The 144179-nt window shown below is 39.6% G+C and overlaps 1 protein-coding gene and 1 long non-coding RNA gene across 3 annotated transcripts; one reads left to right on the top strand and one right to left on the bottom strand.

The window, feature by feature from the left end:
• Positions 1–51329: 51329 nt before the first annotated feature.
• Positions 51330–127006, bottom strand: SMAD1 (SMAD family member 1). 2 transcript variants are annotated; one of them, XM_030816197.1, is made up of 7 exons: positions 126736–127003; positions 93818–94392; positions 70326–70583; positions 67718–67834; positions 63546–63767; positions 56438–56694; positions 51330–52698 (listed from the first exon to the last, which is right to left on the bottom strand). In XM_030816197.1, the coding sequence occupies exons 2-7, from the start codon at positions 94215–94217 to the stop codon at positions 52555–52557; spliced, it is 1398 nt and encodes a 465-aa protein (XP_030672057.1). In that variant the 5' UTR covers positions 94218–94392; positions 126736–127003; the 3' UTR covers positions 51330–52554. The 2 variants fall into 2 exon arrangements, with proteins under 2 accessions (XP_030672057.1, XP_030672058.1); XM_030816198.1 differs by lacking the exon at positions 67718–67834 and having other exon boundaries at positions 126736–127006.
• LOC105740103 lies at positions 105790–111744 on the top strand. The gene is made up of 2 exons (XR_001116134.2): positions 105790–105950; positions 110757–111744. It is a non-coding gene; the product is annotated as an uncharacterized LOC105740103 (long non-coding RNA).
• Positions 127007–144179: the final 17173 nt, after the last annotated feature.

Raw genomic sequence — 144179 nt, 5'->3', positions numbered from 1 at the left:
GCCTTGAGTATTTTTTTAAGACAGAGTTTTGCTATGTCACCCAGTCTGGAGGGCAGTGGCTATTCATAGGCACAATCACAGCTCGCTGCAGCCTTGAACTCCTGGGCTCAAGTGATCATCCTGCTTCAATCTCCGGAGTAGCTGGGACAAGTTATGCAATTGGTTCACACAGTACTTACATGCCTTGAGTTTTATGAGCCAGATCTATCTTGCAGTCACAGGAAGAAAAAAATAACTTGGTGGCTTTAAATAATGAGCTAGTTTGGAGGACAGGCAGCCATCCCAATACCCCAAAATCATACCGTATGGGGAAATGCTAATCCCAGGTAGACTATGGGTCATGGGTGTTTCCCAGGCTAGCTATAGGAGGAAAGAGCAAGGAAACAATTTAGTTCATGTTTATTCTGTAAACTTGAGAGTTAAGATTAACTTATTATATTTTATAGAAAGCTAGTCACATGCTTAATAATCACTGTGCTTCTTCCTGAAAGTTGTTCATTTCAGCTAATAGTTAATGGTGCACTTTGCCTTGACTATTGTATTTTGCACATTTAAATGTCATTTACATCTGTCAGCTTTAGACTTTTTATTGTGTCATGGTAGCCAATTCACAGAAATAAATCAGTTATTTAAAAGTAAAGTATTAAAGTAGTGATGAAAATTGTAATATAAATAGAACAACACTGTAAATGTAAACAGGGAACAGGAATTCAATGCAAATATCAAATATGAAGCTGTATTTGCTAAAACAAGTGAATCTTGATGAATATGTGAAAATTGGATTTTATCAGACCAGCAATCAATTTGTCTCTAGTTTCTATTGCATTGTCTGTTACAAAACTTTGTTAAAGAATGGCAAGAAGCCACAGGAGCTTTTGCATTGCTTTCAGAGTTCCGTGACCTTTCTGATAAACCAATTGAATTTTTCCTGAACAAGCACAAAATAATGCTTTCTAATATGAAATTGATAAATTTTGTCATTTAAAGATGGAGAAGATACTAAAACTAAATAAACATTATTCAAAGTTACACATCAAAAAAAGAAATATAGAAGTCACATTATCACTACGAAATTTCTAAAACCAGCTCTAAGGTTAATGATCATTACCATGCTCAGGAAGAAACTTTAATTAGCTACTGGCAATTTCATAATCCAAGTGAACTGCTGTACATCATATAATATTAATGGCATACAGCACAGAAGAACAATGTCTTATCAGGAGTACATGCTAGCAGATACTTGACTTACATTTGGAAAGAATCAGGTGTGCAGAGTATCAATCAGCGCTTGACAGAAATATGCAGAAATATATGAAAGAAAAGTGCTCAATGACTTATTGGCTAGTTTTATGGCTCCAACCCCATGCTAGGGGAGGTTTTCCATGTGGTTAACAATTATTCTGTGAACTATGATTTAGGCTAGAAAGACATGAACAGCAGTATGTGCTCAACAAGAAAATATTTACATGGATAAAAATGAATGTCCTTTATGCATTGCTTTGTCCCCAGAAAATAGTTGGTGAAGTAGTTAATACATTCAAACTGCGGCCCCAAGTGTTTATCTTTTCAGCATGCTTTGTGAAGAAATTGGCAGCAAGCATAAGTTTGCTTTTCTACACAGAAGTAAACTATTGAGGTGAAACATTTTTACACAAATTTTTGAAACCAGGGTTGAGATAAAAGCATTTCTTTTCTTCATGACACCAGTAATGCCATTTTTTTAAAAGTAGTTTTTTCAAGTGGCATATCTCAGTGATATATTCTACCTTTTAGTAGCCTCATGTCAAAGTGTAAATTTAATCATTTTAAATATCATGTCTGTCAGGGTTTCTTAAGAAAACCAAACTATGGTATAAATATCCTAATCAACAAGTTCCATTTTAACACTTGATTGTCTCACTCATGATAGAGATCAATGACATTACAGGACATATTTATACATCATAGTAAAAAAAAATATAAATAAAAACAAACAAATCCAAATGCCATTCACAAATCTTCAGAAACACCTTCCAGAGCCAGATGGAATCAAAGTGGAGCAGGACTGCATTCGTCATCAACTCTGGGGCTATAACAGAGGACACTCCAGGTATTAAGTGTGATGTTTTCCCCTGTAGTACCTGACTTACTGCTGAGAAAGAAATACTATGCTTTCTGGGTACATGTTTAAATGATATATTTAGAATGATCAGACAGAGGTCCTGAACAATTCTACCAATCCTGATGACCAATAATTATGATTAGGGCTATTTCAGCAGCAATAGAGTCAGGAAAGAAATGGACTGCATGTGGGCTTTTTATCTTGGAAAAAAATTACAAAAAACATCATCCCTTTCACTGATATGAAATAGTCATTATTAAGTGAAAAATATTATGTTTTGGATGAACCTTGAAGATAATTATGCTAAGTGAAAAGAGCCAGACATAAAGTGACAAATATTGTATGATTCAACTTATATGAGATACCTAGAATAGCCAAATTCACACAGACAGAAACTAATATAAAGGCTACTAAGGGCTAGGGGGAGATCAGAATGGAGAGTTAATGTTTAAAGGGTGCATAATTTCTACATGGAGTAATGAAAAAGTTATGGAAATGGATGGTGGTGATGGCTGCATAATATGAATGTACATAGTGCCACTGAATTGTACACTTTAAAATGGTCAAAATGGCAAATTTCGTTACAGTTTGCCACATTAAAGTAATTGTTTTATTATGATTTTTAAATTGTGATTAAAATGTACTTAAAGCCAGGCATGGTTGTGTGCACCTGTAGTCCCAGCTACTTGGGAGACTGAGATGAGAAGGTCACTTGAGCCCAGGAGTTAAAGTCCAGCCTGGGAAACATAGTGAGACCCTATCTCTTTAAAAAAGTACCCCAAATTGTTAGCCTTGTGGGTACCAAACACCCAGTTACTGGTCTGTGAATGCTGGAATCCAGCTCTGGAAATTCTGGTTAGGACTTTTGAAGCATCATTTCTACCAACTGGAGGAAGTGAGAGTGGATTGGAAAAGACCAGGAAGAGGGCTAACCCTGAGAAATTAGGGCTAGGAGGTGAAAATTGAAACTCCTTGTAGTTTGTTGTGGGGTGTCCACTTTCCTCTTATCTGCAGAGACAGAAGCCAAAGAGAAATGTAATGTAGAGTTTTCTTCTCACCAAGGAAAATTCTGTGGTAGGCAGCAGAAGCACATTTGTTGCTGTTTGATAGTTCTGTACTTATTTTACACTTTTACTCATTAGGTATATTAAAAAGAAAGCATTTGGCTGTAGAATCCCTTCTTTAGGGAAAGTCATCAAAATAAGAAGCCTTTGGAACTTCAATGAAAGACAGAAATCCGTCTCAGACTGAAGACGGCACTATGGTTTAAGTGTGTCCCCCAAAGTTCATGTGCTGTAAACTAAATCCCCAATGAGACAGTGTTGGAAGGTGGGGCTTAATAAGAGGTGGTTAGGTCACAGGGACTCTGCCTTCATGAATGGATTGATGTTGCTATTGTGGGAGTGGGTCAGTTACAATGAGAGTGGGCTTGTTATAAAAGTGAGTTCAGGCCCCTCTTGATCTTGCTTTCTCTGGAGCATCCTTTCTTGACCTTCCACCTTCCACTATGAAATGATGCAGCAGGAAGACTCTCCCCAGATGCTAGCATTTTGATGTTGGACTTTTAAACCTCCAAGACTGTAAGAAAGAATTATTTTTCTTTATAAATTACCTAGTGTGTGGTGATCTGTTATAACAACACAAAATGAACTAGGATGGCATTTCCTAAAGTGGGGACCACGAAATATTAATAGGTGTTCCATGAAAAAAACGGATCTGTGGTCAAATAAGTACAGTTGACCCTTGAACAACCTAAGAGTCTGGGGCACCAACTCCATACAGGCAAAAATCTTCATGCAACTTTTGACTCCCCCAAAACTTAACAACTAATACCCATATTGTTGGAGGGTCAACAACTGAAATAGCTGTAGAGGTTTCTCTACTGCAGATCATTCCAGAGTGCCTTTTGAATTTACGAAAGATTTAGAGTCCTTTTTAAAATGTTGCTGACATGGCTATAGTCTTAAAAATCAACCCTGTTTATGCTTTTCACAGAGAATTTTGTGAACGTGTATTCTCAGGAACACACTTTGGGAAAGGTTGGCCCCAAGGAATTTATTGTTTTTTATTTGCTTCTCACGCATGCTTCTGTGATCACTGCAAATATCAGTGGCTCAGTTGCTGACAAGTGATCATAACACTTTTTATTATACAGTATGTTTAATATTTATTTTTCTTATTAAAAAGACAATGCAATCTTATTGAAGAAAAACTGGGAAAAAGGTCAGCAAGAAGAGTAACATAAGATGCCTATGACCCCACTGTCTAGGGGTAATCACCGTTAACAGCTTTGTGTATCAACTCAGCTCTGTTCTTTTTAATAAATATGTATACACTTATCCACTACAGTGGCACCATTCACTACAAATTGGTTTTTCACCTGATTTTTAAATTATCAGTCTACCACAAAGTTCTTCCCAGGTCAGTAAATATTCACCCTCAATATAGTTTTCAATGATAAAAATATTTTATATGTGTAACTATATATGTAGAATATTAAAATGCAGGTCTGAATTATCAGCACAAATGTTGTAGGTTTAGGAAATTCATACATGCTTTCATTCATTTTTTTTTCTTCTGTGTTACATTTTAATGCAATTTTTAAGAAAGGATTTAGTCAGCCCTTCCTTAATCCCTTCACAGCTGCATTTTGACTGACATAGCCACAGCTGATCAAGGCTATGTGTATTGTTAACACATTTGCCTATAAGGTAATGTTGACACGAATACTTGAAAATGACTGTCCTTTTCTGAGACACTTATTAGCAGTTCACAAGTATTTATTTATGCATTGACTGCCATCTCATTGCACATTCTGGCCTATAAATGGTGGTTAGCAAATAGAACACAAAGTTCAATACAGAAAATGGGAAAGACACAAAACTCCTTTTGAAAGGAATTTGGCCTTTGAATTGAAATTTGTAGGAGAGGTTCCAAGATGGCCAAATAGGAACAGCACCAGTCTGCAGCTCCCAGCATGAGCAATGCAGAAGATGGGTGATTTCTGCATTTCCAACTGAGGTACTGGGTTCATCTCACAGGGGCTTGTCAGAGAGTGGATGCAGCCCACTGAGCAGGGTGGGGCATCGCCTCACCCAGGAAGTGCAAGGGGTTGGGGAATTCCCTTTCCTAGCAAAGGGAAGCCATGACAGATGGTACCTGGAAAATCGGGACCCTCCCACCCTAATACTGCGCTTTTCCAATGGCCTTAGCAAAGAGCACACCAGGAGATTATATCCCGCGCCTGGCTTGGTGGGCCCCACGCCCATGGAGCCTTGCTCAGTCTGAGATCAAACTGCAAGGCAGCAGCAAGGCTACGGGAGGGGCGTCCACAATTGCTGAGGCTTGAGTAGGTAAACAAAGTGGCCGGGAAACTCCAACTGGTTGGAGCCCACTGCAGCTCAACCAGGCCTGCCTGCCTCTGTAGACTCCACCTCTGGGGGCAGGGCACAGCTGAACAAAAGGCAGCAGAAACTTCTGCAGACTTAAACGTCCCTGTCTGACAGCTTTGAAGAGAGTAGTGGTTCTCCCACAATGGAGTTTGAGATCTGAGAATGGACAGACTCCCTCCTCAAGTGGGTCCCTGACCCCCAAGTAGCCTAACTGGGAGACACCTCCAGTAGGGGCCGACTGACACCTCATACAGCTGGGTGCCCCTCTGAGATAAAGCTTCCAGAGGAAGGATCAAGCAGCAACATCTGCCGTTCTGCAATATTTGCTGTTCTGCAGCCTCCACTGGTGATACCCAGGGAAACGGGATCTGGAGTGGACCTCCAGCAAACTCCAATAGACCTGCAGCTGAGGGTCCTGACTGTTAGAAGGAAAACTAACAAACAGAAAGGACATCCACACCAAAACCTCATCTGTATGTCACCATCATCAAAGACCAAAGGTAGATAAAACCATGAAGATAGGGAGAAGCCAGAGCAGAAAAGCTGAAAATTCTAAAAATCAGAGCATCTCTTCTTCTCCAAAGGAATGCAGCTCATTGCCAGCAATGGAACAAAGCTGGACGGAGAATGACTTTGACGAGTTGAGAGAAGAAGGCTTCAGACAATCGGTAATAACAAACTTCTTCGAGCTAAAGGAGAATGTTTGAACCCATTGAAAAGAAGCTAAAAACCTTGAAAAAACAATAGACAAATGGCTACCTAGAATAAACAGTGTAGAGAAGTCCTTACATGACCTGATGGAGCTGAAAACCATGGCAAGAGAACTGCGTGATGCATGCACAAGCTTCAGTAGCTGATTTGATCAAGTGGAAGAAAGGGTATCAGTGATTGAAGATCAAATGAATGAAATGAAGTGAGAAGAGAAGTTTAGAGTAAAAAGAAATGAACAAAGCCTCCAAGAAATATGTGACTATGTGAAAAGATCAAATCTATGTCTGATAGGTGTACCTGAAAGTGACCGGTAGAATGGAACCAAGTTGGAAAACACTCTGCAGGATATTATCCAGGAGAACTTCCCCAACCTAGCAAGGCAAGCCAACATTCAAATTCAGGAAATACAGAGAACACCACAAAGATACTCCTCGAGAAGAGCAACTCCAAGATACATAATTGTCAGATTCACCAAAGCTGAAATGAAGGAAAAAATGTTAAGGGCAGCCAGAGAGAAAGATCAGGTTACCCACAAAGGGAAGCCCATCAGACTAACAATGGATCTCTTGGCAGAAACTCTACAAGCCAGAAGAGAGTGGGGGCCAATATGCAACATTCTTAAAGAAAAGAATTTTCAAACCAGAATTTCATATCCAGCCAAACTAAGCTTCATAAGTGAAGGAGAAATAAAATCCTTTACAGAAAAACAAATGCTGAGAGATTTTGTCACCACCAGGCCTGCCTTACAAGAGCTCCTGAAGGAAGCACTAAACATGGAAAGGAACAACTAGTACCAGCCACTACAAAAACATGCCAAATTGTAAAGACCATCAATGCTAGGAAGAAACCGCATCAATTAAAAAGCAAAGTAACCAGCTAACATCAAAATGACAGGATCAAATTCACACATAACAATATTAACCTTAAATGTAAATGGGCTAAATATTCCAATTAAAAGACACAGACTGGCAAATTGAATAAAGAGTCAGGACCCATCAGTGTGCTGTATTCAGGAGACTCATCTCATGTGCAGAGACACACATAGGCTCAAAATAAAGAGATTGAAAATCTACCAAGCAAATGGAAAACAAAAAAAAGCAGGGGTTGTAATCCTAGTCTCTGATAAGACAGACTTTAAATCAACAAAGATCAAAAGAGACAAAGAAGGCCATTACATAATGGTAAAGGGATCAATTCAACAAGAAAAGCTAACTATCCTAAATATATATGCACCCAATACAGGAGCACCCAGATTCATAAAGCAAGTCCTTAGAAACCTACAAAGAAACTTAGAATAACACGCAATAATAATGGGAGACTTTAACACCCGACTGTCAACATTAGATAGACCAACAAGACAGAAAGTTAATACGGATATCCAGGAATTGAACTCAGCTCTCCACCAAGCAGACCTAATAGACATCTACAGAACTCTCCACCCCAAATCAACAGAATATACATTCTTCTCAGCACCACATCGCATTTATTCCAAAATTGACCACATAGTTGGAAGTAAAGCACTCTTCAGCAAATGTAAAAGAACAGAAATTATAACAAACTGTCTCTCACACCACAGTGCAATCAAACTAGAACTCAGGATAAAGAAACTCACTCAAAACCGCTCAACTGCATGGAAACTGAACAACCTGCTCCTGAATGACTACTGGGTACATAATGAAATGAAGGCAGAAATAAAGATGTTATTTGTAACCAATGAGAACAAAGGCACAACATACCAGAATCTCTTGGACACATTTAAAGCAGTATGTAGAGAGAAACTCATAGCACTAAATGCCCACAAGAGAAAGCAGGCAAGATCCAAAATTGACACCGTAACATCACAATTAAAAGAACTAGAGAAGCAAGAGCAAACACATCCAAAAGCTAGCAGAAGGCAAAAAATAACTAAGATCAGAGCAGAACTGAAGGAGACAGAGACACACAAAACCCTTCAAAAATCAGTGAATCCAGGAGTTGGTGTTTTGAAAACATCAACAAAATTGATAGGCTGCTAGCAAGACTAATAAAGAAGAAAAGAGAGAAGAATCAAATAGATGCAATAAAAAATGATAAAGGGGATATCACCACTGATCCCACAGAAATACAAACTACCATCAGAGAATACTATAAACACCTCTATGTAAATAAACTAGAAAATCTAGAAGAAATAGATAAATTCCTGGACACATACACCTTCCCAAGACTAAACCAGGAAGATGTTGAATCCCTGAATAGACCAATAACAGGCTCTGAAATTGAGGCTATAATTAATAGCCTACCAACCAAAAAAAGTCTGGGACCAGACGGATTCACAGCTGAATTCTACCAGAGTTACAAACAGGAGCTGGTCCCATTCCTTCTGAAACTATTCCAATAAACAGAAAAAGAGGGAATCCTCTGTAACTCATTTTATGAGGTCAGCATCATCCTGATACCAAAGCCTGGCAGAGACACAACAAAAAAAGAGAATTTTAGACCAATATTCCTGATGAACATCAATGCAAAAATCCTCAATAAAATACTGGCAAACTGAATCCAGCAGCACATCAAAAAGCTTATCCACCATGATCAAGTCGGCTTCATCCCTGGGATGCAAGGCTGGTTCAACATACACAAATCAATAAACATAATCCATCATATAAACAGAACCAATGACAAAAACCACATGATTATCTCAATAGATGCAGAAAAGGCCTTTGACAAAATTCAGCAGCGCTTCATGCTAAAAACTCCCAATAAACTAGGTATTGATGGGACACATCTCAAAATAATAAGAGCTATTTATGACAAACCCACAGCCAATATCATACTGAAAGGGCAAAAAACTGGAAGCATTCCCTTTGAAAACTGGCACAAGACAAGGATGCCCTCTCTCACCACTCCTATTCAACATAGTGTTGGAAGTTCTGGCCAGGACAATCAGGCAAGAGAAAGAAATAAAGGGTATTCAATTAGGAAAAGAGGAAGTCATATTGTCCCTGTTTACAGAGGACATGATTGTATATTTAGAAAACCCCCTAGTCTCAGCCCAAAATCTCTTTAAGCTGATAAGCAACTTCAACAAAGTCTCAGGATACAAAATCAATGTGCAAAAATCACAGGCATTCCTATACACCAATAACAGACAAACAGAGAGCCAAATCATGAGTGAACTCCCATTCACAATTGCTTCAAAGAGAATAAAATACTTAGGAATCCAACTTACAAGCGATGTGAAGGACCTCTTCAAGGAGAACTACAAACCACTGTTCAACAAAATAAAAGAGAACACAAACAAATGGAAGAACATTCCATGCTCATGGATAGGAAGAATCAATATTTTGAAAATGGCCATACTGCCCAAGGTAATTTATAGATTCAATGCCATCCCCATCAAGCTACCAATGACTTTCTTCCCAGAATTGGAAAAAACTAAAGTTCATATGGAACCAAAAAAGAGCCTGTATTGCCAAGACAATCCTAAGCAAAAAAAACAAAGCTGGAGGCATTAGGCTACCTGACTTCAAACTATACTGTGAGGTGACAGTAACAAAAACAGAATGGTACTGGCACCAAAACAGAGATATATACCAATGGAACAGAATAGAGCCCTCATAAATAACACCACACACCTACAACCATCTGATCTATGACAAACCTGACAAAAACAAGAAATGGGGAAAGGATTCCCTATTTAATAAATGGTGCTGGGAAAACTGGCTAGCCATATGTAGAAAGCTGAAACTGGATCCCTTCCTTACACATTATAAAAAATTAATTCAAGATGGATTAAAGACTTAAATGGTAGACCTAAAACCATAAAAACACTAGAAGAAAACCTAGGCAATACCATTCAGGCCATAGGCATGGGCAAGGACTTCTTGACTAAAACACCAAAAGCAATGACAACAAAAGCCAAAATAGACAAATGGGATCTAATTAAACTAAAGAGTTTCTGCACAGCAAAAGAAACTACCATCAGAGTGAACAGGCAAGAATGGGAGAAAATTTTTACAATATACCCATCTGACAAAGGGCTAATATCCACAATCTACAAAGAACTTAAACAAATTTACAAGAAAAAATCAAATAACCCCATCAAAAAGTGGGCAAAGGATATGAACTGACACTTCTCAAAAGAAGACATTTATGCAGCCAACAGATACATGAAAAAATGTTCATCATCACTGGCCATCAGAGAAATGCAAATCAAAACCACAATGAGATACCATCTCACACCAGTTAGAATGGCGATCATTAAAAAGTCAGGAAACGCCGGGTGTGGTGGCTCACGCTTGTAATCCCAGCACTTTGGGAGGCTGAGGTGGGCGGATCATGAGGTCAGGAGATCGAGACCACGGTGAAACCCCATCTCTACTAAAAATACAAAAAATTAGCCGGGCATGGTGGCAGGCGCCTGTAGTCCCAGCTACTCGGAGAGGCTGAGGCAGGAGAATGGCGTGAACCCGGGAGGCGGAGCTTGCAGTGAGCCAAGATCGCACCACTGCACTCCAGCCTGGGTGACAGAGCGAGACTCTGTCTCAAAAAAAAAAAAAGTCAGGAAACAACAGATGCTGGAGAGGATGTGGAGAAATAGGAATGTTTTACACACTGTTGGTGAGACTGTAAACTAGTTCAACCATTGTGGAAGACAGTGTGGTGATTCCTCAAGGATCTGGAACTAGAAATACCATTTGGCCCAGCCATCCCATTACTGGGCATATAACCAAAGGATTATAAATCATGCTGCTATAAAGACACATGCACACGTATGTTTATTGCAGCACTATTCACAATAGCAAAGACTTGGAACCAACCCAAATGTCCATCAATGATAGACTGGATTAAGAAAATGTGGCACATATACACCATGGAATACTATGCAGCCATAAAACAGGATGAGTTCATGTCCTTTGCAGGGACATGGATGAAGCTAGAAACCATCATTCTGAGCAAACTGTCGAAAGGACAGAAAACCAAACACAGCATGTTCTCACTCATAGATGGGAATTGAACAATGAGAACACTTGGACACAGGGTGGGGAACATCACACACTGGAGCCTGTCATGGCATGGGGCAAGGAGGGAGGGATAGCATTAGGGGATATACCTAATGTAAATGACGACTTAACGGGTGCAGCACACCAATGTGGCACGTGTATACATATGTAGCAAACCTGGATGTTGTGCACATGTACCCTAGAACTTAAAGTACATAAAAAAAAAGAAATAAAGCTGCAATGAACATTAAAATAAAAAAAGAAATTTGTAGAGAGCACCACCACTTTCCCAAAGATGATGCTAAGTATTTCCTTGTGCCACCCAAAACCCTATTTGTAATTATGTTTATATTTCAAAAGCTCTTAGAGATCAACAGAGATGGACAATTACACTCTGCTGGTGGAACCACTGTTTCTCAGGGAGGAAAGAATATTGGTGAAAGACAGACATTTCTTCTTTAGCTTTTTTCAGTGACCCACACGAGATTTCTCTCTCAACTGTTAATCATAACTTACCTTTATTTTCTGCCTCAATACCACCCAAAGAATTCATAGTGGAGTCATGTTTTCTGTGAATTTAGCTAAACCACACCTGAGTACCAACTCTTTGTCCAGGGGAGAGGGACAGCCCCTTTGATGAAATAATGAACTCACCTAGATTTGAGGACCAAGTGGATCAATGACTTGAAGCTGCTGAAGGTAGAGAGTTTACTCCAAATTAGGAATTAAAACTATGAGCATAATCAAGGATAATTCAAAAACAAATTAAAAGATGGAAGTGTAATTTTATTTTTAAAATACACGAGCATTTAATTCACTTAGAGATATTGTTTCCAAACTATAAACATTTTCAATCAAGCACAAGAATAAGCACAAACTGATAAACAAGGGATTAAAGATAACATGCTTCAAGAAGCAGAGCTAGCCTAATTCTGAAAACCGTTTTGGGATACTGACCACATATAAGTTCCTCTTTCAATCTGCCAAATCACTCAGGCAACCTAAGATATGTTATCATTTCTAGGGACATTTTTATAGACAAGAAAATAATCTTGTGTTTCTTCAAGGGGGCTTTTATTGCCAATAAATACAAAACACACACACACACACACACACATACACACAAACTTCCACCCAATTTCATGAAGGATATTTTAAAAGCAACAGTTAACACTATTGCAAATTAACATTTTAGAAACTTTCACAATTTAAAATGAGTCCAGGAGCAAAAATCCCAAAAGAATACTTAATTAATGCTCAAAAATAATTTTCGCTTGAAACTCTGTTCTTTAGCCAACACATCTCCCAGAAACAAGACCAATGTATATTTGTCAATATGATGTCATTTTAAGTGCAAACAGAAATATACAAATATATGAGGTCATTTTATGTGAAAACACAAATATATTTCTGTGTCTTACTCATCACTTAACAGATTATTTCATCTGATGTCTTCATTTTACAGATGAAAAAATCCTTCCCAAGGAAGCTGAGTTGAGTTGCCCAGGGTCATATAGTCATCTGTTGGCAAATCTGAAACTAAAATGTCTCCCAGGTCTCCTGATGCCTAGGCTGGATTTAACTATCTTCCATGATTGAATCTATCTGTGCAATAACAGTATACATACATATTTATAAAATGTACAATGGCCCTTATTGAAAATTATGCTCCTCATAAGTCTGATCCTCCCAAAAACCTTCACCTACCCTTCAGACTTAGTCAGCAACCCCTTATTCAGTCTTACAGATGTATGTATTGTTTCAGCAAAGCAGTAACCCCAGATGTAATTTTACATTTAATTATTGTATTAGTCTGTTTTCATGCTGCTGATAAAGACATACCAGAAACTGGGCAATTTACAAAAGAAAGAGGTTTATTGGACTTACAGTTCCACATGGCTGGGGAGGCCTCATGATTATGGCAGAAGGCAAGGAGGAGCAAGTCACATCTTACATGGATGGCAGCAGGCAAAGAGGGAGCTTGTGCTGATCAAACCATCAGATTTTGTGAGATTTATTCACCGTCACAAGAACAGCACGAGGAAGACCCTCCCCCATGATTCAATTACCTCCCACCATGTCCCTCCCACAACACGTGGGAATTCAAGATGAGATCTGAGTGGGGACACAGTGAAACTGTATTAATTATATAATCATAAGATTGTAAACTCTATGAAGCCAAGAAATATGTGTGATTTTGCTCACTATTGTATCTCAAGCACTTGGCACAGTATCTGGCATGAAATAGATGCTTACTGAACTATTTATCGAATGGATGTTGATCATTGGTGTTGGTGACTGAAAAAACCACTCATACTAGGTTAACATTTTTTTTCCATGTTGAGGACGTGGACAAACTGTCCTGTGGCTTGTGGCTGTGATGATGCATGGCAGCACTGGGGTGCTTCTGACTGGTCCGCTAAAGACTATTAATAATTTTTCTATATCTGCCAATAGGAATCTTATATTATTTTGTCTGTGGCTGTGTTTCCTGTCCTTCAGGGCACAGTCAAGCCCTGTTTGCCTCAAATTGTTTTTCTAATGATTTTCCTTTGCCCATATCCTGAACCAGTTTCTGGTGTATGAAATTTCCACAGAAGACTGTACTCAGGATGGCAGACCAAAGCACACACGCTGATCTACAGCTCCACTTGAGAGTCTGTTAATATTATAGTAATTTAAAATGTAAAAAAGATAATTTTCCAGCAATGATAATAATAATAATAATAAAATGGCAAGGGACCCATACACTGATAAGAGAGCTCAACACGTTTCTGAAATGTGTGAAGAGAATGTCAAGTGTTGGCCATGAAGCAGACAGGAGGCAGGAGCCACCTAGAACATAGGCAGTAAGGGCTGCAGCCGTGGGAAGGAGACTGGAAATGACAGATATCACAGTACAGAAATGAGAAGTGAAGCAGAGAACAGAAGGATTAATATAGAGTACAGTTCTCCCACCTCCCTCCCAAATCCAGCAGAATTGCTTGCAGAACTGTGACAACCCAGCAATTACTCCAAGACAAAGATTCTTCCCCAACAAACTCTCTGGGAAGAACTAGGGCAGCCACCACGGCACTTAGAACCCTAGAGCAAAACCCTGCTCATTTTGGCCTTAGGGATTCCCTAACATCATGGCTGTGCAGGGAAACCTGATGGTCAAAAAGTCCCTTTGCCCATATTCAGAGCTTCTAATCAGCCTTTCTATCCCTCATTCTTCAGGATGAATGAACAATTAGAGCTCAACACATATTTGAGAAAAGTGAACACAATGATGTAGGAAGTTCAAATTAAAAATAAACAACAGGTTGGGCACAGTGGCTCACACCTGTAGTCCAGCACTTTGGGAGGCCACAGCAGACAGATTGCTTGAGCCCAGGAGTTCGAGACCAGCCTGGGTCACAAAGCAAGATCCTGTCTCAAAAACAACAACAAAAAAAACTCAGAGAAATTTATAATGGAGGAAGAAAAATTTTTAAGTAAAACATTACTGAAAAACTTCTCAGAGTGATGATTCAAGAAGCTAGTCTATCCATAAAATAGTAATAGGATGCTATAAAAAAGAATCAAGGAAAATAGTTCTTGGAAATTGAAAACATAATACCTGTAATATTGAAAGTTTGATGATAAAGATGGCTAAATTAGCCTGGCTCAGTGGCACAAGCCTCTAATCCTAGCATTTGGGAGATCAAGGCGGGAATACTGCTTGAGGCCAGGAGCTCTAGACTAGCTGGACAACATAACAAGACCCTGTCTCCATAAAGAGTTAAAAAATTAGCTGGGTGTGGCATGCACCTGTAGCCTCAGCTACTTGAGAATTTGACTCTGGAAACGTTTTTCCACTGAGGGGCTCAGTTGTTGTGTCATTGGAACCCTAGAGAATGAAGGGTAATCAGACCTCACCACCTGGTTCTAGATAGACACATTTAGGATAATGTAAATGGTTATTGGTTTGGAACGTTTAGAATCAACCTGTGAACAAATCACAGGAGACTTGGCTATGTTTAAGGAATGCAGTGAAAATGTCATCAGCCTTGACGTCATACGAATAGAGGTTCAGGTGATGAGGTTGGGAGGTGAAGTTGCAGCCAAGGTATGAAGACTTATGTCTTCATCTCAGTGAATGGGCAGCCATGGGAAGCTGTCTACAATTGATGGAACAAGAAATGGAGATTTAAGATGTGAAGACATGAAAAAGGCCAGTGAAGGAAATGAGAATCATGAAATTGCTACACTGAGAGGAGGCGGGAAAGGGACATGGGAGTCATATAAGTTAGCTAAATTCTCTATCACTCAAAGAAATCAATAAATAAGGCTTAAAATCGGTAAATCAAGATATAAAAGTAGAAGTTTATTATTTAGTGCTGTGGAGATGCCAACCAAAAGTAAAACGTAACATATTAAGAATCATTGCCTTGGCTGGGCATGGTGGTTCATACCTCTAATCCCAGCACTTTGGGAGGCCGAGGTGGGTGGATCACCTGAGGTCAGGAGGTCAAGATCAGCCTGGCCAACATGGTGAAACCCCATCTCTACTAAAAATACAAAAATTAGCTGGGTGTGGTGGTGGGCGCCTGTAATCCCAGCTACTCGGGAGTCTGAGGCAGGAGAATCGCTTGAACCCAGGAGGTGGAGGTTTCAATGAGCCCAGATTGCACCATTGCACTCCAGCCCGAGTGACAAGAGCAAAACTCCGTCTAGAAACAAAAACAAACACAAAAACAAAAAACATTGCCTCAAGACAGCAAAATTAAGATAGGAAAGGGTAGAGTCCAAGATTGTTGCTTTGCAGTTCTAAGTTTTTCTGTACTAATTTAACCACAGGCGTGTTACACTTATAAAAATTTGAACAATTGTATTTGTAAAAAAAAAAAAATCTCAAAAACGAAGAGCTATGTGAGACATGTAAAGGATGAAAGTGAGACAAAAGAAGACTATAGTAATCATATTAATTACAAGGGAATCTGGGATCACCACCCACTGTTCGACTGCCTAATTATGGCCACAGTAAAGCCCCCCAAGATTCTTGATTGAGGGCCAACGTGGCAGTTCAGCATGGAAACACATAGAGCACACAAACTCTCTGGGAAGAACTAGGGCAGCCACCACGGAGCTTGGAACCCTAGAGCAAAACCCTGCTTATTTTGGCTTTAGGGATCCCCTAACGATGGCCATGAATGGAAACTTGATGGTCAGTTTCATGCGCGTCCGTGTGAAGAGACCACCAAACAGGTTTGTGTGAGCAACATGGTTGTTTATTTCACCTGGGTGCAGGTGGGCTGAGTCCAAAAAGAGAGTCAGCAAAGGGTGGTGGATTATCGTTAGTTCTTATAGGTTTTGGGATAGGCGGTGAAGTTAAGAGCAATATTTTGGGGTCAGGGGGTGGATCTCACGAAGTACATTCTCAAGGGTAGGGAGAATTGCAAAGAACCTTCTTAAGGGTGGGGGAGATTACAAAGTACATTCTTAAGGGTGGGGGAGATTACAAAGTACATTGGTCAGTTAGGGTGGGGCAGAAACAAATCACAATGGTGGAATGTCATCAGTTAAGGCTATTTTTACTTTTTTGTAGATCTTCAGTTACTTCAGGCCATTTGGATGTATACATGCAAGTCACAGGGAATGTGATGGCTTGGCTTGGGCTCAGAGGCCTGACATTCCTGCTTTCTTGTATTAATAAGAAAAATAAAACAAAATAGTGTTGAAGTGTTGGGGCGGTGAAAATTTTTTAGGGGGTGGTATGGAGCGAGAATAGGAGATGTTTCTCAGGGCTGCTTCAAGTGGGATTGGGGCGACGTGGGCACCTAGAGTGGGAGAGATTAAGCTGAAGGAAGATTTTGTGGTAAGGGGTGATATTGTGGGGTTGTTAGAAGAAACATTTGTCGTGTTGAATTATTGGTGATGGCCTGGATACGGTTTTGTATGAATTGAAAAACTAAATGGAATAAGAGAAGGAGAAAAACAGGTATAAAAGGTCTAAGAATTGGGAGGACCCAGGACCTCTGATTAGAGAGTGCCTAAGGAGATTCAGCATAGTCCTGCCAGCAAAGATTATTTATTTACTTCAAGAGCTAAGAGTGGCAGTTTGGGGATAGCACGAGGAGGTATCAGCTGTGATGGCTTGGAGAAACAGTGTAAACTGGCAGAGTAAACAAGAGCAGGGCATGTATGAGTAGTTGAGAATGGAGAATAGGAGTATGACTAGACAGAAAATAGTAGGGATGACAAGTTTTTTGGGGCACAGTCTAAGTTGGTCCGGTGTCTGGAATGAGACTGGGGCCTAATAAAAAGGAGCTCAAATTGGCTGTACCTTGTAGCATTCGGAGGACAGGCCTGAAATCTGAGAAGCGAAAGTGATAAAAGTATTGTCCAGTCCTTTTTAAGTTGGTGGCTGAGCTTGGTGAGGTGTGTTTTTAAAAGACCTTTAGTCCGTTCTACTTTTCCTGAAGACGGAGGACTGTAAGGGATATAAAGGTTTCACTGAATACTAAGAGCCTGAAAAACTGCTTGGCCGATTTGACTAATAAAGGCTGGTCTGTTATCAGACTGTATAGAGGTGGGAAGGCTAAACTGAAGAATTATGTCTGACAGAAGGGAAGAAATGACTGCGGTGGCCTTCTCAGACCCTGTAGGAAAGGCCTCTACCTATCCAGTGAAAGTGTCTACCTAGACTAAGAGGTATTTTAGTTTTCTGACTCAGGGCATGTTGAATAAAGCTAATTTGCCAGTCGTGGGCGGGGGCAAATCCTCGAGCTTGATGTGCAGGGAAGGGAGGGGGCCTGAATAATCCATGAGGAGTAGCAGAATAGCAGATGGAACACGGAGAAGTTATTTCCTTGAGGATAGATTTCCACAATTGAAAGGAAATGAGACATTCTAAGAGGCGGGCTAGTGGCTTGCACTATAGCATAGCCTGCCTTTGCTGGTGTGTGGTGATTAGGCCTGGTGGAACTGCCATCAATAAATCAAGCGTGATCAGGGTAAGGAACAGGAAAGAAGGAAATATGGGGAAATGGGGTGAATGTCAGGTGGATCAGAGAGATACAGTCATGGGGGTCAGGTGTGGTATCAGGAATAATGTGGGAGGCCAGATTGAGGTCTGGGCCAGGAACAATGGTAATTGTGGGACTTAACAAAGAGTGAGTACAGCTGAAGGAGCTGGGGAGCAGGAAGTATATGCGTCAGGTATGAGGAAGAAAATAGATTTTGGAAGTTATGAGAAAGGTAGAGAGTGAGTTGAGCATAGTTTGTGATTTTTAGGGCCTCTAAAAGTATTAAAGCAGCGGCAGCCACTGCACACAGACATGAGGGCTAGGCTAAAACAGTAAGGTCAAGTTGTTTGGACAGAAAGGCTACAGGGTGCAGTCCTGGCTCTTGTGTAAGAATTCTGACCGCACTAACCATGCCTAGGAAGGAAAGGAGTTGTTGTTTTGTAAGGGATTGAGGTTTGGGAGATTAATCAGACACGATCAGCAGGGAGAGCACGTGTGTTTTTATGAGAATTATGCCGAGATAGGTAACAGATGAGGATGAAATTTGGGCTTGACTGAAGTAATGGGGGCTGTCTGTGAAGCCTTGCGGCAGTACAGCCCAGGTAATTTGCTGAGCCTAATGGGCATCAGGGTCAGTCTAAGTGAAAGCAAAGAGAGGCTGGGATGAAGGGTGAAAAGGAATAGTAAAAAAAGCATGTTTGAGATCCAGAACAGAATAATGGGTAGTAGAGGGAGATAATGAGGATAGGAGAGTATATGGGTTTGGCTCCATGGGGTGGATAGGCAAAACAATTTGGTTGATAAGGTGCAGATTCTGAACTAACTTGTAAGCTTTGTCTGGTTTTTGGACAGGTAAAATGGGGAAATTGTAAGGAGAATTTATAGGTTTTAGAAGCCCAAGCTGTAGCAGGTGAGTGATAACAGGCTTTAATCTTTTTAAAGCGTGCTGTGGGATGGGATATTGGCAATGAGCAGGGTAAGGGTGATTAGGTTTTAATGGGATGGTAATGGGCACATGATCGGTTGCCAGGGAAGGAGTAGAGATGTCCCATACTTGTGGGTTAAGGTGGGGGGGATACGAGAGGAAGACGTGAAGGAGGCTTTGGGTTGGGGAGAAGGGTGGCAATGAGATGTGGCTGTAGTCCAGGAATAGTCAGGGAAGCAGATAATTTAATTAAAGTGTCTCGGCCTAATAAAGGAACTGGGCAGGTGGGGATAACTAAAATGGAGTGCTTGAAAGAGTATTGTCTAAGTTGGCACCAGAGTTGGGGAGTTTTAAGAGGTTTAGAAACCTGTCCGTCAATACCCACAACAGCTACGGAGGCAAGGGAAACAGGCCCCAGAAAAGAAGGTAATGTGGAGTGGGTAGCCTCCATATTGATTAAGAAGGGGACGGGCTTACCCTCCACTGTGAGAGTTACCTGAAGCTCAGAAGCCGAGGCAATCAGGCAGTGTCAGACTTCAGCTGCTAAGCTGAGAAGATCTGGGAAGGAGTCAGTCAGAGAGCCTTGGGCCAGAGTTCCAGGGGCTCTGGGAGTGTCTGCCAGGTGAGTTGAACAGTCCGATTTTCAGTGGGGTCCCACACAGATGGGACGTGGCTTAGGAGGAATCCCAGGCTGTGGGCATTCCTTGGCTTGTTGGTCAGATTTCTGGCACTTGTAGCAAGCTCCAGGGGGAGGCAGGCCTGGAGGAACGCCTGGCCGCTGCAGTTCAGGCGTTTGGAAGTTTTCGTGTGCTGGAGATATGGCTGGGGTTTGTCTCACATTGGAGGCAAGGAATTGCAACTGTTTTCTATTATTGTACACCTTGAAGGTGAGGTTAATTAAGTCCTGTTGTGGGGTTTGAGGGCCAGATTCTAATTTTTGGAGTTTTATTTAATGTCGGGAGCAGATTGGGTAATAAAATGTATATTGAGAATAAGACGGCCTTTTGACCTTTTAGGGTCTATGGCTGTAAAGCGTCTCAGGGTTGCTGCCAAACAAGCCATGAACTGGGCTGGATTTTTATATTTGATGAAAAAGAGCCTAAACGCTATCTGATTTGGGATAAAGAAAAAGGAGCATTAACCTTGACTATGCCTTTAGCTCCAGCCACCTTTTTAAGAATAAATTGCTGGGCAGGTGGGGGAGGGCTAGTCACGGAACAAAACTGTAAGCCGGACCAGGTGTGAGGAGGGGAGGTGATCAAAGGATTATAGGGTGGAGGAGTGGAGGCTGAGGAAGAATTCAGACCTAGCTCGGCCTGGTGAGGAGGGGAGAGGTCAGATAGGTCTGTAGAAAAGGAAGATTAGAAAGACTCAGTGACACTTGGGGTTGGAACTGAGGGGACAGGCAGGAGGGAAAGAAGGAAGATTTGGGATGAGCTGCATTGGGCACAGAGACTAGGAAGGGACTAATGTGTAAAAGAATGCCTGGATGTCAGGCACCTCAGACCATTTGCCTATTTTATGACAAGAATTATTTACATCTTGCAGGATGGAAAAATTCAAAGTACTATTTTCTGGCTATTTGGAACTACTGTTGAGTTTGTATTGGGGTCAAGCAGCATTCCAGAAGAAAATAAGGCATTTAGGTTTTAGGTCAGGTGTGAGTTGAAGAGGTTTTAAGTTCTTGAGAACACAGGCTAAGGGAGAAGAAGGAGGAATGGAGGGTGGAAGGTTGCCCATAGTGAAGGAGGCAAGCCCAGAGAAAAGAAAGCGTAGAGACATGGAGGGAAGGGGTTCAGGGGTTCTTACCCTCCAGAAAAGCGGGAAAGGGGTTGGGGCACTGAAATATAGGATTGGGGCACAGAGATATAAGAGGTTGGGGCACTGAAATAAGGGGTTGGGGCACAGAGATAAAAAGTTGGGGTGTGGAAATAAGCAATTGGGGGTTCTTGCCCCCTAGAAAAGCGGGAGTTGCTGCTAAGGGTGAAGGAGAAGGGGTTGAGGGGTTTTTGCCCCTACCCCAGAAAAGCAGAGAAGGGATAGAGACATGGAGAGAAGGGGTTGGGGTACTCGCCCTGCCCCTGGAAAAGTGGGACTTGCTGCTAAGGGTGAAGGACGAAGGCAGGCGTCCCTGTGTGGTCTGACACCTCTGAAACGTGGGTAGAATAATCAGAGAGCTGTCCCTGCAATGATTAAACACCAAAGGAAGGCTGCCTTCCCAGTCCGTGACCAGCGCCGGGGTTTTGGGTCCACGGATAAAATGTGTCTCCTTTGTCTCTATCAGAAAATGAAAGGAATTGAAATTAAGAGAAGGGAGAGATTGAAGCATGGTGCCAAGATTGAAAGGAGAGAGTTTGAGGGATAGTGAGGGAAGTTGGAGAAGAGAGTAAAAAGAGGCCGCTTACTGGATTTGAATTTGGTGAGATGTTTCTTGGGCTGGTCGGTCTGAGGACCTGAGGTTGTAGGTGGATCTTTCTCATGGAGCAAAGAGCAGGAGGACAGGGGATTGATCTCCCAAGGGAGGTCCCCCAATCCGAGTCATGGCACCAAATTTCATGCTCATCCGTGTGAAGAGACCACCAAACAGGTTTTGTGTGAGCAACATGGTTGTTTATTTCACCTGGGTGCAGGTGGGCTGAGTCCGAAAACAGAGTCAGCAAAGGGTGGTGGGTTATCATTAGTTCTTATAGGTTTTGGGATAGGCGGTGAAGTTAAGAGCAATATTTTGGGGTCAGGGGGTGGATCTCGCGAAGTACATTCTCAAGAGTAGGGAGAATTACAAAGCACCTTCTTAAGGGTGGGGGAGATTACAAAGTACATTCTTAAGGGTGGGGGAGATTACAAAGTACATTGATCAGTTAGAGTGGGGCAGAAACAAATCACAATGGTGGAATGTCATCAGTTAAGGTTATTTTTACTTCTTTTGTGGATCTTCAGTTACTTCAGGCCATCTGGATGTATATGTGCAAGTCACAGGGGATGCGATGGTTTGGCTTAGGCTCAGAGGCCTGACAGTCAGAAAGTCCCTTTGCCCATATTCAGAGCTTCTAATCAGCCTTTCTATCTCTCGTTCTTTAGGCTGGCCAGGAGACTGGGGCAGAATACTAGAGAACAAGTCCAGTATAATGAGATAGTAACATAACAACCAATCCCTAATTAATGTCAGAGGGCATATCTCCCACTGCCTGACATCTCAGGCTCCTACCTCTTGCCCACTTCACCCAAAGTCAGTGCAAATGGAGCATCAACTTGACTGCTGTGTAAGGGAACCCAGGAAAAAGGACCATTTTGCTAGTGACCCCAATTCTATTTGAGTGTATCCACCCACTGCTGGGGATTGAGGCTCTTGTTGGAACTGTCCCAGGTTTTACTTCCTCATTGCAATTTCCTGGCAGCCCTGCTCCAAGGCTAGATGAAATCTTCACTCTTGCCAGAGCCATTCTCAATAAACTTTTGCTGAAGAAATACTTGCTACCTGAATGAATGATCAGAAGCCAGAAAAGTCACCTTTCAAGAGGAGCTTAGGAACAAGCAGGTCAGCAATTGGAGGCTGGGGGAAGGCTGGGAACTTGAGGTGGGTACCTTGGGGAAATAGGGAGGTACAGATAACAACTGCATTCTCCCGGTCTTTTCCTTCCTTCTCCTCCTCCTCCACTCCCTACTCCTGCTTCCCTACTTCCCCTTCTCCCTATCCCCTTCTCCTTCTTCTCCTTTTTCTTTTTTTTGTTCTTGTCATTCCTTAACCCTCTTCATTTTTCCTTCCTTTCTTGTCTTCCTTTGCCCCTGGCCTGGGCTGTGAAGCCTCCTTGAAGATCACCCCTCCTGCTCACTAGTTTTCCTCTGTGTTTGCAATTTACATGCATTTGCCCCTCCTATGTACATAATGCTAATGCTTTACTATATTTGCATAATGCTCCTAGACTTTCCTTCTGGTCGTTTCCCCTCCAGATTTTTTTTTTTTTCTCCTTTACTTTTAGGAATTCCCATAGAGGCAGGATTTGTTCCATCCTCCCTTCTCCCCACTAGCTCCTTCCCACCACTCCCCAAGGTTAGATGTTTCATAGTGATAGTAGCATATGTCACCAAGCTCTTCTGCAACTGGAAGCTTTTTCACCCTCGCTTACCCCATTTGAGCACTCTGAGTGAGATTAGTTCAGCAATAATGCCATGCTTTAAGCAGAATCACTGTAGACAGTAGGCAACCTGGGAAGAACTTCCTGTTCTCCTTTAGTATTGTAGTTGAACCTCTGAACTATATATAGTTGAACCTCTTCTTTAAAATCTTACAAATAAGAAAACAATGTAGTGTATTTATTTTATAAATTAAAAAATACAGCATAACAACTATTTACATAGCATTTACATTGTAGTAGGTATATAATTAATCTAGAGATGATTTAAAGTACACAGGAGGATGTGCATAGGTTATACACAAATACTATCCATTTTATATAAGGGACTTGAGCATCTGGGGATTTTTATATCTGAGGATGTCCTGAAACCAGTCCTTCTGCTATATGCCTCAGATATGGAGAAACACTGTATTTAAAAGCCAAGAAAATGGTTACAGGAAAGAAAATGGTTACAGGACGATAGGCTGTTTTCATTGATACATCAGCAATTGCATCAAGGGAGTAACTCTAAAAGGGGGGCATATTCCATGATAAACAGAAACACATAACCTCTTTTTGCTATTCCAAATCGAAAAGCAATGATGTGTTTCTTTCCAAAAGCATAAAAATGGAGTTGAAACAAGAATTTCCCTGGGGAATTTCTGATTGTCATTTCCTACAGAGAAAACCAAATATTGAAATGCATAGTTCCTTTTAAAGAGTTAAATAGCTTAGCTCGTGTATAAATAAAGCAAATCATCACTATTTTAGAAACTAAGAGCCTATGAAACTACAATTTTAAAAGCTCAAACACAACTCAGTAATTTTATTATAAAATTTGCATTCTGACCTGATACAAATGTAAAAGGAATTTAAATGCATCTTCAAATTGTAGAAAGCCAGGGAGAAGGGACAGGGAGATGTAAGTATCATAGTATAGTTATATAATCTGGTGTCAAATGGAGATCAAATATAATAAGCCTAGTATTTACCCCTAATTTTAAAGTGCTACCCTTTGATATTATATTTAACTTAAGACTAATGGAAACACTGCCATCAATTTTGGAAGCCTTTCCAACAGAACTGCCAGAGCCTTCAGGCTTCTTTAATAGGACAACGACGTGGCCAAGAAGTGGAAAGATCCCTGGACATTGGGGTCAAGACACGGATATGACATTAAAGTGCCGTGAGGCCTGGGAGAAATCACCTAATTGCTCAGTCCTCAGTTTCCTCCATAGAGGTGGGAGGAGTGGACATTGGGCCGGATCTTAACGTTTTATCAGTCACAGATGGCTTTGGGAATTTAACAAAAGCTATGGGCCTATCCACCCCCACCCTTTTAGGGAAAAGACATCTTGATATATACACAGAATATTTTACGTGCAATTTCAGGGTCTCATTTTCTGGCCATTAATGCCTCACAGGGACCATCCAAGGGCTTGTAGAGCTACATCATCTGTCTGGTCCCTCATTCTCTCTCCTATGCCTGTATACTGGCCCTCCTCACTGTAACTGTGACCCAGGCTGGGCCACATCTTTCACTCTTTTGAGAACTCCATGATAGTGTTAAGGTTGAAAATATCCTTGGTAAAATCTTATCAAGTTTAAGGACCGAGAGTGGTGGCTTACACTTTTGGGAGGCCAAGGCAGGAGGATCAATTGAGGCAGAAGTTTGAGACCAGCCTGGGCAACATAGCAAGACCCTGTGTCTAAAAAAACAAACAAAAATCTTGTTGAATTTAATGCACATAAATATTCACGTGCCTTCATGTATCTCCTGGTTTTGCTGAACTGTATTCTAAAGAGATAGAATCTGAGAATCCCAAGGAAGGAAAGTTCAGATCTCACATTCAGACCGAGTGAGCCTTCCTTGCAGACAAATTGAGTCATGTTCAACCCTAAAAATATAAAAATCATATATTTATTTGTTGAGGTGGAGTCTCACTCTGTCTCCCAGGCTGGAGTGCAGTGGTGCCATTTCGGCTCACTGCATCCACTGCCTCCTGGGTTCAAGCAATTCTCATGCCTCAGCCTCCCAAGTAGCTGGGATTACAGGTGTGTGCCAACATTCCTGGCTAACTTTTGTAATTTTAGTAGAGATGGGATTTCACCATGTTGGCCAGGCTGGTATCAAACTCCTGACCTCAGGTGATCCACCTGCATCAGCCTCCCAAAGTGCTGGGATTACAGGAATGAGCCACTGTGTCCAGCCAAAAATCATATTTATAATAGCCGTTTCTGAGAGGTCTGCCTACTCCTGCACAAAGAGTTTATATAGCTTTAGGTGAGTCCACTTTTTCATTCAGACTAGCATTTATTGAGTGCTTATTATATTCTGAGCCCTGAAGTAGCACTGGGAATCCTAGGATAAATGAGATATGGTCCTGGATTCAAACAGCAGCTAGCGGAGTGGGAGAATATGGTTAGAAAATTACACAAGGACTGTTTATTGCTTGGAATGGTGCATGTGCAATGGACAGTACCCACCACTGCCTGAGACAGGCATCAGGGAGGCCTCAAGTATTTTTTAAAGGATGAGTTAGAATTTTCCAGGCAGCAGGAGAAGAGCCTCTCAGACAGATGTCTGTGTGAGAGCAAGCGGTTGTTAATACAGCCTGGGTGAGGTGTGGCTAGAGCTTAGCCATGTGTGGGGTCGTGCTAGGAGGATGGGAGGACTATAAATTGTCCCTACACATTTTGCAAGTAAATGGCATTTTTAAAATCTCATTACACATGACATATAGGGGGACAAGAACTTACTGAAGGATTTTCACCAGAGTAGAGTGATATAATTGGTATTTTGGAAAGATGGTGTGAAGGATGGACTGGAGATGGGGAGGCTGGAGCAGGTTAACACACTTTACTCACATCTCTTTGTAGATCCCCTTGAGGAAAATATCCGCTTGCCTGAGCACTACACTTATACTTCAATTTTTGATGCTGTCAAGTCTTTTTGTGCTAATTGGTAACCAGGGTTTGCTGGGAGGCATCTGACCTCATATCCATCCACTATGATTGGTTGGTTTTTATCCCTGGTCTTGATAAGATATCACATAAGCTTTTATACCTCACGTTTGTGCCCACAAATATGTTTTAACTAATTGGTATAAAAGAGCGTGCAAATATATTGTGAATGTCAGCTTCAGTTAGCCTTAATTTGCCACCTCTGAAATGGTGGCCTGGGTACCACAGATGCTATAGGTCGGCTCAAATGTTTTAACACTTTAAACACTTTATTTCACTGGCAAAACTTGACAGTTTTCTGTCTTATAGAATTAGGAATGCTATTTATATATTACCAAGAGGATGCTCACCACACTGCCTCACCTTATTCGTTCTTTCATTCCACAAATATGCACTGGGCCCCTACTATATTCCAGGCAATGTTCAAGGCACAGTGGACACACTGTTGTGTAAGACAAAAAAGGTCCTTTATCAGGTGACAAGTGCCAAAGAGAATTCAAGTAGGTGATGAGCTGGAGAGTGCCTCAGGGTGACACTCATGAAGGAGCCATCCATGCAAACTGTCGGGAGGAGCACTGTAGGAAGAGGGAATAAATAGCTGGCGCAAAGATTTAGACTGCTCACTTGTGGCTTGCATTCATTTCTGTTTATTTTACCTTAAGATTGTTATGACAACCATACTCTATGCATTGGGAAATAAATCTGTGGCTTCATACAGAAATGCATTCATCCCTCAATGGATGAGTATAACCAGTCCAAAATTTTTGCCCATAAGCCTGGACTGGTATTGTCAATCAAGCATTAATTATTGTTAAAGGAGTAATTTCATAAATTCATAATAAAGTGCTTCGTATTGCCACATGTCAATGCTCAGGCATGTCTCCACTAGAAAGAATGAGAGGCCATCAAATGATTGCCCGTTTAGGTGGAATCACTGTGCACGTGCAGAAATGTTGCAATAGTGGCTCAGATACAGCCAGTAGCTCCTCTAAGGGTGAGGTGATTTTCTGAAATAGTAAACATTTCTGGACAAATTTTGAAACAAAACAAAGTATATCCTCTTCTACATTGACACAGTCATTGCATTCCTGGAAAATTCCATGTAAGTACTTTGTATTTAATATATAATATTGCATAATGATCCAGGCTCAGATAATGATTGACAGGCAAAATGAAGGACCTTCTCACTATAGTGGGATATCTAGTATTCCTGACCCTGCCTGCTAAATGCCAGTTGCAGCCCCTCTTTCCAATCATTTCAACAATAAAAATTGCTCCCATGAAATTCCAAGCACTCCTCAGGAATGAGAACCACTGAGCCACTGGAAGGAGTTTGCATTTATTCAAAGTACTATGGGAATCCACTGGAAGATTTTATTCTGGGAAGTAACATAAACTGATTTGCATTTTTAAGAGTGCTCTGGAGGTCATGTGAAGAAGTGATGGTAGCAGGGGCAAGAGTGGTGGTGGGGAGACTTTGGCAACAGATAACTAGCCTCAGGCAAGGCAGCAGGGAAGGAGCAGAGATGGAAAGAAATTCATAGATTAAGGATGTTTTCAGGGTGGAGGCAACAGGTTTCGCTGTTGGTACTGATGTGAGATGAGAAAAGATTTTTGGCTTTAGCAACTGAGTGAATGATACATACCTTTATGGAACCTAGGAGAAATCCATGGCTTTTGTCTTCTTAATGTTTTTAAATTTAACGTGGCCCACACTGAACTCATGATCCCCATGCCACTCCCAAGTTTGAGATGACAGCCATGTGGAGATGTCAAGTTAGATATATGGGTTCCTGTGAGATACTCTGGCTGGAGACACATCTGGGAGTCAATGGTACACAGAAGGCATCCAAAACCGTGGGATTGGAGACGTGAGGTCACCTTGGGAGAGTGGGTGGATGGAGGAGAGAAAGGCAGCCAGGACAGAGCCTTGGGGACCTTCAACACTATTAAATGAGGCACTGTCTTCTATTAATTACTCCATTAAGAGAAAGACTGAGGTTTTTAACATTAATTTTAATGGGAATACTCAGTGATTGATGACACCAGTTTTGGCTTATGAACAGAAATTTTGGAACTAATTATACTCATTTATCAAAGCATGGAATGGACTTCTTCATGAATTTCAAATTATTTCCCAATCATAGAGTATGGATATCATAATAATCTTATGATACCAAAGTAGTAATTAATGTTTAGATTAAGGGCAGTCTACATAAGGGAGGTCTTGGACTTACGTTCTCATGAAAAATTACAGATAAAGTCCCTTAATCAGTATTCATTGATCACCCACAGAATAGGCTGTGAAATTTTTCAGCTTGAAAATTACTTTCATATTTTCTAAGGGAATTTGATAGATTCAATTTTCCAAATTAAAAAAAATTTAACAGACTTATTGAGGTATAACGCTCATACCATACAATTTTAATCCTTAATTTGAAGTGGTTACAGTGCATTTTCAAATAGACATATGTAAATTAGAAACTAAATTACCCCGCCAGCTTAACAAAACAAAACAGCAATTACTGTTTGTTGGGCATCAACTGAGGTGACAGGTATGATAAGCAGCATTTAATCGATCCCAATCCTCCCAGCATCCCTGAAGAGTATGTCTTCCATTTTACAGAGAGAAAATCCCACCTCAAAGGATCTGGAGAACTGGCCAGAGATCACCCCAGAAGAGAGTACAGGAGCCAGGCTTTAGACGCAGGTCTGTCTGATTCAAATCCTTTTCTCTTTCCCTTACTTCATCCTCCCCATCGTCTCCTGAAAAATAGAAGCTACAGTCTGGAATACACACAGAAAACCCTCCACCCATTTTAAGGATACATCAAGATCAAAACTCATTGGTATTGTAATCTTACTAGTTTGAACTTTAAAACATTTTACTGCCATACAGGGACTGGCTTCAAAGAAATATTTTAGTGGTGTAATGTTTAATGCCTTGTGTTTATGTAGAATTACATATCCTATAAATGTTACTTTGGTTTATCTTGTCTCCTCCCTCTCAAAAGGACCTATGCCAGTTTAAGCTTCTAAATATATTTAGGCAAGTGTTTGGGGGTGGGTAGGAAGATTAGTAGGGACATGATTTAATGGATTTTACTAGATACAAGTAAGTTAATATATGCTGACTGGTAAGGGTAGAGTCTGCTGTGTGCTTAAGCAGACACCCAGGGCAAAGTGCCTGCCAGTTCACCTAGTTATGAATCATACACTTCCAGAAGTAGAAGAGGAGACTTTGATGTCCTGACCAAAGGAGACAAAATTATGTTACCAAAATAAATCCTTGCCTATGAAGGACTGAAAAAGTATATGGGATGTGGAACTCCACAGAAAGAGAATATCCAAAGTCATGGTGAAGCCACATACTGACTGTGAATTCCTGGTGGGGTGAAAGGATGACTAGCATATGATTTCAGCAGCAACAGTGGGATGTGGGTGACAGTAAGAACTGAAGAATAGCTAGAATCCTTTGAGGTCAGCAGTGCTCTGAGGCTGAGGATGGGAGTCACGGGTCTGAGATCAGAATAGAAATAATTCAAGGTAGTATAACTGTGGATGGAACCAATAATAAATAAATTATTTTAATATTGGGAATTACAAGGGTAAGGGATGCCCTAAAAAGCAGCTGACTAGTCTGTAAATTAAAGGTGGGGTAGGGAATGATATAGATGAGAATTTACATTTGTAAGTACCCTGAGAGTAATATTATTAGCAAATAGGATAAAACTTGCGGAATAGTCACATCATTATCTTCAAGTCAGGAATCTATGGATGAGATTCCGGTTGGAAGCATTAGGGGAAGATTGGCAGGGTCTATTTCATTAACATCAGCTATGCACATACTGAGCACTGCTTTTTTTTTTTTTCTTTATTTAATCTAAATTTTTTTATACTTTAAGTTCTAGGGTACATGTGCACAATGTGCAGGTTTGTTACATAGTATACATGTGCCATGTTGGTTTGCTGCACCCATCAACTGGTCATTAGAAATACATTAGGTATTTCTCCTAATGCTATCCTTCCCCCAGCCCTCCACCCGCTGACAGGCCCTAGTGTGTGATGTTCCCCGCACTGTGTCCAGGTGTTCTCGTTGTTCAATTCCCACCTATGAGTGAGAACATGCGGTGTTTGATTTTCTGTCCTTGTGATAGTTTGCTGAGAATGATGGTTTCCAGCTTTATCCATGTCTCTGCAAAGGACATGAACTCATCCTTTCTCATGGCTGCATACTATTCCATGTTGTGCATGTGCTACATTTTCTTAATCCAGTCTATCATTGATGGGCATTTAGGTTGGTTCCAAGTCTTTGTTTTTGTGAATAGTGCCACAATAAACATACATGTGCATGTGTCTTTATAGCAGCATAATTTATAATCCTTTGGGTATATGCCCAGTAATAGGATGGCTGGGTCAAATGGTATTTCTAGCTCTAGATCCTTGAGGAATCACCACACTGTCTTCCACAATGGTTGAACTAATTTACACTCCCACCAACAGTGTAAAAGCATTCCTGTTTCTCCACATCCTCTCCAGCATCTGTTGTTTCCCAACTTTTTAATGATCGCCATTCTAACTGGTGTGAGATGATATCTCATGTGGTTTTGATTTGCATTTCTCCAATGACCAGTGATGATGAGCATTTTTTCATGTGTCTTTTTCAAAATAATAAGAGCATTTTCATAAATGTCTTCTTTTGAGAAGTGTCAGTTCATATCCTTTGCCCAGTTTTTGATGGGGTTTTTTTTTTTTTTCTTGTAAATTTGTTCAAGTTCTTTGTAGATTGTGGATATTAGCCTTTTGTCAGATGGGTAGATTGTAAACATTTTCTCCCATTCTGTAGGTTGTCTGTTCACTCTGATCGTAGTTTCTTTTGCCGTGCAGAAGCTCTTTAGTTTAATTAGATCCCATTTGTCTATTTTGGCTTTTGTTGCCATTGCTTTTGGTGTTTTAGTCAAGAAGTCCTTGCCCATGCCTATGGCCTGAATGGTATTGCCTAGGTTTTCTTCCAGCGTTTTTATGGTTTTAGGTCTAACATTTAAGTCTTTAATTCATTTTGAATTAATTTTTTTTAAGGTGTAAGGGAGGGATCCAGTTTCAGCTCTCTATTTATGGCTAGCCAGTTTTTCCAGCACCATTTATTAAATAGGGAATCCTTTCCCCATTTCTTGTTTTTGTCAGATTTGTCATAGATCAGATGGTTGTAGATGTGTGGTGTTATTTATGAGGCCTCTATTCTGTTCCATTGTTCTATATCTCTGTTTCGGTACAAGTACCATGCTGTTTTGGTTACTGTAGCCTTGTAGCATAGTTTGAAGTCAGGTAGCATGATGCCTCCAGCTTTGTTCTTTTGGCTTAGGATTGTTTTGGCAATGCGGGCTCTTTTTTGGTTCCATATGAACTTTTAAGTCGTTTTTTCCAATTCTGTTTAGAAAGTCATTGGTAGCTTGATGGGGATGGCAGTGAATCTATAAATTACCTTAGGCAGTATGGCCATTTTCATGATATTGATTCTTCCTATCCATGAGCATGGAATGTTCTTCTATTTGTTTGTGTCCTCTTTTATTTCATTGAGCAGTGGTTTGTAGTTCTCCTTGAAGAGGTCCTTCACATCCCTTGTAAGTTGGATTCCTAGGTATTTTATTCTCTTTGTAGCAGTTGTGAATGTGTGTTCACTCATGATTTGGCTCTCTGTCTTTTATTGGTGTATAGGAATGCTTGTCATTTTTGCACATTGATTTTGTATCCTGAGACTCTGCTGAAGTTACTCATCAGCTTAAGGAGATTTTGGGCTGAGACGATGGAGTTTTCTATATATATAATCATGTCATCTGCAAACAGGGACAATTTGACTTCCTCTTTTCCTAATTGAATATCCTTTCTTTCTTTCTCCTGCCTGATTGCCCTGGCCAAACCTTCCAAACCTGTGTTGAATAGGAGTGGTGAGAGAGGGCATCCTTGTCTTGTGCTGGTTTTCAAAGGGAAAGCTTCCAGTTTTTGCCCATTCAGTATGATATTGGCTGTGGGTTTGTTATAAATAGCTCTTATTACTTTGAGATACGTTCCATCAATACCTAGTTCATTGAGAATTTTTAGCATGAAGGGCTGTTGAATTTTGTCAAAGGCCTTTTCTGCATCTATTGAGATAATCATGTGGTTTTTGTCATTGGTTCTGTTTATATGATGGATTACGTTTATTGATTTGTGTATGTTGAACCAGCCTTGCATCCCAGGGTTGAAGCCAACTTGATCATGATGGATAAGCTTTTTGATGTGCTGCTGGATTCAGTTTGCCAGTATTTTATTGATGATTTTCACATCAATGATCATCAGGGACATTGGTCTAAAATTCTCTTTTTTTGTTGTGCCTCTGCCAGGCTTTGGTATCAGGAGGATGATGGCCTCATAAAATGAGTTAGGGGGGATTCCCTTTTTTTCTATTGGTTGGAATAATTTTGGAAGGAATGGTACCAGCTCCTGTTTGTACCTCTGCAAGAATTCGGCTGTGAATTCGTCTGGTCCTGGACTTTTTTTGGTTGGTTGGCTATTAATTATTGCCTCAATTTCAGAGCCTGTTATTGATCTATTCAGAGATTCAACTTCTTCCTAGTTTAGTCTTGGGAGGGTGTATGTGTCCAGGAATTTATCCATTTCTGCCGGATTTTCTAGTTTATTTGCATAGAGGCATTTATAGTATTCTCTGATGGTAGTTTGTATTTCTATGGGATCAGTGGTGATATTCCCTTTATCATTTTTTATTGCATCTATTTGATTCTTCTCTCTTTTCTACTTTGTTAGTCTTGCTAGTGGTTTATCAATTTTGTTGATCTTTTCAAAAAACCACCTCCTGGATTCATTGTTTTTTTGAAGGGTTTTTGTGTCTCTATCTCTTTCAGTTCTGCTCTGATCTTAGTTATTTTTTGCCTTCTGCTAGCTTTTGAATTTGTTTGCTCTTGCTTCTCTAGTTCTTTTAATTGTGATGTTAGGGTGTCAATTTTAGATCTTTCCTGCTTTCTCTTGTGGGCATTTAGTGCTATAAATTTCCCTCTACACACTGCTTTAAATGTGTCCCAGAGATTCTGGTATGTTGTGTCTTTGTCCTCGTTGGTTTCAAAGAACATCTTTATTTCTGCCTTCATTTCATTATTTACCCAGTAGTCATTCAGGAGCAAGTTGTCCAATAACCATGTAGTTGAGCGGTTTTGAGTGAGTTTCTTAATCCTGAGTTCTAATTTGATTGCACTGTGGTCTGACAGATGGTTTGTTGTGATTTCTGTTCTTTTACTTTCGCTGAGGAGTGCTTTACTTCCAACTATGTAGTGAATTTTAGAATAGGTGCGATGAGGTGCTGAGAAGAATGTATATTCTGTTGATTTGGGGTGGAGAATTCTGTAGATGTTTATTACGTCTGCTTGGTGCAGAGCTGAGCTCAAGTCCTGGATATCCTTGTTAACCTTCTGTCTTGTTGATCTGTCTAATGTTGACAGTGAGGTGTTAAAGTCTCCCATTATTATTGTGTGGGAGTCTGAGTCTCCTTGTAAGTCTCTAAGAACTTGCTTTATGAATCTGGGTGCTCCTGTATTGGGTGCATATATATTTAGGATAGTTAGCTCTTCTTGTTGAATTGATTCCTTTACCATTATGTAATGGCCTTCTTTGTCTTTTTTCATCTTTGTTGGTTTAAAGTTTGTTTTATCAGAGACTAGGATTGCAACCCCTGCTTTTTTTTTTGCTTTCCATTTGCTTGGTAGATCTTCCTCCATCCCTTTATTTTGAGCCTATGTGTGTCTCTGCACTTGACATTGGTCTCCTGAATACAGCACACTGATGGATCTTGACTCTTGTTCCAATTTGCTAGTCTGTGTCTTTCAATTGGAGCATTTAGCCCATTTACACTTAAGGTTAATATTGTTATATGTGAATTTGATCCTGTCATTATGATGTTAGCTGATTATTTTGCCCATTAGTTGATGCAGTTTCTTCCAGTATCGATGGTCTTTACAATTTGGCATGGTTTTGCAATGGCTGGTACCGGTTGTTCCTTTCTATGTTTAGTGCTTCCTTCAGGAACTCTTGTAAGGCAGGCCTGGTGGTGACAAAATCTCTCAGCATTTGTTTTTCTGTAAAGGATTTTATTTCTCCTTCACTTATGAAGCTTAATTTGGCTGGATATGAAATTCTGCATTGTTGAATATTGGCCCCCCCACCTTCTGGCTTGTAGAGTTTCTGCCAAGAGATCCGTTGTTAGTCTGATTGGCTTCCCTTTGTGGGTAACCTGACCTTTCTCTCTGGCTGCCCTTAACATTTTTTCCTTTATTTCAACTTTGGTGAATCTGACAATTATGTATCTTGGAGTTGCTCTTCTCGAGGAGTATCTTTGTGGTGTTCTCTGTATTTCCTGAATTTGAATGTTGGCCTGCCTTGCTAGGTTGGGGAAGTTCTCCTGGATAATATCCTGAAGAGTGTTTTCCAACTTGGTTCCATTCTACCCGTCACTTTCAGGTACACCAGTGAGATGTAGATTTGGTCTTTTCACATAGTCCCATATTTCCTGGAGGCTTTGTTCATTTCTTTTTACTCTTTTTTCTCTAAACTTGTCTTCTTGCTTTATTTCGTTAATTTGATCTTCAATCACTGATACCCTTTCTTCCACCTGATCAAATCAGCTATTGAAGCTTGTGCATGTGTCTCGAAGTTCTCATGCCCTGGTTTTCAGCTCCATCAGGTCATTTAAGGTCTTCTCTACACTGTTTATTCTAGTTAGCCATTCGTCTAATCTTTTTTCAAGGTTTTTAGCTTCCTTGCGATGGGTTAGAACATGCTCCTTTAGCTCAGAGAAGTTTGTTATTACCAACCTTCTGAAGCCTCCTTCTGTCAACTCGTCAAAGTCATTCTCCGTTCAGCTTTGTTCCATTGCTGGCAAGGAGCTGCAATCCTTTGGAGGAGAAGAGGCACTCTGGTTTTTAGAATTTTCAGCTTTTCTGCTCTGGTTTCTCCCCATATTTTGGTTTTATCTACCTGTGGTCTTTGATGTTGGTGACCTACAGATGAGGTTTTGGTGTAGATGTCCTTTTTTGTTAATGTCGATGCTATTCCTTTCTGTTTGTTAGTTTTCCTTCTAACAGTCAGGTCCCTCCACTGCAGGTCCATTGGAGTTTGTTGGAGGTCCACTCCAGACCCTGTTTGCCTGGGTATTATCAGCGTAGGCTGCAGAACAGCAAATATTGCAGAATAGCAAGTATTGCTGCCTGATCATTCCTCTGGAAGTTCTGTCCCAGAGGGGCATCCACCTATATGAGGTGTCTGTCGGCCCCTACTATGAAGTATCTCCCAGTTAGGCTACATGGGGGTCAGGGACCCACTTGAAGAGGCAGTCTGTCCCTTGTCAGAGCTCAAATGCCATGCTAGGAGAGCCACTGCTCTCTTCAGAGCTGTCAGACAGGGATGTTTAAGTCTGCAGAAGTTGTCTGCTGCCTTTTGTTCAGCTATGCCCTGCCCACAGAGGTGGAGTCTTTAGAGGCAGTAGGCCTGGCTGAGCTGCAGTGGGCTCCACCCAGTTAGAGTTTCCTGGCCACTTTGTTTACCTACTCAAGCCTCAGCAATGGCAGAAGTGCCTCCCCCAGCTGGGCTTCTGCCTTGCAGTTCGAGCTCAGATTGCTGCACTAGCAGTGAGAAAGGCTCCGTGGGCATGGGACTTGCCAAGCCAGGCATGGGTGAGAATCTCCTTGTCTGCCGGTTGTAAGACCTTGGGAAATGTGCAGTATTTGGGTGAAAGTGTCCCGTTTTTCCAGGTACAGCCTGTCACAGCTTCCTTTGGCTAGGAAAGGGAAATCCTCTGACCCTTTGCACTTCCTGGGTGAGATAACGCCCTGCCCTGCTTTGGCTCACCCTCGTGGGCTGCACCCACTGTCCAACCAGTCCCAAAGAGCTGAACCACGTACCTCAGTTGGAAATGCAGAAATCACCCATCTTCTGCATCGATCATGCTGGGAGCTGCAGTTCCTATTTGTCCATCTTGGAGCAGACCTCTTTTTTTCTTCTTTTCTTTACCAAAATACTTATTATTGTTACAGGGATTTAAAAAATTCTTACTGAGTTTCAAGTCATCTCTCATATCCCAGGGATACTGAAAATCCTACCACTTCCACTTATTTCATATACACTAGACCTGTATTAATGAACCCCTCTAGGTCACCATGACCATTGCAGCCAAGCCACTATTAAGCACTTACTGTGTGGCTCTGTGCAAGTATTTAATGTGCATCACACCATTACTACCTCACCTATGAGAGAGCGACTGTTATTTTTCCGTTTTACAGATAATGAAACTAAAGCTCAGTCATTAATTCACTTGCCTGAGATGATCCAGCTAGATAATGGTAGAGCTGGCAAGTCTAGATAACTCAGTGTCCGCTCCTAGTCATTACATCTGCAGTATAACTAAAAATCCATGGGATGGAAATTATGTGTAGGTGACTCTTCTCCAGTCTCTGTCAGACACAAGACCAAAGCAAAGATGAAAATATTCTCTCTCCAGCTAGGCATGGTAGCTCACCCCTGTAATCCCAGCACTTTGAGAGGCCAAGGTGGGCAGGTCACTTGAGGTCAGGAGTTTGAGACCAGCCTGGCCAACATGGCAAAACCCCATCTCTACTAAAAATAATAATAATAATAATAATAATAATAATGCAAACATTAGCCAAGTGTGGTGTTCCATGCCTGTAATCCCAGCTACTCAGGAGACTGAGGCAGGAGAATCACCTTAACCCAGAAGGTGGAGGTTGTAGTGAGCTGAGATCATGCCACTGCACTGCAGCCTGGGTGACAATGAGATTCCATCTCAAAAACAAATAAATAAATAAGTAAATAAATAAGAGATTTTTTTTGTTTGTTTTTAAAAAGAAAATGTTCTCTCTCATATTCTTACAGGGTTTGTAATCCTAGAGTAACAAGGAGCACTGTTGCAATTTCTTTTCTTTCTTTCCACTCCATTTAAAAAATTGTCCATGTTTAGAGATAAAGAGAGTCATGTTACTTTGATATATTTGTTTTTTGGATCAAGGGGAGATTTACAAATTGTCAACTTTTCACAAAGTATTTCTTAGAGACCATGCTCCCAAGTTTTAATTTTTTTTTTTTTTAGTTTTTTTTTTTCTCTTACTGTTTTTTGTTTGTTTGTTTGAGATGGAGTCTCGCTCTGTCACCCAGGCTGGAGTGCAGTGGCACAATCTCGGCTCACTGCAAGCTCCACCTCCTGGGTTCACACCATTCTGCCACCTCAGCCTCCCGAGTAGCTGGGACTACAGGGGCCTGCCACCACGCCCACCTAATTTTGTTTTTGTATTTTTAGTAAAGACGGGATTTCACCATGTTAGCCAAGATGGTCTCAATCTCTTGACCTCGTGATCTGCCTGCCTCAGCCTCCCAAATTGCTGGAATTACAGGCATGAGCCACCGCGACCAGCCTCTCTTACTGTTTTTTAAAAACTTTTATTTTAGGTTCAGGGTACATGTTCAGGTTTGTTATATAGGTAAACTCATGTCATAGAGGTTTGTTGTACAGATTATTTCATCACCCATGTACTAAGCCTAATACGCAATCATTACTTTTTCTGATCCTCTTCCTCATTCCCCCTCCACCCTCAGGTAGGCCCCAGTGTCTGTTGTTCCCCTCTTTGTGTCCATGTGTTCTCATCATTTAGCTTCCACTTATAAGTGAGGACATGTGGTCTTTGGTTTTCTGTTCCTGAGTTATTTTGCTAAGGATAATGGCCTCCAGCTTCATCCATGTTCCTGAAGAAGATGTGATCTTGTTCATTTTTATGGCTGCATAGTATTCCATGGGTTATGTGCCACATTTTCTTTATCCAGTGATATGGTTTGGCTGTGTCCCCACCCAAATCTTATCTTGACTTGTAGCTCCCATAATTCCCACGTGTTGTGGGAGTGACCTGGTGGGAGATAATTGAATCATGAGGGTAGTTTTCCCCATACTCTTCTCATGGTAGTGAATAAGTTTCACAAGATCTGATGGTTTTATAAGGGGAAACCCCTTTTGCTTGGCTTCATTCTCTCCTGCCTGCCACCATGTAAGACGTTCCTTTTGCCTTCTGCCACGATTGTGAGGCTTCCCCAGCTACATGGAACTATGAGTCTATTAACCTCTTTTTCTTTATAAATTACCCAGTATTGGGTATGTCTTTATCAGCAATGTGAAAACAGACGAATACATCCAGTCTATCATTGATGTACATTTAGGTTGATTCTGTGTCTTTGCTATTGTGAATATTGCTGCAGTGAACATATGCATGCATGTATCTTTATGATAGAATAGTTTACATTCTTTTGGGTATATACCCTGCATATAGGTATATAGGTGTATAGGATTGCTGGGTTAAATGAGAGTGCTGTTTTTAACTCTTTGAGGAATTGCCGCACTACTTTCCACAATGGTTGAAACTAATTTATACTCCCACCAATAGTATATAAGCATTTCCTCTTCTCTGTAACCTCACCAACATCTCTTATTTTTTTGATTTTCTAATAATAGCCATTGTGACTCATGTGAGATGGTATCTCATTATGGTTTTGATTTGCATTTCTCTAATAATCAGTGATATTTAGCTTTTTAAAATATGCTTGTTGGCTGCATGTATGTCTTCTTTTTGAGAAGTATCTGTTCATGTCCTTTGCCCCACTTTTTAATGGGGTTGTTTGGTATTTTCCCTTGTAAATTTGCTTGTAAAGTTCCACATAGATGCTGGATGTTAGACCTTTGTCAGGTGCATAGTTTGCAGATATTTTCTCCCATTCTGTAGGTGTCTATTTACTCTGTTGATAGTTTCTTTTGCTATGCAGAAGCATTTTAGTTTAATTAGATCCCATTTGTCAATTTTTTGCTGTTGCTGCAATTGCTTTTGGCATCTTTGTCATGAAATCTTTGCCAGTTCCTATGTCCAACTTGGTATTGCTCAGGTTGTCTTCCAGAGTTTTTCTAGTTTTAGGTTTTACATTTAAGTTTTTAATCCATCTTGAGTTGATTTTTGTATGGTATAAGAAAGAGGTCCAGTTTCCATCTTCTGCATATGGCCAGCCAGTTATCCCAGCACCATTTATTGAATCAGAAATCCTTTCCCCATTGCTTGTTTTCATCAGCTTTGTCAAAGATCAGATGGTTGTAGGTGTGTGGCCTTATTTCTGGGCTCTTCATTCTGTTCCATTGGTCTATGTGTCTGCTTTAGGACCAGTCCCACACTGTTTTGGTTACTGTGGTTCTGTAGCATAGTTTGAAGTTGGGTAATGTGATGCTTCCAGCTTTCTCCTTTTGCTTAGGATTGCCTTGGTTATTCAGGCTATTTTTTGGTTCCATATGAATTTTAAAATAGGTTTTTCTAGTTCTGTGAAGAATGTCATTGGTAGTTTGATAGGAATAATATTGAATCTGTAAATTGCTTTGGGCAGTATGGCCATTTTAACAATATTGATTCTTCTTACCCATGTGCATAGAATGTTTTTCCGTTTGTTTGTGTCTTCTCTGATTTCCTTGAGCAGTGTTTTGTAATCCTCACTGTAGAGATCTTTCACCTCCCTGGCTGGCTGTATTCCTAGGTATTTTATTCTTTTTGTTGTAATTGTAAATGGGATGGGTTCTTGATTTGGCTCTCAGCTTGGCTATTGTTGGTGTATAGGAATGCTAATGATTTTTTGTACATCGATTTTGTCTATGGAAACTTTGCTGAAGTTGTCCACCAGCTTAAGGAGCTTTTGGGCCAAGACTATGTGGTGTTCTAGATAGAATCATGTTGCCTGCAAACAGGAATAGTTTGACTTTCCTTCTTCCTGTTTAGATGCACTTTATTTTTTTTCTTGATTGACTGTTCTGGCCAGGACTTCCAATACTGTGCTGAATAGGAGTGGTGAGAGTGGCTATGGGCATAATCGTCATGTGCCAATTTTCAAGGTGAATTTTTCCCAGTTTTTTCCCAATTCAGTATGATGTTGGTTGTGGGTTTGTCATTGATGGCTTTTATTATATTGAGGTATGTTCCTTCAATACCTAGTTTATTGAGATAATCATGTGGTTTTTGTCTTTAGTTCTGTTTAAGTGATCAATCATATTTATTGATTTGCATATGTTGAACCAACTTTGCATCTTAGGGATAAAGCCTACTTTATTGTGGTGGTTAAGCTTTTTTGATGTGCTGTTAGATTTGATTTGCTAGTATTTTGTTGAGGAATTTTGCATCTATTTTCAAGAATATTGGCCTGAAATTTTCTTTTCTTGTGTCTCTGTCAGGTTTTGGTGTCAAGATGATACCAACTCATAGAATGAGTTGGGGAAGAGTCCCTCCTCCTCAATTTTTTGGAGTAGTTTCAGTAGGAATAGTACCAGCTCTTCTTTATACAGCTGGTAGAATTTGGCTGTGAATCCATCTGGTCCTGGGCTTTTTTTGGTTGGTAAGCTATCCATTACTGATTCAATTTTGGAGCCCATTATGGTCTTTTCAAGGATTCAATTTCTTCCTATTTTGGTCCTGGGAGGGTGTATGTGTCCAGGAATTTATCAATTTCTTCTAGATTTTCTGGTTTGTCTGCATGGTTATTTGTATTTTTGTGGGGTCAATGGTAACATCCCCTTTGCCATTTCTTATTCTATTTATTTGGATCATCTCTTTTTTCTTTTTTATTAATCTAGCTAGCAGTTTATCTTATTTTTTTTTTTCAAAAAACCAACTCCTGGATTGGTTGATCTTTTGAATGATTTTTCTTGTCTCAATCTCCTTCAGTTCAGCTCTGATTTTGGTTGTTTCTTGTCTTCTGCTAGCTTTGGGATTGGTTTGCTCTTGCTTCTCTAATTCTTTTCATTGTAATGTTAGGTTGTTAATTTGAGATATTTCTAGCTTTTTTATGTGGGCATTTAGTGCTACAGATTTTCCTCTTAACACTGCCTTAGCTATGTCCCAGAGTCTGATATATTGTATGTTCTCATTAGTTTGAAAGAACTTCTTGATTTCTGCCTTAATTTCATTATTTACCCAAAAGTCATTCAGGAACAGGTTGTTTAATTTCTAGGTAGTAGTACAGTTTTGAATGATTTTCTTAGTCTTGACTTCTATTTTTATTGCACTGTGGTCCAAAAGAGTGGTTGGTATAATATCGGTGCTTTTGCATTTGCTGAGGAGTGTTTTATGTGCGATTGTGTGATTGATTTTAGTTTATGTACCATGTGGCAATGAGAAGAATGTATACTCTGTTGTTTTGGGGTAAAGAGTTCTGTAGGTGTCCATCAGGTCCATTTGTTCCAGTGTTGAGTTCATGTCCTGAATATCTTTGTTAAATTTCTGTCTTGATTATCTCTCTAATACTGTTAGTGAGGTGTTGAAGTCTCCCTCTGTTTTTGTGTGGGAGTCTAAGTCTCTTTGAAGATCTCTAAGAACTTGCTTTATGAATCTGGGTGTTCCTGTGTTGGATGCAAATACATTTAGCATAGTTAGGTCTTGTTGAATTGAACCCTTTACTATTGCGTAATGCCATTCTTTGCCTTTTTAAATTGTTGTTGGTTTTAAATGTTTTGTTTGAAATTAGGATCACAACCCCCACTTTTTTGCTGTTTACTTGGTAGATTTTTCTCCATCCCTTTGTTTTGAACATATGGATGTCATTGCATATCTTCTCCTGAAGACAGCATATCATTGGGTCTTGTTTCTTTATCCAGCTTGCCACTCTGTGCCTTTTAATTGGGATATTTAATCCATTTATATTCAAGGTTAGCATTGATACATCTGGATTTGATCCTGTCATTGTGTTGGCAGCTGGTTATTATGCAGATTTGTTTGTTTGGTTGCTTTATAGTGTCACTGGTCTGTGTACTTCCAGTATGTCTTCGTAGTGGTTGGTAATAGTCTTTCCTTTCCATATTTAGTGCTTCTTTCAGGAGCTCTTGTAAGGCACGTCTGGTGGTAACGAATTCCCTCAGCATTTGCTTGTCTGAAAAGGCTCTTATTTCTCCTTCACTTATGAAGCTTATTTTGGCCAGGTATGGAATTTCTTGTCTTTAATAACGTTGAATATAGGCCCCCAATCTCTTCTGGCTTGTAGGATTTCTGCTGAAAGGTCCACTGTTAGTCTGATGGGCTTCCCTTTGTAGGTGAGCTGACCTTTCTCTCTAACTGCCTTTAATATTTTTCTTCCATTTCGACCTTGGGGAATCTGATGATTATGTGTCTTGGGGATGATCTTCTTGTGAAGTATCATGAGGGGGTTCTCTGCATTTCTTGTATTTGAATGTTGGTCTCTCTAGCTAGGTTGAGGAAGTTCTCATAGATGATATCCTGAAATATGTTTTCTAAGTTGCTTCCATTCTGTGCATCTCTTTCAGTGATGCCAATGAATCATAGATTTTGTCTCTTTACATAATTCCATGTTTCTTGGAGGTTTTATTTTCATTCTTTTTTCTTTATTCTTGTCTGTCTTATTTCAGAAAGCCAGTCTTCAAGCTCTGAGATTCTTTCATCTTTCATCTTGATCTATTCCTCTGTGAATACTTGAGATTGCATTATGAAATTCTTGTAGTGTGTTTTTCCAGCTTTCTTGGGTTGGTTACATTCTTTTCTTTACAGGCCATTCTGTCTGTCAGTTCCTGTATCATTTTGTTGTGATTCTTGGCTTCCTTCAATTGGGTTTCAATGTTTTCCTGAATCTCAATCATCTTTGTGCCTATCCATAGCCTGAATTCTATCTCTGTCATTTCAGCCATCTCAACCAAGTTAAGAACCCTTGCTAGAGAACTAGTGCAGTCATTTGAGGAAAGAAGGCACTCTGGCTTTTTGAATTGTCAGAGTTCTTGTGCTGTTTCTTTCTCATCTTTGTGGGCTGATGTTCCTTCAGTATTTAAAGTTGCTGTCCTTTGGATGGTCTTTATTTTATTTTATTTATTTATTATTTTATTATTTATTTATTTTATGGTTTTTATTTTATTTATCCTATTTAATGACCTTGGGGGTTTGATTGTGGTATAAGGTGGATTCATTTGACTGGCTTCGTTTCTGGAAGATTTTAGGGAGCCAGGCCTCAGCTCAGGACTCCTAGACTGCATGCTGTAACTCTGGGGGACTGGTATTGGGTCCTGGCTTTGTTCTCTGGCTCCTTGAGGTTAGAAACCTGCTGCACTGGAGGGGCTGATGTGTTCTTCAGCTGCTAGTCACAAGCTAGTCACAACACTCCAATGGGTATTGCCAGCCAAAGCACTTTGTAGGGCAGTAGCAGTGGGATCTATCCTTGTTTGCACAAGCCAGCAGCAGCAGCAGCATGGTGGGGTGCACACTCATTGGCTGCAGAAGGTTGCTAGTGGATACCAAGGTGCCTGTCTCTGTGTGGGCATTGCAACAGCAGTGGTGGCAGCATGGCTGAGAGGTGCTGGTGTGGGGGACATGAGGGATTCTGCTGGTGACTGTGCATACATTCCTGCCAGGGGTGGTGTTAGCATGGGGGCAGGGGACTGTTGGGCACAGGACTATGTGCCTTCTGTGCATGTTCACACCAGCAGTGGTGGCTACTTAGGGTGGGGCCACACCCACTGTTTTCTGTGCCTAGTTTTGCACCAGTGGCAGTGACAGTGCAGGGATGAGGCACTGGTGGGGTCATGGCTGGCAGACTCCATGTCTGCCAACACTCTGACAGCAGTGGCAGTGTGGTGGGGTAAAGGTGCAGGGTGCACTCATGCCAGCAGCAGTGGCATGACAGGGTGCACACACGCATGCCTGCTGGTGGGGAAAAGGAAGCAAGGTCTGCTGATGCACACATGCACTGGCGTAGTGATGTTGGGGGTGGTTGTGTGTGAGTGCATGCAGGCAAATCAGCGCAGGGGAGGCTGCAGTGAGGAAAGGGTGTGAATGGGCTGGTGCATGTCTGTGGGAGCTGCTGTACTCCCACTGGAGCTCCCTTCCAGTCAGGCATGGTCTGCCAGCACAGGAACCATGATGTGGGCCCCCAGGAGGTATCCTCCCTGGGCACCTGAGGCTGCACTGCAAGTGGGCATGGCCAGGCTGGGGTACCAGGAGAGGCCACTAGACTGAGGGGTGCTCAGGTCAGGCTGGCCCCATCTTATGGGCAGGATCACCCTGCAGAGTTCAGGCCTGACAGTTCTATTGGAGCTAAAGTCCCCTGTGGAAGTGAGTGGAGCCTATGGTCATGGGCATCCCTGGCTATGCTCCACTATACGTGCTTCTGCACAAAACCCTCTGGGCTCCGCACCAGCTGGAGTTCTGCCCCTACCACTTCTCTGAGCAGCTCTCTTTGTCAATTCAAGTGTCCATGGTGGTCATGGAGTCTCCTGCTGTCAGGATTCTTGAGGTCTCTGGTGAGAGTGTGTTGCTCCTTGCCTGTTCAACTCACCCTTTCCCCAGTAGTCACTGGGGGCTAGGACCAAGTCCCAGTGTGTGGTGGCCCCATGCAGGGTTCCCAGCTTCCTCTCCCTTTAGCCCAGCATCTGTGTCTTCTCATCATCCACTATCAATGCCTTCCTTCTGAAGATCTGTTAGAAATATGCCAGTCTTCCCAATGTCCTGGTTTCTCGGTGGCAGATATTCCTCCTGGCTGTGTCTAGTCAGCCATCTCGCCATCTCTCCTCAAGTTTTAAATATGGAAATTCCCTGCCTTTTAATTATCAGCCAACATTTAGTCTGAATAGATCATGGCCTTTCAGCTGCAAACACTGAGCTTCCAGATCTGTTGAGGTGGTTTTACAGTTCCAGTGCTTGAAAACTGCAGGCCTGAGGTTTCCCTACAGCACTCTCTTTGGGGAGCCATTGCTTTTGAAACCACTTAAGAATTATGAAACTACACATGGTACAGTTACCAGACACAATAAAAAGTAGACTTTTCAGTAAATTGCCTACAATTTGTGCAATCCCAATTATCCCAGAAAAAGTAAAAACCAACACATGTATATGTAACAATTAATATTGTGGCCTACAGCTCATCTTTTATGTTGGGTGAAACCTGAATCTGGCTCTTTTCTGTACTTTTTTTTTTTTTTTGGACTGAGTCTTGCTGTGTTGCCCAGGCTGGAGTGCAGTGGTGCAATCTTGGCTCACTGCAACCTCTGCCTCCTGGGTTCAAGCAATTCTCCTGCTTCAGCCTCCCAAGTAGCTGGGATTGCAGGCATGCATCACCACGCTCAGCTAATTTTTTTTAGTAGAGACAGGGTCTCACCATGTTGGCCAAGCTGGTCTTGAACTCCTGGCCTTAAATGATCCACCTGCCTTGGGTTACATGTACTGGGATTACAGGCATGAGCCACTATGCCCGGCCAAATTTGGGACACTTTTAAGATACTCAGCAAATTATTTCTTTTTAATAAGTCCTAGTAGTATACAAAAATGCAGGCATAAAATGAAACATTCTTTTAAGAAATACCTACTGTTCTAAATGATTATATCAGCCCAGGAAACACCAAATGTCCTATGCTTATGGTCCCTAGAGTTGGCAATAGACAATGAGCTTTTCAGAGATTCACTATTGTTTCACTTGTGGCTAGAAATAGTGTGCTTTGGGAAGAAGAGAGGTCTGGCTGAGATGAAAAGATCTTGTATCCCCATCACCATATTCCTTTCCTGCTATTCTCTCTATGACCTTCTCGCTACATTCCATTCATTCCACTTGCTGGGTGTGCTCTTATTCTGCATATTACTGACATAGAACATATGGGGAAGCAACTAGTTCATACCCGAAATATGAGAAAGAAGGAGACTCTCAGGAGCCTGGGAATTCTCAGCCAGTGTGCTTCACCAACCTAATTTTCTTCATCCCACACTTGTTTCCTTTTTCTTGAGTTCCTACTTTATTTAACAGTACCACAACCTCTGTGAACTCAGCTAGAAATTCTTCAGAAATCCTTCTAAAACCTCAGGTATAGGGAATCTTTAAAAGATACACAAGACAGAAGATGAATGTCTACTGAGCTCTGGTATAATCCCTGCCTCTGCCAAGCATGTGGAAGATCATTCTGATCCCAGGGTGATAGATGTTGCTGATTTGCCCTGGTTTTCTTTCTCATTTATCTTCCTTTTCAGACCCTTGTTCTGGATTGTTGATGGTTTAACTTTTGTTTCTTCACTACAGTGGCTCTGCCCCTCCCTTTCCCTAATTCCACTGTAACATTCACAGTGTCTCCTGTATCACCACAGGTAACTCAAATGTCTATGAGGCTAGACAATATCATTCATTAATTCTTTACTGAAAGCCTACTGTGAGTTAAGCACTACCTGGTGATGCAAGGAGGAGCAAAAACACTTCGCTCCTCTCAGCCTACTTCTTGGTTCCTTGATTTTCCTCTCCTCCAGTGACTTCTGCAACTCTGTTTCATATTAGCAACCCTCGTGAAATGGCCTTGGTTCAGGATTTATTACCTCTGAGAATTTCAAGATGCTCGTCTTCTCAAATTTCTCGGGGGGGGAAGTAATGATTGAAGACTGTGGACACTCACACTGAATGCACTCTTTGCTGTCATCTCAACTTCCCAGCAACTCCCTTTGACTTCTTGTTCCTAGTTTGATTCTTACCCTGCTCCACATAGGCCATCATTCCAATGATGGTCATTAGTCTGACAGAATTTCCCCAAGACTGCTTTGCCGATCCTCAACTCTAAGCACTTTACCACTCTTTTTCTCTGATTTGGTCCCCAAATTCCAGAGACTTTGTATGATTATGTGGACTGAATCCACCTCAAGGTCATATCACCCAATCTCTACCGTGCACACTGATACTTCTTGACAGTGCTTTGCTTTATTACTAGTGGACTCCTCTCTTCACAGGTGGCTGCTCTGACTTTTCTGTTCTTCAGCCCGGTCTTAGTTCCCTTTGAGTGGATGACCTCACCAAGGAGGCAGACATCATTGAACAGGCATGTCCATAGCTCCTTGTTCTGGCCTCTCTCCACAGCTACTCATCTCTCCAGCCACCTCATTCTATCCTCTTTGTGTCCTTCTCACCAATAAACTTTTCTAGAATCAAAATGCTTTTGAGCTGGGCACAGTGGATCACGCCTGTAATCTCATCACTTTGGGAGGCCAAGGTAGGAGGATCACTTGAGCCCAGGAATTTGAGACCAGCCTGGGCAACATAGTGAGACGTTATCTTTACAAAAGAAAGAAACTCTTTCCTCTACTTTTTTTAGTCCCTTGTAATTTGGCTTTATGCCGCACTCCTATAAAACTTTAAGGTTATCAAAGACTTCCTAGTTACTAATTGTGAACTTCTTCTAAGTTCCATCCTTCTCTGTCTTGTAAATCAAGCCCTGCTTGTTGAAATGCCTCCCTTGGCTTCTATGATTATTTCCCACTCTTTGTTAGCTCCTTTCTCCTCCTCATGTGCATGCTTGGCTGTTGGTTTTCTCCTGGCCCCTGTTCTGTTTGATCCTTAGGTTGAGATCCCTAGGAGCTAAAATCCTTGGGAAACATCCCATTTCTTAGCAGAACATACACAAGATTCTTAATGGCTTGGCCCCTTCCTACCTCTCCATTCTCTTACTTACCATTGCATATAATTGTCCTACACCCCAGCTACGCAGAATTACTGGTTGTTCCCAACAGTCTTGCCTTATTTTCTGCCTGGTACACATTTCCCCCTCCCTGTTCCTTGCTGTGTAATACCTATTATCACGGCAAGACTCAGTTCTGAGGCACTATCTCCTCTGAGAAGTCTCCCCTTACTCCTGTCTGGGTTATGTACTGTTCTGTGCCCCTTGCTATCATGGCACTGTGCCATCAGTCTATTTACTTGTCTGTCTTTCCCATTAGAGTTCAGGCCCTTGAGGGCTGGGCTGAGATTTGTTCAATTTTTTCACCTAACACAGTGGCTAACACAGGATTGGTACTCAATAACTGCTTTAAAAATGGAGTCATCATCTCTTTACTAAGCAGGTAATCCAACTAACCTCTAGACTTGCATTTCCTATAGCATGCTATCTCTATGCCAGGTTATCATCACCTAGTGCAAGGATAAACTAATTCAATTATCATGGGTTAATACAGGTGATTTTAGGTTTCTTCTTTTTGTTCATCCTGTGCTTTATGGGCCCAGCACGCTTCCGCTGTGTGACTCTGCTTGTTTATTCCATACTTTAAAAATCTTTCATGAACAAGTATTATTTTGGTTAAAAGAAAATGATCTATTTAAAAAAGATCTATCTTTTTTAAAAAAGTCAAACATTTTCATACTGTATTACTTAATCCTCATTTGCTTCTAAGGAACAAAAACCCAAATGAAACTACATTAAGCAAAAGGCGAGGGGAGGGGGGCATCTGTACAGATTCTGGTGTATCCAAGGACAGCAAAGAACAGAAATGTGGCAGGTCTTGGTAAATCCTAGACCCAGGACACTGGATGCCCTGAGATTTCTGTCTCTTCTTTCTTGTCTCCAGCCCATATAGCAGGTGAGATGACGGGACAATTCCCAAGGTTTACTGTATCTTCAGCCATGCAGAGACTTTACTTCTAGCTCCAGAATTCCCAAAGAGCAGATTCCACCCAACAGTAGCCAGAGGGGATATGTCATGCAGTATGATAAATCCCAGTCACCCTGAGGCCGGGAGGCACATCTTTAAAAATTGGGGGGTAGATGCTGGGGCATGGCAAACAACAGGTATCTGTCTTGGAGTATTCTCCTGCCCACAAGTTCCTCCAGTTATCAAAATGCTTCCCACCTTTCAAGCTCAATCTTAAATGCCACTTCCTCTGTAAAAACTCCACTGATCTCCATCCAAACAAGTCTGAACTACTTCTTCTTCCCTCTGTGCTCTTCATTCTACTTTATTTTATAGTAAGTACATATGACTGTAAACTCACGAGAAAGAAGACTATAGTATTTAATAGAACTAACTCTAGATTTTAAAGTCAGATCTGAATTGAAACTGATTTCCACACTAACTAGCTAGGTGACTTTGGGCAACTTATTTAGCTTCTGAGTTAAATTTCCTCATTTATAAGAAAAATGGCAGCCAGGTGCAGTGGCTCATGCCTGTAATCCCAACACTTTGGGAGGCCGAGGCGGGTGGATCACCTGAGGTCGGGAGTTCAAGACCAGCCTGACCAACATGGAGAAATCCTGTCTCTACTAAAAATACAAAATTAGCCAGGCATGGTGGCGCATGCCTGTAATCCCAGCTACTCGGGAGGCTGAGGCAGGAGAATCGCTTGAACCCGGGAGGCAGAGGTTGTGGTGAGCTGAGGTTGCGCCATTGTACCCCAGCCAGGGCAACAAGAGCGAAACTCCCTCTCAAAAAAAAAAAAAAAAAAAAAAAAAAAAGAAAAATGGCATAAGGAGTTGGGGACAGAGTAGTATCTCATATGTCCTTGGGAGGATGACAGACAATGTTTGCAGAGTCCTGGAACACAATAGGCTAGGCACTCAAGCATTGCTAGTTTTCTTTCTCCAGGTTTCTCTCTCTAGACTCTGAGTTCCTGAAAGATAAAATCTTCCACTGTGTTTATTAAATACCTCAAAGGTAAGTAGGTCTTCATCAAATGTCTCTTGAATGAAATTCCTTTCAGGTGTCTTCCCAGCCAGATTTAGCTGGCTGTATTAACACTTATTGAGAGGTTCTAACTGCTTTGCATGTATCAGCTTAATCTTCATGATAACCCCAGGAGGTAGGCTTTACTGTCTCCATTTTACAGATAAGGAAACAGGTGCAGAAAAACTAAAAAACTTGATGGAAGTCAAATACCATTAAATGAAGAATGAGGCAAGAGCTCTAGGGCCCTCCATTTCTAATAGTTGATTTTTTCCATTCCTTTAAACCTTTCCAAGAGATTTAATAGCCTCCTATGGCTGATGACAATGGTCTTCCTAAGATTTCACCAAAAATACATAGAGTTGCACTTAACCATGAAGGAACTACTTATGCACCATGTTGCAAACTCCACAGGTCCCCAGCCAGATTTCAATTTACTGGTTGATCCTGGTGTTCTATCTGATAGAACTTCAAGCTGGCTACCAGCATTGCTACACCCAACTAACAACTTGCCTAACTGTCCCACCAGGCAACCATGGGAACTCAAAATTGGCTTTTCACTAGGAAAAGGATGAGGAATCCTAGCCTGAGCTCTTTATCTCTTTACTTCATTGTTAAGCCTAATAGTTTTAATATCAACTTTGATTATATCTCACCAATCACTATTATCTAGATTGCCTGTGCTTGAAATGACTTAGGTAAGTGGAAAATAGAGCATATGGGAGAGTTCAAGTGATCCCCACACTTGCATGGCAGATGCGTTTTTAAGGCATCTTCACCTCAATTTTGTGACAAGGCACAACTATATTATTTCCACTTGACAAATGAAGAAACAGAGATTCACATAAGTTAAGTGACCCAGCAAAGATGTGCATTAATTTGTGTTATAATGTAGGACTTCTGTCTGGGGCTTTCTCTACTTATATCATGATGTTTTTTGGACATAAAAAGCAGCAGCAGAAATTTTTCCTTGGTCATAGTTTAGGGAATAAATGTTGTTATTTTGGGGGTGAAAAAGCAAGGCATTCTTTTCTTTAAAACTAGGTTTAAAAAGGGAGGGTCCTTAAATTTCAGGTCTCATAAACACACTCGAGGAAAGATGCTATTCTTTCTCCTTTACATTTTTATGTGTCTATTGGGCCAGGAAATAATCTAAGTCTACTTCAATCTGTGTCCCTCATTGGTAAACTTTTTTGTGGGGGACTGGGTAGTGTTGGGATCATCCCAGCCTTAAGTAGACTGCAAAGGTAGTCATCTTTTCCTGCTGCAGTGTGAGTTCTCATCCCTCCCCCTTTATTACCTCCTCCCACAGTCACGCTTGTATCTTCATCTGCAGTTTAGAAATTGTTGCTTTGGTTGACTACGTGATACTAACCAAAAAGTGCTGCTGCTGTAATTTCTAAAATTAAAAAGTTTATACACTTAGATTTTGGCAGTTTTTCAAGGTGTACATGTCCTTTGTTTTTTGATTTAAATTGGCTCCGGTCTCTTCATGCTGCTGTGTTCCAGTCTCTGTATTAGTAATTTCATTCATGTTTGGTGGAGGATATTTGAGAAAAAAACTCTCAGAAGAGTAGCAAATTTTACTGATCCTAAAATCTAGTAGGTGAATAAAGGAAATGACAAATTTTTAATCAAAGTAAGCAATAATGACAGGTTTATTGAAAATTTCCGGTAGAGAAAACCCACTAGTTTTGGAATAAAAGTACTCAATGTACGAGAGCATAAGTGAATACAAAAGATTAACAGAAGGAAAATAAAACCAAACATAGTACAAAAAAATTTAAAAAGTTTGAAATGAATTCAAACTGGGATGTTCTTTAAATCCTCCAAATATTTAACAGAGTTACTAAGTTTGGCAAAAAGTTCACTTGAAAATTAAAGCCTATTTCTGTACTGTAAACTCCGTAAAAACTGCTTATTAAATTCAAGCGCTCCATATAACTGGTATTGAAACATGTAGGCAATCTCAGAATAGCAGGAATTATTCATTTGCTCTCACAGTTACATGAATTAACCAGCTGCAGAACTGCTTTTTGAAGAGTATGAGATAAAAGAATGCCAAAAGAGAGAGAAAAAATGATAAAAATCTCTAAAAAATGGAAACACAGCAAAATTCAGATATCAGTTTGTTTCTTTAAAGCAACAAACTGAATTTTTAAAGTATAGTCTACATTTGCAGTTGTCATTTCCCTCTTCCCCCCACCCACCTCATAATACTTCTAAATTCACTAGTCTAATCAATTCTTAACTTCCAAATACTCTGTACATACATATTTAGCAAAGAGCATATGCCTAGCATTATTCTGACAGCAAGTATGGTCAGCATACAATTTTAGAAAGATTATTATGTATATCATCAAGATTAACCTTTACTTAAAACAAACAAAACCATCGCTAAACAAATAGTTTTAAAATATTATGAAAACCCATGAAAAGAAGACTCAACATGGGCTCTAAACCTGATAAAACACGTTTCAGAACAACTATTAATGCTAAACTTCTGCCCAACGATGACCTTAAAGTGCCAAACACCAAAGAATCTCTTAGGACCGTTTTCTAATAGACAATTTGTCCCTGGCTTGGCCATCTCTCCTTTAACTGTACACAAAGTCCTGCTAAAAGTCTGCATTTTAGTTGATTTTACAATAGAATGTTACAATGTAAACTAAACAGGTTCTTGATATCAACAGTATGTTACCAAGGTGTGTTTTTTGTGTGTTTAAATTTCTGAATCCAACAGTTGGTCACAGAGGTCAAGTATTATCAAGGCTCCTTTGTCAGTTCTCAATCGTGTCTGACTCATCCATCCTTCAAGTACATGCAAGGCTCAATAGTTTTCCAGAGGCAGATGCCTGGGGCCATTTAAGACACAGATGAAATAGGATTATGAGGTGAACCCATTTGAGTAAGAACTTTATCCAGCCACTGGAGGGGGCCGTGCAGATGTATCTCAATCCAGCAGGGGGTGCTAGTAACATCCTGGCGGTGGTATTCTGCTCCCCAGCCCTAGGAAAAACATACTGGAGGTCATTTAACTTGTTTAACTCAGTGGTTAAACTTATTAAGTAAGAAGAGTTCACATAACCAGAGACTCTGATTAAAGCTATGCATCTTTACTCCCTGACCCCCCACCCCTGGAGAGAAAAAAACACATGCGCAAACGCACACATAATTTGGCAGGCAGTTTCAAGGGATGGATGTTAGCTCCCCAGGGTCCATCCATGGATTCCAATAAGAATTACTACTGGTCTTGAGGAATGAAGGTTTTAAAATACATTATACAGTTGTCTTAATAAAGACACTTTAAAACTTTTATTTTAATTGCCCATTACTGATAGTAATGTAATAGCTATTATTCTCATTTTATCATCAAGGAAATAAAACAAAAAAGCTATGCTAGACAGACTGACATTCAATTTCTTCCCTATTCAGCCACTGAAGGTCCACCTATCAACACACAGCTCTTGATCTTTCAGTCTCTAAGCAAAACGGGCAGGAGTACATTCAAGTATACAAAAAGCTATTATCGACACCTAGCCATTGCCATGAATCAATACATTCTATCATTCATTTGTACAAGAAGGTAGCTTGGCAGAATTAGTGCATTAAGACAGTACAGTTCCATAGAATAAAGTCACTATGAAAAAGAAAAGTAACTGCTACTGCAAAGATCAAAAACTCATTGGTGGGGGTGGACAATGAATGTGAAGTTCTGATTAATCCTTTAATCATTGTTTCATGAGGAATATCAGAGAAGGTTGGGTTCTATTTATTTCTGCTATCTATCTACTCCAGTAGTTTTAAGAAATATATCTGGGGCCAGGTGCGGTGGCTCACGCCTGTAATCCCAGCACTTTGGGAGGCCAAGATGGACAGATCACCTGAGGTCGGGAGTTCGAGACCAGCCTGGCCAAGATGGTGAAACCCCATCTCTACTAAAAATATAAAAATTAGCCAGGTGTGGTGGTGTATCCCTGTAATCCCTGCTACTCGGAGGCTTAGGCATGAGAATCACTTGAACCCAGGAGGCAGAGGTTGCCATGATCACACCACTGCACTCTGGCGTCGGTGACAGAGACTCTGTCTCAGGCAGGTGATCACTTGGGGTCAGTAGTTTGAGACCAGCCTGGCCAACATGGTGAAACTTTGTCTCTACTAAAAATACAGAAATCAGCCGGGTGCGGTGGCCACACGCCTGTAATCCCAGCATACTCGGGAGGCTGAGGCAGGAGAATTGCTTGAACCTGGGAGGCAGAGGTTGTAGCGAGCCGAGATCACACCATTGCACTCCAGCCTGGGCGACAGAGCAAGACTCTGTCTTAAAAAAACAGAAAAAAAAGAAAAAAAAAGAAAATATATCTGAACATCAGAACTTGTATGAACTACATCTATGTAGATATATATATCTACATAGATGTATGTACACTCATGCATTTGTAAATATAAACAAACTCCTAAATTTAATTTACAGGCTTATGTGCAGGTTTCCTCCATCAGATAGCAAGAACTTTGAAGGCAGAAATTTATCTTTACCTCCAATATATAGCATAATGATAGAAAGCAGAAGCTCCATAAATACGTGTTCAGCTGAGCTGACTTGGAATTTTCAGACATAGAGTTTAAAGTACAAATAATTTATAAAATGTGTTTTATGTTAACATCCAAAAACGATCATTTTAAAAACAGCACAAGATTGGCTATTGTTAGTAAAATGTTCTGTTATAATTTCTTTAAAATGTTGAATGGGAGAGGATAAAGTATGCAGTCCTTATAATAAAGAACAGTTTTGTAAAAACAGTGTGCAAATTTTTTGTTGCTAATATACGATAAACAACTTCTCTTTAACATTCAGCAGGATTTTTAAATAATATTTACCTTCAGCTCTCCAAATCCAACTTCCAGGCTAAGTTCATTATATCTTGTATAACTCTCCATTCTAGTTCTTATCAGTTTATAATTAAAGATATACTAGGGCATAAGGATCTTGATGATAGAGACTTTAGGTGCTTTTTCATCTTTGTATTACTTCTCTGAAATAGTGCTAAAATATCTGCTGAATGAATGAAATCTAATAAATTTTGAATGCATAATTTTGCATTATAAATACCTTTTATTAGTGTAAAGGTTGTTTTTACTTGTGTAAAAGTAAATTATTAAAACTCTACAAAAGTAAAATAATTAAAATTGATTGGGTAAACAATAAGAAATGAGTTTGAGCAGAAAGCTAATTGAAACATTAAAGTCATAAATTCTCTTACAGTGTTCCTTCAATAACAGACTCACTGAGGGACCTTAATAATAATTACCACAGTTCTCAACTCCATCCACCTCCATTTCAAAGACGATAAACATGAGAACCAGAGAAGAAATCTGTGCCTTAATCACACGGTTAAAACGGCAGAAAAAACTGGAAACTGCATCTCGACTCTCAAGAGCTGTTATTTCCTCCATACCAATTAAAACAATAAACAAAAACACTTCTGGCAGGTCACTGTTCTTATTTTAAAAATCATTTGAGCCAAATGCTAAGTCAAAAATTAAACAGCACATGTTAACAATGAATAAGATAGGTCTTTGCAGTCCCATATGTACATAGCATATAGGTCAACCTCTTTAAAAGGTAAAAAAATTTTCTTGATACTAACAAGGTACCAGACTCAGCTACAAATAACTGTTGAAGTACACTGCAAAAAGCAAGCAAGCAAACACACACACAAAAACAAACACTAAGGGAACACACTGAAAATCTAAGATGCTTTAAATAAGTAGGAAAAGTAATTATATTCAGGAAAAGATATCTTTGATCTAAGGGATGATTAACAAGTAAGGCTCCAAAATTATCCTCAGTAATAAATACATTACAAAACAGGTTTAACAACAAGTTTGGTGAGCTTCCGAAGAGAAGACATAAAAGGTAATTGCCTCACTCAAATATATAATTAGCTCTGTTTCTCAAAGTATGAGAGGATGAAATTTATTTTTGAGAATTCAGAGACAGGTCAGTTACTAGAATAAGTCACTGACTCATGAAATCTAATCAGACATTTAAGGATTTTTAGATTTCAATGGCATCTTAAAAATTTTTATTTCTCAGAGGCAGAAGATGACACAGCAAAAAGATCAATTATTATGAGCAATGTCTTTAACCTTTTCCCTCATCAAACCTTACAATGCAATCTTTGAGCTAAGGCATCTATTTATCTTGAGCAAGGGCCTTATTAACTTTTGAATTGTAAGAAAATCATGAGGCTTACTGAAACCACTAAAAAAAACCTGACCAAACACAATTTCCAATGTGATGAACTTTAATTTTTACAAAAAGATCACTTGCTTACTGTTGAAACAAAAACAAGCATTACCATCATAAAAGTACTAAAAACAAAGAATGAAAGTAAGGAAGATATGCTTACTCAACTGATCTCATAAAACAACCATGTATTTAAATTATATGTTAAATATATCACAACATATTCTACTGGTAATACAATAGCTAAAGCGGTGCTATCTGAATAAGGAAAAGGCTATTAAAACCTACTGCTATTGATATTTAATACAAGTACTCCTATGTTCCAATGATATTTTCCTAATAATTGACATTTTTGTTAAAGTTTAAAAATGCCTAGATAATAAGTCAGCTAATATGATAATATGTTATCAAGAGGATATACATTCATATACTGCGAAAAAAAAAAAAGCACAGCAAAAGTATGTTAAACCCTAAATGGAGGAGTCAGAGCTCACTTACCTTCACAAAGCTCATACGTATAGTACACATTTTTGTAAGCTCATAGACCGTCTCAAATCCATGGTTCACAGACTGTGCCAATAACTGAGCAAATTCTTGGTTGTTAAAAATTTTCAGACTACACCCACTAGGGATCTTGCAAACAGTAGTAGGATGAAATCCATGATGGTAGTTGCAGTTCCGACTTTGCACAAAGATGCTACTGTCACTAAGGCATTCGGCATACACCTCCCCTCCAACATAATAAAGATGAACTCCTATAGGAAGACAAAGCATATCATTTAGTTATTATTAATTTTTATAGCTCAAAGGCACCTGTGCAGCTTCAACACAGAAACTTAAATTTACATGGATTTAAACTTTGGCTAGTTAGATAGTTATTCTCTAAGTCCTGTACAACAGGGGTCCCCAACCCCCGGGGCCATGGACCAGTATCAGTCTGTAGCCTGTTAGAAACCAGGCCACATAGCAGGAGGTGAGTGAGCAAGCATTACAGCCTGAGCTCCACCTCCTGTCAGATCAGCGGCAGCATTAGATTCTCATAGAAGCATGAACCCTATTGTGAACTGTGCATGCGAGGGATCTAGGTTGCGTGCTCCTTATGAGAATCTAATGCCTGATGATCTGAAGTGGAACAGTTTCATCCTGAAACTATCCCTTCCCCATCCCCTGTGGAAAAATTCTCTTCCATGAAAATGGTCCCTGGTGCCAAAAAGATTGGGGATGGCTGATGTATGACTGATAAAATCTTAGTTAACTGTATTAGTTAATACAGTATCTAGGAGGTTTCTAGAAAATAACATAACAAAATGTTTTAAAAATAGTAATAGGCCAGGCACAGTTGTTCATGCCTGTAATCTCAGCACTTTGGGAAGCCAAGGTGGACAGACTGCTTGAGCTCAGTTCAAGACCAGCCTGGGCAGCACGGTGAAACCCCGTCTCCACACATACACAAAAAAAAAATACAAAAAATTAGCCAGGCATAGTGGTGCATGCCTGTAGTCCCAGTTACACAGAGGCTGAGGTGGCAGGATTGCTTGAGGCAAGGAGGTTGAGGCTGCAGTGAGCTGTGATTGAGCCACTGCACTCCAGACCGGGTGACAGAGTGAGACCATCTCAAATAACAACAACAACAACAACAAAAGGTAGCAATTTCATTTTGGTAAGTGATTAATGTCCTATTTGGCCACACATCGAAAGTATATTTTCACTCTAAAAATATAGCATAATAAAACCTGGATGCTATGTATTTACTATAAAGTGCTCTTGCATTTATTGTACAGCTAAGATGTTTGGAAAATTTTAGAAAGGGAAGAGAGGAGAAAGAGAAGAGAGGAACTGGAAAGCCACAGGTGGAAGAAGTATTGCCGAGAGCTGTAAGACATAAGATCCAGCAAAAAAAAAACCATGAAAATGAAACTAGAAAAGTCATACTGTGTGTGTAAAATTAGATCTCACTAAACTATCACCTGCTCCGAACTTCTTCCTGTGAGACCCAGAGTGCTTAAAGTGTAGGAAATTGGGCCTACCCTGTCTTTAAAAAAAGGAAAGTAGGGGTAAAAAACCTCATTCTCACAAAGCACCACACCATTATGGGAGATGACTTTATACAGGTCACCCAGCAGCGTTAGATCCCATGTGGGTTTAAATGATCCACCTTGTAGGTAACTCTGGTATGGCTTAGTCAAGGCTATATTGTGTCTTATAGAAAACATTACAAGTTGTGTTTATATGTGTACACAGCGGTTAGCATTTCTGTAACAATTAAATAGCTGCTAGAGCAGAAGCCCATTTTTTTGGCCTGATGTAGAGAAAACAATTTAAGTGTGTGTGCTACTAATTTTTCCTGATGATAAAAATGACAAATTGTCATCCTGAAAAATCAGAAAGTAAATCAAAATATAAAGAAGCAGAAAATATTATCACTTTTTTAGTGACTCAGAGGCAATAACTATTAATAGTTTGATACACTGTATTTGGTTTTGGGTATCATTAAAATGTCTTTGCAAACATTTAAAATATCTGCATGATTGTATGAATGTTTTTAAAATGATTTTTCCCATTAGTGGACCATTGGGTTGATAGCAATGTTCTGCTTTTATAGTAATGCCATGATAAATGTCTCTGGACAATTTTTGATAATATCCTTAGGAGAGATTCCTGGAAGTTAAATTATTGGATCGAAGGCTGCTGATTAACTCTGCCAAATGACTTTCCAGAATGCATCAATTTACACTGTCACCAGCAGTGTAGGAATGCTTTTCTCATTTCACCCGTGCCAGTACTGAATTTGAGTGTAGAGTAAAAACAAAATGTCCCTAATTGATAGTTGACAAATAATTGTTTAATTTGCATGTGAGGCTGGATATGCTCTCGTAGTTTATTAGCCATCTGTGTTTCTCTTGTGAATTCACTGTTCACATTTCTTACCTATTTATCTCACTGGGGTCCTATTTTTATTATTTTTTAATGAACTGTTCATGTAAGAAGGATATAAATACTTTCTTATTTGTTTCCCTATTAGTCCTTTGTCTTTTAATTTTACTCGTGACATATTTTTAACCTGCAGAAGTTTGCAACCTCTTAGTCAAACCTTTTATGGTCTTTTGTTGCTTTTTATGCTTAGAAAATTTCTGCCTCTCTGATCAAGCATATTTTCTTCTAGCTTTTTAATTGTTTGCCTCTTGAAAAACATTCAACTCATTAATCTGTTTGCATATATGGTATGAGGTCAGGGTTTCTCTTTCCCAGCCTCACCCAAATGCTAACTTGGTTATTGTAGAACCATTAGAAGACTCTACTGATTTGCTATGCTTCATTTAACATACATCATATTTTTATATACAGTATAGTATGAGTTTAACTCATTCTACTGTTTTGTCTACACATTAGTTTACTTGTAGTTTTACAATGTTTTATTAACCCTAATGCCAATAATTTTTTCTTTACTTTTCCATTTACAAAGTTAGCTAGCCTCACTTGTTTATCCTTCCAGGTAATATTCAGAATACATTTTCCAATTTTCAAAAAAATCACATTGTGATTCTGAACAGAGTTGTTTTAAACTATAAATTAAATTAGATGGAATTAATATGCTCAAAATGTTCTCACAATATTAAGCCTTCCTTTTAAGGAACACAGACTGCCTATTTATTCAAATTTTCTTTCTCTCAGTAAAATTTGGTTTCTTCATGTAATTCTCACATATTGCAGGTTCAGATTATTTCCAAGAAATTGATGTTTTCTGTGGCTATTGGGAAGGCGATTTCCCCTTTCATTATATTTTCTAACTGGTTATTACCAGATTAAAGGAAACTGACTTACATAATTTTTAAAAGATAGATTCTTTGGAGGTTTCTAGATAAATAATCATATCATTTGAATAGGCACAATGCCCAACCATAATACTGGCATGGATGAAGGGAGAAAGGCACTCATATATTTCTGGTGGGAGTGCAAATTCATTTTATGTATGTCTGTATTTATTTATTTATCTATTTATTTTAATTAATTTATTTCGAGACAGAGTCTCTCTCTGTCACCCAGGCTGGAGAGCAGTGGCTTGATCTCAGCTCAGTGCAACCTCCGCCTCCCAAATTCAAGTGATAACTTTGCCTCTGCCTCCCAAGTAGCTGGGATTACAGGCGTGTGCCACCACACCTGGCTAATTTCTAATTTTTAGTAGAGACCCAGTTCCACCATGTTGCCCAGGCTGGTCTCGAACTCCTGACCTCAAATGATCCACCTGCCTTAGCCTTCCAAAGCGCTGAAATTACTTTTTGGAAAGTAATTTGGTGAAATACATCAATAGATTTTGATCTACCAATTTCACTTCAAGAATCTATCCCGAGAATACTGTCAATCAAACATATAATCTACACAAAATGATAATCTTGCCTTATTTCCATTATCTATAATTGTATATTTGAGTACACTACTAAGGGCATCTGGAACAATTTTAAATAACAGCATTCCAAGAATCCTTATTTTCTTAATAATGTTTTTAAGAGGAAATGTCCCATAGTACAATTTTTCTTTGCTACTTTGGGGTAAGAGTCGTCTTTAGAATTTAACGAAAAGTATGTCTTTCCCTCCCAAATGTATGCAAAATTGTGTTTACATACAATTTCAGAGGTTTACAGACCATAGAAAGATATCTATGTATGTTATGAACCTAGGTTCTAGCATTTCATTATTAAATTTATAGTCAGAGTTTTTTTCCTTTAATTATATAAGAAAATATCTATCAATTCCTGATTTAAGAGTTGGAGTTTTCTTCCCCTCAGGATTAAATGTTACACTTTATCCTGAATGCTTTTAAAGCATCTAATAAATAACCTTTTAATCTGGTCCACTGTTCTAAATTTCATAGTAGGTCACTGTTTCATGCTTTTACTCTGGAAATAATTTCAAATTTGTAGAAAAGTTTGAAAGGGAACAAAGAAAAACAGAACAAAGAACACCCATAAAACCATTATCCAGATGCATCTATTGTGACAATTTACCACATTTGCTTGATCACTTGGGCCCTCCCTCCCCACTGCTGCTGCACACGCACTGTGCGATGTGTGTGTGTGTCTGTATGTATGTATGTATTGTAACACAGGTTTTGGATAGACAGACGGTGAGTAGACAGGTATCGTTATATACTAATTTCTTCCTGAACCACTTCCTTAAATACTTATTTCCTAAGAATAGGGATAGTCTCTTATATAGCCATGGTATAGTTGGCAATGCTAATACATTTAACATTGGTCTAATCTACCATTCATATTCCAGTTTTGCCTGCTGACCTCAATAATGTCCCTTACACTATTAATATTTTTTCTCCTGTTCAGTACAGGATCATGTCCAGGGTCAGATATTGCATGCAGGTGTCATATCTCTTTTACTGCTTTTAATCTGGAACGTTTCCATACCTTTGTCTTTTCACACTGATATTTTGAAAAAGTTAGTCCCCCTTCTTCAACCTTTTTAATAGAATGTTTCTTGCTTTGAGTCTGTCTGATATTTCCTCAGGATTAGATTCGGATTTGCATTCTCAGCTGGAATCCTGCGTAGGTGATGTTATGGCCTTCTCAGGGTATGACATCTGGAGGTATATGATACCCATCTGTCTCTCATTGGTGATGATAATTTTGATCTCCCAGTCAAAACAGGGCATCAATTATACAATTACAATTAAAATACAAATGATACAGTTTCTCCACTGTTTAGTTAATGCTTTTTATTCTCCCTTGTACTAACAGGCAGTTTGAGGGTAAACACTCTTAAGACCATGCAAATATACTGATTCTCATAAACATTTTCTTTATATTTAGCATCCATTGATGATTCTTGCCTGATCCTATGATGGTTGCAAAATGATATTCAAACTTTAGCACTGAGTCTGCATTTATCAACCAGCCTTCCCCATTCACTTATTTATCTATTTATTATGAGTATGGACTTATAAATTTGTATTGTTTTTCAATGGTGTAAAATTCAATACCGTACTGAGGCAAGGCACAGTGGCTCACACACCTGTAATTCCAGAATTTTGGGAGGCCAAGGCAGGCTGATAATTTGAGGTTAGGAGTTCGAGACCAGCCTAGCCAACAAGGTAAAACTCAGACTCTACTAAATATACAAAAATTAGCCAAGCGTGGTGGTGCACACCTGTAACCTCCCAGCTACTGAGGAGGCTGAGGCACAAGAATCACTTGAACTTGGGAGGTGGAGGTTGCAGTGAGCCAAGATCACGCCACTGGACTCCAGCCTGGGTGACAGAGGGAGACTCCGTCTCAAAAAAAAATAAAATATAAATAAATAAATAAATAAAAAATAAATAAAATAAATGAGGTAAAATTCATCACTGTAATTATTTTGGAGCTCAAATTGTCTGAGAGTTGGCCAGTGGAAGGCCCTCCAAGTTGGCTCCTGAGGCATGCCCCATGATTTCCATAAGCATTTCTTTACTTCTGCCACAACAAGATGCTCCAGGGTCCTCCTGTGCCTACCTATCCCAGCCTAGGGGTCAGCCATTTCTTCAAGGAGCCCTAGTTCCTTTTAGTGGGACATGGTATTAGCGATGATGATCTGAACAATAGATGTGCTTATTGCTACTGGGTATGTATGCTTCTGGGCCCTTTCAGCAGGCAGATCAGAAACTATATGCAGGTAAAAACGCATATACATACGCATGCATACGCACATACGTAATACATGAGAACATAAACATGTATACATACATACACATATGTATTATTAAAATCAGAATTTTGCACTGATACCTCTATTCTCCTTCACAGGGTTTATTTTTTCCTCCCCTCCCCATTTATATGTCTGTTTTCCACAGTGGAAACCCAGGCTCCCAACAATATCCACACATTTAGTCACTTGCTTCATCTTTACATATGACAGTTTCAGAATGGTTTCACTCATACTGCTATGAAATAATCAAGTTTACCAAGAAAAGTTCGGGATTTATTTGAAATCCTACCCCTACTCTATCTACTCCACTCAGCCTAGGCTGAGGATATATAGTCACTTACTATATTCATAACTTACTAGGCTTGTTTTTTGGTCTTATTTTTTCTTATTATAAAAATATCCATGCTTGATTTTTTGTTCTTTTGAAGGTGCTGTCTTATATGGACAGGTGTTCAATTTGGTGTCCCTTTGGGGGTACAATCACTGCAGGGTTCTATCGTGCCACCTTGCACGATGTTTGTGCTAGAATCTAGTTCTTCTATTTACTGAGTTATAGTATTTATTTGAAATACAATTAAGCAATTAACTTTAATTTGCTTTTAATTTTAGGTTATAATTCATTTTATAACAGCTAATTTGTTCTGTAGCAAAATATCATACAGAATAGTGTCTTAAAATGGCAAATCATAATTTCAACTAATTAATTTCAATATTATGAGAGTTGATCGACCACAAAAATCACTGACTGCAAGAGCTTCCAGATAGCAAAAACTGGAAAAATATTTACAAACTGCAGCAAGTGAACATTACCTGGTCTTTGCCACAATAGTTTGTTACAGGAATGATTTTAAGTCAGCTCTAGAGGAATAGGGACACAACAGATAAACATCTGAAAGAGGTTAAAGCAAAAACTCACCTTTTCCAATATGCCGCCTGGTGTTTTCAATAGTGGAATTCCGGTTAACATTGGAGAGCAGCCCAAGGCAGAAACGGTTCTTATTGTTGGAAGGATCAGTGAAACCATCCACCAACACACTTGTGGAGGAGGCATGGAACGCTTCACCCACACGATTGTTGAGCTCATAGTAGACAATAGAGCACCAGTGTTTTGGTTCCTCATAAGCAACCGCCTGAACATCTAGAGGAAAGAAAATGTTATAATCAACCAAGGTTAGTGCCTCAGGCTCTCAAAAACTGAAACCATGTTGCTGAATTGGCTCAGGATCATGGAATGAAGACACTGGAAAAGCAATTGCTATTATGATGTATACAGTTTTTCTATGATGTTTAAAGCAGGTACTTCTTACTAAATATGACATTCTCCTTATTCTCCTAATTGGAGAAAATTGGAAAACAATTTTCTCCAATTACTATCAGATAACCAAAACACCAGCTAAGGAAGTATAGCAAAAACTTTTGCTGAATATTAACAATACGCTAATTGCTCTGTAATATGCAGAAATGGAAATCACCCCTACCACAGACTTTGGCTCACCATCTAAAGAAACACAACAAGTGACAAGTGAAAAAATAAGTGGGAAGAGAACAATAGAAGATAGGAAATATGCCAAAGGTACTGGCATAAAAATGAATTACTTTTGGCAAAGACTATGCCTATGCTTATTCAAAGCAATGAAAATCAGTTTCTAATTATTGATAAGAAGTTACTTTACCTCATATTAAGTTGCCAATAACTATCACAGCTACAGTGTTGCTCCCGTTCTGAAACTCAGGAAGAAATCTTGCCAGCTGGCCATTCTTACAGAATGAATCATATCTTTCTCATCCAGATTTCATGCTAACTTCCTTATATTTGCTTTAAGTCATGCAGAGCAGGTGTGTTTTGTCTCTCCATTCCCAGAATGGGCCAACAATGGAAATTACCCAACTTTACTGACAGGATGCAGCTTGTTAAGTCAAATCTCTTAAGACTAACAAATCTCCAAACAGAACATGGTTCTAAACATTTGCAACTAAAAGGTTCTAAAGATGAATTCCTTCTGTAGTAAAACCTCTTGTACCACTGCTTTAGAGATTCCAGGAATACAAATCATATATTTCCAGCATACCAATATATAATGATCTGAGGTTTATGATGTCTTGGGTGTACAATAATAAAAGAAATAAAAGAAAGTTCACATCAGAAGCCCAGACTATAACTGCTAAGGGAAAAGCACCTCTGTGTTCTTAACATCAAATTCCACAAATACTAAAATGCACTTTACTTTAGAATTTGGTAAACAAACAAAACCAACAACAACAACACACACACACACACAAAACAAGGAAAATACTCATTAAAAAGCCCACACATAAGTTAGTTGCTTTACATACGTAAATAGCTAAAAACATACACTATCTTCCCTGCCTGCTAAGCAACTCTGCCACGTCAATTTGCTGTAATTCAAAGAGCAAAACTTTAGTGATTTACAAGTGCCAAATCTTAAAGCAGACTGCAACATTATTAACAGAAGGCTTTTATCAGCCATCAGCATACTTCAAAATACTATTCATCTAGGTCAGAGGTTGATAAATTTTTTCTGTGAAAGGCCAGAAAGATTTTATGGGCTGTATAATCTTTATCACAACTATCCAATTCTGCCCGTGTAACACAGAAGCAGTCATAGACAATATGTAATGAATGAATACAGCTGTGGTCCAATAACGCTTTATTTACAAAAACAGATAGCAGGCTGAATCGGCCTGTGGGCTGTAGTTTGTTGACCCCTGCTCTAGGAAAATCACCAAAGGTTAAAAAGAAGTTAAAAAAAAAAGGAGGGGGGAAAGAAAAAAAATGGCCAACATTCCTTCCTCGTGAAAATATTAACTGACTATAAAGGAAAAAAAAATTAAAGCTATTTAAATGAAAAAAATCTTAAAGCAATTTAAAGATCTGTTTCCTGAAATCAGACATTTTGGGTTTAGTAATAATAGTTACTGGGTCCACATGCTCCTAATAGTGTGGTACTGTGCCTATTCTCTCCTGGTATCCTGGTCCTCAAACATAAATTCCCCCAACCAGTGTTCATTGACTCGGAATTATGTTTGATAAGATGTTCAAGAGATAATCAGGAACCATAAAATAGAGGCAATAAAAAAGATTTTAAAAATCATAATGATTAAAATGGTATACATTCCAATTTATGACACTGCACATCCAAGAAAGGTCCGTTGAGTTTATCACCAACTTTTTTTTCTTTTTTTTTTTGAGACTGAGTTTTGCTTTGTTGCCCAGGCTGGAGTGCAATGGTGTGATCTCGGTTCACTGCAACCTCTGCCTCCTGGGTTCAAATGATTCTCCTGCCTCAGCCTCCCAAGTAGCTGGGACAACAGGAGCCCGCCACCACACCCAGCTAATTTTTGTATCTGTAGTAGAGACAGGGTTTCACCATGTTGGCCAGGCTGGTCTTGAACTCCTGACCTCAGGTGATCCACCTGCCTCGGCCTCCCGAAGTGCTAGGGATTACAGGCGTGAGCCACCGCGCCCAACCTTCATCACCAATTTTTAAATCGACGTTTAAAGCAGTTTTAGGTTCACAGCAAAACTGAGTGTAAGATAGAGTGATTTTCCATATGCCCCCCACCCTCACACCCTCCTAGCCTCCCCCATTATTAATATCCCCCACCAGAATGGCACATTTGTTGTAACTGATGAACCGACATTTATCCTACAGACCTACAACCAAAGTCTACAGTTTACATCAGGGTTCACTCGTGGTGTACATCCTATGGGTTTGGATAAATGTATAATGGCATGCAGTTACCACTGTATAATGTGTCATAGAGACAAAACCAATTTTAAGTACTTAAAAATATAAGCAACTCCTATTTTAATAAGTATCTCCTATTTTAATAAAAAAGCACTAAAATGAAACAAGACATACCTAGTAATCAAACTGCGCTTTAACTTCCATTTGCATTAACATACAAATTGCATGACCCATGCCATGTGTTGAGTGCAGCAGCGAAGCACTTTCCTTCATGAGAGGTTATTTAAGAACAGTTTTATTTGCCAGGGTGGCTGTGGATTCTAACAGATTCTCAGAGAGTCTACCAAACTTATTTACCTGAGTTCTCTGCTCACTTAAGTCTATTCTACTTGCCTATGTAGAGCTGGAAGAATGATGGCATCCTCCACTCAGTCACTGCTAAGGATATATACAGCGCTGGAATCAAAGATCCACCCTTTACTGGAGGGGGAAAGAAATTTTCATTTCTGCTTGCAAGTTCTTCAGGCTGAGAAGGGGAAAAACCTGTGCCTCAATTTCTTTTAGTAACAAAGTTAGAAACAAATAGCAAGAAATTCTATTAGTTTGTTCCAGTTGCAGTTACACATATATAAGAACTGAAAAATAGATGGGGTTTATGAGCATCTATCCTAATTACAGAAGAAAGTCTTTGGACAGCCCAGTTATACCAACTTCCACTTTGGAAATCACCAGTGAAAACTCTACTTCAGTACTGTTATACTTATTGTTTCTAAATATCATTTTGTTCATTTAAAAATACCCTTTTTGGCTGGGTGTGGTGGCTCATGCCTGTAATCCCAGCACTTCAGGAGGCCAAGGTGGGCGGATCACCTGAGGTCAAGGAATTCGTGACCAGCCTGGCCAACATGGTGAAACCCTGTCTCTACTACAAATACAAAAATTAGTCAGGCGTGATGGTGTGTGCCTGTAATCCCAGCTATTCAGGAGGCTGAGGCAGGAGAATCACTTGAACCTGGGAGGTGGAGGTTGCAGTGAGCCAAGATCGCGCCATTGCACTCTAGCCTGGGTGACCAGAGCAAAACTCTGTTTCAAAAAAAAAACAAATTTTCATCAACAGTTAAAAATTATTAAGTATGAAAGATCTAAACAGATAACTGCAAAATTATTCTCAGGTCTTCATCAGTTAAGTCAGTGTATTTGTTCTTTAAATTAAAGACTTACTTGTTATCCAGGAATTCTACTGAGCTTCTCTTAACATTGGGCTCTATTTTTCTCAAATAGCTCTCTTTTTAAAGACTAATAACAATTTGTGAGAGAAAGTAACATCTGGACAAACTTTAGACTCTTGAGAAAGGGAACAGGGAGCAATTAGTTTTACCTCCTCTGTTGATTTCTGAGGGCAGGGGAGGCGCCATCATGTTTGTGTCCATCGGCTGAGAGCCATCCTGGGTCATGGGGTCTTCAGGAGGCAGGTAAGCAGGTGGGGGCGTATCAGCTACAAAGTTTTTAAAGAAGTTATTTCTTAACCCTTAGTAAACATACACGCTCAAAACACATATCCTCTTCTGTACTGAAATTCTCAAGAGATCAAGTTGCCATTTCAATCTTCCCATTAAAAGACTAAAGGCTACAGGCACTGGCCTTGATGTACAATTTCTGAAAAGTATTAATCATGCCACATCATATACATTTTTGTGAAAATTCAGTGGGAGGAAAAGTATTATACTATATGCCAGTTCCAGAAGCTGTTTGCCTATCCAGGATCATGCTGTTTAAAAGCAATCAGAAGAGTATTTTAAGCACACTTCAATATAATCTGCTTTGAGAGGACTTCTGCATTTCACTGGTAGATGGAAAACCTCTGAAAGCTTCACTGGACTTCTTAAGAAAAGGAGCTTCAGGGTCTTTTGCATTAAATCTATGGGCTTTTAGAAAATTTACCGAGTTTCATTATAGCCTACTGATTTGAACTGTTAATTTTCCATGACTTTAGGGAATCTGTTAGGACCACATTCTCCCTACTCATTTAAATAATCACTAGCTTTAAAATCTCTAGTAACAGAATAATAGAAAATGAATCAGTTTATCACAGCTATCTTCTATTTCAGAATGTACATATATGTTTCTTCTGGCAAATAAGAGGCAAACATTTTTTAAACAAAGAACACTAACACAAGTCTTGCATTTTCTTAATATAAAACAAAGGGTATAGGTTTCTCACAAATAATGCTTTTCCAGCCAAAAGCAAGTTCCTCACTAGCTATCATGAGCTCATCTAGCATATGTGTCAGAGCCTTGGAGACAAAATTTTACCTGAGGGAATCATAAATGTTTGGATAAGTAATCGAGACCACTCAGAGCAACTGTCAAATACAAACAACTCATGTCGTTCCATCAGAGAGCCCCAGTGATTTCCAAGACTCACTCTCCAGCTGATTCACAACCCGGTAACTTCACATCCAGCTGCTAACAAGCAACAACTCATAGTACTGAGACGGGACTACTGGGACCTTCTCTGGATGCCTCTTTTGCCCCTTTTCCAGCTTCTTTTAATTCAGCCTCTTCTCTGCAGCTGTAAGGCTGACTCAGCTTTATCTCAAGCCAGGAACAAAGACAAAGAGCCTCCTCTGAGCCCAAGTCAATGAATTTCTGCCAAGAAGCTGGTGAAAATTTCATTGGCAACCTATGGCATCAGCACAACCAAGACGGACCCGATAATTCTTGATACTATTCTACTATTCCTACAAGCACCTCCTCCCATCCCTTGCAACTGTTTTCCATATTTCCATTACTTGGCCTTTGCCTTAGGGACAAAGTGTAAATTCAGGCAATAACCTTTAATTCAATCTTGGGGCCACTCTGGGCTGCCACTGCTCAAAAGTCTTCTGAAATGTATCTCCGCACCACTAACCTGCCCATCATACAGGTTAATGGTGAGGAGGAAAGGAGAGAGGTAGACAGGAAGTCACCAGTTACTTTGATTTTTAAACTAGTCTATCTCCCAACCCTCATCCCAAACAGCTTTGGAGTGAAAAACAGACAAAACAATGTGAAATAAACAAGATTTAAATAAAAGAAGGTAATAAATACATAAATAAAAGGAAGCAATATAAATGTGGACCACTTTTCAATTTTTGAAGGCCCAGCACTGATGTTGAATTCAAATTTACTTAAAAACATTTTAAGCAGCCCAATAAACACACTTGCCCAGTCATTTTCCCTTCCGAAAACATTAATAGATGTTAAGTATATTTTTGTTTAGGGTATCTTTCTTAAGGTCTACTGGCAAGAAATTTGGCACTCTTTTTTTTTTGGAGATGCTTGCTCATTAACCTGTAACTTAAAAATATATAATGTCCTTATTAATCATTTATTTTGATAACCATTACACCATCAGTTATGTCTAAAAAAAGAGGATAATTGTTTTTTGTCTTTGCTAAGTTGAACAAGCAGATGGTTTCCAGTGCTTCTGTTGTAATTCCTTTGTTGTTAAAGTATACGTTTCTTGGGATTACATCATCATTTAAATGAATTTAATTAAGTAGGGGGTGGGATCCCTGAGGAAATATTTTTTCTGAGGTTGCACTTACAACAGGAGTTTTTTCCATGTATGAAAACGATGCTGATTGAGGTTGTGTTCTCATAACAGCAAATGTGTGTAACACACTATTTTTCTTTTTATCAAGAGTAAAGACTGTAACAATTATGCCACTCCCAGAAGGATGCAGCTGCTTCAAAACCTTTTAAAAACAAGGGAAAAATATAGCTTATTCAAGCATCTGTGCCTGACAAATAAAATAAGACATTTGCTTACTTGGCTATGAGGTCTCCTTTCTCCCAAAGTTTTATCCTAAAAGTGCGAGAGCACTATGTCATATACCAGGGCTGAAAACCTCCCTCCACTGCAGGTTGACCCAGCTTTTCCGTGACACAGTGATAACACTGTCTGATACGACCACAGAACATCACTGAACATTCCAACCTACCTGGCATCTGGAAAGGGCTTCCTGGGTCTGAGCTGGTGGGAGAGTGAGGGTAGGTGCTGCTGCTGCTCCCAGGAGAGTTTGGGTAACTGCTACTGGGAGAGTGAGGAAACGGGTGGCTGTTGGGTTGCTGGAAAGAATCTGGAAAAGTGGCGTTGAGTGGCATGTGAGGCTCATTTTGTCCTAAGTTACGGAACTGAGCTAAGAGGCTGTGCTGAGGATTATATTCGCTGTGTCTTGGAACCAGCACAGGAGGAAGTACTAGAAAAAGGAAGGGAAAAAAGAGAAGGACAAAAATGAGAATTATGATCTATAATTACATCACAATAAAGTAAAACATAATCTGTAAGCAACAACAAATTATCTGATCCCTGTCCTGCTGCCAACTCAAAAGCATCATTCAAATGAAAAGCTATTTTACCCTCAAGAACAAATGCAGGAACAAATACAATCTCTTTAGAATCACTGATGACATATGCCTGAGATCTGCAGTATTCACAAATTGCCCAAGGAAAGTTGGCAAAATACAATCTTTTAGGTTAAAAATGTTAAGGTTCCCTCATTCTTAATTTTTTCATTCACTAAAAACCAAAGCATAATTGTTTATCACCATTGACAATTATATTTCATAGCCCTGGCTGATAAGACTTCACATCTAAGAGTTAATGCTTATTGAATGATATGAATTATTCACCACAAGTGTTTTAAGCTGACACACTAGTTCACTTTAACACAAAAAAGCAGCATAGTAAATAAAGCTGAAGAGGTAAAATCAGTGAACTGTAGAAAACGCAAATGCCATGAAGATAGTTAATTATACAAAATATGAGGTGTTTTGTGGGACAGAATTTATCTTGTATCCTGTCCTAGGAGTCACACTTTATGAACATCTTTTTTCTAAGGATCTTACCCACTTTTCAAGAATCCTTAACACCACCTGTGAGGTCAAGGAAGAAATAGGTCATACAATTCACATTTTGCTAACTGAAAACTCAAGGTACAAAGGCGGCCCAATAGGTAGGCACCTGTTGAGAAGCAAAGAAAACAACTCCTGTTACTCCTAAATGTTCTACATTAGGAACCTAAGGAGTTAATAATTGGCATGGTCACCAACCTCCAGAAACCTCCTGAGGCAAAGCCACTATAAATATAATTATCCTAGAAAGTTAGGGCTGGCTAACAGTTACAGAGCCCTAGCCAGATCCTAGAGTTAGATCCCAAGTTTCCCTGCCAGGGTCACCAGATGGATGCTCTAATAAAGGCCTTTGCAATCCCTCCAGCTCCTGTGGCCTCAGCTACAAAAAGAAAAGCAACCCATTTCATAAACTGCATGAGAGGAGACAGGAGAGATTTAAAACTTATGATTATTGTTGGTTGTTAGGAATCAGAATATATTTCCCCAAAGAAACAATATTTGGTGGCAATAGGAATTTAGCAGACTTTTGAGGGCTTTCCAGGGAATCTATGCATAATTTATATCATTTCTACAGTAAAAAGTGCTCTTAACACTTGGATTATCACTTCTTTATGAGCTGAAAATTGCTTTTTAGATAAAAATAAGTTTTTAAAAAAGTATTAAAATTTCTCATATGCTATATTTTATACTCCTACATAATCCCATAGCATCAGATTTGTTATTTCCCTATTTGATCCTTTAGGAACAAATCTTTTCAGTATATAATAAACGTATTTTCTTTTTAGTACACTGATGGAATCTTCCCAAACCAAACCATTAAAAGCATAAATTCTTCTTCTACCTTTCAATAGTCATCTGAACTATAAAATGCTTTTGATTTGTTGAAGAAGCATTCCTGATAAGGGATCCCCAATGCCAATAAAAATTTATATTCCAAAACAGTCCAATACCTTTCAATTACCTTTGCAATGACATTCCCTTTTCTTTTAGCTGCTGTGACTTGAGTTACCATTTCCCAACTTGCCTTTTATAGGCATTTAGATATGGTCTCAATTATGATTTTTATCCTTAAAAGGGGGAAACATTGGCCCCTAAACCCCTCCCCATAAATGCAGCACTAGACAGCAATCCTTCATGTCCTCTATCCTTCAGAGGACCCCTCCCTCCCACAACACACATGCAGAGTCCATTAAGGTTGGTGCAAAAATAACTGCGGTTTTTGCATTTAATGGCAAAAACTGCAGTAACTTTGCACCAACCTAACACTTAGTGGAGCATCTGTTTTAGCAGCTCTTGTTTCCTAACAGTTTTAGGACTGGGGACTTACTTGTTCCTACTACTTGCAGATGGGGGCAGTCAGGGAGGAAGAACTAGCCTTTGCAATAGCCACAGCAAAGGGCAAAATGTATTTCTGCTCCCCAAGTTGATAATCTGCATATGTGTTCCTCAAAATGTGAGACTCATCCAATGTTGTGTGTGTAGCACCTTGTTATATATATGTAAACTACAATTTATTTGATGATACAATTTTATCTTCTGCTGATAAATACTTGGGTTGGGGGGCAAAAAAACCAACTCAATGCTTGGGTTATTTCCAGTTTGAGGCAGTTATAAAAACTTCTATGAATTTTAAAAAATTTAACTTATTTTGAAATAATTTCAAACTTACAGAAAAACTGCAATAGTACAAAGAACACTCAAATACACTTTACCCAGATTCACCAATTTTTAACATCTTGCCACATTAACTTATTCATTGTCTCTCCTCCATTCCCCGGCCCCAGAACACAAATACACTTCTTCTGAATTATCTGAGAGCAGGTAACATACATGTCCCTTTACCCTATAGCATTTCAGAGTAACTCCCAAAAGGAACATTAACTTACATATACACATTTGTTAACAAACTTGGGAAATTTAACATTGATGATTTTATCTAATATAAAATCATATTCCAACTCTGTCAACTGTCTCAACCATGTCCTATGTAGCAATTTCCTGATATAGGACCTAAGGTAGAATCACATATTGTACTTTGTTGTCATATTTCTTTAGTCTCCTGTAATCTGGAATAGTTCTTCAGCGTCTTTTTTCCTTCCTGCTTTCATGCTACTGACATTTTTGAATACAGGCAGTTATTTTACAGACTGTTTCTCAATTTGGGTCCCTCTAATGCTTCTCCGTGATTAAACTCTGAGACTTTGGTTGGACTACTAGATAAGTGGTATTATTCCCTTCTCAGTTCATACACACAGAAGCACACGATGTGTCTGCCTGTTTGAGGTTTAATCCTGATCACTTGGTTAAGGTATTGTGCATTTCTTCCACCGCAGACAGTTTCTGTCTTTCCTTTCGTAATTAATAAGTAGTGAGAGATACCACGAGACTGTGTAAATATCCTGTTCCTTATCAAGCTTTGTCCCCTATATTTAGCATCCATTTTGCCTGCATAAATTTTTGCTATAATGGTTGTGAACTGAATTTTCTTTAATTCCATTATTCCTTCATTATTAGTCAGAATTCTAATATGGGGACGTGCTTTTCCATCTCTTGTGTCTATATGCCTATATATAACAGTCATCAGTATGGCTTCATGGATTCTTAATCAATGAGCTATAATCGATAAATGTCTTCATCTATTTTGATGGTCATATTGTCTTAGATTTGGCCATTGGGTGCCTGTTCAAGCTAGTCCCTGTGCCTTTGTAACATGCTCCAATTATTTGAGTATTTCTTAATTTCTGGAACAAGACATTCCAGGCTTATCTCTTACCTTCCCTTTCCACCACTCCAGCAATCTCTGGTTCCCTTTAGTGAGGAATAGTATTTAGAAACTAAAATCTGGGATTTGGCTGTGTTCTGTATGTCTACTGGAGCCACATTGATTCTAACCCCGGGTGTGTGTGTGTACTGGAAATTGGGTTATGCTGTTACATCTAAGTGTAAGCCAACTCCACAGGGTTTTCATTTGCCTTTCTCTATTTCCTATCTGTATCTCCTTATTTCAACAGTGAGAACCTTGGCTACCAACATCAAAGTATTTATGAATGTGCTTAATTCTATGATACACTGAAAAAATTTCAGAAATTATAAAATAAACCTACTAAGTTTTGGGTTTATTCTCTTTATTTATTTTTTTGGTATACAGTACTTGGATTCACTCAAATTCATTCAAAATCTACTTGGATTCATCCCTCTCTTCTCTTCAGTGTTATTTTATTACTTTGAAATTTTATGCAATTTCTCCCTTTCACAGTTAGTTTATTCGAATACATCTGTTGCTGTTTGCGCTTAGTTTTAGGAGTTCCCCTCTCTCATTCTTGTTGATTTTACTTTTTAAATACAGACAATATTAACATGATTTTAAAGTCAAAACAATATACTCCCTACCATGTCCTTTCTAACTTAGTCCTCCAATTTTAACATCCTCCTAGGGCCACCAATTTCATTTTTTTCTGGCTTATCCTGTGTTTCTTCTTGAAAAAAGCAAGCAGATAAACGGATGCTTTCTTATTTCGTCTTTACTGCTAAGAAGAAAGGTAGCCTACTATATATGCTCTTTTGCACTTTGCTTTTCTCACCTGTATGTGAGAAACAACTGCATATTAGTGCACAGAGGTCTTCCTCATGTGGTTTGACAGATAATAACACCAAAGTTGATTTAACAATCTCCCATATCTGGCCATTTAGGTATTTCACAATATTTTACCATAAAATGTAATACTGCAATGACTGTGCATATATACGGTAGCATTGTCAAAGGTGTATCTTCAGGGCAAATTCCTAGATGTGGAAATGCTGGGTAAATGGGTAAATGTATATATAACTTTGTTATTGTCAAGTACCCCTTTCCAATGGTTGCACCATTTTGCACTGTCACATAGCAGTGCCTTTTTCCCATACCTTCCAGAACAGAGTCTGTCAAGCTTTTGAATCCTGACAACCTGATGGGTGAGAAATGACATTTTGGTGCAATTTTAATTTACATTTCTCTTATAGTGAAAGTTGATCATCTTTTCATGTATTTCAGAGAGTGCTTTTCTATCTTTTTCTTCGGACTGTTGGCTTATGCCTTTTGCCCATTTTTGGAATTTTCACCCTTCATTAAAAAAAACAACATACTAGAGATACTACTCTGTGATATATGTTGTGGATATTTTACCACGACTATCATTTGTCTTTTCACTTTGCTTATGTATATTTTTTGGTAGTCACATTTATCAACATTTTATTGCATATTTATTTTTGAGTCCTAGAAAGCCTTCTCCTATTCCCAGATTATAAGGAGGAATTCAACCATGCATACTTCTAGTGCATATAAAGTTTCATAATTTATTTAGCTCTGTGATCCCTTTGGAGTTTAGTGTTATTTGTGGTACGAGGAATGGATCTAATTTTATCTTTCTCCAAATGGTTAGCCAGTTAACCCCAACACCATTCATTAAAAGCCCATCTTTGACCCAGTGATTGGAGTTGCCGCTTTAAAAAAGTTCCATAAATGTTCGAGTCTACTTTCAGACATTTAATTCTACTACACTTCATCTAGTTCTAGTCTGTGCCCTAGTACCACTCTGTTTTAATTATAAAGGCTTTATAGAGATTTTAATATCTGATAGGGCCAGCCCCTCTCACAGTTCTTCCTTTTCAGTGTTTTGTTTGCATGCTTAAGCTTTCCATATGACTTCAGTTATCACCTTGTTTACCTCTAGTAAAAAAAGTTATTAATACTTTTATTGAGGTCACATTATATTCATAAATCAAGATTAATATCTTGATGATGCTGAAATGCCCTTCTGAAGATGTAGGAAGGTCTCTTCAAGCCTACTTTTGTGTTCTAGAAGTACTGTCTGTATTAGTTGCTAGCACTGCTGTAACACAATACCATAGGCTGGTGGCTTAAACAACAGAAATTTATTTTCTCACTGTTGCTGTGAAGGCTGGAAATCCAAAGTCAAAGTGTTGGCAGGTTGGTTTCCCTGAGGCTTCTCTTCTTGGCTTGCAGACAGCTGCCTCCTCAGGGTGTACTCACATGGCCTTTTCTCCTGAGTTCTCTGCATGTTTCATCCCTCTTCTTATAAAGACCCCAGTCAGACTGCATTAGGGCCCATGCTCATGGTCTCATTTTAATTTAATTACCTTTTTTAAAGGCCCTATCTCCAAAAACAGTCATATTCTATGGTGCTTGGGGTTAGGGCTTCAATATATCAATTTTGGGGCACGCAACTCAGTTCCTAACACTACATATAGGATTTGTACATTTCTTGTTAAATTTATCAAGTTGTTGCTATTTTCAATGAGATTAAATGAGGCTTCTTCTCCAATGTATCTTCTAACTGGCAATTACTACCACATGGTCCACAGCAGCACTTACAAAAACTTCCTTCTCTTATTTGCTTTTTTAAAAACAAATTTTATTATTATTTTTAGAGCTGGGGTCTTCCTATGTTGCCCAGGCTGGAGTGCTGTGGCTATTCACAGGCATGATCATAGAGCAATTCAGCCTCAAACTCCTGGGCTTAAGTGATCCTCCTGCCTCAGCCTCTTGAGCAGCTAGGACTACAGGTGCCTGCCACCATGCACAGTTAATTTTTATTTTTTGTAGAGACAGGGTCTCGCTATGTTGCCCAGGCTGGTCTCAAAGTCCTAGTTTCAAGCTATCCTCCTGCCTCAGCCTCTCAAAGCACTGGGATTACAGGCATGAGCCACCACACCCACCCTGGAGACTGTTTAAGTAGGGTGTCTGTAAGTTCTAGCTTGCCTGGGGTAGTGCCAATTTGTACCTGTTGTAATTAGTAATAGGGGACTCTTGTCAATTTCAAGCCTCCTGGCTTGGACAATAAATGTTCACACTAACTATAAACAATGACTAATTAAATTCAGGAAAGTAAAGAGACAGGTCTGGAACAGCTGCCAGCCCTAGAAGTATTAATGTGGCAGAGAGGAGACACATGGAAGTTAGTCAGGCTGAGTTAAGCCTACACACACGTGCTGCTCTAAAATAACAAGGCCCAGGCCTCTCTCCCTGCATAGAATCCTGAAGGACAATGCTGTGGTTCTCTCCCAGATGTCTCACTCTACCCCCACTTCATGCTCCTTTCATTTCAGCAAGATTTCAGTAAAGAATAATTAAAATATGTTTTCTATTAGGCGAAAAGGAAAGAAGAAACATTCAGATAATTATTCATGTTTAAGCACACTTTCTTTGTGCAATTCTCATTTCTTGGGTGAGAGATTTACCAGCCTAAAGAATGAGGATTTGCAAACTACAGGCCCAACTCAGGTCACCAATAGGAAAGGAGAGAGGGTGAGCAGTGTTTCCCTCTGACTTGTTCTACGTCTCGGGCTGTTCCTATTTTATGGAAAACAAATACGGGAACATAGACTTTTCTGGGGAACCATTTTCTTAGTGCACTAAGGTGACCCTTGCTTGGTAACTTCAAAATATGGCTAAAGTGTGGGACTTCCCTCTTTAAGGGCTGCTCCTATTGGTTAATTTGAGTAAGAATCTGCTTTCAAAGAGGAGCCCAATGTTAAAACATCTTTCTTTGTACACATTAATTTCTTCTGAGTTATTTAAAAATCAGACCATGTATGTCCTTCTTGTATCCTAGGAGCTCTAACTCTGGTAAAAACCCAAATCTTTTCTCCCATCCTAACCCCTCAAATATATTCTGAAGAAAGGCCCCTAGGTGATTTCACCAATCCTCTCCACCCATTTGAAAATGTCTAATTGTGTTATGTCTTTAAAAGGCTGAAGCTATCTTCTTTTCCTGATCTTGTTTTACCTTTTCTCGCAAAAAAACCTTCAGATTTCTGCCTTTTCTCAGTAACGTTAACTCTGCTTTTCAAACTGTGTATCTCTGTTAAAAATAACATCCCTTTTCCAGTCAACAGGGAAACCCAACTAAGAATGTTTCAGGAAGCAAAAGTTTCAGAGATACTTGTGATTCTGCTATTACACTCAGCTTTTCGGCGTTGCTAAGGTACAAGGAAAAGAATGAAAAAGAACAGTTAAAATTGTAGAGAGGGGCTGAGCTCTGGAAAGGATTCCTGTAAACTCTAGATGTGAGAGCTTTTTTAAGATTTTGAAGCACTGCTTGAAATTCTATCACCAAGTTGTCAGTGGTAAAGTAGTCTAGTAATGAGACAGTACCATAAAACTGGAAAGAGATTGTGGAAGTTGTTTTTTAAATTCTTTTTCCATCCTTCTGTTTGTTTTTTTGGGGGCAAGATCTTTTTAAAAGGTAAGATAGTTTTGCCTAAAGGTAGCAACACTGTAGTATTTACTTTCTGGGAGTATAGTTACTCAAGTACAAATATATTAAAAGACAAATATGTGAACATAATTTGACATACAGAAATGAATTTCATTCAATAATATCATCAAGCATTAAACAAAAGCCACTAAATTTACCTAAAAATCACCTAAATCTAACTCAACTTCTGAGAATCCAACTTCCTACATAATGCCAGGCCAATGATTCTTTTTGTATACCACAGATTATTTTCTTGAAAAATACCTTCTCTGGGCACCCACAGAACATCTGCCACAACTCCATGACCTAGTTCAGATTCCTGCTCCAACCTATCTTTGTGGCTTTTTGCAGTTTTCATCTGCTAGTTTCATACTTCTGCACCTTTGCTCACTTGGCCATATTTCCAAGTCTCAGTTCTAACAGTACTCCCATGGTGCCTTTCCTGGTCTTTCTACCCACCCCTGGTAGAAAAGAATTCCTCCCTGTGCCTCAGTGTGCCCTACACAGACTTTCATTGTAGCATCTGCAACATTTTATTGCTAAGTTGACTTTACTTCACCTGGACTGTAATGCCTTTGTGGGCAGAACTGATTTTCTTTCTTTTGAAAGGAAATAGGTGCCAATGTCTGGCACCTAATAGGTCCTGATTGAATGTTTTTTTTCAATTATTGTATGTTTGTAAATTGTATTGCTATTCCTGACCTGTCTAGTATAAGTGGGTTCATATAAACCAGTCTTTCTCAAAGTTTGGCCCTCAGACTCTCTGCACCTGAATTAGATACTTACTTAAAAAGGCAGATTCTTATACCTCATCCCAGATATAACAAGTCAAAACCTTCAGCAATTTTGGGTGAATACAGCCTAGGTACAGGAAGACAAATGGTTACTACATGCACTGGCAAGACAGCTAGGTGTCTGGCCCTATCTATGTCTCTAAGTAGCTATGGAAGTTGAACTTCAATTTTTCTCATCTTAAGTCAAATTTCTAGAGATCATCCCTTTCACTTACAAAAAAACTCTAGACAGTGTTGGTCCTGATTCTTTGATAGTATACACATATAAATCCAAATGACATGGAAAAGGCTGGCATGGCCTTATAGTAAGCTTACGGAAAATTTATAGGGCCTAGTTTTTTTGGTCAAGAGGCATGTTGTCATGGAAAAAGCACTGGCTTGGGATCAAGATAGCCCAGGGTCTTAGCTGTATGAATTTAGGTGGCATAAATTCTCACCTCACTTTCCCCAAAGGGATAGCAAGCCCTTAACAGCACTCTGAGAATCAAGAATGGTGGCACACAGCAGTTTGTCAAACCTAGTTCCCTCTCTGTCTTTTCTCTTCCTACTTTCACCCTAGTAGTTTCCTTTCTTTTGCCAAGTATTTATTTGCTTTACTTCCACAGAAGGAAGGTGCTATGTTATTAGAGACTTCGAAAGTTGTTAGAGGCAGAAAAAAACTTCAGGGTATAACCTAAAAACATCAGGAGAAAAAAAAATACCTTCAAAAGCCACACATGAAGTATAGTAACAGTCAGAAGCAAGTTTTAGTTTCTCAGTTCCAAAACTGGAAATTCTGCTTATTTACTAGCCGATTAACTAGGGCAATTTACTATTTAAACCTCACTTTTAATAGTAAAATAGGAATAATAGTACTTCTCAGATTTTCTTTTAATATGGTGCTTATACATGTGTGTACCAAGTGCCATGTACCAAGCTGTACCAGATATTAACTCATTTAATCCTCTTAACAACTCTGATCCTAGGTACTACATTACCCCTACTTTATAAAAGTGGAAAATGAGATACAGAGAATGTATCACCAATAACCAGGGGAGACAGGATTCAAACCTAGGCAACCTGGCACTGCAATCCAAGTTCTTAGCCACGGTGCTATGGTGTCTCTCAATGTTGCACAAGTTAGTTTTAAAAAAGTTCCATAAGCACTCAGTGAGAGGTAGTCATTACACAAAGAGCAGTTAGCCTATGGTGTCTAATCATCTATTGCACTATTGATATGTAAATGATTAACCTAGGTGTCACCCAGGCATCTTTGTTTAATTTGTAACTGCAGCTGAATTAATTATATTCAGCTCATTCTGAGTTTACATTTGATGCAATTAAATATATTCCATGAAAATGAGATACTTGGTATCTAATAAAGAACATTACGGTCAGGTGCGGTAGCTCACGCCTGTAATCCTAGCACTCTGGGAGGCCGAGGTGGGTGAATCACTTGAAGTCAGGAGTTCAAGACCAGCCTGGGTAACATGGTGAAACCTCCCATCTCTACTAATACAAAAGTTAAGCCAGGCGCAGTGGCTTACGCCTGTAATCCCAGCACTTTGGGAGGCTGAGGCGGGCAAATCACGAGATTGGGAGTTTGAGACCAGCCTGGCCAACATAGTGAATCCCTGACTCTACTAAAAACACAAAAAATTAGCTGGGCATAGTGGTGGGCGCCTGTAATCCCAGCTACTCAGGAGGCTGAGGCAGGAGAATCACTTAAACCCAGGAGGTGGAGGTTGCAGTGGGCCAAGATCGTGCCACTGCACTCCAGCCCTGGTGACAGAGTGAGACTGCATTTCAAAAAAAAAAATATATATATATGTGTGTGTGTGTGTGTGTGTGTGTGTGTGCAAAAAAATTAGCCGGGAGTGGTGGTGCATGCCTGTAGTCCCAGACACTCAGGAGGCTGAGGCAGGAGAATCACTTGAACCCAGGGCCGGGACCGGGGCAGGGAGGGGTGGAAGTTGTAGTGAGCCAAGATTGTGCCACTGCACTACAGCCAGGGTGACAGGGTGGAATTCTGTCTTGAAAAAAAAAAAAAAAAATTACTGATCAACAGGAAATAAACACAAGCCTCCATAAACACTTCAATGGCAGATGTGGACTCGCAACTCAAAACTCATGCAGCTGGTGCACATATGATGACATTCTCTACCAAAATCTCTGGATGCCCCTCCTTTTTATTGAGAGAAAACTGATTAAAGAAAAGACTTCTTTTGGGAAGCAGTATAGTACAGTGGTTAGCAGCATGGATTTTGCAGTTAGGCTTTAATTTGAATCCTAGCTTTCCAGATACAAGTTGTGTGAAAAATTTACTCAAATTCTACATCTCAGTAGCCACACTGGTACCATCTTCCGGCAGTCATGGTTAGGATTAAATGAGAATAGATGGTAAGTGATAAGCACAGTGTCCAGCACACAGGAAGCATAAAAGTCACTATTTTAACTTTGTTAATATTTTATTCTAATATCATTCCTTTTCTGAATATCTGTTTAATGAAAAGTTGTTTACATTACAAATTTTGTTTCTATTCTAAGAAAGATACATAGAAGTGATGTTCCTTGTATCACGATTTCAGTCATATTGTTTCAAGAATGCATTAGTATATAAAGCCTTTTTACATGCATTAACTTTATCCTCTACCTGAAAAGTAGATGTAACCACTCCCCCATTTTATGGGTTAGCAGACACAAGCTCAAAGAGGACAAATGACTAACCCAAGATCAAAGTTATCAAGTGCCAAAATTCAGTCCAGGCCTTCTAACCTTAGATTCTTCCCACCATATTTTAACTACTAGAGAGAAATAAATATCTCCTTTAAATGGCCTTATTGTCCCGAATATCCTAAAGAACTCCACATTTACTGGCTGGCAATGGCATTCTACTGTGAGCAAGAGCCTTTTCCTTCTCCCCCATTCATCATCAGCATGGATTCCTGTTTTTCTCCCAGTGGTCTGTAATTCACTTTTGTCCTTAATTATTCTGTTGATCAAATTGTCTCAGATTTGTCACAAGCTGGCCTCTGGGTCCTTGTGACATGCTCCCATCAGTTTTCTCTTAAATAACATTTTAAGATTAGCTATTATTTTTCCTATTTAAAAGCTGTAAGTTATATGTGAATAGACATTCATCCACAACTTTTCTCCCAAGTTGATCATCTTAAATATCTGTCAAGCACACCACCATACCCTGGGTAAACTTCTCAGATGCTCAAAGAAAGGTATTGTCACACACAAAAAATACTGCAAAATCTGCTACAAAGCTAGCTAGCTAGAACTGATAGGGAAACTACAGGGAAACAAAGGCAAAAACATATAAGGCAATTTCACTCTGTTATTTATATGTTTATTTTTAGTTTACAATAAGCTGTCCAAATACGCTTTATAAAATCACTCTTCTTTTACTTTATTCTCACTGAACATCCCAGACAGGCCACTGGGCAATTAGTCCAAGTGAAGGTGATGTGCGACCACATAAGCCAGACCACGCCAGGCCACAATTTAGATAAAAAATGGCTTTTCTCATGTGAAAGAATAAAGAACTAAGAAGGGCAGCATCTCTTGGGCAGCTGTTTTAGAACCAGGGTAGTGATATAGCAGAATATAAACCTGACCTTCCATTTTTAAAACCTGCTAAGATTCCAGAGCATGAACATTTAGAGAACTGGAGGAAAACTGCCAAACACTCCTTTGTTGACCTAAATCTTGATTTAAGCCACAGAACGTGTTTCCAACACCCTAGATCTTTTATCAAGGAAATTACATTTACCTCTAGTTACATAGTTTTATGTGGAGCAGACCTGCAATTGAGTATTATGGTCAGGCTTCAGTGCTAGAGAAATCCTGTTGAAGACTGAGGGCCATGATAATTAGAAAAGTGGAGTGGGTAAGCAGCAAGTGATTATTTCTCCATCTCCCATACACGGGGAGGCCTGGCCCAGCTCAGCCCCACTCAGCCCAACCCAACCCAGCCCAGCCCAAACCCAGGGGAAACGAGTCTGCATGCAGACATTCAAACTAGATTCAGCACCAAACAACTACACCAATCCCCAGCCAAACTGGCAAATTAACAAAATGTGGGGGTTTTAGCTCTACTATTCTGAAAGCCCTGTTAGGTTTTTACCACAGTGCTCATGGTATCCACCCTACAGCTGCTCCAAATCCTCCAGCTCTGCTTCTTCAAAACAAATAAACCCTTGTTGCTTCCCCATCTCCTCCCCAAACAAATCTCATTTTTCCAAATATCAGGGCAAAGGTTTGATGATCTGGCTAATTCATGCTTATTAGTCATGATGCTTAGTCTTTCTGAGAGTATGTTCATTTTAAGGGGAAAATGGCAAGGGGATAGAACATATATTTGACAGAAAGCAATCTCTGGTCTGTTCTCTGGCCTTTTGATATCTAGCACCAAAGAGGCTGAAAGTAAAACCAAATTAATCAGCCTGAGATCATTACATAAGCCGACCATCCTCTTCTATTTCTCTCCTTTTTCCAAGTATCCAGCAAGGCCACGGGGCACTCCCACATGGGGCAAATCACCTGTGACTCCTCCTAAACTCAACCAATATAAAACTTACTCAAACCTCCAAGAAATCATTGTTTCAGGATGATCCACATGTGGGAATAATAAGCCAAAAAGCACAATTCAGAAGGTCTTAATTATTATTTCACCCAAAGCTAGTCTTGGAAATATTAGCCTGGTTTTTTTCTTTTAATTTAAAATATTATGACAAATGTTTTTCTATGGTTTTCAAAATTGCTGTTTTTCTTCAGCCACTTTTTTTTTTTCGTTTTCTTTTTAACAGCTGCTGGCTGGCTGGTGTTCTTTCTGCTCTATGAACTAGCAATGGAGGGTGGAAGACAGCTGCACTTTAAATGAATCTGAAAGATCTGAAAATATCTTCTCTTGCCCACCTAATATTGCAGAAATAGAATAAGAAGAAAAATAATAAAGCAGAAGATAAACGTCAGGAAAGCAAAAGTATGAGAAAGGTACTTTGTGTGATCTATAGATTACTGTCTTAAAATTTCAAATTAAAGTAGATTTGGTGATAGAAAAATTCTGCCCAGAAACAAATCACATTGTAGTTGTCTAGATGTCTGCTTCCATCGATGTATAACAATTTATGTACTTTTACAGTTTATGTAAAAGTAACATACAGTAATGGCTGAAACAGTATCTATTCATCAATTAATAACCCAAAACAAATGCCACAAACAATGCATTTAAGAACAGTTGCTCAGAAAAGAAAAAAAAATTAAAATAAGCTTCACATTTTGCCTAGGATTTAACACTGGAATCCACTAAAAGATCTGGGTATAAAATCCTACTCATGACTATATTAATTCATCTGTTTCTAGTAATATTATAGATGAAAATGATAAAATTATCAACCACAAGCCAATGCCAATGATAAAATCCTGGAAAGCATTCACTGTCTTATCTCCATGTCCACTTGGCTGTGTGGATAGAAATCTTAGTGACCTTGTGCTTTTTCAAAAACGAACTTCCAGACTGAGCATGGTAGCTCATGCCTGTAATCCCAGAACTTTGAGAAGCTCAGGTGGGAGGATCCCTTTAAGTCAGGAGTTTGAGGCTGCAGTGAGCTATGACTGCGCCACTGCACTCCAGCCTGGGCAACAGGGCCAGATCTTGTCTCAAAAAACCAAACCAAAACAAAAAACCCAAAAAGAACTTCCATGTAGACTGAAGAAGGAAACCCTGAGAGGACTGTGGAAGAGCAACTGCAAAAGCCAGGGGGCACTCACCCCACCCTAAGGCACCCCTCCTGCCAGAGGCCTCTGCAACCGCCTCAGTGGCTCTGCCCGGAACCCAACCTTCAAGCCCAAAAGCTGATTTGTATCTCCTAACTCTTAAAACTTTCTTCATCTCCAAGCTATTAATACATACACCTCTCCCCCACACCAAAATTATTATGAGAAACATGCAAACTAGGATTACAAACATATAATAACTATACATAGTTATTTTTGTTTATAGTTATACACATATACATAGTGTATTTGTATTATAGTAACTCCTATGGAACACCTTTGTGCTAGTTTTTCTCAGTCTTGATCTTTCATTGTGTTTTCCCTGGTCTATTTTATTAGTAATTCTTTTCTATTTTATTGTATGTCCACCTGTAAACTGATTTAAGTCCTTTCTGCACTGAAACATACACATCTATCCCATCACCACACAGACTGCAACACCATGTGTTACATGTGTCAGAGTGAGCAAGCTTTTCTGTGGTGACTCCTGGGTGTGTTAAGAGTTAGCTGCAGCCTCTATCCAGTGTGTAAGAGTTAGTCGCAGTCTCCGTCCACACCTCTATTCAATTTAGCATACAGTGCTGTAATTACATGCTAACCTTCTGGGGCAGGCACAGTTCCTGAGGAGTTAGTTTATCATGTGCTTTAAATGTCTGAATAAAAAGAAATTTAGACATGCAGGAACACAAGGCATAATGCCTTATTTTAATTTTTATAGTTAATATTATTGCTAATTAATCCCAAATATTTAAAAACTTAAAAAAAACTTCAACTAGACTTTTTGTTACCACAGACATGTCATATAAAAACACATTCACAGCCGGGCACGGTGGCTCACGCCTGTAATCCCAGCACTTTGGGAGGCTGAGGCAGGCAGATCACAAGGTCAGGAGTTCGAGACCAGCCTGGCCAAATGGAGAAATCCCGTCTCTACTAAAAATACAAAAATTAGCTGGGCATGGTGGTGGGCGTCTGTAATCCCAGCTACTCAGGAGGCTGAGGCAGGAGAATCATTTGAACCCGGGAGGCAGAGGTTGCAGTGAGCCAAGATCATGCCATTGCACTCCAGCCTGGGTGACAGGGCGAGACTCCATCTCAAATTAAAAAAAAAACAACACAACAAAACAAAACAACATATTCACAATGTGGTGAAGCAAGACATTTTTTAAAGATTTCCATTTGTTTTTTTGGAGACAGAGTTTTGCTTTTGTTGCCCAGAATGGAGTGCAATGACATGATCTTGGTGCAATGACACAACCTCCACCTTCCAGGTTCAAGCGATTCTCCTGCCTCAGCCTCCGAGTAGCTGGGATTACAGGCCATGCACCACCATGTGGGCTAATTTTGTATTTTTAGTAGAGATGGGGTTTCTCCATGTTGGTCAGGCTGGTCTCAAACTCCCGACCTAAGGTGATCTGCCCGCCTCGGCCTCCCAAAGTGCTGGGATTACAGGTGTGAGCCACTGCACCCAGACTTTTTTTTTTTTTTTGAGAGAGAGTCTTGCTCTGTTGCCCTGGCTGGAGTGCAGTGGCGCGATCTCGGCTCACTGCAAGCTCCGCCTCCCAGGTTCACGCCACTCTCCTGCCTCAGCCTCCCGAGTAGCTGGGACTACAGGCGTCCCCCACCATGCCCGGTTAATTTTTTTGTATTTTTAGTAGAGACGGGGTTTCACCATGTTAGCCAGGATGGCCTCAATCTCCTGACCTTGTGATCCGCCCTCCTCAGCCTCCCAAAGTGCTGGGATTACAGGCGTGAGCCAACACGCCTGGCCTGTTTTTTAAAAATATTAATTTTATTACATTTCCACTTGTCTTTTTAATATTCTGTGTGACAAAATGAAAAGTGCACAAAGAGCACCAGTGTGAGCTGTGAGCTGAACTAGCTGCCTTTTTTTTTTTTTTTAAAGAAAACCATTTGTTAAATCAAGGTAATTGTAGATTCACATGCAGTTTTAAGGATAACAGAGAAATCCTACTTACAGAATCAGAATATTACATACTATCACAGAATATTACAAAATTATCACAATCAAAATACTGACATTGATACAGTCAAGATACAGAAAATTTCCGTCACCCCAAGGATCCCTCACATTGCCCTTTTATGGCTACACCCACTCCCCCTCCCCTCTTACCTCTTCTTGGCCCCTGGTGAGAACTAATCTGTCCCCCATTTCTATAATTTTAAGACTTTCTCTTCAAGGTAAAATTTACCAGGACACGAATTACACAGTGACTGAGGCAGCCAAAGAGTGAAAACATGCATTCAGTCAACAGGTGAAGAGGATTTTACGTGAATTTTAAACAGCTGGCAGCCATCATGCTGAAAATGAAAGCACCTGGAAGCTAATGCCGTAAAGATCAAAACTGAAATCTCAGAATTTCAAGCTCAGATTTAATATGCCCTTTCAAGCTGATTAAGTTCAAAGTGCAGAAGATAATTTTCAAGAACCATGTGAAAAACATTTAAAAAAAAACAGGCCAATGGCAGGTAATCTCCATTAAGGTATTTTTAATAGCAGAAGATAGCAACTGAATGGTCTTCTCAATACCACAGTTAGATTGCTTGCTTAACCACCGTCGGCATTTACTCTGGTAAGAAAAAATAAACCTTACATTTAATTCAACCACTAATAAGTAGCCCTGATTCTGAAGGCTAGTAAAAGTCCAAGTAAACAGTCCACCTGTTAATCATCAGCAGGGACATAGTAGTCTTCAGAAGCTCCACGAACTTTCTCTTTCCTGTAAGTATTCACATATTTGCAGAAAAAGAAATTCCTAACATTTTCTACTTTCCCAAAGATCTATTTTTCAGCAATGGTCAAAGTAGCAAATTTCAACAAAAGGAAGGTTTTTCTCCTTGCACACTTGTCATTGTTAACTATAATAAATACAAGTTGTAGCAAAGTGTTTTCATAAGTTTTTCCCCACTACCATTTTTTTACACTGTTTTACACTGTTTTATTTATAAGAAAATAAATGGCATAGGTTAAGGAAAAACAACAATTACTCCAGTCCGTAATATTACTTTTGTCAAAGAGATATAGTACACTCTAAAGAACAATTCCAAAACTCGCACTGAGCTGAATAACAAAAGCATAGACTTCTCCCCAACTTCTCCACCCACTTAAAGACAACTTATCCCATCTTGTCAGACGGCTAATCTTAATGAATATCAGAAGGAAAACTCTGGAAAGAGCAATTTTCTATCTGTATCCAAACATGCAAAATTAAAAATGCTGGAAGATTTAAAAGACTAGCTCATTAGCATCTCTTCTGAATTCAAGACAACTTCATCCAGACAATCGGACTTGATGACTTGCCTGGATACCTTAAACCAGTGGTTCTCAAACTTTTGCAGTTATCAGTTTCACTTGGAGAACTTGTTACAACACAGATGTCTGTCCCCATCTCCAGAGTCTGATTCAGTATTGTAGGTCTGTGGAAGGGTTTAAGAATTTGCATTTCTACACATTCATCCACTGAAGAGCACTTAGGTTAATTTCATACCTTGGCTATTGTAAATAATGCCACAGTGAACTTAGTAGTGCAGACATCTCTTTGACACACTGATTTGACCTCCTTTGGACATATACCCAGTTGTGAGAATGCTGGATCATATGGTAGTTCTATTTTTAATTTTTTGAGGAACCTCCATACTGTCTCCCAAAATGACTGTCCCCTTTCTCTACATCCTTGCCAACATTTGATGTATTTCATCTTTTTGATAACAGCCATTCTAACAGGTGAAAGGTATATCTTACTGCAGTTTTTGCATTTCTCCGACGATTACTTATGTTGAACATTTTTTTCAAATTAAATACTATTCAGCCTTAAAAAAGGAAATTGTCACTTGTGACACCTGGCGGACATTATTGTTAAGTGAAATAAGCCAGGCACAGAAAGACGAATACTGCACAATCTCACTTACATGTGGAATCTAAAATAGTCAGACTCATAAAAGTAGAGTGTAGAATTAGAATGGTGGTTACCAGGGGCTACAGGGAGGGGTGAACATGGAAACAGGAAATGCTGGTCAAAGGGTACAAACCTTAAGCTAGGAGTAGTAAGTTTTGGTGATCTATTGCACAGCATGGTGACTATAGTTAATAATACATTGTATATTTCTAAATTGCTAAAAAAGTGGGTTTTTTTTTTTTTTTTTTTTTTTTTTTGAGACAGGGTCTCTCTCTTACCCAGGCTGGAGTGCAGCGACATGATGATAGCTCACTACAGGTTTGGCCTCCTAGGCTCAAGAGATCCTCCTGACTTAGCTTCTGAATAGGTAGGACTATAGGCACATGCCACCATGCCTTGCTAATTAAAAAAAAAAAAAAAAAAATTAAGACGGGGTCTTGCTATGTTGCCTAGGCTAGGAGTGGACTTTAAATGTACTCACCAAAAAGAAATTGGTATGGTGAAAAAAAAAAAAAAGGTTCAGCTGGGCTTGGTGGCTCACGCCTGTAATTCCAGCACTTTGGGAGGCCAAGGCAGGTGGATCACCTGAGGTCAGGAGTTTGAGACCAGCGTGGCCAACATGGTAAAACCCCGTCTTTACTAAAAATACAAAAATTAGCTGGGCATGGTGATGCACGTCTGTAATCCCAGCTACTCAGGAGGCTGAGGCAGGAGAATCTCTTGATCCTGGGAGGCGGAGGTTGCAGTGAGCCGAGATTGTGCCACTGCACTCCAGCCTGGGCAACAGAGCGAGACTCTACCTCAACAAACAAACAAACAAACAAACAAACAAAGAGTTCAGAGAATAGGCAGTTAAAAAAAGAAAAAGAAAAGAAAGAAGCAAATATGCATGGGAGGTGACAGGTATGTTAATTAGCCTCATTTGATCATTCCACAATGTATACATGTACCAAAACATAACACTGTACTCCACAAATATATACAATTATTTGTCAATTTTAAAATAATAATTAGTTTTTCTAACAAGTTCCAAGGTGGTGCTGATGCTACTAATCTGTGGACGACACTTTGAAAACCACTACTCTAAACCTAAATATTCTCAATTTTTGAGTTTTTTTTCAAGTCATTGAGACCTCAGCAGAAAACACCAAGTTTGGGAGACTTAAATTTGTTAAACTGCTAAACTGTTCTTTGAGATACTTCATCAGAGGTAAAATAATGACAAAGTTCAAAATAATTCAGTGTTGAGCTGTGTATATGTGCAGCTTAGAATTCCAGACCCCCTTTTTCTGATTTCACAGAAACAATACCCAGGTGTACTCTGTACAGCTTTATAGAGGGCTTCACTTCTGGCAGTGTGAGGGGCTAAGTCCCCTTGCACTTTTTTTTTTTTTTTTTTGAGATGGAGTTTCACTCTTGTCCCCCAGGCTGGAGTCCAATGGCATGATCTCGGCTCACTACAACCTGTGCCTCTCAGGTTCAAGTGATTTTCCTGCCTCGGCCTCCCGAGTAGCTGGGATTACAGGTGCCCCCCACCTCGCCAGGCTTATTTTTGTATTTTTAGGAGATGGGGTTTTACTATGTTGCATTTTTTTTTAACTTTATTTTGCTGAGACAGAGTCTCACTACACTGCCCAGGCTAGAACGTAATGGCTATTTACAGGCACGATCATAGTGTGCTGCAGCCTTCAACTCTGGGGTTCCAGTGATCCTCCCACCTCAGCCTCCTGAGTAGCTGAGACTACAGGCATGTACCACCACATCTGGCTGCCTCTTGCACTTTGATTTAGTAGAGTTTCTCTTCAGAAGGTACAGGGACTGCTTCATAGTGGTCTCTGGAAAAAGCCCTTTGTTCCAATTCCCACATCGGTCACTTCACAATGTGAAAAATATACATAAAATCTTGATATGTTCAAATTAAATAGATCTTAGCCTCAGCCTCCAGGTTTTCCAGAATTGTTCTATTCTATCCATGATTCACAAGACTCCTGGGTAAAGGAGAGGCTGAAATGGCATTTGTGGAGTCGAAAAATGCCTATGTAAGCCAGTTTTCCACCTCTTCCCCATTATTTTATTAGCGCATATGTTATTAAGAGTAACAAATTCATCTCAGTATTGGTTTTAACATTTCAACTTGTATCAGAGGTGTAATAGCCATAAAATGACCAAAGAAGGGAAGAAGATGGTCAAAAGGTATAGACAAACTGAAAATTCAGCTCTAAAAAAATGGCCAAATGACGATATTAAATTAAAAATCAGCATTACCATTTAACAGCAAAAATTTATCAAATTATGCTTGTTGCTAAATATGGAGATGCTAATAATACACATAGTCCCTGCCCTCATGGAGCTTTATTTACTATCTTGCAGAGAAGACCAACAGAACAATCATTACAAGTGTGAAGAACGTTCTAAAGAAATTCAGGTTGCTATGGGAAATGAAACCTAACCTCCCCAAGAGGAGTAGGGAGATATGTGTGAAGAAGGAGGTATCAAGAAAGGTTTCCCAAAGAAACTGACCTCCATCACACAATTACTTAGTTTATTAAGTAATGACCATGTGCTAGACACGAACGATAAATAAGAGTGGGCTAGGCAAAGAGGGAGGAGAAACAGGTACAGATAGCGGAAACGTGCGTGGAATGTTTCCAGAGAACTCAAGCACACAAAGCATGCAAGAGTACAAAGGAAGTTGGAAAGGGAGGCAAGGACCAGAATGTGCAGACCTCTCTAGAGGACTTCTCAACAGTAGGGAAAAGCAGGACAACAAGAGGATCATGTCTGCATCTTAAAAGATCCCTTTCTGTAGACAATGGACTGAAGGGGGTGACCAGTCAGGAGGCAGTTGCTGCATTGTAAGATGAAATGCTGGAAGGCTAGCGCAGGGTGAGGGGGAGTATGGATGGAGAAGACATATTCATAGTGTTTTTTAAATAGTGAATTTTGGCTTTCATGTCAAACACCTCTATTTTCTAGTTCTAACACAGGGCACTTAATTTGTAGGGGCCTCAGTTTCATCACATATGGAGTAGAATTAAAATCTTCCCTATGTATTAATACTTTTTAAGGTTACTACGAGGATCAAAAAAATCATGTGCCTAAATAATATTGCTGGTACATATTACTTATCTACTACATTTTACTCTCCAAAACTCTTAGCTCCATTTCCATTTCTGGCTAGAAGAGGGACATGTACCTCTGTGCTGGGTTTAGAAAAAAGAACACTGCATCACAGCTGATATAACAAGCAGTAAAGAATGTCTATATTGGAACTGGTAAGGAGAATTCAGCACAGTTGTAGAAAAAAGGCAATGCTCTCTTAGCCAAGAGCAACTGTAACAAAATGTAACTTTTAAAAGGATACAATAAAAATCAGTTATCTAGAAATAAATCTAAGATGTGCAGGAGCTGTATGGAGAAACTTAAAAGTGCACTAAATAATATTATGCTCAAGAGCATACTATGCCAATCTTCCCCAAATGAAATCAATGAAATTCCAATAAATTCCCAAAGTGTTTTTCACAGGACTTAACAAGGTAATCCTAAAGTATATAATCTAGAAATCACAAAAACGTAATGTTGGATGAACATAAACAAGTTGTACAAAGAAACTCCAATATTATGTAACATTTTTAAATATATAAAATATTACGTATTGTCATGGACTCATACGTATGTAGTAACAGTATAAAAACATGCATGAGAATGATAAGCGTCAGATTCAGAACAGTCGTTACCAAAGGGAGCAGAATCAGAGGAGCAAAAACAGGGGTTCCAGTTTACACGTAATCTTTTATTTCTTAAAATGAGTAGTGGATACAAAGATGTTTGTTATACTATTGGTCTTTAAAATCTTTTTTTTAAAATATGTCTTAAATATTCCACAAAAATACAGAATGCCTTTTATTTGAAAACCATGTTATTACATGATCTAGTTTAGTAATTCCCAAACACCAATCCAATAGCTACATCAGTAACACCTGAAGTACTTGTTAGAAACAAAGATTACCAGGCTATCCCAGGATCAGGATTTCTGGGAGGAGAGCCATGTGATTCTAATATACAGCCTTAGTAACCCAGGAACTATTAACAGCCAATCCATCAACAAAATTGGTCCCAATCGACAATGAGACATTTAAGTGCTTGAATATCTAATCACTTTCCAATGATCCAACTGTCTAGAATGTAGATTCTAACTTGAGGGCAAAACCGTACAAATTTTAAAATACATCCTTTACTGTATCCTCCCAAAAGACTATACATGTAAAAACTGGGTATATTTCATTAAGTAATAGTATCAAATGATTCCATAGAAGGATATAATTCCTTCATATTCACCACAGGAAATATGCCACAGCAAAATTCCACCAGAGATGATAAAAAGTGCTGTTCTTAAGTTCAAAATGGTTTAAGTCACTGGCAACTACCCTCATGATGTACTTCCCTCAAGCATATAGAAAGCAATAATGCATTTCTTTCCTAATTTTCTTCCCTTAGAATACAATTCATAGCTAACTTTATCTAGAGAAATGCAGAGAACCATGAGAGACATAAAAAATAAATTTAGAAAGAAAACAATTTATTAAAAATTAGAGGTATTAGTACTGCAATGACAATTGTCATAGCCTGCTCCCAAGACATAATGTTGACTAGAGATGACTATGCTGTTAAAATGTATGAAACACTCAAGGGCCTTCTCTCTTGCATTCACACAGACACACACACACAGTTTCCCCTAATATTTTTAAATTACAACTAAAAACAAGGAAAGGGATTATTTTGATGTTCTAAACAACACAAATCCAGTACTGGGCACACAAAGCACATCAACATAAAATAACTCACTTACCAGGGCTTTCTACTCGCTTATAGTGGTAGGGATTGATGCAGACCTCCTTCTGCTTGGAACCAAAAGGAAACTCACAGCATTCCAGTGGTTTTAGTTCATGGTGGCTCTGAAGATCGGGCCAGCGCCACACACGGCAGTAAATGACATGAGGCAGTCCCTTCCGGTGGGAGACTTGCAGCCTGCCATCCAGAGAGCGGGGAATGGTGACACAGTTACTCGGTTGCCCTGGGCAGCTCAAAGCCTTTTCCAGTTCCTCCATAGCACCTTTCTTTTTCTTCAGTTTTTTCACCAAAGCATCAACAGCTTTCTCTGCCCATTTTTCTTCTTCATCGCCCTGTTTCCACCCAAGAAGTCTCTTCACAGCTGGACTTGTAAAGGAAAATAAACTTGTCACATTCATAATGACAGCACTAGTTATACTCCTTGGATATGGTGAAATAAAGCCGTCTCCAAATGCAAAGGACAGCAGAAGAGATTTGTTTATTTACAGAGAAGTCTCTTTAACTTCTTAGTTTGAAGTCCAGAAAAGTAGAAATTACCATTCCTAATGTTTAAAAAAGTAACCCAGTCAGCACCTACAAAAGAAAAAAAGAATGGTTAGAATCATCTTTACCATACAACCAAATTTATTAATCACCATGTGCTAGGTACTATTTTAAGTGCTTTTATGTGATACAGTATGCTGTGGACTGAATTGTGATCCCTAAAATTCATATGCGGAAGCCCTAACTCTCAGTATGACTATATTTGGAGATGGAGCCTCTAAGAAAGTAATTAAAGTTAAATAAGGTCATCAGGGTGGGGCCCTCATCTGATAGGACTGGTGGTCTTAAGATTGCTATCTCCCTCCTCCAGCCTCTATGCACACACACTGAGGGTACTGCAAGAAGGCAATCATCTGTAAGCCAGGAAGAGAGCCCTCACCAGAGCCTGTATTGTCCAGAACCTTGATCTTGGACTTTCCAGACTCCAGAACAAAGAGAAAATCTATTTGTTATTTAAGCCACCCAGTCTATGATCTTTTATTATGGCAACCAAAGCAGAATATATAGCATTTAATGCTTTTCACAATCCTTTGGGTTAGGCAATACAACTGCTGCCACTTTACAGATGAGTAAACTGAGAAGCAGTTTAAAAAGTAAGCCACTGTTAGCAAAAGCTCTGGGATAAAAGCAACAAAGTTAAAAAGTCCAAGTTCTCAAAAGATACTGTAATATTTTAGATTCGTTTATAACCTCTAAAAATATATTTCAAAACACCTCAATCAACAAAAACTGAAAGCAACAGGGAGAAAAAAAAATATTAGTGTAATATCTGTTTTTTGGTTTGTTCTACAAATATTTCTTAGGCTAAAAGAAAATTCCTATTATATAAATGTAGTAATATTTTAGGGTATTTCTTCAGTGAACAAGCCTGTGTCTATGGGCTACAGGGCAAATAGGATAGGAAATACATCTCTTGCTTTAAAAAATTTTGCTGTTTATTGACATAAAAGCAATAAAGCACATGGACACATACTGTACCAAATTCTTTAGCCAAGTTGCCTCATTTAAACTTTCTATTTACTCTTTAGCACATGAAAACATAAAATGTGAAAAAGGTTAAGGAGGTTAACTTTGTACAAACCCTGGCTAAACTGGAGTAGCACCTATCAGACCAACCTCCTTCCAAACAAGCCAGAAAACAAACAAAAGCCCAGCTTTTTAAAGGCATCAAAGAGGAACCAAGGCACTCAGGACTTGAGGGGGCCAAGATCCTGGAGAGAAGGGAAATGCAATGAAGTGAGCTGAATATTCGTCACCACTCTTTCTTTCCAGGGATTTGCCAATAGCTATGCTATGAGCAGCAAAAGGTCTAGGAGCCAAGCAGAAAGAGGTAACTAAGAGGCTAAAAACTAAGCAGAGCTTCTAGTAGACTCATAGTGCTGAGGAACCCCAAAATAACAACACAACAACAAATGGAGTTGAGGGCCTGCTGCGGAGAAACCCTGGTAAATAGTCTAGGCTTTCAATGGAATCTCCTGGAGGAATATGCCCCAGTCTAAGGGCAAAAATGAAACAGATCAGTCTTTACAACCAACCTAGAATCATCTTAATCCTAGCCTTGGTCTAGGTGATGGGTATTGCTCTCTAACAGCTTGCCAGAAGAAAAACAAATTCTCTATAGAGGAAGACAACATCAACCTTAGCCACTACAATTTTAAATTCACAGTATATAGCAATGAACCAAAAGTTATCAAGCATACCAAGAAAGAGGACCAAATGACCAAAACAAAACAGAATAGAAACAGACCTAAGGGGTGACCCAGGTAATGGAGTTACCAGAAACAGACTTTAAATTATTAATGATTACTACTTAATATGTCAAGGAAAGAGAAGACAAGGTTGAAGATTTTAACAGAGAACTGGAATCTATAAAGAAGAATGAAATAAAAATTCTAGAACTGAAAAATATAACTAATAAGACTTTAAATAGGATGAACTTAACAACAGGTTAGATATAGTAGAATAAAAGATTAGTGAGCAGCAAGATTGGTAAAAAATGCTCATACTAATGCAAAGAGAGGGAAAAAATGAAAAATAAAGAACTGAGGAGACATAATGGCTCTAGTAAAAGGTCTAGCACTGCGTAAGTAGTTTTAAAAGAAAAGAAGAAAGACTAACAGAGCAATATTTTTAGATACTAGCCAAGGATTTTTCCAAAACTGTCAATAGACATCTAACCATACATTCACGAAGCCCTACACCTTCCAAGGATACATACAGAGAAATCCACAAATTTCAATGTGTCATATTACAGTAACATTCCTGAAAACCTAAGACAAAACTCTTTAAAAAGGCACATTACCTTCAAGTAAGTACAATCAGGTTGACAGCTGACATTTCAGCATAAACAATGGAAACCAGAAGACAATGAAATGACATCGTTAGTACCAAATGTAAATAGCTGGTAGCTTAAAATTCTACATTTAGAGGAAAAACACATTCAAAAAATGATTGTGAAATAACGATGCTTTCCAACAATCAAAATCTGAGAGAAGTGGTTTACAGCAGATTGTCACTAAAAGAAATACTAACAGGAATTCTTCAGGCAGAAGGAAAAAGACTCTAGAAATAAGCAAAGAACTGCAGGAAATGAGGAAGAGCTCCTGAAGGTGAAATAAGGGTAAGTTTAAATGAATACTGATTTCACAAAACAACAATAGGAATGTCTTGTGATGTTTAAAATATATGTACAATTAAAATGTATGGCAACAGCAAAAAGACATATATGAAGTTAGCATTCTAAGGTCCTTGTGTTATCCAGACCATGGTAAAGTATAATTTACTATTAGTATAATAAGTTATGAATTCATGTCATAATAAAGCAACAACTGAGAGAGTAAGTTACAAATTATAACAAGCTAATAGATGGGTTAAAAATATGGAATTAAAAAAATATATATGATTGGCCCAGTGTGGTGGATCATGCCTGTAATCCCAGCACTCTGGGAGGCCAAGGTAGGAGGATAGCTTGAGGAGTTCCAGAGTAGCCTGGGCAGCACAGGCAGACCCTATCTCTACAAGAAGTAAAAATGTAGTCCAGCAAGGTGGCATGTGCCTGTAGTCTCAGCCACTCAGGGGGCAGAGGCAGGAGGACTGCTTGAGCCTAGGAGTTAGGATAGGCGTTATGATCATGCCACTGCATTCCAACCTGAGTGACAGAGTGAGACCTGCCTCTAAAAACCAAATAAAAATTTTAAAAATGATTAATGCAAAACATATGAAAAGGAGACAACAGATGAGACAAACAGAAAATAGTAAGATTTAGATATAATCCCAAAGTATAAGCAATTACTTAAATATAAATGACTAAAATATGACAACTAAGAGTTGTGGGGAACACTATTTAACTATATTGTACTTAAAAGAGACACACATTAAATATAAGAACACAATATTGAAAGCAAAAAGAGTGGAAAAATATATAATATGCATATTCTACCCAAAAAGTTGGCATAGCTACCCATTCGGATAAAATTGACTTTAAAAATAAGAGGTATCACCAGAGATTTTTAAAGAAAAAAAAGAAAAAAAGGACATTTTATAGTGACGAGTTGAGCCACCATGTAGTTTTTAAATTCCAAATTTTATGTAAATAATAACAGCCTCAAATTCATAAAGCAAAAGACTAACAATTACAATGACAGGCAAACCCACAATCCTAGTGGGAGATTAACATAGTAAATGATAAAACAAACAAAAATCAATAGATACAGAAAAAAAGTGTTTAAAAACTTGATCCAATTCATATACATATTATCACAGCACTCAACAACTGTACAATTCATAACACTTTCAAATACACAAGGAATACTTACTGAAATTGACCATATAATGAACAACAAAGCAAATCTCAATCCGTATCAAAATACTAAAATCATATAGAATATATTCTTTGATTTTAGTATAACTAAGAAATCAATAAAAACATTGTTATTGAAAAGAACCAAACTTTAAAATAACCCAAGGGTCAAAGAAGAAATTACAGCAGAAACAGAAAATATTTCTAACTGAATAATTGTAAAAATATCACATCAAAAATGCAGGATGTGGCTCAAGGCACAGAGGGAAATTTGTAGTCTTCAATGCATGTATTAGAAAAGGAAAAAAGCTGAAAACTAACACTCTAATACCCACCAAAGATTTTTTAGAAGGAAAAATAAACCCAAAGAAAGTAGAAGAAAATGAAAGCAGAAATTTAAAGCATACTAAAGAAAACCTATAAAATCAAAGTTGATTCTTTGAAAATACTAATAAAATTGGATAAATCCCTAGCAAAACTGATAAATAAAAAAGAGAAGGCACAAATTACCAACAAATGGATTAGAATGCAGAAATCATTAGTGAGCCTCAGAAATTAAAAAATATAATTATTATAAATTGCTGTCACGGCAAACTGTGCATGTCTATAGCTACATTGTGATCATCTACACATCTGTCATCTTCACTACAGGAAACGATGTAGGACTCCAACTTATTATTTTCTTACCTTTGGAACTTGGCATAGTAGCTGGCACATAGCTGATTCTCACTAAATGCCTGATGAATAATTTAGCTCCCTGAAGAACTTAGAAAGCCAAATATGGAGCATCAACTCTATTTGGGAGGCTACAGGGCGTCCGCTGTTTTCCTTTTTAAAGAGTTCATCCAAATTTACTAGTTTTTTTGAAGTTGGTATTATTTTCATTTAACATTAAAGGAAAGAGAAAACAAAACTATGCTATTATCAAAAGTCACACTTGGTCAGAGTGTACCTATTGATATGATAATTTCCTTTTACTAAAAGGTTAGTTTTGCAAAAGAACAAGAACTTTTTTCTAGGCTTCTAGGAACAATTTATAGAGGGAGTGTATTTCTTCATATTCTATATGTCCATCTCTTCTTCAAAAACAGCTTTTTAACATTTTAAGCAATAATTTTTAAACAGAATGGCTAAGTTTGTATCAAAATAACTTGGGGCTACTTTAAAATATGTAACAAATACATTTAAACAAATACCCCCAAAATCACTTGGGCGTACTTATTTAAGGCAAGAGTGTTGGGTAATGTAGTATGTAAGAACCACCATTTCAGATTTTTAACTATTCAAATCAACATTCATTCAACAAAGTTGTATTAAGCACCTGCTAAGTATGCCTAGCACAGTGCTAGACACAGGAGACACAGAGGCAAACATGTCTAACATACTGGAGGAGCTCACAATCCACTGGGAAAGCCAGCGTGTAAACAACTAACTCCCATAAAGCAAATTGCTAACCTGCATGCTAATTCTAAAGGACTTTGCTGAGATGTGTTATTAGGTGACCTTCCAGGGACTCAGTCAGAAGAAATACTACGATTATACCATTGCCCATGGGCACAAGAATAACCGAAGAGGAGGCCCATGTGCTGTGCATTTACCTACTATTAACTAACTCTAATATCATGTGATAAAGGCTATAAAACAAGTATCAACAACACTCTGGTCTGAATATTTGTATCCCCTCCCTAAATTCACATGTTGAAATCCTAACCCCAAAGGTGACAGAATTAGAAGGTGAGCCCTTTGGGAGGTGATTAGGTCATGAGGATGGAGCTCCCATAAATGGAATTAGTGCCCTTATAAAAGAGATCCCAGAGACACCTCTCCTCCCTTCCACCATATGAGGTTACAGTGAGAAGAGGCCATCCAGGTACCTTGATCTTGGATTTCCCAGTTACTATAACTTTGAGAAATAAATTTCTGTTGTTTATAAGCCACTTAGTCTATATGGTATTTTGTTATAGCGGCCTACAAACTAAGACAAACAATAATATATAAAAACGGAAAAGGAAAGAACAATTCTAGAGATTTCAGAACATTTTTTTCCAAGAGAAAACAGACTTAAAGGATAAGTAGAATTTTGCAAAACAATAGAGCAAACATTTTGTGTGTTCATTACTTGACAAACACTGTTCACTGCTGTTTATCTATTAACCAGTTTAATCTTAGCAACAATACCTTAGTATTTACTGTGAAGTAAATACTATCATTTTCTTTATTTTACATGTAAGGAAAATAAAATATAGAATAGTTAAGCATCTTGTCCAAAGTTATATAGACAGCTATAAGTGGCAGAACCTGGATCTGAACCCATTTTGCCTGGCTCTAGAGCCAGAATTTTTAAACCACTTTTCCAAATGGCTTGTTCCAACAAACACATGATAGAAATGATAGGGTTTAATCCAGCTGGAGATGATGCAAGGCTGATATGAAGGAAGGGGCAAAACTGAAGAATCTTATATGGACAAGTGGAAGGTTTTAAATCTGAGAATTAACATGATTAGATCTACATTTTAGAAAGACAACTAAGGTAATATCTTCAATACAGAAAGATTTCTTCATACTGGGAGCAAAAAATAAAATAAAATAAAATAAAATTCTAAACCAAGGGCATCCAAACATTATAGAAGCCAGTTAGGTGGTACATGTCTTGAGGCCACTCACAAAAATTAAAGTGAAAGGATCACAGCACTTTGCATATAAACATGTACAGACAAAACAAAATGCAGGCTGATGACTAATTTTACCTGAGCTAAGCATTTTTTAATATTAATATACAAGTCAAACAGGTAGCCTACCTCATATGAAGAACTCAAATGAGTCCATGATACTATGGCCTTGGCAAGACAACTACTTTTTTTCTGCCCCTTTTTGTACTTCCTGCCTTAGTTTATGTCAAAAGCTAAGTGGCCTTATCAGTTTAAAGTGCAAAATAAAAACATGAGTCAGCAAACAGGGATTTCCTTCCCTCTTGTCCAAATATAAACATTTCACACTGACAAAAAAGTATTCATCTAGTAAAAAAAAAAAAAAACCCAGCAGCCTTAAAAATATTGAGATCTTTATTCCAGCAACTTTATCTTCAGAAATTTACTCTAAGGAAATATTCTGAACTGGAAAGGGAAATAGTTTTTGCACAAAGATTTTCATCAGAGCATTATTTATAATAGGGAAAAAAAGAGAAACATCTAATAATTGAAAAATAGCTAAGTAAACTGCATACATCTACTCAGTGGAATATTATACAGACCTTAAAAATTATGTTCATAAAGACTACGTAATAATTTGGGGAAAACTGTAAGCAGAACATAAAATGGTTGGTTATATGTACCATTAACAACTATGTAAATATATGAAAATATTAACCATGACTGGGTTTGGAAGATTAGTAATGTGTCTCTCTCCTCCTTTTCTAAACTTTTCATTCTTTAATGAAAAAATGTAACTTTTGATTTTTTTAAAAAAGGCTTTCCATGCAAATATTTGCTAATTACAAAAAAAAAAAACCCACAAAAATAAATTCATTATCTCAAGCCACATCTATACTTAGAAATCAGGTTGGATTTATAGTGTGATCTGGTTTGAGAAGTAAAAAAAAAACATAATGTAGTTTAAAGCAGTGTTCTAAATTCAGAACGTTTTCCTAAGGAGTCTCACCCATGGGAAGGATTTCTATCAGAACTGCCAGAAGTGAAATTAGAAAAATACTCTTATACTACTCGACATGGCTATTTAATTTTCCAACTTACGTGTTATTCCTTAATATTAAAAGAAAAAAATGTTAAAATACTCTTAACTGCTGCGTAACTTGCTTTATATTTAAAGGAAGCCTAATCAGCCAATTGCAGAACAAATGGGCATTTTCTTCACCTTGGCCTCATCTAGTAAAGCAACAAGTAAATTATCCAACTGCTGTGATTATCAACAAAATACACTCTCTTCCATTTAATATGTTACAGATCCCAAATTCCCACAGCAAGTTTTTTTTAATTACTCTAATTTGTATATGAAGATATAATTGTTTTTTAAAGGAAGGAGTAACCACCAAATGTTACAACCCAAGTACCTTTAATAAAAAGATGAGGAGACAAATAATGTCCAACCACTCTCTGTATCAGCTTCAGACTAGAGGCTGTTTTATAATTCTTGCACCAGTATGGAATTCAACAGACTAAATAAATGCTCCCATTAAATACTGAGGGAATAATTGTATTATTCAATAAAATGAATAAAAAATACAGGCTACAAAAAGTGACTGGGGGAAAATAATCCAAAAACTCTCAGTACTTTAAGAAAGGCAAGTAACAGAAGATAAATGGTCTATTGTCAAATAAAGCAGGCAACTCTTTTCTCCCCCTACTTCTTGTTCTTTGGTTCATTACTCTTTCTTAACTAATAGTAAAAAATCATGGCACAAAGATCAAAGAATTAAGGAACTAAAAGTACAGGGTATTGATTAACTTCACTTTGAAAATGTTTAACAGCTGGATACTTTTCTTTTTTTTTTTTTTAAAGACAACTTTATAAAAATTCTGTTTGATCGGACGGGCGTGGTGGCTCACACCTGTAATCCCAGCACTTTGGGAGACCGAGGAGGGCGGATCACCGGTCAAGAGTTCAAGATCAGCCTGGCCAACATGGTGAAACACTGTATCTACTAAAAATACAAAAATAAGCTGGGCATGGTGGTGTACACCTTTAGACCCAGCTACTTGGGAGGCTTAGGCAAGAGAATCACTTGAACAGGGAGGTGGAGGTTGCAGTAAGCCAAGATTGTGCCATTGAACTCTAGCCTGGGTGACAGATTGAGACTCCACCTCAAAAAAAAATTGTTTGACCTTTTTTTTCTTTTTGGAAACAAGTATTTCCAAGTAACGAAACCACCTATGTGCGTATTTCCAGACTTACATCGCCAGATATCTTCTTGAACAGACAGACTGGTCTTGTGAATACACAGAAAAAGTAAGACTTGAGCTCCCAGAGTAGACCTATGGTGGGCTTCAGAGTGATCATAAGCAAACTGCACGAATTTTGTACTTCAGCATTTTTTTTTTTTTTTTTTTTTTTTTGAGACGGAGTCTTGCTCTGTCGCCCAGGCTGGAGTGCAGTGGCACAATCTCGGCTCACTGCAACCTCCGCCTCCTGGGTTCACACCATTCTCCTGCCTCAGCCTCCGGAGCAGCTAGGACCACAGGCACCCACCACCATGCCTGGCTAATTTTTTATATTATTTTCCAGTATTTTTAATATATGAAACTATTTCACAATACACCTCATTAGATGCCATGGAGATGCAAGATATCTCAGAGACATGTTGTAGCAAGTGATCAATATTAACTGGCAATATTAATTAGTATTACTGAAATGTATGTGTCATCTATCCTAACATCCAATTTTGGATAGGATTCAAGGCCTGGTGAAATCAACTCTTGCCTTGTTTGAGATGCTTAAATTAAAACATCAAAAAAGGTCAAAAGGGAACATGCCAGGGGACCTGTAATGTAATTCTCATTACTCTAAAACAAACTACTTTTTTCTAACCTGCTCCATTTCACTTAGGTACTCAACTGTATAGTCCGAACAAAGATGGAATTGTCCAAGTAGATCATGATTCCAAAGGATAATAAAGACACCTGAAAAATTCCTGACACTTATAGAAACCACAGATTCACAGAAGATTATATACACTAAAGATGTAGGGTTAAAAATGCATAAAAACACAAAGGTTGCAAAAACCATATTATTTCAGCAATTTAAGGCCAATAAATATTTTAAAACAATAAAGAGCAATCCACCATTGCTTGCATCTTTCAAGCCATCTTGTAAGCAAAGAATTGCAATGAGATTTATTGGTAAAAGATGAAAAATTCACAAAATGGAAAAGGGATCATAATCATAATCATTCACCCTAAATAAAATCAGGCTGAATTAATCAGAAGTCCAGAAGAACTGGGAACTTACAAACTTTTGATAAAGCTGAAATAACTATTACTTAAATGTGGAACAGCAGACAACCCACATGAGACAATGGCCCAGCAAGAGGGCTGAGGCAGAAACTGCCATCCGCTCACATTTCCAAACAGAGAAATAGTACCCCTAAAAAACAGTACCCCTAAAAATGAAGACAGGTGGAGACAGAACTCTAGAACAAGTAGAACACAATGATAAGTAGTAGACAGTAGGAACTGTAAATGGTTCCTAACAAAAAGCATGAAAGATTATTGTACAGCTCCTTAAGGAAAATGATAAATATCTACCCTTAAGGTTAAGGCAGACAGGCAAAAAACAAGTTAAAATTTGCTATACAAGTCCAGTGCCATTACAATGAATATAAAAACAGAAATGGATCTAGTTATTTCAGTTCCAGAAAATACCCTAAAGTAGCAATGTTCTTTGATCTGGTTCAACAAATAATATGTTCAAATGCTTCTTTAACCCGGTTACTCCAATTAGGAGCTAACCAGGTTTTCAGATACAGTAAGTCCTTACTGGTTCTTGGAAACTGTCGCTTTAAGTGAAACGATGTAAAACAAAATTAATTTTAGCATCGGCTAATTTATATAAACAAGAGTTAAGTTCCTTCAGGACATTTCTGGTCACAAAATCACCAAACTTCTAAGACCCAAAAGACTTCTAAAATTAACACTGAAATAAATGTGAGCCATATATACATTTAAGAAAGATGAACAGAAACAAGATAATTATTTACCCAATTATTCCAATTCAGGGTTGCAGTGGCCTGAGCCGATCCCAGCAGCTTAGGGTACAAGGTGGGAACCATCCCTGGACAGGACACCATTTCACGGCAGGGCGCACTCACACACACACCTACATTCACTGCAATGGGAACAATGTAGACATACTAATTCACCTAACGTGTACACCTTTGGGATATGGGAGGAAACTAGAGTAGCCAGAGAAAACCCAAGCAGATGTGGGGAGAATGTGCAAACTCCACACAGACAGTGGCCTAGGCTGGGAATGTTTTTTCTCATCAACGTTATAAGGAAATGGCATTGAACGAAATGAGGTTGTTTGAGGACCTGCTGTATTTGTATTGGAGGAGGAAACAGGTGAAGTACCTGCACTCCTCTTTCCTGTTTTAAAACAGCAGTTAGCCCTCAACTTTCAACATTTGTCTCAATCTCAAATGAGTCAAATTTAGCTAAATAAAACTCACCACTAAGCAAAATAAGGGAGAAAAAAACCCCTAGAACACAAAGAAAAATGAAAATGGATAAAACCTTGCTCTTTACTGATGCTAACATACTTCATAAAGTACAGCGCTTAACTTCATTGCTAAAAAGGCTATAATGAACTCTATTTCGCTTTAGTCCTTAGGGGAAAAAATGTATTTAAACAAAATTCCTACACAAGAAAGCCATATGGAGACCCACAGAGAACACAGAACTCTGCTACTCTCAGTTCACAGCAGCAGGAGAGTCCTACTGTCACAAACACCACAAGTAAAGTTCCATCGTACTGAGCCTCTTACTATTCAGCCTTGATCTGGTTACTTCCAAACATGGGACTGACGATGCAGAATAGCTAGTTTGACATTTTTCCCACTGAAAATTTATTTTTGCCAGAGATTATTTTCTAAATCTGGAGAAATTGGGGGTTGGAGGTAGGAGAAAGGTTCAGCTCATGAAAACCTATTTATAGTGATGCAATAATGCAGGTACTATTGCCTTTAAAGCGCAGACACTGACAGCAAGTCTTCCAGTCTCTCCAGTATAACAAGTGACATGCCACCAAGAGATGCAATGGGGTCCCTCAACAGTGTTAAGTGAGTACAAATCTTAGGAATCAAAAAAAAAAGGAATACCATGTAGACTGAATTCCAGCTTACTACTTACCACTTGTAAGTTCACCGAAGCTGTGAAATTTCACCCAAACAATTTCAAAAGTAGCATCTCCTTGATGAAAAGGAAGCAAGGAACTTATGGATGTCACAATGACAAGAGTCTCTAAGGATATAACTGTAGTTTATGTATTTTAGGTGTGCCAAGTATGCTATTAACATATCTTCATTGTATCAGAAAATTCTTTAAAAAGAGTTCTTTCTGGTTCTGTTCTGCATACACAAATCCTTCCATCCTGACGAATCTAGGCTGCTAATAGAGTACCTGGTTAATTCTTCTTAATCATAGAAATTCCCTATAAAATAGCAGCTGTCACATCTGTTTTGTCTGATTAGATGATTACTTGCATAGTTAAGGCAATTGAAAGTTTTCTTATCGTCCCCAACTTCAACAAAGTTGGCTTTTCTATATCTTCTTGCCATTTCCTCTAAAAGTTGTACAACATTCCTTAATCCCATTGAACCCCCATTCCCAAATTCATGCTTGTAATGGCACACTGTCCTTCAGGACATGGTAGCCTTTCAAGATATCCAGCTCCCCATAAGCTCACCCTGATAAAGTCCATTCACATTCATGTCAACTCAAACATTGTAAAGACTCCTGGCCTACAAATGCTCACTCCTCAAACACAGGAAAGACTGAAGACCACAGACATTTTAAGATTTAATTTTATTGACTACCCCAGGAAAAAGTCTACGGTAGTTGTCTCTTAGAAAAAACTATTCTCTTTGAGTCAGTTACTAAAATAGCAATTTTAGACTACAAAGAATGCTAAATGTGGTAGATTTCCGTAAGTGACTAGTTATGAATGATTCATCAGTAGCTAATAAACGAAATTGTTTGAGTTACCAACTTATACAAGCATTATACTGGTTGTTTTTACAAACATTATTACATTGACTCCTCACACCAATCCTTCAAGGTAGAAATCATTATCTCAATTTTACTAATAAACTTGAGGCTCAGAGGTTAAAGTAACTTTCTCCAGACCATATTCTGGTAAGTAGTAGATCTATATTTTAAACCAGTACTGACTAATACTAAAGTCCCTCAGTCAAGTTAAAAAAAAAAAAAGTAATCCAAATATCAAATTCACAGATGAAAACGGAATCAACTACAGGAGGAAAAAACTATCCCTTTAAAAAAAAAACAAAAAAACAAAAAACCTGCTGTATTTCATGTTTTGGAACATATTTCTGTCGCTCCACTGATCTCACAGGTGCTGTTTATGACAACAAACATGCACATCTGTAGGGGTGAACTGACAGACACAAAGCAGGACGGCCTGAACTCTCTTCCTATATTTAGATCCTTCAGCTCAGCTCTTAATTGCGTAATTTAATCAGGACCCTCTAGAAGGGAAACACATCCATATTCATCACAAGCATCAAAGGAAACATCTTTACAAGTTATATCCTTTTACAAACCAACATATGGTCTCACGCCACTTTCCCAATTGTTGAACTCCTCCTCTGGGAAGAGCATGGAATTTTATTTCTTTTTATCACTTGAAAAAATCACTTCCCTCCTAATTCAGTAAAACTGGGTGGAGGCCACTTCCCCCACAGGTGAGAGAAATAAAACTTGTTGATCTGTCATTGTCAGGAATTTTAAAGTTAACCATTTATTTTACATATTTTCAAAATGGAAACAAAAGGCAGACAAAACCCAGAATGAGAAATTGGGGCACATTCTCCATGCTTTCAAATAAAACCTCTACCTATTTTTTTTGTCATTTTAAGATGGTTTCTAAATTAGAAAACAAGTGTCCTTAGCTTGAATAGGTTTGAACTGCAGCTGTCCACTTAGTAGCTGTACTTTGAAGAAAACAACTCTGAGCCTCAATTTGCTTTTCCACGAAATTGTGATACCATCACCCAATCCACTGGGTTATGCAGATTAAACATAAATATGAAAGGCTTACTTAGGAATTATAACATGCTGAAAAACAAAGTGATTAACAAAGCAGGTTTACAAATAAGGCTAATTTTAATATTTTGCATATCCAAAAAAATGAGGTTTACAGTCTAGTTTTTGTCTGTTTAATGAAGTTCTAACTTCATACAAAAAGAGAAAAACTAGTAACCACTACAGTTATTCAATTCACTCAACAAACAGCTATCACATGCCAGGCCCTATTCTAAGCACTAGAAATGCAGCACTGAAAGAGACACAAAAAGTTTTTCAAAGTCTGTTCCTGTGCCTTGGTGGGGCCTACATTCTGGTGGTCAAGGAAAGCCTCGTCGCGAATGTGATATCTGAACAGCCCCCTGAAAAGGAATTATCTGGGGAAGGGCATTCCAAGCAGAGAGAAGGGCAATTGCAAAAGCCATTTGAGCCATTTGGCAAGAATGATCCTGAGATGTTCAAGAAATGGCAAGGAGTCCTCACTGACGCTGGAATGGAGTTAAATGAGGGTAGAGAAATGAGAGATGAGGCCAGACAGGTCACAGGGGAAGGTATGTGCGGGACCCACAGAGACTTCAGAGCTTTTGACCCAAATGGAGATGGAAACACTGGGAGATCTGAGCAGAGGACAGCCATCATCCAACTTAGAGTTTAACAGAATTACTGTGGCTTGCTGGGTTGAGAACATACTGAAAGACACAGGGATGGAAGTAGGGAGTGGTGGGTAAGGAGACCAGTTAGGAAGCTATGGCAATTGTTAAGGTACAAGATGATAAAGATTTCAACCAGCATGGCAGAAGTCATCAGATTCTGGATATATTCTCAAAGTACAGACATGAACAAATACTACTTTACTGCTTATATAAAGAAAATAATTAACTGTAAGGTTGGAGAATTGTTTAATTTTTAGAAGTATGAAATCCCGTATTACGGGGACTGTAAGACTGAGCAAGATTTTTTTTTCTTTTTTTATGGAATCTTTCTACCCAGAGATTGAGTATCTGAGATAGGACCAAAGACAAGGCCACTGGAGGAGTAGTAGTCCAAGAATTACGGACTAAATGTCCATAATTCCTGTACAGGAATACAGGCTGAGTATCCATTATCTGAAATGCTTGGGACCAGGTGATGTTTCAGATTCCAGATATTTTTGGATGTTGGAATATTCTGAATATACACAGTGAGGTATCTTGGGGATGGGACCCAAGTCTAAACATAAAATTCAGGTATGTTTCATCTACACCTCATGCACATAGGCTGAAATTTTTCTTTTTTTCTTGAGACATGGTCTTGCTCTGTTGCCCAGGCTGGAGTGCAGTGGCATGGCTCACTGCAGCCCAGACCTCCCAGGTTCAAGTGATCCTCCCACCTTAGCCTCCTGAATAGCTGGGACTACGGGCAAGTGCCATCTCGCCCGGCTAATTTTTGGATTTTTGTTAGTGACAGGGTTTTGCCACATTGCCCAAGCTGGTCTTGCACTTCTGGGCTAAGTGATCCACCACTTCAGCCTCCCAAAGGGTTGGGATTACTGGCATGAACCAGCATGCCTAGCCAATTTTATAAAATAATTTTAATAATTTTGTGCAGAAAAAAGTTTTGACTGTGACCTGTCAGATGAAGTCAGGTACAGAATTCTCCACTTGTGGTGCCATATCAGTCCTCAAAAAGTTTTGGATCTTGGAGCATTTTGAATTTTCGGATTAGGGTCGCTCAACCTATAGTATAAAGGGAATAACAACTAGCAGTTAAATCTTGTAGGAATTAGAGTGAACGACACGGGCAGTGGGGCAGAAAATGACTAACAAGGAAGTTACGGTAATGAGTGATATAATTTTACATGATAGTCGAAGTTGGGTGTTTTTTATAGAGGATGGTAGAAGAATGGTCTGAAGGTGGCAATAAGAGGTAAAAGGCTTATGGGAGAAACCAGCCACGGCTTGAGAGAGCCACAGGGGAAATAGCTCCCTCAGATGAACACACACAAAGATCTATGTTCAAGTATATTCGTGTTCTAAATAACCCAGGTGCCTAACAATAATGGAATGATTAAATAAATTATGATACATTCAACTATGATGTAACTGTTAACAAAATAAGAAAAAAACAGATGGACTTTCATGTACAATACTACCATGAAAAGAAAACTATACCACAACTGTTCAGTAAGAAGTGGTAAAAAGTACCTATAGTATGGTCTCCTTTTAAAAACACAAATAGAAACAAAAACTGTCTATGTATATACATGTGCATTTTTAAAGGCCCAGAAAAAAATAAAAGAAACTGAACAAGTAGTTACCTTTAGGAGTGAGCTGGGTACAAGGGAGTGCAGCAGAGCCAACTACTTTTACTTTTAACCAATTGCTGTTTTCAAATTTAAAATCACAATAATAAAAATAAATAAAAACTGACAGTAGGTAAGAGAGTTATTTCTACATGGCTCTAGAAGAGACAGCATTATGACCAACAGGTGGCAAGATATATCTTCTTATAAAGGAAAAAAAATAATTGAAAGTGTATCAGCATAGGATTTTCAGAAAAATGTATTCTGGTAAAATACATGACCCTATTCTGGGTTAGTATGATATGGATAGGAATGGAATGTACTATTTTATTAAGGATTCAGGCACATAATAAAAAAATTCCATTTCACAGAATGGCATATTATAGCAAAAAAGTAAGTTTCCCTCCCATTTTAGACCCTTACGCCCCTTTCTACTAACTATTCAAATATCCATCAAATTTTTCAATGCAGGAATTTCTTACTTTCTATGTTATTCAAATATCTTCATGAGCAATTTGGTCCTGTCCTTTATCCATTACAGAAATCTGTTATTTGAAAGAATAACTTCTAAAAATCAAAGTTTATCTAACCACTGAAACAAACATTGACATCGGCCAGATTTCACTCTCATATGACAATCAACGACAGACTTTTTTAATCTGCCAAAAACTGGACTGGAATTGCAAACATTCACTTGGCCACCTTGGAGGAGAAACTGAACAAATAGCAGCAACCCCCTCTTCCAGAATGTGAGAGCTCCCTACACCTAAGAGCTAAAAGAAGCAAATGCAAAGTTTTTCACTGGTTTTAGAGAAATAATGCTTTAGATATAAGCAAGCATCACCTATAGAATTAGGTGAGACCTGTACCCATGAATCTGTCCTTTCTACCTCTGATCACTTGTTCAGTACGGTCTTATCTGCTAACTTCCCTAAAGTAATTTATTTACCAATTACAATGGAAAAACCCAAGACAATATTCTCAGAAGACTTCAGAACCCAAGTTCTCCTCCTTTACATGCTCAGCTACTAAGAAGGCTTTCGTTTCCATTAATCCAGTATTTAACTGAACCAATTTTTAATCCCTTATCACCAACATAAAGGTGCAGTAGAAAGAAAATGAGTATAACACGGTTCCCATCACCATCAAGCTTATGGTTATGAAGTGTGTATGGGAGAGATGGGAGAACCATATCATATGGTAGACTATGGTAAGAGTCACAGGACCGCCTGTTCAGGCTCTTCGTCTAAGGAGAAACATACATGCAGACAGAGTGACCTACAGTCTGTGCTACGATGACATCTTCCACGCATCCTGAGCTCTGTGTTACTTACCCTACAGTGGAGATCCAAATGGTCCAAATATCAACCAGCTATTTCAGTGGGTATGAAAAATGGAACAGATAATCCAAAGCAGCCTTACTAGTAATTAACTATTGCTTCTACAATGTATTATGATTCATCAAAGCTTTTAATCATTTATATTTTGCTTACACTATTAATAAAGCTACAATATGCCCTGAGAACATAGTAAATTCTAGAGAAATGCCTATTTAAGATTCAAAAATTGCTGTGGAAAATCTGTAAATGGATGACGGTTAACTATAGTGTTTTAGTATATTATAGAAACATAAAGACAAACATTTTATGTCATATAAATCACTCCTCTTGGAATTCAGAGTATAGGCAAAAAAACAGACTTTTACAGAACACCTGAAACATACTAGTTTTAAAACTCAAGAAACTTTTATCACTATCACCACCAACTTCAAAGGGAGAAAGTGGTAGGTGGTTTTATGGGAAACACTGTATAAAAGTGCATCCGTGATCTCCATCAAATTTCAACAGAAGTATAGTCATCCCTCGGTATACCTGGGGCACTGGTTCCCAGACCCCACCACCCAATACCAAAATCCTTGCATACAGGTCTCAGAGGGCCCTGTGGAACTCGTGCATAAACAAAAAGCTGGCCCTCTGCATATTAAGGTTTCACCTTCTGCAAATACTGTATTTTCTATCCACTTTTGGTTGAGAAAAAAATCTGAGTGTAAGTGGACTCATGCGGTTCGAGCCCCTATTAGTCATGGGTCAACTATATTCAAAAACAACCAAAAATCATCCTTATATCATCCTCATCACCACAACCACAACCATAATAAATCACCACGCACTGTTTTGAGCACTTTAAATTTAATTAAGTAGCTCTCTTAATCCTTACACAAGTCCTGTAGAATAAGTACTATTTTATAGATGACAAAACCGAGGCACAAAAAAGTTAAGGAACCTGCCAAGGTAACCTCTCTACTGCTTCTCCACAGTAGTCCCCTCCTTGGTTTGAAGCATAAGGCAGAGTAACAGGCAAGGATTTGCTTATAGTTTTAAAAAATTCCCTCCATCTCCTTCTGTCCCTTTCTAATTTATTGTTTTTCCTATTGCTTTCCTTCTTGATACCTTCCCACTTACCCAGAACATGAAAAAAAAAAAAGAGTTTTATCAGGGCAGCAGTGACAAAATTAAATTCACTTTAAAGAGCTTAGAATAAGACGTTAGAAGCTATCATTCAACAAGACATCAGAAAATTGGCACCATTAGCTCTTGTATGTGTTCAAATCTTAATAGTCCTTTTCTCATGATGAATCTGTAAAACACTAAAATTAAACTCCTTTTAAGAAATTCATTTCCTTGACCCAGGTGCAGTGGCTCACACCTGTAATCCCAGCACTTTGGAAGGCCAAGGTGGAAAGATTGCTTGAGGCTGGGAGTTTGAGATCAGCCTGGGCAACATAACATTTAAAAAAAAAAAAAAAAAAAAGCCAAGCAGTGTGGTCCATGTCTGTAGTCCCAGCTGCTTGGGAGGCTGAGGCAGGAGGATCACTTGGGCCCAAGAGTTCGAAGTTAGAATTAGCTGTGATCACCAGCCTTCAGCCTAGGCAACATAGCAAGACCCTGTCTAGTAAAAAAAAAAAAAAAAAAAAAAGGAAATTAATTTTCTTTACATTCCCACTGATTATTTTGAGATCCTTTATTGAAAACATAAACAAAACAAAAATTGCTAGCTCTTTTTTTATCTTGAGGTTAACAGTTTTCCAATCAAGTAGACGTAGAGATAAAGAAAATTTAAAGGAATCTTTCAGGTATATTTTAACATAGATAAGATGCTAAGATATTAATTTCAACACCTAATACACAGTTGTAAGTCACAATGCTACTTACAGATAATGGCAAAAATAGTACTCTGCACTCTGAAGGATTTGTGGTAAGGGGGTAAGGAAAGTGGGAAGATAAAGCACACAAACTGTGTGCTGGTGTGGCAGAAACGGTCATGACACTACTCCTTCAGTTATCCCATTTGTCTCCTAATCCCCTTTTTTATCCTGTATTTCAGGGTTCCTCAACTTTAGCATTACAGGATGTTTGGCTGCATCCCTGGCCTCTACCCACTAGAAGCTATTTGCAACCCTCCAGCCTCTCCCTCCAATTTGTGACAACCAAAAATTTTTCTGACATAGCCAGATAAGCCACAGCTCTATTCTGCCACTTTTCCGCTCCTTTTCTCTTTGCAATCTAAGCACCTCAGGCCTCAACTCCGGGATTCACAGAACTGCTGATTCTTCCACAAAGGGAAAAGGGAGAGATGTCAAACACATATACCCTTTCTGTCTCTGTTCTCCTCAATGAAAAAAAAGGGGAAGCAAAAGCAGTCAATCCTCAGAACTTAACTGGTGTGTCTGAGCACCCACAACTGGCATCACACAGTGCTGGGTGCTACAGAGTATAAAAGACATGGTTCATAACTACGATGAACTCACGACATACCATGTTTCCTGATGTAATTCTAAAAACAGCAAAATGAAAAAATTCACTCATCAAGTACCTACTGTGTGCCAGCCCAACCGTTCTTAATATTGCTGGATATTAACAATATTTTTAAAAGCTTCCTTACCATAACCCTTCAATAGGATGGGCCCAGGCATTTTTGTGGTGGTAGCTGTTCATATGATTTTGATGAGTAGACAAGGGAGAACCACTGCACTAGGCACTGTCCTAACACAAAGATCATAAAGACACTGGCCATACCCTCAAGGAACTCAGTCTAAAGAGTTAATAAGGTAATTGTAGTAAAAGGCATTACAACAGATGCTAGACTAGACAAGCAGGTTTGTATTGTTCCTTAAAGTTAGAAGATCCTCAGTGCAGGTCCTATACTTACAATTTCTTATCCCCAACTTTATCAAGCTGTCTAAGAGATACACTATGAACATAAGCATAAATAAAAATACAGACACTCAAAACCTTGCTGAAAGAATGAACTGGGGCCGGGCGCAGTGGCTCACACCTGTAATCCCAGCACTTTGGGAGGGAGAGGCAGGTGGGTCCCAAAGTCAGGGGTTCGAGACCAGCCTGGCCAACATGGTGAAACCCTGTCTCTACTAAAATACAAAAACTAGCTGGGTGTGGTGGCGGGCACCTGTAATCCCAGCTACTCAGGAGGCTGAGGCAGGAGAATCACTAGAGCCTGGGAGGCGGAGGTTGCAGTGAGCCGAGATCACGCCACTGCACTCCAGCCTGGGCGACAGGGTGAGACTCCGTCTCAAAAAAACTTAATAAATAAAGAGTAAACTAAGGTAGAAGTGGGCCAGAGACAAAAAGCTCTACCAGATGCATCAGACTTTTTTCCCCAATCCCTTGATTTTGAAGTGAAACAGCTTCAAATGCACAATCTCCGCTTACCAATTAGATTGCTTCTTCAGGGCAGAAAATGACTTACAGTTTTCTCTATCCCACCCAAAACATAGTCCAGTGCTGGATGCACAGCAGGAATGCATGAAATACTTGCTGAATTGATTAATATCAGCTTAACAAAAAAGGAGAACTCCACAGTGAGGACACACCCCTTTTAAAGGAGCCTTTTCTAGAATACAGAACATCTCAGCCCACAAATTGACAAAACTCTTCAGCAAATATATGCTATAAATAAATGTGAATAAATGCTATACAGTTTTTGTGCCAACATTTAAATGATAATCAAGTTAATTTTGTTCACAGTTAACAGAAAAACATTTAAAACTAATCAAATATTCCCTCAAGCTTGAATAAACTAAATAGAAGTCCTGAGCACACAAACATAAACACATGAAAAATAAAGAGGTTGTTATTAAATATGTTGGACTGCAAAGCCAGCAATGGGCAAAAAGCAAAACAGGAAGCTGTAATAGATGAGATGGCAAGCTATACACAACCAGCTGTATAATTTCTACAGCAATATCCACTGTATCATTATTCTCTTTCATGAAAAACTACTGTCTCTGATAAAATTAAGACTGATTTTCCTGGCATTTCTCCTCCCTCTACCACTTAGCTCAAAGAGTTTGAGTGACAAGTCTCACCAATGCACATCACTTCAGGGCCCATACTCCCAGTCACAACTCACTCAGAAAGGACTTAAGGATGGGCAGGGGATGCTAGTGGGCCAAGTTGTGAGCCTGAAGGTGAGATTTAAAAGCCTTTTTTATCCAACTTTAAAATGTTTGCAGGTCATTTAAAAGAAGGGAGATGGTAAGACAGAAGACGCAGACAAATTCTGATTCTGTCTAGTGGCAAGGTAAGAACCCACTTAAGACTGAATGTAATTCAGTTAGGTACGGATCCTACCAATAACCAGCAGACTCATTCCCTTATGGGCGGCATATGAATAGCCTTTTAAACCTGCGGTACTGTAAAATATATATTGGGCTTCAACCTTGTTTCTGGCATACAGCTCCTAAAATCCTTGGAGACTCCAAAGTGATGTCTTTTTGTATGCTAATGATTGACTGTTGGCTGGCAGCCCCTAACTAGCTTTAGGATGGTGGCAGGATTAGAGGATTGAGACTTTCAGCCCCACCCTCCAACCTCAAGGGTGGGGGCAAGGGGCTGAAGGTTAAGTTGATCACCAGTGGCCAATGGTATAATCAATCATGCCTATAAAATGAAGCCCCATAAAAAACCAAGAGGACAAGGTTCAGAGAGCTTCTGGACAGCTGAACACACAGAGGTTCCTGAAGCGTGGCACGCCCAGGTTAGGCATGGAAGCTCCATGCCCCTTCCTCCACACCTTGCCCTATGCATCTCTTCATCTGTACCCTTTTTAATATCGTTTATAATAAATAAGTAAATGTAAGTTTCCCCGAACTCTGTAAGCCATTCTAGCAAATTAATTGAATCCAAAGAGTGGAGTCATAGGAGCCCCAACTCGAAGCTGGTCAGCCAGAAGTTCCAGAAGCCTGGACTTATGTTGGAGGTGGGTGAGACTGAATCCTCAATCTGTGGGATCTGAGGCTATCTCCAGGTAGTGTCAAAATTGAATTGGAAGACACCCAGCCCAGCCAGTGTTTGGTGCGTAGGGAAAAACCCACACACATTTAGTCACAAAAGTATTTTGTGTTGACTGTTGTAGTGTGAGAGCAGAGGGAAAAACAGTTTGAGTTTTCTACTGACAGAAAACTCATGACCTCTATTATCCTTTAAAAAAAATTTGTAAAATTAAACACTGATGCCTAACTTTTACGTTTTTTTAAAACATTATAAGGCTTTACTACAAGAGGAACTTTTCTCACTTTATTTAATACCTCATAAACTCATCCATCTCAATAATCAAAACTATACTCCAAGACCATCACTGCGTCTCACATCAATGAGTAAATGCCACTATAAAATCTAATACTGCAATTCAGGTAGGAGAGAAAGGGGCCTATTTCAATATGTTCTAGGAAGCACTGGTGTCTTCAAGGTTCATCATCTACGCCAGGTGACTAAGAAACTGTGTATAACTGATAGCCCCTCACATTGTAATAAGGAAACTCCTGGACGAAAACCATGTTATGGAGGGAAGCAGGGTGCCTGCCTCTTACAACTCTACTTTATATATATGTCGTACCTCCTTGACACTCCAGATTCTCCTAGGAGGCTGGGAAATTCAGGCTTCCTTTCCTTAAATGAGAAAAGCCCAGTCTTCCCAGACTGATACTTCCTAGTATACAAAGAATAACAAAATACAGGAAAAAGGAAGACATCATCCCCATTTCAATCAAGAGTCTGATCCAGGACATAACCAAAACATTGTGCGTTCATTAGCAGTTTGTACTTCTTTTTTCCTTTTTCTTGAGACAGTCTTGCTCTGTTGCCCAGACTGGAGTGCAGTGACACAATCATAGCTCACTGCAGCCTCGAACTGCTGGGTTTAAGTGATCCTTTTGCCTCATCCTCCAGAGTAGCTGGGATTACAGGCGCAGAACCTTCCTGTCAGCAGCTGGCATTTCATTTGCTTGTGAAATGCTTGTTCACGTCCATTACCAATTTTTCTATTGGGGTGGTGCTTCCTATTGATATAAGTCTCTCTTGCAAAGAACAATATCTTGTTGCAAATCTCTTTATCTGTCTTGCAGGTTTTGTTTCTGAGTATGTTTCGTCACATAATAAATGCTATCAAATCTATAAAAAGTTTCCTTTATTGTTTCTGCCTTTGGAGCCACATTTTGAAGGGTTCTGTGGCTGGTTATTAATAACCCTCCCCCCAATGGCATAAATCAATTTCCCCTTTCCTTTTAACGCTATGACAAGAATCCACTGCAGAATCTTTCTGCATTAAGCATGTATTGGTTTAATGAAAAAGAAATGTTTTTAACCGTAATGAATGCTATAAGAAAAGCCACAGAAAAATTCAGAATACAATACTTATTTAAGTTCTAATTAACTTAAATAACCTTTAAAATCATTAAAGGGATTCGTCTGTTAGTTCAATTTCTATACTTTTCTTAGAAACCTTTATCTAGAATTGTTAGGGAAATGCTCTATCTACAAATTCCCAAACTTGATATTTCACTACTTCGTTACCAAGATTCTCATTGCTTACCTCTTCTCAATTCATTTAGTTCATCAGGCTTCTTATAAAACAAGTGTTAGGGCTTGGTCTTACACCCAGGCAATCTGACTCTAGAGCCTTATCTCTGAACCCATTTGCTATCCCTAAGCCTACCAGGCCACAAAGTGATACCAAAAAGTAACAATTAACCTAGTCTCCTATACAGCAGCCTCACCACACTTCACCCCAGGTTTCCCCCCAATTGTTTAGAATATGACTTCTCTATAGATTTCCTGGCACACTACCTACGGTGGTTCTTCTTCCCTTACCATGTGCTGATCTTCCTCCTCACCATCCCAGTGAAAGGACTTACCTCCAACAATACAGGAAAATCAGCAAAAGTGCACAGGAGCTCTGCCACATGCTTTCCTCTCACTCGGATCCCATTCTGTTTCTTTCTCAGACAACTCTCCCTCCTTACCAGGGTCAACATTTTGTCACTTGTGCTCCAGATTGCTAACTCCATCACCTCTAATTGCTCTCTGTCCACTGACTTCTTCCCCTCAACCTTCAAATATGAAGAGGTCTCATCTATCTTAAAATTCAAGTCACTTAAGGCAATATAAGACTTTATTTCTCACTTCTTAACGTATTCAGTCTTCTCTGAAATTGCATTCACGTGATTATCTGACTACTTCTCCTTCACCCTGAACTGTACATTTTCCCCTCCAAACCTACTTCTAGAATCTCTCTTCCAGTGGCTTCCTGGTTTCCCCACTCCTCTGACCCCATGTCTTTCTTCCAGTTTCTCTTTGGTCTATGTCAAACAGCCTCTCAGACAGTCTACTTCAAATTAGCCTCTTCCTTCTATTAATTGCTAACTGTGGGCTCCAACGGAAGATTCAATCCACCAGTTCTTTCTCTCTTTGTGGTTCTCTCAGAATACCCAGTAGACAACTGCAGAGAGTCTAACATAAAGCTTTCAAGTCCTCCCAAACCTTATCTCCAACCTGCCTGTAGCATACTTTGACTTAGATATCGCATGTTAAATTTAACACATCGTCTAATTTATCATTTGCACAATTTTTATTCCTTCTACGACCAGCTCTTCCCTATTCTTAAGTAACACCTTTATTAGTTTTCCAGCTACCAAGGTTAGAAACTTAAGGATATATCTCCGACATCTCTTTCTCATTACTTTATAGCCATGTAATTACCAAGCCTTCGTGGTTTTTTGTTTTATTTTTTGTTTTTGTTTTTGTTTTAATCCTTCTCTTTCCATGTCTACCTTTACCAGAGATTTATCATCTCATACATAACTCAATAGCTTTCTTATTGATCTCTGGCACTGGGCTCTATCCCTCCAGTGCAAACTGCATGTTCAAACACTTTTGGTGACTTCCCAATGTTTCCTTATTCTGGCACTCTAAGGCCCTAAAATTCTCACTGGAACTCAACCTTTCTGAGCATCTCCTCCACACCACCATACTAGGCTCCATGAGGAACAGCCACTGAGGTCAGGCAGGGCTGCTCACTGCCTCTGGATCCGTGCTATTTGATATGATAACCACATGTGGCTACTTAAACATAAATTAATTTTTTAAAAAATGCTCTTCCATGTGTGGCTATAGCTACTGTATTAGCCAGATGTGGAACATTTCCATCACTGCAGAAATTCTATTGGACAGTGCTGCTCTACAGATACTCAACACTCATGCTTATCTCCCAGGTTTTTCATGCCATTACTCTGCCTATAATGTCCCTCTTCCTTCTGCCTATGCAAACTCACATGTCCTTCCAGGCCACAGTGGTCCTGATGTGAGCTGTCTGTACAATTTACTCCTATACTACCTTGTAACAGCTCTTATAATGTTGCTGCATTTAATTTTTCATGTTTGTGTATCCTCTAATTATTGAGCCTCAGAACTAATAAATATTCAGGGAATAAATGAAGCATATACTTATTACAATACTGCAGCAAAATGATCAAATAACGGCCCATTTAATATCCCTCCTTCATTAAAAAGATACGTTTCTTTTCAATCTAAACAAAGATCTTGCATTTAGTTAACTGAATAATGGCTTAATTAATGCCTAATTATAACAGTTGAGAGAGTCTCCCCGCCAGCTTTTTTCTAGCAGTGTTTGAAACTAAAAGAAAAAAAGCTATAAAGGTCTGGAATACTTCTACTTTGCATAAGCACACCACAAAGAAACCACAAAAAAAAAAAAAAAGACAGGGAGAGGATAATAAATGAATAGTTTGAGTAACTATACCCCAACAATCTCAGATTGTAGAGCAAAATATCCACAGTACAGCAGCCCTGCAATTAAGGGGAAACTACAAATAAAGCATTAAAACTTATGTACAAAAATATATTCTGAATCAACAGAGAGACCCCTCTCTCCTCCTCTTCCCAAACAGGCCCTAGTGAATATTCATTTACATCCTGAACTCAAAAGCATATAGATGCATAATTAACAACTGTATGTTCTTTCTTCAGATCCAGGCTTATTGTCTCAAAAAAAAAATTTGTTAAGAAACCAATCTATACTGCAAACCTTGGTTCTTATTGAAAAAAAAAAAAAAGCTCCTTTTTCAAACACTAAGAACAGAGAAGAGATTTGGGAGAATCACCAGGTAAGGACTTCCTCACACCTTAGAGGACTTAATGCTTTATTTTCAAGAGAGAGTCTTCCCTGAAGTTCAGATTTTAGCTTATAACAAAAATTATAAAGATGCTGAACTGTTCAAATAGCATAGTTCCCAGTACCTTACTAAAACTCTGATGTAGTCACTGGAGTGAAACTGCTTATGAAACTTTTGGTTTTTCTTTTCTGAAAGATAGTTTCCTTTATGCAAATGAATGTTCTAGAGAAGCCGCTCATTTCTGCAAGTCAGCCCGCAATAGCTATAGACATTACTGTTTTGCATATAGGACTAGCCCTGCACCTCTAAAACTGACACCATCTTAATAACACACAGCAAGTATTTTAATTTAGATTTTAAGCAATTACATCAATACTATTTGGCTCTGCCTTTTTCTTCTCTTTCCTTTTCTTTTTAAAGGTGGCTACAGTGGAGTGATGAAAATACTTCAGGTATTTTTGCTGCAAATCAGATGACAGATCAACAGATTAGACTGAATATTTGTACTATCAGATAACAGCAGGAAAGGAAAATAAAGGGTCAAGAGGTTTCAGATTGGGGCAAAGAGGAGATGCCCCTATTTGTTATCAAAGTATGTCCTAAAATCTTGGTACCAAAGAGTAAAACCACATATAGAAGTAGCAGAACATTTCATCAACCTCAAAGACACACTATGACTTAAAACCGATTTTCTCCACTTTTTTATATTTAAATTATCCTTTTTCTCCTCAGACCTGTCCAACTCTCACCCTAGGACTCCCTAGCTCCCTAGTATTCCCTAAATACCCCAAACTTTAGCTTTTGGTTAGGAATGTGATCTGTTTTTGAGAGTCAAGAGGAGATTCGTATATTTTGCTAAATGTCAGAGTTGCCTGCTTTAATTTGAACTTTGTACAATCTTGGATCTCCCATTTTCTAATAAGGTCCCATTGATTAAATCAGATATAAGGCTTTTCTTTTCCATCTCCAGAATGAGAAAGAATCAATTTTAATATGTAGAAAATAAGCATTTATCTCTGGTTGTCAGATTTGATTCCTACTTAGCTCAAACAATGTTAGGTATCAAAAGTCGCTAACAGGCCAAAAAATTCTTTCCTCCCTTCCCTAAATTACACTGGATATGCTCACACCAAAGCCTCAGAAATATAGTGAGCATGGTACGGGGAAAAAAAACCCAAAAACAAAAGGGCACTTAATGCTAAGAAGAGTCCAGATCTTGGCTTTCCCTTTTCCAATCACTAGACAGGTAACTTTGGATGTCAGTTACCTTCTCTAGACTTCAGATTGTTCACCTTGATATGAACCAACCAGATTAGAAAATCTTTAAAGCAACTTTTAATACTAAATATCTCTATTCTCTGTAAAGGAAATTACAAATCTTAATGTTTATGAAAGCACTTGGCAGGGCAGTCCCATGGACATATTTCACCCGAAAGACCATGAGATTTGGATAGTTAAGTATACATATTAACTCACCATGGCATATAAGCATTTTGGGATAAGAAGGTGGGAATAAGAAGATACAAGATCCATAGTTTCATCAGATTCTTAAACAGCCCTGACCTTGTAAAACATTTATAAAAACAGATGTTAAATGTTTTTTTAAAAATCCCCAATGAATTTGCAATTACTATTCTTACAGTGTTTAACATCTCAGGGAAGACAGACTAATTTTGGTAAGACAGACAAACTGAATTACTACAACTTTCCTCCTAACTTAGTATCAGTTTGTGATTATGTAAGAAAATGCATGAGGAAAGTGACAAGAATTACACAGAAAAGCAGAGATAAAACTAATCTGGCATTATTAGTTGAATAATGCATTATTGAAATGCATTATTTTCATGCCAGATTTATTCTTCAAATTATGTACTGCTTAGATGAGCATTATTTTTCCTTTCTTAAACACTTACAAAAAAAGAAGATAGCCCAGAAAGGCACAACAGAAGGTAAATTTATTTAAAGACCTACAAAAGACACAAGCCAAGTCGTCTATACTGGCATAGAAAAGCACAGCAGAACAATGACGATTTGGGTCTTCCGAACGAACGACCAAAAAACATAGTTAAGATAGAGTTTCTAGAGTTGGACGACCTCGATCATATCCCAGGTAAGATTAGAAATCATAATCGTTCACTATACCGCCTGAAGCATCATTCTGACCTCAGTTTCTTTACCTGTAAAATGTGACAACAACAGTACTTATGGAAGTTTTGAGGCTTAAATGAGATACGGGTATTATAAACAATGCCTGGCATACATACAGTAAAAATTCAGAAAAAAAGGTTAGCTACAATTATTTCTCCTCTCTAAGGCTCTAAACCAAATTAGAATCGATGACACTAATAATAAATAAGATCTACAGAAAAGTCAAACTCCTTTTATCCAGTAGCTTCAACTGTCCCTTCCAAACTGTGTTTTATTTTAAAAAGAACAGCTAGTTAGTGATAAAATTAGTTTATATATGTCTTTCCATCTTTGACTTCACAAACTCATTGGTAGAGGTAACAAGTGAGATGAGGTAAAGGTCCTGGGGTGGCACTGGCTAGCAGAACCTTCTGTGATGATGGAACTATTCTATATACACGCTGTCCAGTACGGCAGCCACTAACCACAAGCAGCTACTAAGCATTTGAAATGTGGCTAGTGCTGAGAAAATGAATTTTTATTTAATTTTAATTTAAACTTAAACAGCTATACGTAGCCGAGTGCAGTGGCTCACACCTGTAACCCCAACACTTTCGGAGGCTGAGGCGGGAGAACAGCTCGAGCCCAGGAGTTTGAGACCAGCCTGGGCAACATGACGAAACCTGTCTCTACAAGAAATACAAAAACAAATTAGTCAGGCAGACGTGGTGGCAGTGCCTGTAGTCCCAGCAACTTGGGAGGCTGAAGTGGGAGGATTGCCTGGGCCTGGGAGGTCGAGGCTGCAGTGAGCCATGATCGTGCCACTGCACTCCAGCCTGGGTAACAGAGCGAGACCCCGTCTCAAAAAAAACAGAATAAAATAAAATTTCAAAAATGCTACATGTGACTATGGCTAGGATAGCAGAGCCCTAGATAATCCATATGCTAAATAAGGATTGTCAGAAATTTAAGCAAAATAAGAATCTTCTTTTCCTGAACTATTTATATGTTCAATTCAAATATCTTTGTTTCTGGTATAGGCCTGGTAAGTTTGACTAGTTAAAGAAATAACATGTCAGTTGATACATCAATACAGTGAAAATTCAGGGGTAATAAAAGGATCAGAGTTAAGTACGTGGTCCACTGATATTTTAGAAGGTCCCTAAGGCCAAGTTAAATTCAAACTCACATGAAGCATTCAGTACACATATCAGAGCTGCAAAGGTCCTTATCAGCATCCCTAAAGCATCTGTTTCTCCTCTACCAAATGAAAAGCTACTTATACAATTCAGACTGAATATATCTGCATTTATCTTAAATTTTTCTACAGAAATTCATAGTTCTGTAAGCCTTTTCCCTCTTTCACGCGCACTGGTGTCCCTGGCCATCTCAGCCTTTCCACTATAAACAAAACCCATGTACCACCCATATCTGAAGTATAACGCCAGACTCCTGCTCAGCTACCCCTGTAATATGGTTTAATTATGATGACTGAACTAATAGGCTGACATCATAGATTTTTACAGGCTGACCCCATGTCATCCTGATGTATCATTTTGCACCAGTTCAGTGCTGTAAATCAATTTAAGATCTCAAGCAGGTTGAAAAGGCTGGTAATGATGCTTTCTCTGCCGTCTCTGGAGACTCTACATTATACCCAACTTACATTATTTATAAAGCCTCAGTGATGCCTCCATTAGCCTTGTAAGACTACACAAATGAGATCTTTTATACACACACACTTGGCCTTGATTATGTAGGCTACTGCAGCTTAAACATTAGTCTAATTATACCCAAGTTACTTCTTTTTCCAATCTACTAAGTTATTAGATTTTATATTTAACCCAGAATTGCTAGAAATCAAAATTACAAAGTGAAATTTAGTTTTTAACTAATAAATGTAATACACGTAGTTGAGAAAATGTGACAACTTCCTCTTAATGCCTTAATGAACTTGGTAGAAATAAAATTAAATTCCAAGAAGTGTAAGAGGTCAATGTCTTTAATTGCCTAAAAATTGTCATTTCTCTAAAACACAAAGGTCATCAGCTCTTCAAGGATATGAAACCAAAGGATACTGCAAGAGGTAAAATGTATTTAGTTATATACCTATGGTTGTAGGGGTCAAAACTAAATCAAGGACAAATCCCTACCCTCAGAAGAAACCCGATCCTGCCTGGATCCTCTAGAGGCTCTGGCATCACCCACCTCCAGAAAAATCATCTCTCACGACCCTAGTTACACATTCCTAACAACTGCAGTATCACACCAATGATACACCACCTGCACAGAAATAGCAAATAACTGCAAATGGGAAAGAGAGTGGGAGAGGGCAGAACAAACACTTTAATCAGTACAGCATATTTAGATCTGGCACCTACATCAGAATAACACTGATGCAACAATATTTATACCAATTGAAAATGCTGGGGCAGTGAACACTTCTGCTCCGATTCTTTTTTAATACAGTTCACCTACCTTCAATACAATTTAAAGTAATTACAAACAATTTGAAAAATCAACATGGGCAGGGAACAGTTTTCTCATTGTGTTACTGAGATGTGGGCAAGTTATCCACAACAGGCAATTAGACCCAGAGATGTTCTAAGATAAAGGCATTCTGAGATTTAGCGGCTGAGAGTTTCAGCAACAGGAAGACATAACAGAAATCATGCAACTTCTGTATCATTCCATGTACTTTGAAACTTCAGATACAATGGAAAGAAAAGAGGGGGGAGGGCAGAGAAAAAAGACAGTTGTCTCAGCACTCACGAAAACGATGCCTTCTCAGGAGATGGTTCTGAGACCGGCCTCGATTTTCAGAAGGAACGCGCCTTTACTGGTTATCTTGCACCGTGTATTTAAAAATTGCATGCGCTTCAAAATAAACAAAAGCTCAGCTACTGTAGCTGTGAGATCTGGCAGGCATTTGTTCCTCCTCCCCTCCTAAAGCACATCAAGAAAACGTTCTCCCTTTAAAACCTTCACACAGATTCAGAAACTAGAGCCCACGTCTGTCTCTCACGCCCACCACCCCCACCTTCCTACAGAAACAACCCCGAGAAACACTAACAAAGACAGGGAGCAGAGTAAAGGAACAGTTGTTCAACCGCGAACTCACGAATACACATGCAGTGAGGCAATCGACTCCGGTAAAGGGAAAGGAATGAGACACCAGGAGACGCAGCGGGTGTAGGCGGAAGAGGGGAAAAAATTACGCGCCGCCGCCAAACCTTTGAATAAATTAGAGGGGATTTCGGTGCGAACTTTCCTTGACCTCGACCCCAAAGAGGCTCGCTGGGGCCGAGAAGGAAACCCGTGCGGGATGTGGAGGGACCCGGGGCGCCGGGGTCCCCCGCCCGCGAGACCCGCTCCACCAGGCGCCTTGGAGAGCAGCGCCGGCGGTCGTCCTCCAGCTCCCGCAGGGGTCGCCCCGCCGGCGCGGGGGACACAATGGGTCCGCTGGCCGCGCGAACGGGCCTCGGCCCGGCGGCAGCACGGGAGAGATGTGAGGAGCGCGCGGAAGGGGAGCGCGGCCGGGGAGGTCCCAGCGCGGTCAGGCCCGGGAGCCGAGGCTCGGGGGCCCGGGAACTGGGCTTCCCACAGCAGAAGACCCAACAAAGACACCAGGGGAGCCCGGCGGGCTGGGCGCGAGAAGACGCGGTGGCAGGTTCGCTCCTCCGAGCGGCCGGGAGGCGCCATCATGGGGGGTGGGGGGATCGCGGCCCGCCCCGCGCAGAAAGAGCCCCCTTCCCGCCGACGCCCGCGCCCCGAGCCCAGCACGACCGTGGCGGCCCCACGCGTGCAGAGGCGGCGGCGGCGGCGCTGGAAAGCCTGGGGCGCCGAGGGGACGGCTGGGACACGGCATGAAGGGAAAGTTGGGTTCGGGTCTGTTTCGTTTTACCGGGTTGGCGGCGCGCCCGTCCGCGCGGGCGCACGAGTGGCCGGGCGAGCGGGGTCCCGCGGCCCGGGTCCGGCCGGCTGGGCGCTGCGCCACGCTCCGCTCCCAGGGTCCCTCCCCGAGCCTCGGCCCGGGTTGAGCCGCTCGGCCTCTCCTTTCTCCGCCCGCCCGCCTGCTTTCTCCTGGAGCCTGGATTGATCTGGTCGCGCTGGCGTCAGGGAGTCGGAGCCGCCCAGCCTCCACTCCTCGGCTGCCAATACCCGGCGCACTCGCCTGCCCGCCCGCTCACACGCTCACCCGCTCACCCGCGCGCCGCCGCCGCTGCCGCGCGACCAGGGATCCTCTCCAAATTCCCGGCCCGGCTGGCGTGAGCGCAGCGCGGCCGGGGCCGGAGGACGGCGCGGGGGAGCGGCCGGAGCCACCCCCTTCCACCCGCAGCCCCACGCCCCGTTTCTTCCTGGAGAAAACACAGTGTGGCGGCGTTCAGGCTTTCCTAACCCTGCCTTTTTAGTCCCGGTGGAGCGGACTTAGTCCATTATCTGCAAGTGAATTTCGATGTTCCATATGTTTATTTTCTGAAATGTTCATTAACGCTTCCACCGCGCCCACCGAATCGTTCTATAAACGTGGAGTGCATGTTGACAGTTATCTTTCCAGACGCGCCCTTTTATGTCTAGTTTTCGTTGCCCCTCACTCACTCTCCAATAATTTGCAGGCCCCAGAAGTTGTACGTACCCAGAATTGGATAGCCTAGTAAATACTGCACGTGCTTATACAAACCCTGAGTCAACAGATGCGTTTTGTGTCAACTCAGGATCCAGTGATTCGAGTAGGTAACCTTGTTGCTTCAAATAATGACATGCCACAAGGAGATACTGCTTTAGAACTCCACATTTTTGGTCCAATTTCTACAGTCTTTTAGATGATGCCAACTCCCCTGCACTTAACTCTTACCTACCTGATCTGCATAGACATTGAAAATATCTTCTTGCAAGAGTCAACTTTTCTCTTGGCTAACTCTTGAAGCTGCATAAAATCTTGCATAATTACTATAATGTTGAGTTATGTTTAGAAAAAATGGTTTTTTTTGAGGAATAAATTTCACATGAAGCAAAAAAAAAAAAAAAAAAAAATCACTCCCAGCAATGTGTATCAGAATATGCCTTCTAATTAAATTCCTTTTGCCGTTAACCTATTTGAGCACTTACTGGTCAATTCGTGGGCCTCATCTTATTTTCTCTAAAAGCAGCATTTGACGCAGTTGATCATTCTCTGCTCCTTAGAACAACAGGAAAGTGAACCTTGTTAAATGCCACTCGGATCAGGCCACTCCTCTGTTGAAAACCCTCCCTTGATAAATAGTATAAAGTATCCCATACAAGAGAACATTATTCAGCCATAAAAAGGAATGAAGTACTGATACTGACGCATGCTACATGGATAACCTTTCAAAACGTGTGAAGGGAAAGAAGACAGACCACACATTGTATTCTTCCACATATGTGAAATGCTCAGAGTAGGCAAGGCTATGGAGACAGAAAGTAGATTGGTGGTTTGCATAGGGTTGGGGAAATGAGGAACTTGGGGAGTGACAGCTAAAGGTTATGGGGTGACAAAATTGTTCTAAAACTAGTTTCTGGTGATGGTTGCACAACTCTGTGGCTATACCAAAAGCCATTAAATTGTAACACTTTAAATGGGTCAATCATTTGGAATGTGAATTTTACCTCAAGCTATTAAGAAAAAGCATGACAATGAAATGCAGTATATGACCTTGACTGGATCCTGAATGGGGAGGGGGAGCTATAAACTGTCATTTTAAAGTTGTTAATTTTTTAAAAAATCAAAAATGGCATTTATTTATTTAATTTTGAGACGGAATCTCGCTTGGTCGCCCAGGCTGGAATGCAATGGCGCGATCTCGGCTTACTGCAACCTTTGCCTTGCGGGTTCAAGCAATTCTCCTGCCTCAACCTCTCGAGTAGCTGGGACTACAGATACACACCACCACGTCCATGTAATTTTTGTGTTTTTAGTAGAGACGGGGTTTCACCATTTTGGCCAGGCTGGTCTTAACTCCTGGCCTCAAGTGATCCACCCGTCTCAGCCTCCCAAATTTCTGGGATTACAGGCATGACCCATTGCGCCCAGCCTAGATGGCCTTTCTTAGTGCAGTCCTAGCAGTCTTAAATGATAACTATTAATATTATTATGTATGCAATAAAATTTCATTTTGCCCATTGTGCAAGTTATTTCTTTAAATGATAATAAAAATTTGGATATTCTTTTTAAAAAGACATTGATGAGACCTTTATAAAAACCTAAATATGGACTGTATATTAATAGCATTGTATTAAATTTTTTAAAACTCCTCCTTTGGGTCCTCATTTCACTCAGAATAAAAGTTCCCATAATAAGCACAAGACTCTACATAATCTTTCCTTCCCCTCCTTTACCACTCTGACCTGCACTTCTACTCTTCCTCTTGCTCACTTCCCCAAGTCACACTGGCATCCTCACTCTTCTGGAACAATCTGGGCACATTCTCACCTCAGTATCTATGTGCTAGCTGTTCCTGTTCCCTCCCTTTGTGAGTTCATTTTGTGTTGCTGTAATAGAATACCACTGATGTTTGGCTATGTGTCCCCACCCAAATCTCATCTTGAATTGTAGCTCCCATAACATCCATGTGTCATAGAAGGGACCTGGTGGGAGGTAATCGAATCATGGAGGTGGGTTCTTCCCATGCTGTTCTCGTGATAGTGAATAAGTCTCATGAGAATCTGATGGTTTTATAAAGGGCAGTTTCCCTGTACACGCCCTCTTGCCTGCCACCACATAAGATGTGCCTTTGCTGCTCCTTCACCTTCTGCCATGATTGTGAGGCTTCCCCAGCCATGTGAAACTGTGAGTCCATTAAACCTTTTTTTTTTTTTTTTTTTTTTTGAGACAGAATCTCACTCTGTCACCCAGGCTGGAGTGCAGTGATGCAACCTCGGCTCACTGCAACCTCCGCCTCCAGGGTTCAAGCAATTCTCCTTCCTTGGCCTCCCAAGTAGCTAGGACTACAGGCACGCACCACCATGCCTGGCTAATCTTTTTTTGTATTTTTTAGTAGAGACGGGGTTTTGCTGTGTTAGCGAGGCTGGTCTTGAACTCCTGAGCTCAGGTGATCTGCCTGCCTTGGCCTCTCAAAGTGCTGGGATTACAGGCGTGAGCCACCGCACCCAGCCCTAAACCACGTTTTCTTCATAAATTACCCAGTCTTGGGTATTTCTTCATAGCAGTATGAAAATGGACCAATACAACCACCAGCTGGGTAGTTTATACACAATAGAAGTTAATTTAGCTCATGGCTCTGGGGGCTGAGAAATCCAAAATCAAGGGGCTGCATCTGGTGAGGGCCTTCTTCCTTCATCACAACATAGCAGAAGGCATCACATAGCAAGACAGAGAACATGAGAGGGAGGGTAGAAAAGGGCCAAACTCATGCTTGTATCAGCAATCCACTCCTAAGATACCAAACCGCACTCCCATGATGCCATTAATCCATTCATGAGGACAGATCCCTGTTAAAAGAAAAACTTTAGGCAAATTAAATTTAACAGAGTTTAATTGAGCAAAGAGCAATTTGAGAACTGAGCAGCCCCCAGAACCAGAATAGTTTCAGAGCAACTCTGGAGCTACCACAGGGTCAGATGGTATTTATGGGCAGAGAAAGAAAAGTGACAGAAAATGGAGTGAGGTACAGAAAAAACTGAATTGGTTAGAGCTAAATATTTGCCTTATTTTAACACAGTTTGAACAGTTGGCTGCCTGTGATTGACCAAAACTCTGTGATTGGTACAAGAATTGGTTACAGTCTGTTTGCATATCCAGTTAGGTTACAGTTTGCTGTGTACAGAGAAACCTTTAGGCCTAACTTAAAATATGTATGGGCCGGGCGTGGTAGCTCACGTGAGCCTGTAATCCCAGCACTTTGGGAGGCCAAGGCGGGCGGATCACCTGAGGTCAAGAGTTTGAGATGAGCCTGACTAACATGGAGAAGCCTCGTCTCTACTAAAAATACAAAATTAGTTGAACTTGGTGGTGCATGCCTGTCATCCCAGCTACTCGGAAGACTGAGGCAGGAGAATCAGTTGAACCCGGGAAGCGGAGGTTGCAGTGAGCCAATATCATGCCATCGTACTCCAGCCTGGGCAACAAGAGCAAAACTCCGTCTCAAAAAAAAAAAAAAAAAAAATATATATATATATATATATATATATATATATGGAGGCAGCTTTAGCCTAAACTTAATTTAACAGCCCTCATGACGTAATCACTCCTTGAAGTTCTTACCTCTCAACACTGTTGCATTGGGGATTAAGTTTATAATATCTAAACTTTGGGGAATGCATTCAAACCATAGCACTCCCTGGACAGCTCTTCCCACAGATGTCCACGTGGCTCACTCCTTTATCTCCCTCAAGTCTTCACTCAAATGTCTCCATATTATTTAGCCAAAAGAGCAGGATTTCTTGTCTTCTGTGTTCATTGCTATAATCTCAGCACCTGAGCAGTGCCTGGTATTTAACAGGGGCATATTAAATACCTGTTGAATGAATGAGTAAATGAAGCACTGTTCTAGCAGGGGACATGGTGGCAAGCAGAAAAATATCCCTGCCCTCATTAAGGAAGACAGATAATAAATAAATACATGGCCAGACGTGGTGGTTCACGCCTGTAATCCCAGCACTTTGGGAGGCCAAGGCGGGTGGATCACGAGGTCAGGAATTCAAAACCAGCCTGGCCAGCATGGTGAAACCCCATCTCTACTAAAAATATATATATAAAAAAAAATACCCAGGCATGGTGGCATGTTCCTGTAGTCCCAGCTACTTGGGAGGCTGAGGCAGGAGAATTACTTGAACCTGGGAGGCAGAGGTTGCAGTGAGCTGAGATCGTGCCGCTGCACTCCAGCCTGGGCGACAGAGCGAGACTCCATCTCAATAAATAAATAAATAAATAAATACGCAAATATGCGAGGCAGTGGTACAAGTGATGGAAAAAACAGGGGAAGAGGGATTGAGAATGGAAGAGATGACTATTTCTAAAGGGGTAGAGAAAATCTCACTGTAAGAGGTCCTGAAGGAAGGGAAGGAAGCACAGTACACACTCTGAGGGATGAGTTCCCAACCTCCCAAGCGAAAGGAAGAGCAAGTGTAAAGACCTAGAAACTGAGTCTACTTTACACATGCACTGAAAAGCTGGGGGGCAGGGTTGGGGACAGTGCAGTGATGTAGGAAAAGCTAGCGACTGGAGGGAAGGCGGAGTATGTGCACCCAGATGCACACAAGCTGGTGCTTGCTTGCAGAGGTGAGAACACAGGGATGATCTCTTCTCACCACTCTCTCATCTTGTTGAAATTGCCAGGGAACCTGCTTCCTGAGAATGGTGGGATTGAAGAGATGCTGGAGGTTGGAAGAGAGAGGAGTGATATCTAAGTCGTCTGGGCGGGTTTGGGAGCGAATGAACTGTGGAAATGTGGTAAGATTGCTACTATTAAGTGTCCATTTGAGGTTAGTGGCCATTAATTAATTAATTTATTTTTTATTTTTTGAGACGGAGTCTTGCTCAGTCACCCAGGCTGGAGTGCATTGTCACGATCTTGGCTCACTGTCATGATCTCAGCTCACTGCAACCTCTGCCTCCCAGGTTCAAGTGATTCTCCTGCCTCAGCCTCCCTAGTAGGTGGGATTACAGGCACGCACCAGTATGCCCGGCTGATTTTTCTATTTTCAGTAGAGACGGGGTTTCACCATGTTGGCCAGGCTGGTCTCAAACTCCTGACCTCAGGTGATCCACCTGCCTCAGCCTCCCAAAGTGCTGAGATTACAGGCATGAGCCACTACACCCAGCCTAGTGGCCATGAATTTAAAGTAAGACCAGTCGGCATGGCTGTGGGTTTTTCTCCAGCCTCGGTTAACCTAAGGGGACAGAGCTTAGTCTAACTAGGGCTGGGGTTTTGCAGGTGTATGTCATGGAAGGAAATGGGATCAGAGAGCAGAAGGTATAGGCAATGGAGTGACTGTCGGGGGTCTGTGATAGGAGGAAGGCAAGAACATATGTAATGTGAAATGCTGGAAAGATGATAGGATCCACCGAGTGAAGGTCCTAGTGGGGTCCATGAGTTACTGGAGTTGGGAGCCTTTCCCAAAAGCTGGGGAGCAGTCTGGGAATGAGATACTTGAAATTGAAATCATGATGCTGGGGCAGTTTTGAGCAATGCCAAGATGTAGGGGTGTGGCCAGAGATAGTGGATGGCTGAGGTAGAGAGGAGGACAAGATCCTTCCAGAAAAGGAGATATTAAGGAACTGAAGGCAAATTAATTATGCTATGTAATCAGTTTATCAGGAAAAAATCAGCTACTAATCACCTACAATAAGACGAGCCCTTAAAATTGGCTGCAAATTTTATATAGGCAAAATGTACATCCAAAAACCTGTTTTAAGAGATGATTCTACTCAATAGAAAAATAAATGTAATGATTTATAGTTCAGCTCCATCAGGGAATTTAAGTGACTGTTTTCCTGGAATGAGCGGGCCAAGGATCATTGGTGTGTTATTTTTCATACTAAAAGGAATGCTGGCCAGGCATGGTGGCTGATGCCTGTAATTCCAGCACTTTGGGAGACCAAGGTGGGGGTCAGGAGTTCGAGACCAGCCTGGACAACATGGTGAAACCCCATCTGTACAAAAAATACAAAAAATTAGCCAGGTGTGGTGGTACATGACTGTAGTCCCAGTTACTCAGGAGGCTAAGGTGGGAGGATGGATTGAGCCTGGAAGGTCAAGTCTGCAGTGAGCTGTGAGGATGCCACTGTACTCCAGCCTGGGCCAAAGAGCAAGACTCTGTCTCGGAAAAAAATGTTGTTGTTGAAATCCTTTATTCTCTCATCACACCCTTTGCTCCAAAGAACTTATAGTTCTCTGTAATTATAAATGTATTTAGTCAAATTGTTGAATATCCAGTGAGAAAACCCTGCTGCTCTTCTAAGTAATATGTGGGTGGGAGCTGTATCTAGTTTGTGTTCCCATCTCCAAGCCCAAAGTTTGTACAGACCTGTCATGGCAGACCCTCAAATATTTGCCGAAAGAATAAATCTCTAATACAACTGTTGTGGTCAAACACAAATTGGTATTTTTTCTTGATTACAGCTAGTAATTGTTCTCATTATTGCCCCCAAGTCTGAAATTCAGATCTAATTATAAATTGTAGGAATTAATAAAAAGTTGTCAGCCCTTTTCCTAAGAGTTTTGTAACAGTCTATACATTACAAAGTTCCATGTGAAAATTCTATGGTAAACATTATGATGACAGTAGAACTTTATATTTCCAGCTTCTTAAATTTGTGGGGTGATTTAGTTTGGCTCTCTGTCCCCACCCAAATCTCATGTTGAATTGTAATCCCCACGTGTCAGGGGAGTGACCTGGTGAGAGGTGATTGGATCATGGGGGCAGATTTCCCCCGTGCTGTTCTTGTGATAGTGAGTGAGTTCTCATGAGATGTGATAGTTTAAAAGTGTAGCACTTCCCCCGCATTGCTCTCTCTCCTGCTCCACAATAATAAGACGTGCTTGGTTTCCCCTTCAACTTCTACCATAATTGTAAGTTTCCTGAGGCCTCCTAGCCTTGCTTCCTGTTTAGCCTGCAGAACTGTGAGTCAGTTAAACCTCTTTTCTTCATAAATTACCCAGTCTCAGGTAGTTCTTTATAGCAGTGTGAGAATGGACTAATACAGAAAACTGGTACCAGGAAAGTGGGGAATGACTATAAAGATACCTGAAAATGTGGAGGCAACTTTGGAACTGGGTAATGGGCAGAGGTTGGAACAATTTGGCGCACAGAAGGCAGGAAGATGTGGGAAAGTTTGGAACTTCATGGAGACTTGTTGAACGATTTTGACCAAAATGCTAATCGATAGTGAAGTCCAGGCTGAGTTGATCTCAGATAGAAATGAGAAAGTTATTGGGAACTAGAGTAAAGGTCACTTTTGCTATTCTTTAGCTAAAAGACTGATAGCATTGTGCCCTTGCTGTACAGATCTATGGAACTTTGAACTTGAGAGAGATGATTTAAGGTATCTGGCAGAAGAAATTTCTAAGAAGCAAAGCACTCAAGATGTGATCTGGCTGCTCCTCACAGCATACAGTCATATGTGTTCACAAAGAGATGGTCTGAAATTGGAACTTATGTTTAAAAGGGAAACAGAGCATAAAAGTTTGGAAAATTTGCAGCCTGACCATGTGGTTGAAAAAAAAAAAAGAGCCATTTTCTGAGACAAATTCAAGCTGGCTGCAGAAATTTGCTTAAGTAAAGACAAGCCAAATGTTAACAGCCAAGACAATGGGGAAAATGTCTCCAGGGCATGTAAGAGACCTTTGCAGCAGCGCCTCCCATTCCAGGCCTGGAGGCCTACGAGGGAAAAAAGGTTTTGTGGGCCATGCCCAGGACCCTGCTGCTCTGTACTGCTTTGGGACATGATGCCCTGCAACCCAGCCCCTCCAGCTCCAGCCATGGCTAAAAGGGGCCAAGATACAGCTTGGGCTATTGCTTCAGAGGGTGCAAGGCCCAAGCTTTGGCAGCTTCCACGTGGTGTTGGGCCTGCAGGTGCATAGAGGACAAGAGCTGAGCTTTGGGAGCCTCTGCCTGGATTTCAGATAATGTATAGAAATGCCTGGATGTCTAGGCAGAAGTGTGCTGCTAAGGTGGAGTTCTCATGGAGAGCCTCTACTATGGCAGTACAGAGGGGAAATGTGGGATTGGAGCCCTCAAATGGAGTCCCCACTGGGGCATTGCCTAGTAGAGCTGTGAGAAGAGGGTTGCCATCTTCCAGACCCCAGAATGGTAGATTCACCAACTGCTTGCACTGTGCGCCTGTAAAAGCTGCAGGCACTCAATGCCAGCCTGCGAATGCAGCTAAAGGGGGCTGTACACTGCAAAGCCACAGGGGCATTGGAGTTGCAGAGCCACAGGAGCTGCCAAAGGACTTGGAAGCCCACCCCTTGCATCAATGTGACCTGGATGTGAGACATGGAGTCAAAGGAGATTATTTTGGAGCTTTAAGATTTAATGACTGCCCTGCTGGGTTTTGAACTTGCATGGGGGCCTGTAGCACCTTTGTTTTGGCCCATTTCTCCCATTTGGAATGGGAGCATTTACACAGTTTCTCTATCCCCATTGTATCTTGGAAGTAACTAACTTTTTTTTTACTTTACAGGCTTATAGGCAGAAGGGACTTGCCTTGTCTCAGATGAGACTTTGGACTTGAGCTTTTGAGTTAATGCTGGAATGAGTTAAAACTTTGGGGGACTATGGAGAAGGGATAATTGTATTTTGCAATGTGAGAAGGACATGAGATTGGGAGGGGCCAGGGGCAGAATGATATCGTTTGGCTCTGTGTCCCCACCCAAATCTCATGTTGAATTGTAATCCCCACATGTCAGGGGAGAGACCAGGTAGGAGGTGATTGAATCATGGGGGCAGATTTCCCCCATGCTGTTCTCACAATAGTGAGTGAGTTCACATGAGGTGTGATGGTTTAAAAGTGTAGCACCTATAGGCTCTCTCTCTCTCCTGCTCTACCATGGTGAGATGTGCCTTGCTTTCCCTTCACCTTCTACCATGATTATAAGTTTCCTGAGACCTCTTAGCCATGCTTCCTGTTAAGCCTGCAGAACTGTGAGTCAATTAAACGACTTTTCTTCATAAATTACCCAGTCTCAAGTAGTTCTTTACAGCAGTGTGAGAACAGACTAATACATGGGCCATTCTACACTCTTTGCTTAATGGAATTATTGTCTTGTGCTACATTGTCAGTGAAGTCAGGAAGTATTTGTAGTATTTAGACACAGACCTTTGAGGATGATTTATTCTCTCACTCACTATCCTGCCACGTAGAACTTCAATACTTCAATGTCCTTATTCCCCAAAACATCACAGAGAATATTAATGCTGCTAGATTCCTGATATAGACTGACAGCATTCTCTTCACTTATCTGATCTCTATTAATTCAATCATTTTATATCCATTGTTCAAATGTTGCTCCTAAATTCACCTAACAAAAGCAGAGTAAACAGACAACCCACTAAGTGGGAGAAAATATTTGCAAACTATGCCTCCGACAAAGGACTAATATCCAGAATCTACAAGGAACTCAAATAAATCAGCAAACAATAATAATAATAATATTAATCCCATCAAAAAGTGGGTTAAGGACATAAATATAAATAGACAATTCTCAAAAGAAGATACACAAATGACCAACAAACATGAAAAAAAATGCTCAACATCACTAATTATCAGGGAGATGCAAATTAAAACCACAATGAGATACCATCTTACTCCTGCAAGAATGGCCATAATTTAAAAATCAAAAATAATAGATGTTGGTATGGATGTAGTGAAAGGGAACACTTTTACACTGCTATTGGGAATGTAAACTAGTGCAACTACTATGGAAAACAGTATGGAGATTCCTTAAAGAACTAAAAGTAGAACTACCATTTGATCCAGCAACCCCACTGTTGGGTATCTTCCCAGAGGAAAAGAAGTCATATGAACAAGACATTTGCACATACATGTTTATAGTAGCACAATTTGCAATTGCAAAAATATGGAACCAGCCTAAATGTCCATCAACCAGCAAGTGGATAAAGATAATGTGGGCCGGGCATGGTGGCTCACCCCTGTAATCCCAGCACTTTGGGAGGCTGAGGTGAGTGGATCACCTGAGGTCAGGAGTTTGAGATCAGCCTGCCCAACATGGAGAAACCACGTGTCTACTAAAAATACTAAAATTAGCTGGGCATGGTGGCGGGCACCTGTAATCCCAGCTACTTGGGAGGCTGAGGTGGAAGAATCGCTTAAACCTGGAGGCAGAGCTTGCCCAGTGAGCCGAGATCTCACCACAGTACTCCAGCCTGGGTGACATAGCAAGACTCTGTCTCAAAAAAAAAGTGATATGTGTGTGTGTGTGTGTGTGTGTGTATACCATGGTATACTACTCAGCCATAAAAAGGAACAAAATAACACCATTCACAGCAACCTGGATGGAGTTGGAGACCATTATTCTAAGTGAAATAACTTAGGAATGGAAAACCAAGTGTTATATACTCTCACTTGTAAGTGGGAGCTAAGCTATGAGGATGCAAAGGCATAAGAATGATACAATGGACTTTGGGGACTTGTCAGGGAAAGGTGGAGGTGGGGGTGAGGGATAAAAGACTACACATTGGGTACAGTGTACACTGCTCAGGTGATGGGTGCCCCAAAATCTGAGAAGTCACCACTAAAGAACTTATCCATGTAATGAAAACCACCTGTTCCCCAAAAAGTATTGAAATAAATTTGAAATGAGAGACTTTTTCAAGTGTTGTTACATTTCAAACTTATAATGGCTAGAATTGACAGAGCATTTACCTGTCACAATACTAAACACCTGAGAGGCATCATCTCTTTCAGTCTCAAATCTCCATACAAGGTAGATGCCATCTTCCTTATCTGTGGATAGTATCCGTGTTTACTGAATAGAGTTTGTGAGGCACAATAATAATAGTGATAATAATAGCTAACACTTATGTTTACTATTTGCCAGACATTGTTTTGATCACCTTACATATATGTTATAAACTCCTTTATTCTTCAAATCAATCCTATGATATAGATACTATGCTATTTCCATTTTATAGATGAGAAAACTGAAACACCAACATGTTACATGACTTCCCAAGGTCACATAGCAAGTATGCTAATGCCTCTAAAGTACTTAATGAGGTATCTGACATATATATGTGTTCAGCAAATGTAGCCAATATTCTTTTCACTGGACATTCATAGTGTTGTACTTAAGTGAAGTATTTTAGGTAGACTCAATTAGTGGGTTAGTCCCTTTTTTAAAGTTTTAATGATCACATAATTTCCAGAAACAAATTATTTAACAGTTTTGCTTTCAAAAGTGATTTCCCTTCACTAAGCCCTCATCCATTGGCAAGGTTTTCCATGCTGAAAGATTGGCTTTGGCTACATTTAATACAAAACCTAAATAACAGTGGCTTAAGCAAGATAGGATTTACTTCATCTCTTGTAGAAAGGGACCAGAAAAAGGAATTTCAGGGACAGTTCAGTAGGGTAGCTCAGGGCCATATCTGGCACAAACCAGGGGTTTGAACGTGTGTCAGGTAAATTTTAAAAACCCCAAGTAATCGACTCAGAGGTGTTAGGCCAAGGTCTCTGTACTTCCCTTTGCCTCTCCCTCATTGTTGATTATAAAATGGCCACTGCAGCTCCAGTCACCTCTTTATTCTGGACAGGAAAAATAAACAGGCAAGGACAAGAGGGATGGACCAAGCCTGAAGTCCCTTTAAGGAAGACACCACCTACCACCACCATGGGTGATAGGCTGTCATCACTACTACAACATCTGCCTATGCATCCTTGGTGAGAACTGTCATGTGGCTTTTCCTATTTGCAAGGGTGGCTAGGAAATATCATTTTTGGTTTTTAATCTAAGCAAATTATTTTTAATCCAGGCAACAAAATGACAAAGTGAGAAAGAAGGTAAAGGATGAATGCAGTGGTGTGCTCCAAATGACTTGTACTGGCTGTGAGAGCTGAAGGTGACATTTTCAGATTTTTTGCAAGCTTATCATGAAACACATTGGTAGCCTGAAATTGGCCATGGTGGGAGTATTTACATTGCAAAAATTGTCAAACACTGAAAATTAAGGCCCTGCCCCCTTTTGTGGAGAGGCAGTTGTTAAACTTTTACCAGCACACCACTGAATATTGGATAGGTAAATGGGAGTCCCTGCTACTGAAGGCTTTTTTTTTTTTTTGTCTTACTACGTTTGTCACTTATTTCTGACTTTACTGGTTGAGACTTATTAACACATAGGTAGGTAATCTTTTGAAATACTTGTTGTTTTAATAATCCTTCTCTCTTTATTCTATTGAGTTTTATTCTTTCTGCAGAGAATGTACAAGTTGTTTCTTGGTAGTAAGTTAGGAGAGTCATAAAATATTGTGAATTTCTGTTCTAGACATTTAAAAGGCTTTATTTTAAAATATTCTGATCTAGAAAGATTCAGATATATTCAGAAATAGCTTCTTAATTTTATATCTGAAGCAATTGTGATATCAAGCTGTTGCTAAGACCATTAGCTTTTCTAAGGTATAATTTTAATGAGGTAGAAAAAAAAACCTTACAGTAATTTTTCTTCCCAAACTTAATCCTGAGAAAAGGGTAAAGTGGAATGTTGTCTCCTCCTGGTTATAAGGAATAGTCAATGGCTTTTCACTCTCAAGGCCAAGATTTCCTAAATAGGTCTTTTCTCCTTTTCTTTAGACTATAAACAGGTACTTAAAAGCACAGCATTGACAATAACAAAAAATGCTTTCCTTTTGGCTTAAAAGAAGGCAATAAGAAGAAAGATTTTAGGAGCTGAGCTGGAAATTAAGAAGAAAGCCTCAAGGTTTTGTGAGCATGAACCTACTTAAGGGGTCTTGCCTCCAAGACAGTATTTAGGATATAAAGAAGGACGGGAAACAAAGGTATGTATCAGAGTTCCAACATGTACCTTAGATGTTTTGAAAAATCTTGCTTTGTATGACTTCCTTTAATGTTATCCAACTGTAGTAGTTATGATGAAGAATTTTTTAATAAAAAAATGATCCATAATGATCAGTCTGAAAGGATTGGCTATGCAGCTGAATTATACATATTTGAACACTGTCTATTGAGGGTTTTTAGAGGATGGTTATTAAATGACAGCTGCTTGCTCTCCTAAGTATGAAGGCAAATAAGGACCCAAATCAGGCACAGTGCGGTGGCTCATGCCTGTAATTCCAGCGCTTTGGGAGGCTAAGGCAAGAAGATTGCTTCAGCCCGAGAGTTAAAGGCCACAGTGAGCTATGATTGCACCAGGGCACTCCAGCCTAGGTGGCAGACTCTGTCCCAAAAAAACAAACAAACAAAAATCAGAAGTCAGAGAGATAAAAGTCTGAATATTATCTTTATTATCTAAAAAGTGGACTGGAAGATTTGGCCTTAGATCTGTGGCCAAATTTGCTTGCTAATATTTTACCTCTAAATTAAAAAGTCTCGGATACGACCATAGTGGAACAGCCACAGGCTGCAATTTATTTGCAATAACTGTGGATCATAAAAGTTCACTCTCTCATGAGAAAATGCCCTTCTTCTGGTTTCCCGAAAGATTATTCCACTCTGTATCAGTTTATACCCTAAGTTACCTCATCTTTCAAAAGACAGGCTAATGTTGTGCCTTTCCATTTGAGACAAGGTGATCACTTTTTGCCCCAGCTAACCAAGGGAGGCTCCATTTTACTTAAATAAGACTTCCTGAAGTTGTTTTTGTTTGTTTGTTTTGAGGTCTTACTCTGTCTCCCAAGCTGGAGTGAAGTGGTGCAATCACAGCTCACTACAGGCTCGAACTTCGAGCCATCCTCCCATCTCAGCCTCCCTAGTAGTTCTAGGACTACAGGTGCATGCCACCACAACCAGCCATTTTTTTTTTTTTTTTTTTTTTTTTTTTGGGGAGATAGCATCTTCCTGGTCTTGAACTCCTGGCTTCAAACGATCCTCCAGCCTTGGCTTCCCAGAGTGCTGGGTAGAACCCAGAGGGATTCAGATGTAGGTGAGCCACCACAGCCAACCAAGTTTGTGTTTTCTTCTTAAGGTGCTTAAGCTCAAATTGTATCCATTTCAAATGGATTGTATTGTCCCCAAAAGCCATGGCTAAGTTGGAATGCTTTGTGTAAAATCACAGGAGATAAAATAATAAGTAAAAACATGGGAACGTTACTATAGAAAGTCCTGGTGACAGTGAAAGAACAATATTAACTTAGTTGGCTAATGTTTAATGAGTACCTGCTACGTGCTGGGCACAGTTCTAAGCACTGGATGACTGCAGTGAGCAAGAAGCTTCCACTGTAAGTTGGCAATGATATTTTAATTGAGGAGAGCAACAGTGAACACAGGAACACAATATAAGATGTGAAATCTAAGCTATGAGGACAATAAAACAGGGTAATGTAACAGAGTGATATTAGGGGGTGGACACCTTTATATTTTTCAACCATACTCTCAATAACCTCAGGAGTCTTCTCTTCAAAAAATGAAGAATTGCACAATTTCTTCACTAGCAACAACCTTTCTTTTCCTGTAGTCTCAACTCTTTCTCTCCATTGGCTCCTTCCCCAAAACAGTAAACACCCTAAAAATATACACATATGCACAAGCTTATAAATACACAAAACAGAGCCACAAAAATAAAACCCATCTTGCTCCCAAATATGTATCTAGTTTTAGCCATTTTCTTTTTCTCCTCTCATTCACACTTCCAGAAAAAGTAGTTTAGGCCCCCACTGTCTTCATTTTCGTAAGTCACATTCATCCCATAACCCACTAAAATCCAACTTCTGTCTGCTCCATGCCATTGAAACTATTCTTGCTGAGGCAGGGCCACTGCATACTGCTGGGTAGGTTGTGTATATACAGTTTTTCCCTGGTTAAAATTTCATTGACCTTTGTATTGCCAAATCTAATAAATACTTTTCTGTCTTTATTCTATTGCATGGCTCAGATTCATTAAACACTACTAGTCATTCTTCCATTCTCAAAAATCTTGGCTTTGTCAAAGGCTGGAAACAACACAACTGTCCATTCCTAGAGGTCTACCTGAATTAACAGAATGGAGTACTTTGGAGCTATAACAAAGTGTTAGGACTGTTTTCTATATGCTACAGAGAGTAATTGCCAGGATATATTGTTAAGTGAAAAAAGTTGAGTAGTAGAGAAAAATATGTATTATATGTTATCATTTATTTTTAAAAGGTGAGGGATATGAATATATACATGTTTGATCATAAAAAATAATAATGGAAGGATAAACAAAAAATGTTTTAAAGTTACATAGAGGGCAGAGGGGAAAAAGGTAGAGAAAACAGGATGGAAGCTAGATTTCTCTGAATATACCATGTTTTGTGGATTTGACTTTGAACCCTGGAAATATTTTACTTACTTATAAAGTGAAAGTCATTTTGTAAAAGAATCAATAGAAACTAAAATAAAAAAACAAATCAACCTGTTAATCAAGCTTGTGATACAGAAAGGAATTATTTCAAATGACTTAAAAAGTGCAGGCAGATCACGAGGTCAGGAGATCGAGACCATCCTGGCTAACACGGTGAAACCTCATTTTTACTAAAAATACAAAAAAATTACCTGGGTGTGGTAGCGCGCACCTGTAGTCCCAGCTACTCGGGAGGCTGAAGCAGGAGAATCACTTGAGCCCAGGAGGCAGAGGTTGCAGTGAGCTGAGATTGCCCCACTGCACTCCGGCCTGGTGACAGAGTGAGACTCCATCTCAAAAAAAAAAAAAAAAAAAAAAGGCCGGGCGTGATGGCTCACGCCTGTAATCTTAGCACTTTGGGAGGCCGAGGCAGGTGGATCATGAGCTCAGGAGTTCAAGACCAGCCTGGCCAAGATGGTGAAACCCCATCTCTACTAAAAATACAAAAAATTAGCCAGGCATGGTGGCACACACCTGTAATCCCAGCTACTCCAGAGGCTGAGGCAGAGAATTGCTTAAACCTGGAGGGGCGGACGTTGCAGTGAGCCAAGATCGTGCCACTGCACTCCAGCCTGGGCGACAGAGCGAGACTCCATCTCGGGAAAAAAAAAAAAAAAAAGCAACAATCTGTAAATCCTTCGTGGAATATAATTGAAGGGCAAAAATAACTAGAAAAGAAAACTTTCAGTAGTCATATCATTATTAATAATATTTGGCATTTTAACTTTGAAATTATCGTAAAAATATACAATGATGCAACTCATAGTGATGTTTTGGTCAATGATGGACTGCCTATATGATGGTGGTCCCACATAAGATTATAATGGAGCTGAGGAATTCCTGTCACCTGGTGACGTTGCCATCATAATGTCATAGCATGATGCATTACTCCTGTTTGTGGTGATGCTGGTGTTAACAAACTGGCTGTACTGCCAGTTGCATAAAAGTATAGCATATACAGTTATGTACAGTACATAATACTTGATAACAAATGACTATGTTACTGGTTTATGTGTTTGCTATACTATATTTTTTATCATTATTTTAGAGTGTAGTTCTTCTACTTATTAAAAAAAAGTTAACTGTAAAGCAATCTCAGGCAGGTCCTTCAGAAGGTATTCCAGAAGAAGGTATTGTTATCATAGGAGGTGACAGCTCCATGCATGTCTTCTTCTAGTGGGGCAAGATGTGACAGTGGGAAGCAGTGATACTGATCCTTATCCTGTGCAGGCCTAGGTTAATGTGTGTGTCTGTGTCTTAATTTTTAACAAAAAAAAATTTAAAAAGCAAAAAAAATTTTTTTTAATTTAA

Source organism: Nomascus leucogenys, chromosome 7b (genome assembly GCF_006542625.1).
Source record: "Nomascus leucogenys isolate Asia chromosome 7b, Asia_NLE_v1, whole genome shotgun sequence".
NCBI lineage: Eukaryota > Metazoa > Chordata > Mammalia > Primates > Hylobatidae > Nomascus > Nomascus leucogenys.
This window is presented reverse-complemented; position numbering and strand designations above follow the sequence as displayed.

Coding starts and splice junctions, on each gene's coding strand:
- SMAD1 (XM_030816197.1), bottom strand. CDS start 94,217: ATGAATGTGACAAGTTTATTTTCCTTTACAAGTCCAGCTGTGAAGAGA. Junction 70,584..93,817: donor TAAGCGAGTAGAAAGCCCTG/GTAAGTGAGTTA, acceptor TCCTTTTTCTAG/TACTTCCTCCTGTGCTGGTT. Junction 67,835..70,325: donor AAGCCCTTTCCAGATGCCAG/GTAGGTTGGAAT, acceptor AAAACTTTGTAG/CTGATACGCCCCCACCTGCT.